Source organism: Oxyura jamaicensis, chromosome 1, assembly GCF_011077185.1.
Source record: "Oxyura jamaicensis isolate SHBP4307 breed ruddy duck chromosome 1, BPBGC_Ojam_1.0, whole genome shotgun sequence".
Classification (NCBI taxonomy): Eukaryota; Metazoa; Chordata; class Aves; order Anseriformes; family Anatidae; genus Oxyura; species Oxyura jamaicensis.
Window position 1 is genome coordinate 42,409,798 of NC_048893.1, and position 121,896 is coordinate 42,531,693.

At 48.7% G+C, this 121,896-nt stretch overlaps 8 protein-coding genes, 1 long non-coding RNA gene and 1 other non-coding gene across 24 annotated transcripts; 4 read left to right on the forward strand and 6 right to left on the reverse strand.

Annotated features, from left to right (window-relative positions):
• Positions 1-3,843: 3,843 nt before the first annotated feature.
• NFAM1 (NFAT activating protein with ITAM motif 1) lies at positions 3,844-23,302 on the reverse strand. Of its 5 annotated transcripts, XM_035309440.1 has the most exons (9): positions 23,134-23,302; positions 22,599-22,702; positions 22,213-22,346; positions 18,710-20,101; positions 16,316-16,654; positions 15,425-15,534; positions 12,775-12,873; positions 8,311-8,397; positions 3,844-5,728 (listed from the first exon to the last, which is right to left on the reverse strand). In XM_035309440.1, the coding sequence occupies exons 4-9, from the start codon at positions 18,762-18,764 to the stop codon at positions 5,669-5,671; spliced, it is 750 nt and encodes a 249-aa protein (XP_035165331.1). In that variant the 5' UTR covers positions 18,765-20,101; positions 22,213-22,346; positions 22,599-22,702; positions 23,134-23,302; the 3' UTR covers positions 3,844-5,668. The 5 variants fall into 5 exon arrangements, with proteins under 5 accessions (XP_035165331.1, XP_035165323.1, XP_035165316.1 ...); XM_035309432.1 differs by lacking the exon at positions 22,599-22,702 and having other exon boundaries at positions 22,745-23,302; XM_035309425.1 differs by lacking the exons at positions 22,599-22,702; positions 23,134-23,302 and having other exon boundaries at positions 22,213-22,474.
• A 9,360-nt stretch (positions 23,303-32,662) lies between these two features.
• LOC118160202 (suppressor of cytokine signaling 1-like) lies at positions 32,663-45,495 on the reverse strand. 4 transcript variants are annotated; one of them, XM_035314741.1, is made up of 3 exons: positions 45,314-45,494; positions 37,662-37,786; positions 32,663-34,491 (listed from the first exon to the last, which is right to left on the reverse strand). In XM_035314741.1, the coding sequence occupies exon 3, from the start codon at positions 34,423-34,425 to the stop codon at positions 33,751-33,753; it is 675 nt and encodes a 224-aa protein (XP_035170632.1). In that variant the 5' UTR covers positions 34,426-34,491; positions 37,662-37,786; positions 45,314-45,494; the 3' UTR covers positions 32,663-33,750. The 4 variants fall into 4 exon arrangements, with proteins under 4 accessions (XP_035170632.1, XP_035170633.1, XP_035170634.1 ...); XM_035314742.1 differs by lacking the exon at positions 45,314-45,494 and adding an exon at positions 45,027-45,180; XM_035314743.1 differs by lacking the exon at positions 37,662-37,786 and having other exon boundaries at positions 45,314-45,495.
• Positions 45,496-52,970: 7,475 nt separating this feature from the next.
• On the reverse strand, positions 52,971-56,005 carry LOC118178525. The gene is made up of 3 exons (XR_004756177.1): positions 55,460-56,005; positions 55,212-55,319; positions 52,971-54,009 (listed from the first exon to the last, which is right to left on the reverse strand). It is a non-coding gene; the product is annotated as an uncharacterized LOC118178525 (long non-coding RNA).
• A 1,008-nt stretch (positions 56,006-57,013) lies between these two features.
• On the forward strand, positions 57,014-65,247 carry SERHL2 (serine hydrolase like 2). 3 transcript variants are annotated; one of them, XM_035346859.1, is made up of 13 exons: positions 57,066-57,129; positions 57,957-58,059; positions 58,202-58,440; positions 58,512-58,625; positions 59,671-59,712; positions 60,435-60,454; positions 60,657-60,731; positions 61,481-61,590; positions 61,844-61,923; positions 62,243-62,277; positions 63,051-63,127; positions 63,978-64,071; positions 64,474-64,590. In XM_035346859.1, the coding sequence occupies exons 3-13, from the start codon at positions 58,293-58,295 to the stop codon at positions 64,588-64,590; spliced, it is 912 nt and encodes a 303-aa protein (XP_035202750.1). In that variant the 5' UTR covers positions 57,066-57,129; positions 57,957-58,059; positions 58,202-58,292. The 3 variants fall into 3 exon arrangements, with proteins under 3 accessions (XP_035202741.1, XP_035202750.1, XP_035202732.1); XM_035346850.1 differs by lacking the exon at positions 57,957-58,059 and having other exon boundaries at positions 57,014-57,129; positions 58,204-58,440; XM_035346841.1 differs by lacking the exons at positions 57,066-57,129; positions 57,957-58,059 and having other exon boundaries at positions 58,293-58,440; positions 64,474-65,247.
• A 580-nt stretch (positions 65,248-65,827) lies between these two features.
• Positions 65,828-69,157, reverse strand: RRP7A (ribosomal RNA processing 7 homolog A). Its single transcript, XM_035346873.1, has 7 exons — positions 69,018-69,157; positions 68,803-68,945; positions 68,582-68,707; positions 68,210-68,333; positions 67,443-67,540; positions 66,857-67,055; positions 65,828-66,400 (listed from the first exon to the last, which is right to left on the reverse strand). The coding sequence occupies exons 1-7, from the start codon at positions 69,067-69,069 to the stop codon at positions 66,315-66,317; spliced, it is 828 nt and encodes a 275-aa protein (XP_035202764.1). The 5' UTR covers positions 69,070-69,157; the 3' UTR covers positions 65,828-66,314.
• A 3,988-nt stretch (positions 69,158-73,145) lies between these two features.
• On the reverse strand, positions 73,146-86,128 carry POLDIP3 (DNA polymerase delta interacting protein 3). 3 transcript variants are annotated; one of them, XM_035335264.1, is made up of 9 exons: positions 85,972-86,128; positions 83,076-83,463; positions 81,095-81,169; positions 78,515-78,610; positions 76,618-76,800; positions 75,613-75,690; positions 74,897-75,026; positions 73,982-74,048; positions 73,146-73,644 (listed from the first exon to the last, which is right to left on the reverse strand). In XM_035335264.1, the coding sequence occupies exons 1-9, from the start codon at positions 86,124-86,126 to the stop codon at positions 73,470-73,472; spliced, it is 1,347 nt and encodes a 448-aa protein (XP_035191155.1). In that variant the 5' UTR covers positions 86,127-86,128; the 3' UTR covers positions 73,146-73,469. The 3 variants fall into 3 exon arrangements, with proteins under 3 accessions (XP_035191155.1, XP_035191145.1, XP_035191157.1); XM_035335254.1 differs by having other exon boundaries at positions 81,095-81,172; positions 85,972-86,127; XM_035335266.1 differs by lacking the exon at positions 76,618-76,800 and having other exon boundaries at positions 81,095-81,172.
• A 259-nt stretch (positions 86,129-86,387) lies between these two features.
• Positions 86,388-86,536, forward strand: LOC118160983. The gene has a single exon (XR_004747797.1). It is a non-coding gene; the product is annotated as a U12 minor spliceosomal RNA (small nuclear RNA).
• Positions 86,537-86,728: 192 nt separating this feature from the next.
• On the forward strand, positions 86,729-112,143 carry LOC118171854 (heat shock 70 kDa protein 12A-like). 4 transcript variants are annotated; one of them, XM_035335275.1, is made up of 8 exons: positions 86,729-86,767; positions 88,550-88,554; positions 96,187-96,425; positions 105,590-105,674; positions 106,193-106,503; positions 108,526-108,750; positions 109,090-109,261; positions 110,222-112,143. In XM_035335275.1, exons 5-8 carry the CDS (start codon positions 106,222-106,224, stop codon positions 111,265-111,267), a joined length of 1,725 nt encoding a protein of 574 aa, XP_035191166.1. In that variant the 5' UTR covers positions 86,729-86,767; positions 88,550-88,554; positions 96,187-96,425; positions 105,590-105,674; positions 106,193-106,221; the 3' UTR covers positions 111,268-112,143. The 4 variants fall into 4 exon arrangements, with proteins under 4 accessions (XP_035191166.1, XP_035191181.1, XP_035191173.1 ...); XM_035335290.1 differs by lacking the exon at positions 88,550-88,554 and having other exon boundaries at positions 86,729-86,772; positions 106,307-106,503; XM_035335282.1 differs by lacking the exons at positions 88,550-88,554; positions 105,590-105,674 and having other exon boundaries at positions 86,729-86,772; positions 106,307-106,503.
• Positions 93,391-106,050, reverse strand: LOC118171885. Its single transcript, XM_035335344.1, has 9 exons — positions 105,819-106,050; positions 104,488-104,601; positions 102,572-102,634; positions 98,492-98,578; positions 97,466-97,555; positions 96,823-97,000; positions 96,081-96,200; positions 95,582-95,662; positions 93,391-94,554 (listed from the first exon to the last, which is right to left on the reverse strand). The coding sequence occupies exons 1-9, from the start codon at positions 105,911-105,913 to the stop codon at positions 94,303-94,305; spliced, it is 1,080 nt and encodes a 359-aa protein (XP_035191235.1). The 5' UTR covers positions 105,914-106,050; the 3' UTR covers positions 93,391-94,302.
• Positions 112,144-115,996: 3,853 nt separating the features above from the next.
• Positions 115,997-120,644, forward strand: LOC118171892 (cytoglobin-1-like). Its single transcript, XM_035335357.1, has 3 exons — positions 115,997-116,356; positions 118,607-118,838; positions 119,643-120,644. The coding sequence occupies exons 1-3, from the start codon at positions 116,262-116,264 to the stop codon at positions 119,769-119,771; spliced, it is 456 nt and encodes a 151-aa protein (XP_035191248.1). The 5' UTR covers positions 115,997-116,261; the 3' UTR covers positions 119,772-120,644.
• Positions 120,645-121,896: the final 1,252 nt, after the last annotated feature.

A 121,896-nucleotide genomic window follows, 5' to 3' on the forward strand; every position in this document is an offset into this window, starting at 1 on the left:
TTTTAGCTCTGCGTGAACCCAAAATAGCTAACCTGATTTTTATGGACAGCAAGATTATTTTAAATCTTCTGGGGAAGAGGAGGAGAAGAGTTACAGCTCCTTTATTAAACTGATTTCTTCAAAACCCACACCTGCGTTCTGCACGTTACTCAGCAGAGCTGGTGTGCACAGAGAGCCATTCCCCAGAGCTGCCGCACTCCAGACTCACACCCTGCCTTGACCTGAATGAGTCTGAAAGCCTACGGAAATCCCAAGGGAGCCAAAGCCGAGCTGAAGTTTTACTTTCTCTTCCCCACGTGCTAGCGCAGCGCAGCCCCGTGTGAGTAAACAACCCAACCGGGCAGGAATTGCATCACATTGAGCCTGCGGTTTCCTTTTGAGTGCTGAAAAGAATGGCAAGCATTTCCATTCATCACGTAAGGACCAGCACTGCTTCTCCTCACGCCTCCTGCTCCGGGAGCTCGGCGCTGGGGTGGTGAGGACAGCCCTGCCGTCCCTTCGCCCTAGCGCAGAGCACCTCTGTGAGCAGCTGCAGCCATTTCTCTTCCCTGTCTAAGCCCTCTCGACAAGCTCAGGAGCTTCTTCAGCAGTCAAAGAAGACTTTATGGGGTGGACGTGCAGTAATTCATCACATTCCCTCCATAAACATTTATTTGGGGAATTACAGCATAAGTAATTGGGCTTTCCGTGGTGATCTGGCTGTTACGAGCTTCCCTTCTTGCCAGAATGGTGGGTGGCTCCGTCACGGAGAGCAGCAACCTGTCCTGCAGCTTGCCGACCTCAGCCAGGCAGATGGGAGCCTGATCAATACCCGCGCGAGAAACCACAAATGAAAAAGCAAAGTGCTGCAGAAACTCGTGGTAGAGACTCAGGAAGAAACTTGATATTTATTTTTTCACCTATTTTGTAGAATTGAAGGGAGCTCAGCAGCTCCTATTTACCCAGCTACTGGCTCCCACCTGGCTGACCTGATGTAAGTAGGAATGAAGGGAGCTGAATTTTGCTCCCAGCTTTACCTCTGACCCTCTGCAATTTTGGGCAAGCCATTTAACCTCCTGAGTCTCCTTTTCTTCGTGTATGAAGCTGAAATGCCATCCTGAGCCTTGCAAGGACTTGAAATCATTGATTGTAACGGCACATGTCAGTGTAAAGCGCTGCTGGCAGCATTACAGGGCTAATTGCCTCACCGCTGCGGTACAGGTATTTGGGGTACAATTATTACCCCTGGAAGCGCCTAAAACTGAAGGCAGACCGGTCTTTCAGATGGGACAGAGAAGAGGCCCTGAGCGGTTACCAGAAGACTCGGTGTTTTGGAGAAGCCCGTATGTTGGCTTTTCCCCGTTCACCCCGTTCCCATTTGGGTAATTACATTCTGGCTGCCTAAAGCAGGGCAGCCCACCTGCCTGGCCCTACCAGCCGTACAACCAAACCTTTGCACGGCCCAGCTACAAAACACTTCAGAAGGAAAAGTGGAGCTCCAGGAGAGGTTCGTGGGCTGGGGAGGACAAAGCCTCCCCGCGGGCATGGGGCAGAGCAGGTAGGGGGTTACCAAGGCTCAGGAGCCTTCATCAGTCTCCCGACAAAGCAAAGAGGAGCAGCATAAGTTGTGAAGGATTTTTTATTTTTATTATTTTCTTTTTACCATGGACACGCCTTACATTTTCCCAAACCCAAGATGTCCCTCTCAAAATGGTGAAAGAAAGTGGTGGCAACTTGAAGCGGCCCCAACATCTGGCCAACGTTGTGTTTGGACACGCAGGTACCTGATGAAGTTGTTCCTCCAGACATCATGGATGCAAAGGAGGGGAAGGTCCTGTCCCCATGTCCCCACGGGTGCTGGTGGCAGCGCTGTGGGGTCTGGGGCACCCGCCGCAGAGGCAGAAGGCAGTCCTGGCGGGGGCTGTCCTGCGTGGCTGTAGGTGCCCGCCCTGGGGAGTCTGTGGTCTGGGGGCTGCCAGGGGGACGTGGGTAGGCAGGGGACAGGAGAGGGAGCAGAGAGGACCTAGGGCACCATCTGGTGGCTTCACTCACCGCCTTCCCTCAATCCCCGGCGCACAGGGTCACTGTGTTGCGTGGCCAAGGGCTGAAGGAACCCCAGGTCTTCCCAGGAGACAGCCCAGCAGGACGAAGGGACCCCTGCCCTTGGCCCTGACTCGCACTCCCTTTGGGCACTGCTGGGTGGGCCAGTGGCCCAAACTAGAGCAGTAATAACCTTTTTTTTTGGGTGCTGTTCGGTGAAGTGCCTCCTTTTGTGAGGCTCAGCCCTATCTTGGTCTTTAGACGCTATTGCCATAGAGATGATTAATGACAGTGATACCCACGAGGAGGGAAAAGAAGACAATTAGGAGACAGAAGCAAGGAAGGAGAACACAGAGGACTACAGCGTGGTCATGCATTTCATTGTAGTTACCCACCACAACGAGCTCTTTCTTGTCTACAGATAAAAGGCAAAATACAGCCGATGTACTTCATACTGCAGAGCAGAACCCATGCAAGTTCGTTCTCTACACGAAAGGATGAAACCACTGACACACTCACATGCACTCAGTTTTTTGCCTCTCAAAGGCAAGAAGGCAAAGGCTGGAGAGCGTTGTGAAGGGATTGTTTTAGGGACTGGATGATCTCAGTGCCACCAACGCCCCTTACAGCGACACCAGCTAAGACAGCGCGCTGAGACACTGCATCCAGCCCTCAGGACTGCGGGCTCGCTCCCGGTGCAGAGGGCAAGGGCCCCTCCTGCTAGCACAGCACCTCCTGTAGAGGTGTGCAGACGGTGCATCTCCACCTCGCACCACCGCTTATTTTGATAATGTGTCTCCACTTGCCTGAAATCCTGTCACTACAAAGGGATAATTTCTCTTAGCTTTCCCGGCGCCTGGGAATCAAAGATTACACCACCGTAACCTGACAGCGTGTGCTGCGCGCAGCAGCTCCATGCTGGGGGAAGCAAGCAGAGCGGTGGCCCTCAGGGACGCAGTTTTAAAGAGGAATCCATTCTCAACATTCAATTTAAAGCAAAATGTGGGGAATAAACACGACTCAGTCATCAGCTCTGTCCTGTGTGGAGCTAGGGGAGCTGATCGTTAATTTTTCTTCCTTTTATTTATTATATGTATTGCTCCACACTTAAAAATGAGCTCCTTTCCTCTTCCTAATAACACTCATTTTCTGCGTCTATTCTCATGGACCGCACAGCCAGGTGAGACAAGAAGAGCAAATGACTGCTTTTTATTTTATTTTTCCTGAACAAATCTCAGCTATAAATAGCTATGCCAATGTTACATAAATTATATTTACTACTTTCTCCTGCTGATGCCTGAAGGCATTTCCTCATACCTCCTTGGAAAACTCTTACCGCATTTAAAAACACCCCTTCTCTCCCAGTCTTCTCCTTTACACCTTTCTCTCTCACCACCTCTGGTGCCACTGCTGCTGTGCACGATGCCGAAGAAGCGACGCTAGCTTCTGGCTGCGTAGCTTCCCACCTTCCTCCTCCTCGTGCTGCAGCCTTTTAGCCTTGCAGGGCCAAACCAAAACCCCTGGAAATCACCACGGCAACTCCCCTTGACTTTGACGAGCTGTGGCGCACCGCCCAAATCCCCAGCCTCCCCAGTGCTTCTTGGAAAGTTTTACTTTTTCACTTAACTGATCGCAACCGGTTGGAATTTGTTCGGTTCTTCAGCACTGACTGGTCTGGAATAGCCCCTGTATTCCAAGTAGCATTTTTTCTTGTGTTTCATTTTAAACGGCTTCAGCTACTTAATACATGGAGCTGTTCAGACCTAAATGCTGTTTTAAAAGGTAATAGAAAGACGAGACAAAACAATGCACTGCACAGTGAGATCTCTGCCAGGAAATTTTTAGTACTAACCCTTGTTTTTAGTACTTACAAAATTAAAAAAGCAAAACACAAAAACCAAGCAGCGTTACTTCCAGAGTTTTAACTCTTCATCTAATCCACCACCTGCTTCTGAATATTTTATCGCTGTACTGCAACATACTTATAATTCATCTCATCAGTCTTCAAATTTGGTAAGGAAAGAAAATATTATACCTGTGCAATCCTTGTAATTTTTTGTCCATGAAGACAAATGTTTTCTCCTCGCTTATATTTCTGGTCACATGAGTAAATACTAACATTGTTGAGTTCCGAAATATTTATTTATAATTATGACGATCACTTAACTAATGGAAGACAGGTCTAGTAAGCCATGCTGTCTATTCATTGCTCTTTCTGAAATGAATTCCTCAACACTGGGAAGAGAAAAAGTGTTTTCCTGTGGTTAAAGTCCAAATTGCATGTTTGAAATCTCTTCTAATAAAAAGAGCAAAGCAATAAGCGGATTATCTCTTTAAACATAGTATAGGAAGGTTGGAGGCCCCGGAGACATTTTCCATAGCCTCTATCTCTGATGCATAGCAACATTATCTTCAGCTAGAGAGGGTCCTATGACCCTGGAGCTCAGTTTTAATTTGATCTTCTTCTTTAAAGAGGTTTCTATGATTCCTCTCAAGTTATGCTACGTATTGTTATTTTGGGTTGGTTTTGTTTGGTTGTTACTTTGTTGTTGTTTTTTTTTTAATCTGAGAGAAACAGCCTCAGCTTTTTGATCCACTGGTTTGATCGTGTTACACGGATATTTAACGTAACTTCCTCCCTATCAGAACTAGGATATCCATCAGCACAAATGGTAGGCAAGTCCCAGCTGACAGGAGAGAGAGGAGCTTGAATAGAAAATTCATCTCTAGGACCTCCCTCCTCTCTCCAGTCGTTACAGATTTCAGAACTGGGGAAACGGGGGAGCTTGGCTTGAACATCTCTGGAACCTGGCCCCAGATCTGTTCAGCCCCAGCAAGGCATTTTCCTCGGATTCCCAGCTCCTTGATCCTTCTCCTCGTTCTGGAAAGGGCACTGCTGCTGAGACATAGTGCCAGGCAGGGATATTTTCTCTGGCTTCCTTTTTTCCATCTTTATCTCTGTTCATGCATCCATCCCTCACCGTATACTGCTGATATTGCTGAAGGGAAAGCATTTATTCCAAGGCACTGATTTGAGTCAGCTGAGTTCGGTCACAGCAGGCATCTGTGACTACTTGATGGGATTAGCAGATTATGAGAAAGCATGTTTCACTGTGGGGTTCCTGAGAAAGGGAAAAATGGGCAGGTGGACGTTTGGATCTCAGTTAAACTACGCATGAAGGCCTGACGGCTGTGTCAGGGAAATGTAGGCACAGGATCAGATGGACTGCTGCAAGTCAGGACTGGAAGATCAGGCCAGCAAGCAGGGAGGTCTCTGGATCGCGCTATCACTTACAGAGGATCGAGATTCAAGTATTTTAGCCAGGCCAAGCGAGAGAAACGTGCACAGATCCCATCTGCACCGTGTCTAAGATGCGTACGAGTGCTTGACAAAAAACAGCTTTTTTTTGCATCAAACGGCTTTGCTGCAAAATATCTTCACTGCATCAATGCAGACTGAGCCCCAGTGGGATTTGAACAGACGTATTCTGTTGTTAATGAAGGGCAGTTTGGAGGGAGCCCGGGGTTCACAAGTCCCCCGTGGCTGCACCCTGAAGTCGCTGTGGGTCTTCGCAGAGAACTGAGGATGCAGGAAGCAGTTCTGTCGTGCAAGAAGATGTCTGGTCCACACAGAACCAGTTTTTCCCCGTTAGATATTCTCATACACTGTATCAGAGGATTCTTCTAAACTTTCTTGCTTCTTAGATGTCTGCAGAATGATGAAAAGGAGAAAAAAGAAATGGAGGAAAATTATTCAAAAGAAGATGAATTAATTCTTAATCAGCAGGCACTGACGTTTGTTCTGTTGGAAATGGCTATAAGTGATCCACCGCAATGGAAGCCACTACACTGAGAAATGTTGCTCCGACAGAGACGAACGTGACTAATCCAGCCCAAGGGATAAAGATGCCTCCTTTGCTTGTCACTCTTCCCCCAAAAAGCTGTCAGACAGGGAGGGGAGGGAAAATTGGACTCGGTAAAAAAAATAAATCACTCTGGATTCTGTGAAGGAGGAATTCCCTGACCTCCTCAATCCTGTTTCTTCAACAGTTGAGTCTATTCCTCACAGCCGTTCCCGGTGCAGACAAGGCGCTGACAGACTGATATTTTAAGCGCCGCGTGGCACAGGCCCGCTGTAAGCAAGGTTACACAGCAAATAGCTGAAGTGCCAGAGGGTGAATGGAGCCCTACCTACACTAGCTTTTTCTCTGTTGCCACCACCAAAGGGAAACGTTTTAGAAAAGCTGAGCACGGGCACCTCCAAAGCATGCACAGGCTCTGGAGGATTAACCCTTTGCCACCAGGCTGGCTGGCAGCGCAGTGATGGCTCGCAAACGCTCCCGTTTCAGGTGCTCTCTGCCCGGCTTCCCTTTGCGTGCAGCATCCGCAGCACGTTTCAGGCACAGCTCAGCAATCCCAGCTCCCCGGCCCGGCACAAGCCCTCCAGCCTACGAGTCACGCTGTTGGGAAAACACCCTGTTACGTTCTGGCCCAGCCAGCTGGAGGACGCGTGTCCCAGGTGGTCAGAGCCCAGGATGGCTGAGAGGGAAGCTGGTCAAAGCGCTTGCAGCCGTACTGGGCAGGGCAGTCAAATCGTGCCGTGCAGAGAAGGCCGGAGCCCTTTTGGGGGGAACCAAACTCATTCCTGGCTTCTGGGAAACAAACTCAGAGATGAATCCAGCCCATCCACCTTTTCCATTTTCAGTCGCCTTCACTGCGCGGAGGTCCCAAGGCCTTGGCATCCCCGTCCACTCCCCGCAGTTGCTCCTGTTTCAGAAGCCCCTTCCGGCTCCCCCTGAGGTGGGTTGCAGCAGGGGCACAGTGGGGGCCTGCTGCTCACACCTCCCTCCCTTCTGAGCAGCACAAGGACTGGGCACACACTCCGTGCCCGTGAGAGCCCACCCCAGCACCTCTCTTTGCTTTCTTCTCCTTTGTTTCTCCCACAGGGACCACAAGAGCCAGACCCACTTGCACACAGATGCTTCTTTGCTCTTGTTTTGTTGCTCTGCTCCCGCTCTGTTTCACAGGGCTGCTGACCCCTAAAAGCAGCAGCTGAGTGGTGTGGGCCACACACAGGTCATTCAGCACAGCCCAGAGAGCGCCATGGTAGGAAAAACAAACACATATACTGCATCTCCTCACCCAGACTGAATCATTCAGAAGGGGGCAGATGATAAAGGTGTACAGAAGAATAAATATGACAGGGAAGGGGGCTCAGGACTTACTGTTCTTCCTACCCAACTAATTCAAAATGCAGCAAGAACACAAAAACAGGAATGCTGTCTTTTCCAGAAACACGCCGGAATATAAGGCTGCCTGTATGTCACAAACCATCCTTCCCCTCAGCAGTCAGTTGCAGTAACCAGGTTCCTGCCCCTGCCTCTGCTGCCGCTGCTGTGGAGCCCCAGCACTACGTGCACGATGCCAGTGGCCCTGGGAGCAGAACACTCTGTAGTTAGCTCTGATGTCAAAGAAGGCACTTGATTTAATTCCACTTTTTCCTAAAGTTGGGAGTTGTGAAAGTGCTTCAGACGCTGGAAAATATGTTCCTTCCCAAAAGGGAGGGATGGTGCCAGCTGAAGCTGGCTCCATGCTGCACCCTGCTTGGTTAACCTGGGGAACCTTCCCCAGCGGGACAGCCCTGGGAGAAGCAGGGGACATTTTTCAGGAACATTTTCCAATGTTGGAAGAGTGAACGTATTTTTTAAGTAGGTAAGAGGTCTGGAAGGCAAATGAATAATAAATTTCTGAGGACAGGAAGGAAACGTTCACTGAGGTGCCTGATGCAAGCTTTGTCCCTCTGGAACAGCTTCCAGGAAATGGCTCTCAGGTGCTTAATGCCAGCGGGAGCAAAAGTGTGCCCAGGGTCTGCCCCCAGTGCACGGATTCCTCTACCCTGGGGGACTTCTTAGCTGCCTAAACAACCTGGAAGGGGCAATAGTGGGGGACAGCATCTGGCCAACTCTCCATGAACTTCCAGCCTATTGAGAGGGAGCAACAATGCCAAACAGCTCGGTACCTTTCGGGGAACATCACACAGCAAAGCATCTGCCTGCCAGAACCGGTAGTGCAGCAGCAGCAAGGGTTGTGCCGGAAAAGGGAAGATGCACCACACGTGCAGCACAGCTGGCGAGGGGATGCCACGTCCCGTTTTCCCCTTTCAGTGGGGCTGGAAGTGCGGAAATAGCAGACACACTTAATGCCAGCTAGGGCCATGGTGACTCTGGGTTTTCTCTTCCCATGTGCCCAGTGCATAAGGGAGTTCTCCAAGAACAGGGCCCCATCCCTTACCTTCCCTGGAGGATTCCTTCTGGGTTCTGGGTTCTTTGTGTTGTTCTCGAGGACAGAATAGACCTCAACTTGCTGTGAATTCAGGCACTGCAAAGAGAAGAGAAGGTTCAAAAAAATGCTTAGGTTTAAGCACATCTGATTGCCCATTGGGTTGTTCCCCAACTCGTGCCTGACATTTCTGAGGAACCCCTGACGTCTCCAAAATTCCAAAGTTCCTGTCCTGAACTTGTGCAAAAAGAAAAACCATTATTCCTCTGAAACCTTTACAGTGCAGCTACATCACGTTCCTTTTCCAGGCTCACAGAGACAGCTTTTGATATTACCTACCCTGTGTAAGGCAGTGAGAGAACAATGGCAATGCCCCTGCCTCTGTGCACTCCAAACTGATACAACAATGCAAAACGAAGGCCCCTCTGCTGCCTGAATGGGAATTGTGCACCGCGGGGAGCACAGGGAGCAGGCAGCACTGCATCGCCCGGGACTGTTTAGGTGCCTCACGCCCAAAAAGCTCTTGTTTTTGGTTGTTCTGGGCACACAAGGGTGAGAGGGGAGGCTAGGCTGGGCTTCTGGAACATGAGGGCTGTTGAAAACAGGAAGCCTTACATCAGGCACCATTTCTATTTATTGTCTGGTTGCCGTTTTGGTTTGGTTTGGTTTTGATTTTTTTTTTTTTCTCTTTTTTTCAAATATATATTTCCAAGCCAGAACTCTCCTTTCTTTGTAGAGTGAGCAAAGAATAAGAATAATAAAAAAATCAATCCACTCGCAGGCCCACAGACATATCCGTGGTCCCGCACGGATACGTAGAGAAACACACACACATCCTACATGTGTCTGCACCCGTTGGTCCCCCAGGTAATCGTGTCACAAGAGATGCACGTCAGTTTGAGTGATGTTCCAGATCTGCCTGAAGGATCAAACATAACAATCAGGAGGACTTTTCCATGTGTGTTTCAAGGATGACAGCAGGTTGCCAAGGTGGCTGTTTCTCTGGCAACGGGAGGATGGGAGGAGCTCCAGCCGCAAGGGGGGCAGATGGTATTAGTGGAGAGGCTGCAGAGGGAGCGGGGCGCCCTGCAACACAGCGAGGGGGACCAGCAAAATACAGGGGGTTGAATCTGGGGCTGGGAGTTCCCCCCCACCCTGTCATTTCATCGGGAATTGCAAACGCCCAGCATCTTTTTGGGTCGTGGCCAGCGAGACTGTGGTTTAAAGAGGATGAGATGATAAAGGAGCAGCACCTGGGATCAGGGCTGGGAACAAGCACTCAGGCAGGATGGGCTGCAAGGAGAGGAGCGCCGTGCAGCTCTCCCATCCCCACTCCTCCTCCGGGAGCAGCCCAAGTGTTTCACCTGTCCGCTTCCCGCTCCCAACAACCCACTTGCCTAGAGCAGCCATCCCCAAGTATTTGCGTGTGCACATGCGCACGCAGAAAATCCCATTTCCCCTTCTTCATTTCTAATTCCCTTTGTGATGCTGGCAGTGAGGACCTTGTCCTGTGTGCTCTGCTCATGAGAGCCTGGCTTTGTGCCCCCTTGCCACGACAGGCAGTCTCTTTCACTGCTCCAGTCCCAAAGCCACTTGCAAGCAAGAAGCACCCTTTTGGTGCTTATCCCCCAGAAGAGACTCCCTCCCTCTGCAAGCCCTCCTCTCCTGACGGCTGTTAACAATGCCTGTCCTTTGCTGGCCAGTTGGAAAGCCGGTGTCTCCAGCTGCCATTTGCAAATCAATTCCTTCTACTTGGCCACTGACCACCTGCTACTGTCACAGCAGCGGCACGCGGGCCTCTCCTCCCCGCTGCCAGATGCTTTCCCGAAAAGCTCCTGTGCTCTGGAACCCGCCTGCGCTGCAGGAGCTCTGTTTGCTGCTGAAAAAAAAAAAAAAAAAAAGCTTGTTTGAAGTGTAAAGCGGATGAAGCGAGGCCCTCGGATTGTTATTTCCAAGCTGCTCATTAACTAGGCAGCCGAGCGGGAAGATGGAGAAAAATACAGATTTTGGTCCAGCCAGTGCAATGAGCTGCTCCGGGGCTGCAGGAGGGCAGGAGGGCCTAATAACGCATGGCAGCACAGCTCTGCCCCCTCTCCCCACACACCTTGCAGGGTTTTTTACTACCCCGAGCTGTTTTTCACAGCTGACACCCAAGCCCAAGGACCACAAGGCAACCTGTGGCACCTGGAAGGGGCGGTGGGGAGGACGTTTGTTCCTAGTGATGCGCAGCAGAAGGGCTCAGGAGGTGTGCTAGGAGCCTTTCTGTGTCGGGGAGAGCCCTGCTGCCAGGGAAGATAGCACAGACCTTTTAATGAGCTGCACCAGCCAGTTCGAAGCCCTTGTTCGGATGCCCAGTCCTGCCTCCTACTGCTCCTGCTCCCATTTCCAGGCCTGCAAGAACACTGCGACTCCCTGACTTTTTTCTGGACTCTCTGATCTTCTGCTTTCCCCCACGGATAGCACATCTGGCATGCGCAGGCCTCCCGTCCCTTCACCTAATCCTCTTTATCTCATCACTCAAAGTGACTTCTCACTCATCCATCCCTTTCCCTTGCCTTAGCCTCCCCCTGTGCCATCCACAGATTTCTGCCTCCCCTCAGCCACGAAACATGCACTAAGTGTTCAACACCCACTTTAACACCAAGAGGACCTCACAAAGCACGGTCTCCACCCCAGGGCTCTCACCCTCTCTTCGCCATCACCCTCTAGGTTCCACCTTGCAGCCCCACGCTCCCACCTCCTCCCCCTGCTGCGGGAGCTGCTGCCTCACGCCCGAGCGAGTCACAGCAGCTGCTCCGTGGGGCAGGCTCGTACCCTGTAGCACGCAGGAGACGATTCGAGGCTGCCTGCTGCTCCGCCAAAGGGGGCTGAGCCGCCTGCCCTGCACGCTGGGCTGGCCGAGAGCCCTGCGCAGCTGGCGGGCAGTTAACAGGCGATGGGGCAAGGCTGGATGGGCCAGGTCTGGAGGGCTCCTGCAGCACAGGAGCTCAGCCAGCTACCAGGACTGCCTGCGCCTAAGGCTGGCTCTGCTGGCTTGCTGTATGAGCGTTAGCGGGGCCTCCTGAACAGAACAACATGATGAAACATGTAATTAAGATGGAGCTAAGGATGCATGACGAGGCCGACTGAGCGAGAAATGGATTTGATTTTTTTTTTTTGTCTCCTTGCAGAAATCATCCACTTCAGCAGGAAACTTCCAATTCGGATTTTTAAAAGCCTGAATTAAAAAGAAATTACTTGATACAAATGAAAAGGTTTATAACCTGCAACATCCTTTACCCAAAGCATTGCTTTCTACCCAGAATAAGCACATCATATACAAGATACAGGGCTTTTTTAAACCTCTATTCCAAAAACTGAAGAGCCACAGAACAGTGCCCCCCACCTGGGAAGTGAGAATGAGAAGGGGGCAGGACTGCCTTTGCTTCCATATCTGCCCCCTATCAGATTTCCTTGCCTCCTTGGCAGAGCTTTGCTCCTCTCTGTAGTACATTCTCCAGAGCTCCACTTTGTTTAGTTTAAATGATTAATGCAGCAGAGCTTACAGGTTTTCCTTGGAGAGACTTTTCCAGTCCTTATAGACCTCACAGTCAGAAAGGTTTCCTAATATTCAGGCAGCATCCTTCTCTACTCACGTTTCATTTCATTCCTCCTCATTTGTCCCACAGACCATGTGAAAAAAAAATAATCATGCCCTTCTTCGCTGAGTGGTCCTCCCGTGGGAGTAAAAGGAAAAAGAAGGAACACACTTTAAATGGAGCTGGATGGGCTGTAAACGTGATTAGGGGTCATGGTGACTTGAGGTAAGAGGTCTGGGTTTGACATTTGAGGAGAGCCACTCCAATCCTATTACCTCTGACACTGCTGCTACTGGGCTCAGGGAGCGGGAGCAGTTGGTGTTCTCCAGTTTGGGGAACGGAAAAGGAGTCGATTGGCTGGATTCTATCGAAGTGATGAAGAGAGATGTTCCAAAAAGGAGACTCCCTTCACTTTCTTCCTGCCCTCATCCCCAGACTGTGCCAGCCTGCTCAGGACTGCAGTGGTCCATGACGCTGACACCAGTGAAGGACCTCGACAAACCCTGGTGTTGGTGGGGGAGTTTCTCTCTCTGCTGCTTCCCTGAGTCATCAGTCTCAGGCTGGGGAGAGCAGGTCCTTGAGACACCTTGCAGTGCAAAGTGGGGCTGAGATCCCCTCTTCCCTTCTGGCTTCTGGAGATCCTTCTGGAGACCTCTGCTGCCAGGAGCTCCAGCTGGCCCCGCACTGCTGGCGATCAGGATGGAGACGTGCAGCATGCACAGGCCCAAGAGAACACAGAGGCAGGATCACTGGTACCAGGCCGACATTCAGGTATTGTTTATGTTTCACATCACAATACTGATATTTTATCATCTTGCCTGTACCCTGGCAGGTCAGGGAAAGGAGGGGTTGTACCACGATGTGGACGCGAGGGATGGAAGGTGATTCTGGTACTCACGTCATAAACAGGAGAAGGTGGTGGCGGGCTGGCTGACGGAGGCCGGGTTTCTATCTTCTGCCTCGGTATATTTAGCTGGTTCCTTTTCGGACACAATACCTGCGCGGGACAAGACACCAAATCACACGTTTGGAGAAAACACCATCTCCCCCAAAATGAAATGAATGCAGAGTGCATGCCAAAGCCAGCTGCTCGCACACCCCCTGAGCCTTTCAGAAGCAAAGAATGCTGACTCTACGCACAACACAGGCCAGCCACTTTCCTCACCACAGGGTAAAAGGAAGGAGTTTGACACCTGACAGTGGAGCATTGGGAAGGAGAACTGGGCTCTGTCTGTACATAGAAATCAGTTGCACTGACACTAAGCTGGATGGGGGGCAGAGATATTGATCAGCACACAACAATACTGTGGGGCAGGGAGTAAAGCAGGGCCATATTCAAAGTGTGAGGGGGATTTTAGAGAAGCAGAATGCAGTGACTTTTGTCAGGATTTGGCTGGGAAGATGCTAATACACAGCATCTAGGGAAAAGCACCAGGCTGACATTAATGATGGCATACAGTCAGAGATACCCTAACGTGCAAGTCCAGCACAGAGCTGAAAGAAGGCCTCTTCCTCTGAAATGTTTCTTGCATCAGATGACTTCTCCTTGAACATGCTCCATTCATGCTCAGATAAGGGTTAGCCCTGCTCAGCAAGCAAGAGAAAGAGGCAGAAAAGGCAGCAGTCTTTGCTAAGTATCTCTGTTCTAATTCGGAAAGAAGTGGGATGATTATATTCACATCACATGAAAACGATGAACTGCTTTCCAGTCCATTAGTAACTAAGGAGGATGCTAAATAGCTTCTCTTAAAGATAAACATTTTTAAACCAGCAGGTCTGAGCAAGCTGTGGTGAGAAATACGGGCTGTGTTCTGCAGGAGGGCAACTGTAATGACTGCCTGATCTCCCCAGGCCCCAAGGAGAGCCCGTAGGTCTGAGACTTGCTGGCCTACCTCAAAGCCTAGAGATGCCAAGCGGCAAGTCGTGACGGTGCCTCCCCCCCCGGCCCCACGGAGATGCTGTCTAGGCAGAGATGGGGGCCCATCTCCAGCCCAGCCACTCTGCTGCTTACTCCTTCCCCCTCCATCTGCCTGCCTGCAAGGTAAGTCTCACGAGATTTGCAGGCCTGCCAACTGCTGCCTCTCTGTTTTCCATCTCAAGAGCTCTGACCGTGCGTGCTGAAGCCTGATGCTCCTTGGAGTCAGAGGTCTGCACCAGCAACACAGCCTCCACAGTCTGCTCTCGTGGTGGCAGAGGGCAGCTTGTAAGAGAAAATATGGCGGGATACACTACCTAAAAAGCATCAATCCCCAAATTCCATTCTGAAATACACCAGGACTATTTAAGCCAGCCTTGAGATGTCAGGAGGAGTGCAGAGGATATTGTTCTGAATGCCTGAAGGAGGCACTGCTAGGAACAGCAGATTTTGCTTGGTCAACAGAGATATCACAACTTCAAAGTTTTTTTCCCTACCTCATTCAGACCTTTTGCCCCTGCTTTTGGCTCTTCTCCTGCTCTATATACCCTTTCTTCTCCACTTCTGGTTTCCCCTTTGCCCTCAGCTTTTTCTTACCCAACCAGTCCCAGCCTGTGCCTCTAGTCTTCTCACCCAAGAGTCCCTTTCAATCCAGCCTTAACATCCTCCTCCAGGCTCTAGTACTTCCTTGCCCTGGCGCCCAGTCCCCAGAGCCTCTCAAGGCTCTTCTCTTCCATCCTCACAGGATTGCTGAAGGTGGAAGGTGCCTCTGGAGATGGTCTAGTCCGATCCACAGCCTGCTCAGAGTCAACTAAAACAGGTTGCTCCTCAAGTCCTTGTCTCACTCTTTTTTTCCAGTCAGCTGGAACCTCTACACAGGCTTCCTTGGGATCCTTGTCCTGACCTTCCCCTCCAACCCTGTCTCTTAATGTTTTATCTGCCAAGCATGCATGCCCAAGGTTCTGGTTCCCATGCCCTCCACACTGCAGACTGCTGTCTTCTATGGTGCCCAAGCCATGGCTCAGGAGTTGCAGTTTCCTTGCCATCAGGTCATGCCTTTGCAGGAGAGTAGCTCCCGTTTTGAAAGAGGATTAGACATGCGGAAATCCCTGCTCTCCCCCTGCCATCAGGGCTGCAAGAGACTTGCTTTGGTGCCCAGGACACATTACCCGTCAGACTGACACCGTGTGTAAAGGCAGCCTTGCGTGGGCTCCTTTAGAAAACCGAGCTGCTAAATTGACCAGAGCCACAACCAGCCACACACAAACTGCAGTTTTCCAAAGACCCATCACAAGGCTACATCTGCTTGAATATTCTCAGGGCCAGCACGCTGCTGGTGTGACTTCTTGCCCTGTATCAGAACCTTGCTCTAAAGCAGAGCACGCCAGAGTCAAAATGGTTACCAGAATGTCTTTAACGGACAAATCAATAGCTCGCTTTGTCTTTTCTGTAATCTTTTTTTTTTTTTCTCAAAATGATTGAACTTTAAAAAAAAGAAAATAAACCTGAGACAGACGCCCAGCATGGAAAATTTCAGCATGGGGAGTTCTAATCCAGCCAAGTTAGAAGCAAGAGAAATAAATTCCTAGAATGGGTCACGTCAGGTATTGGTTTTTATTTGGTAATAACTTGCCTTTCTTTTCCACACGAGCAGAGCTGTCGCAGTGATGCTCAGTGCCACCAGAAGAGTGGTGAAGGTAATGAGGATGTCCCACCCATAGGAAGTCTCGATGTAGCCTTTCTCTGGGGGAAAGAAGGCAAAAGATTCACAGCGTGAGTGGAAGTTACAATTCTGTTGTGTTTTTAACTCTGGCCAAAAGCCCTAGGGGAGTTAAACTCCAGAAGCAGTAAAGGTTGTACGGATGCACACATGCTTCAAAACACAGCCTGACTGAACAGAGAGCAGGGTGCAGCTGGAGAATCACGCAAAAGAGACAGGGTATAAGTAGCTGCACTTCATGTTGAGTAGAGGGAGATGATATAAAAATGAGAGCCAAAAAGGGTGCTAGGTAGGTAGAGGCTAGCAAAGGTCTTTAGTGATGGGGGTAGAAATGCAGATGGTGGAAAGCACACAGGCTACACAAACTAGCAGGGGGGATATTACAGGCACCTCTGGCCAGTGTAACAAAGCTCTTTCATCACGGCTCTTCCCATTTACCCTAAGAAGTTTTTCATATCCAGCACTCAGCAGTACAAATCCTGCCAGTGAGCAGCATGCTCAGCCTTACCACTTTTCTACAGCATTCCTCTTATCTTGGCCAGAAGCTCTCCCTTGTTTTCCAGTCTGCGCATCAATAGAACAACCGACCCCTTGTAAGCACACGGAAAAGGGGGAGGCATTACGATGAGCCCTGTGTAAAGCACATTCAACCCTGATGGCTTTAAGAATTAGGCATTAAGTATTATTCCCACCTGACTTTATAGCTTGTTTGGGCAGAGGAAAAGAAAAGCAAAGATCATCTTTTCACAGCAAAGTCCAGCTGATTTGTAACTGTTTGCCCTTCCTTTCTGGCTGTTCACTTACCTCTCACAAGGACAAACACTCCATTTCCCATTTTCTGGATGTCACTCCACCGGACCTCGCAATAGTAGGTGCCAGTAGATGAGCTGCTTTCAAGTGGCATGGTTTTGTGATTGTAGGATTTGGCAGTGGTCTTATTCTCTTCTCCAGGAGGGATTTGTACATTTTCTTCCCGATTAGAGATGGGTGTATTCTGACCCAGTAAATTAATCCAGTAATAGAAGATTGAAAATTTGGTGTACTTCAGGGTGTAAGGGAAGGTGACTTCACAGGGGATGGACACTTCTTCCTTGAGCAGTGCAACCTGGATTAGAGGATTCTGCTGTACGTTGACATCTCCCCCTGCAAGGGTGATAATTGTTAGCAGGCACCTAACATCACCATAAGTCAGGAGAAAATTGCTGCCCCAATCACGTGGTGAAAATAAACATATGTCGGGAAGCACGTCTGGAGCAAGCACTGTTGGCCCTTGTCAGAAACTGAGTGATGCAGAGCACATGCCCTGTGTGATCTTAGGTCACTGCTGCGTGATTTGAGATAGGCTGTTGCAATCACAGACTTTCCCTTTTCCCTTGTGAGCTCCTCAGCACAATGCTGGCATACAGAAAGAGCAGAAATGAAGCAGGAAGGGAACTGATTTTGTGCTGGAGTGACACTGTTTATAAAGGATGACTGGAAAGCGGTTTTCTAAGGCAAACACTCGCTGGACAACCTCTGTAACTCCTGAGTTACAATCCTCTGCCTGGCCATGTACGTATGCACGTAATCACAGCGCACCAGCGAAGGTGCATCTCTGAGACACGAATCAGGAAGGAAATTGCATATTGTACGCTGGGCATGAGAAATATGAGCCAGCTTAATCACTCCTAACTTTTGCTGCTGTGAACGGGCAGCAAAGCACAAGAGTGGATGCTAGATACAGTCAGTATCTGCAGAAGGCTGCAGATCTTAAATCCCTACATGTGACAGTATTTCAGGTAGGGAGATGGGAGAACATGCCCTTCATGTGCTTCCTCCTTACTCAGGTCTGTTGAAAGCAATCTGTCACTGAAATTCTGTAGACAATCATGTCGGGTATTACAAGAGAGGATGAGTAAGCACAGATGGGAATCCACACCATAGTTCACTCCTCGTTTTGCAAAATAAAAGGGAAAAAAAAAAAAAAGGAGTGAGCCATAGGCTAGTAAGGAGCCTGGGGTACCAAAGCTCTTGGCAACACAGCCAAGTCTGGGTTTAACATCAGTCATTCTCTGGTAGCTGATATATTTGGTAGCTGCTATCACACCACATAGAAACCACCTTAAGAGGAGGCCTGTGCAAAGCACTGTTGTCTTCAAAAAAGGGAACTGGAAACTTGCATCAAGTCTTGTTACACAATGAAAGACTCGGGATTCTTTCTGAGACATGAAAATAGAAGGGGAAAATACAGAGAGGGAAAGTAGAGGATGGGCAGGCTTTTCCATTCACGGTTTTGATGGGACTCTCTGGGGTTCAGCATCTACGAACAGGCTCACAATCAGGCATTAATAAGGCAGTCCCAGTCCCAGAGCACAGCCAGGCTTGCTTTCCTGTCATCACGCAATAACGCCGCATCGCAACAGCAGCGTCACCTCTGCGTGGTAGGACTCAGCATCCGAGGAGGCAACTCTTGACTTAATGCTACTGAATGCAGACCACTAAGGAGAACAGAGGGGTGGAAAAACAGAAGGAGGGCATGATCACTGTCCAGAAAAGACTTCAGGGAAGTAACATCACTTAAGAAAAATCCCCCACAGATGACACAGCCAGGGACAATACCCTAAGAGTAAAGAAGAGATTAGGTTACATCATTAGAATGAAGTTCTTAGCTGTAAAAGCAACTGAGATACAATAACAGTCCTAAGGGACACGGTCTTTGTGCGTGCTCAGTCCTGTGTGCACTAGATACAGCGTTGTGGAAAGGAGGCAACAGAAAATCCTGCAGCCACCACGGGAGTGATAACCTGAGTATTCTCTTCTGTGCCTTATTTTCAAAAATAATTCATCAACCTTATCCTCATCTGTACCCAGCAGAACACACATGAATGTCGTTTTCATACAAGACATTGCAAAGCATTGATCTAACAAAATAGAGGAGAGATCCATCTTTTTGCAGCATCCCAGGAGCCATTAGCTTGAGAAGAAGATGCCAGGGATAAAGCCCAACCATTTTATTTAGGTTATATAACCCTTCTCCCATGTTCCCCCTTTCTTAAGGATTCTCTCTCTGAGCTTTGAAATGCTTAAAAGACAGAAATAGCAGCAGTGTGCAAATTCCTAGAGGGGAGCTCTGGAAATTAGAAAAAGATAGCAGCTGGAAATGCTCTAATATGAACAAACGTTGAGGGTAAACAAAAGGAAAAAATATATATTTTTTACCTTCACAGAGAAGCGACCAAAGAAACAGGAAGATGACTTTTAGATTAGAGGCCATGGTAGGGTCAAAAGGCTGTAAGGAAGCAATCAGATATGAAGATCCAAAAGGCAAAAGAGATTGGATTTTGTCAGGTATTTCCACGCCTGAGGAGCTGTTTGATCCCCTCCCGTCTGTGCAGGGACAGGCGGGACAGACTCACTCTGCTTTGGCAAGCTCTTTCCGGCAGATGCAGGCTCTTCTGCTTTTCTGTCAGACTCCTCCCTGCCCTGTTTAATTTCTCTGTACTATTATCATGGTGTTACACCTATCAGCAAGTGTCCAAAGATTAAACTGTAAACTCTTGAACGCAGAGAGTTTTGTCTTCCAATGACCGTAAAATATCACACAAATTTAAAGCAAACTTCGTCACCTTCTGTAGTGACCAAAGCCCCAGGTTGGAACATGGAAAAAGTGTGCTTCGACTGATACCATTTGAGGCCATCTGAGATAAACGTGGTCCAATTCAGTGAACGATTCAACTGATCCTGGAGCAATGGACAAGCTTAAAAATAGTACATTGGGATTTTTACCATAATTTTGCAAGATTTGTTTATGCAGTTATTTTGGGGCAGCTGTTCCTGATTATCTCACTGCATTGACCACCAATATTTTGGAATAAAGGCATCTTACTTCAAATTATCTTACTCAAGTCGTTTATTTACATGAAGGAACAGCTAACAGTGCGACAGCGCATGGGTTCATGGCAGAGCAGCGCAATCAAACTAATTCTTCATGCGAACACTCAAGCATGAGATAACCTATTTTACCTTCAGAATGGAAAACAAGTACCTGCAGCAGCACTCAGCAGAAAGAAACAGCCCTACCGTACTCCTTACAGCCCAACACTTCCCTCCACAGCCAACTTCGTGGCTAGGTTACTGTGGAGGAAAGCACTTGAACTGCAGAAGTGAGAACAACCAGGCAGTGAATTCATCCGTAACAGCTGTGATGTTTCAGATTCACATGATGCTGGCACTAAATCAGCTTCACAATGCAGGCAAGCCTTACGAAATCTATTGTAGGGAAATCTAAGGAGAATCCTTTGAAGAAGAAAGCCCTCTCTTTGTGGGAGGATCCCACCACTTAAACTCATGAAGAGTCTTTGATTTCAGTGAAAGCTTGTTTTTAGCTAAGACATCTGCAATGCAACAGCTGAGCAGTGTCTGACTCAAAAAATCTCGATGTCTGAGAGGTCCTCACTTCTCTCCAGACAGCTTCCTCCTTTCAGACGTCTTGGGAGACATTTGCACTGTCCACAGGAAAACACTTTGCTGCGACTTCAAGGGTGCCTGCTCACACTGCCTGCTGGATTGCGGAGACCGGTGGATAGCTGTGCAGCCTCTTCTGAGAAAGACCTAAGAAGGCAGATGAGCTTGTAAATTGTGTGTAGTCAAAATCGCTCTGTCTGTTGAGTTTGTAGGAGCAAGGTTTGCTCCAAAACTCTTTAGTTTATAGCATTTTTCCTCCTGTTCAGCCTGGGACAGGTCCTCAGGAGGAAGGGTCTTGACACAGGGGTGCAGTGCACAGCTGCGGCTGCTGCATTCCCCTGAGCCCAGGGACGGCTCCAGTACCTTGCAGAGAGCCCTGACAGATGGGGAGAGGAGCAAGTGGCTTTGTGTGGCTCTGCAAGGCTGGTGCAGCAGCTGCACTCCTCCAGGGAAGGTTTAGCTCAGATTAGCCAAAACGAACTCCTCTCCCCAAGACATGCTGACGTGAGCTGCACAGGGCTGGTCTCAGCTGGAAATCGCTCCTCGCAGGTCTTAACGCTGAGCAGCAAGGACAATCAAGAGCAGTAACAAGACACTGGGGGCCCACTTGGTATTTCAGATACGTAGGCACAGATCAGGCAGCTGTGGCTCTGGGGGGCTGTGGGGTCGCAGTGATGCTCAGAAGTGTTTCTCAGGCCTGAACTGCATCTCAAGATAGCTGGGGGAGGGAGGGAAAAGCTACCCTCCCGTGGAAGAACTCCACTGAACGGTGAGGGCCTCCTCAGCTCTTATATCACGCTCATCCCCATGGTAGCACACAGCTTTGCAATTTCCAGCACTGATGTATTTCTAGAGGACAGAACATGCTGCTCCTGTCAGTGATGTGTTTTAACTGTTATCAGCATTATCTGCTTCAGGAATTCAGAGCGATAAGTGGATTAAGTGCGGTAGGTTTGTAGGGCTGCTAGGTCAACATCCTCCGTCCATCCTTTCCCGTCTCTTCCTATAAGCAATCCTGTTGCCACTCTAAATGCCAAATCCTAGAAATATCTCTGTCTGGAATTTTAAGAAATATATAGTTCTAGCATTTCAAAAGAGAGCACATGTAAAACTCAGCTGTGGGATTAGAGGCACACCAGGCCAGAAATACATTCGCTGCTGGAATTTGCTATGGTAGTGCCTGCTGAAAAGAAATGGTTTTGAAACGACTACCCAGCAGCTATCAACAGGGTGGCATTCTGTTCCTTAGAGCCTAAAGGCAGCCTGAATCTTTGAATGTTCAATTTTAATTCAGTTGGGTTTGGGGATTCTGGACTGGAGACATAAACGGGAGGAAGATGAGAAAAAGCAGGGGAACTGCGTGTTTCTATGACCAGCCTGTAGCAGGGCTGTTACTGATCCCCCTGAAACTTAAGTGGAAATGGGTCACTGTGTGACCTTCACCCGTACATTACAAAGTATGCTACCGCATGTGAGCTGGTCCCCCCAGCATAAGTAGGGCACAGCTTGCCCAGCTCTAGCCCTGCCACAGCACAGATTGAGAAGCTGCACCTTTGGTGCAGCAAATGCTGATTACTTCCTGAGCCTAAATACAGCACTGGGCCAGGTGCTAGCAACAGTTTCTGCCCGTGGCTGGAAAACAGCCATTAATTTCACTCAAGCACTGCTAAAAGCCCGTGACAGTGGCCAGCGTTCCCAACTGGAGGAAAAGCACATTGTTCTGGCGCTCAGAAACAACAAGTTTGGGCAAGTGCTGAACCTACCAGAACTGCCTGTTCACAGCTGTGTCCAACGTACACCCACAAGCAAAGGCGCGCACACACACGTGCCCACACATGTCCCCACAGCCAACTCCAGGGAAAGTATTTATTCAAACAAAAAGATTGCTGCTAGCCAAGGCAAAAGCAGCGCTGCAGAGACCACAACAAAGCCTCTTTATTGCTGAACCGTTTAACACCACAACCATCCAAAAGAGAAACACCGCTTGGCGCAGAGAAGAGCTGCAGCTCTACAAGCCTGACTGCAGAGCCTGCCTGAGAGCGTTTCAGAGCAATCCCCGGCACAGCAGCTCTGCATTTGCTGCCTTGTCAGAGACCGGCTCAATCCCCCATCACTGGAAACCCAGCCAGCGGCAACACACACGCACCTCCGAGGATTCGCAATCTCTTTGACTCCTCTAACCCCAGACCCTGTGGCTTGCAGTTTCCCTCTGGCTGGCGCTAAGAGCGATAGGAGAGCCAGAACAAGCAGGGCCATACCTCTGCCAGCATTTTACCACCGTTCTGCGTCAAGTGCCTCTCAGCAGGGCTGGATGATGCTGAGGTAAAAGCTGCCAATGCCCTCGCTACGCTTCTACCCGTTGAACTGCTCCAGGGAAGTGAACAATCAGCAACTAGAAGGGAAGCCAGAAAAAGAAAGGTGTTGACACCACCGTAGGGAAGGGAGGGGGTGCTTTTATAATCCCCTTTCACCAACAAAATGAGTCTGCCTCAGAAATCACCCTGCTCCTGTCCTTTTTTTTTTTTTTTTTTTTTTTTTTTTTTTTTTTTTTCTGTTGCTCTGCTGGAAAGATTGCTGGGGACTAAATTATCATCACACGCCTGATATGCTCTCAGGGGCTCACACTCCGTGCCTGCGCTCCAACCTCACGGCGTTCCCCTCCAGCTCCCCTTCGCAGCTTTCCTTTTATAGCCCCGTCGCAAGCGGGATTTCGCCTCGAAGGACTTCCTTGACTTCTCGGGCTGACATCTTCCAGGAAAAATAAATAAATAAATAAATTAAAAAATCCACCTGGCTCAGCCCCAGAGCCTACAGGGCAGCGGAAAACACGGGGAGGAGGTGGCTGGCGGCCGAGGGGCGGCGGCCGCGCCCTCACCCACAAGATGGCGCCGTCGCCCCGGCCGCGGGCAGCCGCCGGCCTCGGCCCCGAGCCCTGCCCCGACCCGGCATGGCGGGGCCAAGCTCCCTCGGCCTCCTGCCCGGCCCCTCACCTCAGCTCCCCGGGGGGTCGCTGGAAGCAGCGCTGCCCCCCAGCCGTGCCTCCACCCCTCGCAGGTGCCCCTCTGCCAGCCAAGAGGCATCTTCCCCCCCCTTCATTTTGACCTGCACAGAGTATTGGTGTTTTTGTCTTTTTTTTTTTTTTTTTTTTTAATTACTGAAAAGCTCTGAAAAGCTACTACTCCTGCAGTAAGCAAGAATGACTTTTTGGGGCAGGTGAATCCTCGTCTCCCAGTTTTACGCACTCTGTCAGCATGGCGGAAGGCTTTGTCGTCTGTTCACGTGAAACGTGGGTGCTGGGCCGAGCTGGTACAGGTCACCGAGAAGATGAAGTGTGTGAAAAGTGAATGCCATGCTGGTCCCATCCCATCCCATCCCTCCCACGCTGTCACTGCCCCCCATCGCAGGGAGACCCCCATCCTTCCTGCTCCAAGCCTCCCAGCAGCCAGGCATCTCCTCTGTGCAGCAGCACTGCAACTGTAGCCCCTAGAAAACGAGCGCAACTAGGATCCATTTAAGGCAAAATTAATGCTAATTAACTGTAATCAGCCACTTGCAGAACAATGTTTACTCAGCAAGCTGCAGCTATTGCCATAGCGGTTCGCCTGTTAGGTGAAGGTAAGCAGAAGGCGGGATACAGCAAAGGAAAATAAACCTTACCACAGGCTCCGGCACAGCCCGCTGCAACGGTGCGAAGCCAGCCCTGATGCCTGCTGTCCTCCCTTCTCACCCTTCCTCCCTCCCCACAGCAGCCCGTGGAGAGGAGCAGGAGCCTGCGGTTCCCCGCATGCACCACAGACCCAGCTCGCAGCCAGCCCCGGGCTCTGGCAGTGGAGCAAGACCAGAGCGACTGAGTCATTTTGGCAAGCCCCAAGGGGCAACAGCCCCCTGCGTGGGGAGAGGTACAGGGAGCAAGGGCGGCCTCACCTCGGGACACCCGGGCACAGTTTGCCAGTCAGTCTCAGAAGCTGTCCCTCCTACGCGGCAGGCGCAGTGGAAACTCTTGCCAGTGCTGCTGGGGAGTGAAGTTTTATTATGAATGAGACTTCTCAACCTGCAGAGGCCTCCTGACAGTGAGTGTGGGCCCCTAGCGGGGCACTAGGCGAGAAAGCAGAGATGATGTGTACGCTGATTTTTCCTGGGAAAGCTTCTTACGTATTTTCCACCCCAAGCAAAGCACTACCGGCGCTAAATGGTGATGCGGCACCCGCCTCCCTCAGCAGGTCGGGGCCTTGCAATGCCGTTGACCTGGTCTCGACAGAGGGAGGCTCAAATCAGTGCAGGCTCCAGCAGCTGCAGGCTCGCCCCACCAGCCCTGTGGGAGTACGAGAGCAGGAGCCCCGAGAGCAGGAGCCATGTGCGCAGCCCTCCCACAGCCACCGCGGGATGTGTCACCAGCCCCGAGGTGCCACAGCTGAGCAGAGCAGCCAGGGGCAGGATGCTGGCAGCTCCTGGCCATGCTGTGTTAAAAGAAGAGCCCTCTCCCTGCCAGCAGCGCTGTGTTGGGTGTTCGCATCAGTCCTGGAAAAGCTTGAGGGGACGGCTGCGCAAGCGCCCTGCCAAGAGAGTGGAGGGTGAGGAGGCAGGCAGGGTTGGCGGGGGGCCGGCTCCTGCAGCGGGCAGGCACAGGGAGGATTATGTAGAACAAGGAGACGGGGCAGCCAGGCAGCCGCAGGACCCGTGCCTGCCAGCCACCGCCTCGCCAGATGGCCTTCTGGGCGAGCCAGTCGGCTGTGCCAGGCCCGGCTACCCAAGCCCTGGCAAGTCACAGCTTCTGCTTGCCCCATGGCGTGCCCCACAGCTGCACCACACTTCCAATTCGTTCTTATCCAAATCCCTGCGTTCCCTTGCACCTTGCCTACATCATTGCCTCCCCAGTTTTTCCCCTCGCTTTCTCCTGTTGCTGTGTTTGTTTTCTTTTAACGTCTTTCCTATTATTGTTTTTTTGCTTAGCTGAGACTCCTTGCTTGCCCATACAGCCTCTGGCAGCTCTCCAGCCGAGGGACCCGCAGCAAGCAACAGCAACCTCTGAGCCAGCACGGCCCCCCTGCAGTGGGGCATGCATGCAGTCGCAGCCGGCATTAGATCAGCGCCGCTCTCCTCGCGTGCACCAGGCCTCTGACAATTCCTGGGAGGAAGGTTGGGAAGGGATTAAGTAGCTAAGTATCTTGCTGGCAAAAAAAAAAAAAAAAAAAAAAAAAAAAAAAAAAGATGGCTTTCTTTTCTATTAATTCCTCAGCTTTCCTTTTATCATGAACTGTGGAGAATACGCAGGCTGATACAGCTGTTATAGCAAACTCTCCTAGGGTAGAAAAACATCTTTAAGCCACCAGGACCTATTCTGGCTATCCAAACTAAATAAACCACCCTGGCAAGAGCATTTGCTGAAAGAACCATCTCTTTGCTAGGATTTTTGCCAATACAGAATTGTTTTTAATTCTCTCTTCCTTCTCTCCCTCCCTCTGCCCCTTCAATTTCCCACCCAAAATCCACATCCCAGGCTGACAGGCCTACAGGACACAGGTCTGTTGTTTTGGCCTATAGCAAGAGGATCATTACCAAGTTTTTTTAAACCCTTGTCAAAATTCCTGCATGCAGTTTAAGATGGATGATGAGAATACAGCTTAAAAATATGAAAAGATCATTGCTGACAAAGCTTTTCCCTAGCAGGCATAGCAAGCATTAAAGGGAGAGCATGTGCATCCTACCAACAGTGTCCAGCTGAGGAGGAAAGAGCAGAGCAGCGGGTCCAGGCAGAGCACGGAGCATGTCCCCAGTGGGCAGGGGGAGGCCTGAGAGGGATGTTCTCTGTGGGCCTGGAGGTTGGAGGCTGGGTCAAACCCCTCCAGTGGAAGGAGTATCCCCCGCATGGCAAACCCTGCCATGGCAGGTGTAAGCCAGCAGCAATGAAGAATGGAAAATGTGAAAGCCCTGGAGTGCAAGAGGAAGTGTGTCCCATCCGTGTGGAGGAATAACCTCAGCAAGAACGTGTGCATGGAGGTGGGACTACATGGATACCATAGCAGGGTTCAGACTCCCTCTCCCATGGCTAAACACAGTTCCACTTGCTCTTACGTATATATGTGCATATACATGTATGCACATGTTTTATGCATAGCCCAGCTACCAGCACTTGTGGCTTTGGTTTCCCCGAGCCACCCCCCTCGGTCCCCCGTGGCCCCAGCAGCCATGTGGAGACCCCTCCACCGCAGCCGGGCCCACCACTTCTCCCGCAGGCCCCCCTCCCTGCTCTGCTTGTGCTGGGGAGATCCTTCCCACCCTGCCACTGCTTCCTTTATTATCTCTCCCCAGCTGTGGTTTATAAGTTGTTTAAATCTTTTCTAGGAACAGATAAGAGATCACAATTACCCAGAATCCAAAAACGCAGACAGCTTGAAATGTGGTTAGGCTCTGCCCTACTTTCATTGAGCTCAGAGCAAGGCTCTGCTGAGGTGTTTGGGGAGAGGAGGAGAAAAGAGAAAGACCCACCTCAGCAAACCGCCCCTTCCCTCCCTCCCTTCTGAAACAAACCTCCCCCGCCAAAAAAAAATAATAAAAAAAATAAATAAATAAATGCTGCATCTGTTCAAACCACCCTGCCTGCTCCTCCTGGCTGGCCTGGGACCTCCAGGCAGCACAGCACAGCACAGCAGAGCTGAGCAGAGCAGAGCAGAGCTGAGAGCTTCTCGAGGACGTGGCGGCTGGAAGGAGGCTCTTGTGCATTGCCACAGCGCTTGGCACAGGCATGTGCATCTCTCCAAGCTGAGCTCAGCAGATGGATGGGTTTCGCCAGTTCAGGGGCAGGATGAAGACGGCGGTGCAGGGAGTGCTGCAGGTTAACTGAGATGCGTCACCGGAGGTTTTACCAACCACACGCTCACCAGCAGCTTTCCCCATGCTGAGCTGCTGCCGCGGGAGCCGCAGAGGTGGAAGAGCGGCCTTGGACTTCCCTCGGGTGAGAAATCCCCTCCCCGGGAAGTCCAGACTCCATTACACAGCACAGCTCCACCACAGCGTCAGTCCCATCTGAGGGCCATTCTTTCAGGAACCTGCGATGACCCAGAAGGGATACCGCTGAAAAAATGCTGGGGTCTTTTTCCTGGTCCCAGGTACTTGCAGATAGGCACCTCCAGCTGTCTGACCGTGTCTGAAGTAGAGAAAATCTCCTAGGTGATTCCACCTCTATTACTCCAGCTATGGAGCAGGACACAGACCAACAAACCTCTAGCAACTGCTAATACCTTGAGGACATTTCTCCATCCTGCTAGGAAGTGTGTCTATCAAAGCAAGGATATCAAAGCAGCAGGGGATTTTTGCTGGTAGCAAGAGTGAGAAATTTCAAGGGGAGGGTCTGCTGTAGGCGAAGAGGGCATCGTCTGAAAGATGATACAAGGTAATAATAAATGCCACAATGAGTCCAAGATCATTGTGGCATTTATTATTACCATTTACAAGGACTGACTCAAACAGCCTTGGCAGGAAGAATGAAAAAATGCCAGCAAACACATTACATTCTCCTGCAAGAAGTTGTTTCATCCTATTGAAAATCTTTGTTAGAAAGAATGATGAGAATGGTAATAATAAGGCACTATAATTATACCTGATCCTTCTATAATCTCCCTCTCCGCAGAGTTCAGGAGCACTTTACTGCTATTATTGGATTTGAACAGCCCCATCTGGATAACATGCCATTGATTTGTTTGCATGGCTTATTTTAGGTATTTCAGCACATACATTAGAGCTGCCTCCATACCTGGCCCATCCCCTGCAGAGTCCCCGAGAGCAGCAAGCAATCTTTGGTTCCTGCTCTCCACCGCCCCTTTCTGCCATCCCGGTGCCTCGGAGAGCTCTCTGCAGAAATTCAAGGATCAGGAGCCACCAGGTCTTCTCCACCTGACCCAAAAGTGCAGAACAAGGGATCTGACCTTTCCCGTGGTGTCCAAACATGCGAGAAACTACATCAAAGCCAAGAACTTTGTTGGCCCCTTGTAGAAAGCTCCTGGGTGTGAAGCTGGGCACTTGCTACTGAGCCAGGGCCAGGAGCAAACAGATGAAATTCTAAATAATTCAGCCCGCGTTTAAAAATGTTATTATAAAAAACGAGGTTTTTAAAAATGAATAAAAGTGCACTACAAACAATATGGTTTACATAAACTGAACTGTTCTCAGCCTGAAATTCACGGCTTACAGTGCAGGGAATGCCCCTTGCAGATCGAGCTCCCATAAAACTTAATAAATACAAGTTGCCTCATTCTGTCATTGCTCTTAGTGCTTTTTAAGGGATTTTTTTTCCTCCTGTGAATTGGAGCAAGGACTTCTCCCTGATGGCCAACTAGAGGCAGGCTGGGGAGCAGCCCCTGCATCCCTCCCACCTCCCACCCTGCCTGCCCAGACAGCTGGCACTGCCACTGCCTGCCCGCTTGGTGGGCACGTTTCCTGGAGCACCTTAAAAGGAACAGCTAGTCCTGCCTCAAGTTTTTTTTTCCCCAGCTTCATTTTACCGTTTTGAAGTAGTACATCCTCGCTTCCATTCTCTTAGATTCTTCAGAGATGTCTTTGCCAATTTGTTTACTTCTGTTTTATTTTTAAAAGACAAACCCCCGGTGGCCATAAGCTCTCAAGTCACTTTTGAAAACATTGTCTTGTCTGTAAGTGCTTTGTTTGTGATCCTCTCCAGTCCTTTAGGCTATTGTTTACGAGCTGGAAGGCATCTACGCTCGGGCTAATCATGCTGAATGCCAGCAATTCCCCCAGCATGATTTGTTGCACAAGCCAGTGGGAGCGTGGTTTGTTGTGATTTAAGTTTATTATGGAAAACCCACGTTTGCTCACACCAGCCTGACAAAATGGGAGACCTTGTCCAAAACCTTCCGAGGGGAACGACAATCTGGCCGCTGGTTTCGATGGCATCTGGGACTGGCTCAAAGGTCTGCCAGCAGGAGTGGCGCCGTGGGAAAGCAGGTAGCCCAGGAGCCAGCCAACTCTTCCTTTAGACGTTGTTTTTTTGCTCAGGGTTGGATGCAAATCTAGTAGGCTGCCACTGCTGTGTGATGTTTTCCTCTTCCTCAGTGCACGTCTTTTTTGAAGCTCCCTTCTGACCCGACTGGTGCCCTGGGCAGAGCTGCCCCGGCTGTCAGCTGGGGCTGAGGCTGGCCTGCACCGATGCCCTCCCTGTACACCACAGGAAGAAACAGCTCCTTTTGTGTGTTTTGAGTCTCACACTTGAGTATCTGATCAGTTGCCTTCTTGTTTTTTTTATAAGAAAATGCACTCAGCCACCTCCTCCATGGCTCTTAGGCTTTGCAGACCTCTGGCACTCTGAGGTCTGCAGAGTCTCAGTCGTCTTTTTTTTTTTTTTTTTTTTTTTTTTTTTTTTTTTTCCCAGGATGAGAAGACCCAGCGTATAGAGCCAGCCTGTCCAGGGGGAGTGTGTGGAAGTGCTCGGCTCCAGCTGCATCAAAAGGGCAGCTCTGCCACCCTGGCGGAGATCACAAGGGAGCAGGGAGCGCGCAGAGACCCCGGCGGCTCTGCAGGGAGGCAGCAGGGGAGGCAGAGCGGCTGTGCCGCGTCTCCCTTTGACACCTGCTCTCTCTTTGAAGGCTGTCCTCCACAGCCAGGCAGAGCTCCAATTGCTGCAGCTCCCTGAATACCAAACGTCTGAGGAATTGCTGCAAAATGAGCTCAGTTGGACAAAACCGTCACGCTCCCCCAACCAAGGTATCCTTGCGAATTAAGATTTTTAGCGCATTGAAAGGATGAGGATGCGAATACGTCTTTTGGGAAGGAGGTCAAGCATGAGCCCAAACCCATGCCATCACTTTGGTGTGCAGGAGGTCTTGTTCTGAAGCTTGCCTACATAGGCAGAGTTCGTTTCCAAACGGTGAGAATGCCTGAACATCAATAAACTTTCTGATAGGCGTTTGCACAAAACTTATGGCTTTGGGTGAATTTTGATGCATCGAGGCAGAGCCGTAATGCAACACAGACCCTCATGTCAGAGGTAATCAAGTGTTATTACAAGAGCTGCTGGCTGTGGGGCCCCTCCTGCGCACACACATGGGTACATATGGAAGTTATTAACAAGTTTCAGCGGAGGATTTCGGGAAATTAACCCCTGCGACCCCGCTGCACTGCTGGAGGGCAGCTGGTCGGCAGCAGATGAAGAGCAGCTTCCTGCTGCATGCCTGCGGCGTGCGGGGACCGAAAGCCAGCCCCCGGCAGCCTGGTAAGAGGCAGCCTCTCGCAGAAGGACCAAACGTTTCGACTTTGGATGCGAGGACGAGCGATTGAAAAAAGCCATCTGCGAGGCTGTATAAATTTCCTCGACAAACTGAAATGAGTCAGCTGGCGAAATGTGTAACATAACGTATAAAAATGCAAACAATTTTCTTCTATTCCCCGAACGGTGCTGGAGAGGTTGTGAGGAAGTTTGTAATTTCTTTACAAGTCCCTTTAGGAGCCACCAAGCAAAGAGCTTGGATGCTGGCCACAAGGAGCTGCTCCTGCACAGAGGGACCAGCTCGGGGGCAGGGGGGCTGCAGTGAGCATCTCCCACCCATTGACATCGTTTGCAGTCACCCCTTGGAATTAACCTCTTCTAATTTTACTTTGCACATCTCTGTCTCAATAGTTTAAGGAAAAAGGCTTCTCTCCCAAGATCCAAGCAGAAAATGGAGGAGGACTCTGTAAAGACAGCCACATCCAAACGCACTTCTCCCATTCTTGTTCCTCCCAAATTGGTTTGTTTTCTTGCACCAATTCTGATCTGAGAAGTGCCCTCTCCTCTGGAATAATGAGGACAGGCACCATAATGTGCTTTAAACTTTCACAATGTAACAATACTTGGCAGTCATTCACTGCTTTCTCATCCTCAGATCTCAAATCAATTTGCTACAGCCCTGCATGGAATTGACTTACAAGTAAGTCAAGAGACAAGTACTTGCTGTGCAATTACAAAAAATAAAAAAATAAAATTAAATTAACAAAATATAGTGGATTTTATTAAAATCCAAACTATTTCCTCCTCCCTTGGTGTGATTTTCCTCAGGCACAGCCCTGGCCACAGACACAGCTCTTGCGCAGCCCTCAGCCGTGCAGCCCAAGATGCTCATTTCAGGCCAAATGAGAACGGTTCATCGCCAGGTCAGCGCAATCCAGTTCGAAAGCTCTTCCCTTGGCGAGTTATAACTGCTGCCATAAAACAGAAGCATTCCTGTACTCGGTTATAAACGTGAAAGAAACGAGCCCGCTCCTTCCCTGCTGCCCCTGGTTTCTAAAGGGAAGGCAGGAAGGCAGCCAGAGAAGAAAGGAGCGATGAGGTGGGCAGGAGACGTGGTCCCAGCCCCGCTCCTCCTAGCGAGGGAGGGCGGCATGCAGAGCTGATCCTGCCAGGGCTTCCCCCGAGGGCCAAGGCAGGTGCCCAAAGCCACCTGAGATGCCACAGGGTGGGCACAGGAGCTACAGATGTGCTCATCCGTACTGGCACCTTGGGTTGAGCAACAGGATGGTGCCCAGGACCCAGCCAAACCCATGGCAGGGAGCAGCACCAAGAGCGTATGTGTGGCCCCCAAAAGGACCCCAGAAAGTCTCTGTCCATGACATGGCCAGCTCTGAGGTGACACCAAGTTGCTCAAGGCTTCACCCACTTGGGTCTTGAAAACTTCAAAGCGTGGAGACTGCACAACCTCTCTGAGCAACCTGCGCCCAGCTGGACCTCCCAAGGGGTCTCCTATCCAGCCTGGACTTGTTTCCACCACACCCCATTTCCCACCACGCTGTGGTGAGCCTGGCTCCTTGCTGACCTCCGTGTAGGCACAGGCAGGTTGCTGTTAGGTCATCCTGAAGGCATCTCCTCTCCAGGTTCAACAAGCCCAGCCTGCTCAGCCTCTCCTCACAGGGCAAGTGCTCCAATGCCCAGCGCATTTTCGGGTTGTACCCCTGATCTCACTCCATTTTTTTGGTTGCATCAGAGAGCCCCAAACCTGGATGCAGTATTCTAACTGGTGTCTGAAGAGAGGCCAGTATGGGGAGATGATCACTGCCCTCACCTACTGGCCATGCTCCTGTTGGAACAGCCCAGGATGCCACCAGCCTTTGCTGCCAGGCACCCTGTAGATTCAGCCTGCTGCCTGGTCCTTGGGTTGCAGTGCTCAGACAGGGCTGCTCCGGGAGGCGCACACAGCGGGAACCCTGGGCAAGGGGGTGTATCTGAGCAGGGCTCCAGGCGGGTCAAACCCCAGCCCCTGGGGGCTGCTGCCTGGAGAAGCACAGGACACCCTTGCCCTGGAGCAGGGCACTGCAGCCCGATCTGCTCTCTAACAGACCCAGCAATGGTACCAGGCCACACACAGTGGTTCCTCAGACAAGATATCCGAACCTAAGAGAGCAAGTTCAGAGTCCCAGCTCTCCACATTTGGCTTTTTCACCCTGCACGGGTCTGAAGAGGAAAGCCAGCGTGAGCTCAGCAGCCAGCATGCACAACACACTACTGGATGCCCTCTGATCTGACTCGGGTGTCAAATTTTATAGTATCTAAACATGCTGACCTCCTTTCACAGAGCTGGTTTTAGTCACTTATTTTGAGGACATCATACCCACCTGCACCCCTAAAATGAACCACAATGTTGATTTTTTTCTTAGTCATATTTAAGCCCTTTTCTGTCCCTCTCAGTTGTAGCCACCCTCTCCAGTTACAGTTCATCACTGCTGTGCTGTGCTTCCTTCAAACACTCAGTACGATTTTTAAATACTAAAAACACTTCTGAAAGTCTTACCTCTATCTGTTTAGGAAGTGTCTTATGTTTATAAGATACTTTATTTATTGCACTATGAGGTGAGCTAAGTTTATTGTTCCCATCTGGGACCATTCACGTATGTACTGCTTTTGGTCTTTGTAAGAAATTCACTTGTTCGGTTTCCGTTTGATTACCGTCTGTCTCTGCACTAAACTAACCATGTCTCCAGTGCTGCAAGGGAATGAAAATACTGTTATGTATTCATTAGCTTTTAAAAAGAAGTATCAAAACATGTTTATTAACATTTAAAAGTCGTATAAAAATTTTTTTTGCCCTTTTTTTTTTTTTGAGACAAAACCAAAAGATCTTTTTACAGTCCATAGATGGCAGCAGCATACTATCAGATGAGCGTAAAGAAGGGCACAGGATTGATCTGTTCTCACCCTCGCAGAGCAGACCAGGCTCCGGGACTGCCTCTGCTGGAATGCAATGCCCGTAGTATAAACCCATCTGCACTCCCAAAAACCTGTTTGAATAAAGCGAGGCAAAAGGCAGTGAAGCTGCACGTACTGTAATTAGCTGCAGCAGTTTTCCCCGAGTGCAAGTGTTGACGTCTGTCTGTGCAGCGAGGAGCAGGGCGCGCTCCCGCCGCGTGGCTCTCCGGTCAGCACGGGGGCCGTGCCCACTGCTGCCCAGGCTGCAGCGCTGTGGGCCTGGTCCCAGCCATATCGCTTCAGGAGGGCACGTGCACAGCACAGACTAGCTCAGGCACTTTGGGGCGGCGGGGCTGACCTGGGGGGACAGGCAGCTCGCCCCGCTCTCAAGCTTATAAGGCACGACTGGAGCAAAGAGCGGGACCCGGGGGTGGAAACCGCTTCTCTCCCGGTCTGGCTTTACCCCGGCCATTGCAGGGAAGGCCACACATGCTGTGCATCTCTGAGGACACAGCTCTCGCGGCCGGTGGGTTGGGGCACCTGCCCTCCCCTGCCTCTCCGAGCAGCTACCCCGGCCCCGCCGGCATGGCCAGGCGGCAGGCACGTCCCTTCGCCTCCCACACACCCGCCATCATCTCCCAGCCCCAGCTGCGGAGGGGCTGGGGACAACACTTGGCTCTGACCCCCGCCTCCTGCCCGGGGGTGACGCCGCCACCTCCTGCGGGCACGTCCCTGTGGCATCCCCCGCGGCAGCAGCACCACCGGCAGCAGGCAGGCGCCGGCGGCACAGTTCTCGAAGCGTGGGCACCGCTCGGCGGCTCCGGCACAAGGGCTCAGAGAAGACCAGGGGGGTTCCCCCCATCTCATCAAAGTGCAAGGGGTTGTTGCGGGTCCCCGCCACCACCAGCTCCAGCAGCCGGACCACGCAGTCCGAAAACCAGTTCTTCAGGCGGAAATAGCCCTCCTGGAACGAGATGCGGAGGCTGACGGGCCCCGTGGGCATCCGCACGCTCAGGCTGAACAAGCAGTTGCCCTGCGAGCTGTCCCGCACCAAGTAGGTGCCAACGGGCTCCCGCTGGAGCTTGGCGTGGGCCTCCCCCACGGACAGGGGGCCCCAGTAGAAGTCGCTGGCCTGGAGGATGTTGAGGGACCGCTCCAGGACCTCCCACTCGCAGCTGCGAAACATCCGGAAGCGATCAGGCAAGCCGGGCGGCGCGGGGCTGGGGAGGACGCTCCGATGCTGCCTTTGCGGACGAGAAACAGTGGCGTGCGTGTTGTGCAGATCATCTGGCCTCCCTCTGATCATCTCTCAAAGAGCCCATGGATCCTGGGAAGACGCTGCCTTTACCATCCTTCCTCCTTTGCGTCCAGCCTGCGGGAGAGAAGCAGAGTGAGGCGAAGCCTCTACGCCATTCTCGCTGGGCAAGTGGAGACAGGGACTTCACAGGGAGGAAAGACAGCAGCGAGAGCACCAGTGAGCGCTGCAGGGAGCCATGGGGTGCCACTAACCCACAGCTGGAGGTACAACCAAGGAAATAAGGGCAGGAAGGGCTCCAGCAGGATCCCCAACCAGAGCAAGGCCCCACCTTACAGCACTGGGTTTATACGATTCACAGCTAGGGGCTCCCCAGCACATCCTTTAGCAGGCTGGCTCGAACGAATCTAGCAGATCTCGGAGATTTCCCTCTGCTGGATGTTTAGGGGCTTTTCAGAGTGGCCTTGCGACTGGCAAGAGGAATTGAGACCCCAAATGACAATGGAAAAATTCCCAAGGCAGGAGGGTATCTTTCACTTTGGCATTCAGGGAGAAGTAGAAAGGTGTCTTTCCTGCCTGCCCACCTCCTCCTCTGACAGAAGGACAGACAGACCTCAGGACCCAGAAGCAGCAGCAGATGGGAACGAGCCTTTCCCACCAAACCCCAGAAACCTCTCCCTCGCCCCAGGATGCTCCCATCCAGCAGGCCAGGAGGAAGCAACGCCCTCGGATCAAGTGCCCCGCACAAAATGCTTCACCATCAGCCGCAGGGCTGCCACGAGCGAGACCACTTACACTGACACCAGGCTCTACTGATTTCTGAGGAACGATTCTGCTCGGGGCCTTCCAGCCCGTGACTTCTGCTTGTGCCGGAGGGACATCTCCCAGCGCCCGCAGCCGCTGCTGCCCTCTCGCAGCCACCACCCTCTGCTCCGGTGCAGCCTTCAGCCAAGTGCCCTCCCTCCCTTGCTGTCACGACCCTGCTCGTCTCCTGCTCCGTCTGCGCCTCGTGTTGTCACCACGCTGTCTGGCTTTAGAAAAGCCGATCCCTGCTCCCGCTGTTGCCATCAGCCATCCATCCAAGTCATTTCAATTATTAAAAAAATACGTGTGTGTGTGTGTGCATATATATATATATATATGTGCATAAACATAAAAACCACAGCCCCGAGCCAGAGGCTCATTCTGTGTGAGAAGCTGAGCTGTTTCATACCACTTCCCCAGGCCTGACAAGTCAGTAGCTCACCGCCAAGCCCTGCCCTCAGCCCCCTGACACACTCCATTAACCCAGTCACACTCGCTGACAGCGCTGCCGCCGTGCCGGGAGCAGGACCGACGCCGACACGCAGCCTGCGGGCCAGGAGCTGAGCGGCCCCATCTCCCGAGCCCCCCACTGCAGACCCAGGGGAGCACCACGGCTTGTGGCGGGCACACAGAGGGAAAGAGCATGAGGGAAAGCTCTGGGCTAGGCTCAGTTCCCCTTATCTCACACCATTCAGCCGCTCTGTAAAAGCCTCGTGCCAGCAGGACGGGCTGCCTTCCCCTCGCACTGTTCTGGCACAGTACTTTTGGAAAGGAGGCACCTGCCCAGCAGCGCCTTGCCTGCAGTCAGCTCTTCCCTCCTCATGTCTCTTGCAATACTCAGCAGTGGTATCAGTAATGTCACTGTCAGGACAGGGAGCCATAAACACCGGGAAGCCTCTCCAGTGGTAAAATGCACTCAGTTTCTGGTCCTGTGCCGTGCAGGCCATGACATCCCTTGGCACTGCTCTGAACGCTGCCGATCCTGCCCTTTAGCTACGTGTCGCCGTGGGAGGGAAATTCCACTCTGAGAAAGGTGGGAGGGGTAGGAAGGAGTTAATCAAGCTGGGTTTTTTCTTTTCCATTAAAAAGAAAAAGAAAAAGGCAGCGGCTGAAAGCTGCTCAGATGGTTCAGCAAGTCAGAATAAATCTTGGGGGAAGCTGATTTAGTGAGCTGAACACAAGTAAACACAGGCGACACGTGCAGCGATCACGGCAATCTATCACCAACACCACAAGGAGCTGCAGCAGCTCGGTCCCTTTCCTTTTCCTCTCCACTGGGTAAGGAGCTATAGAGCCCTTCGACATCAGTTGTTACAGGGGAAAAGAGGTCATACTCCCGCTAAGGGCCTTCAGGGCTCCAGCTACAGCTGCGATGGGACCAAGGAGACTCGCTCCCACCAGCAGCCGCTCCTCCTGAACCGCGAGCTCTCCTGGGTCCAAACCGAAGTTTTACCAATCTCATGGGCCTAGGTTGGAAAACAAATCCAAACAGGAAAACAGAAGCAAGCAGCTGTCTTTCATTTCCAGGCTAGCTTTAAAAACAACAAATAAATAGATAATTTGTTTAAGGCTGCAGATGCTGTTTGACAAAACAGAAAAAAACAGCAACTGTTTGTCCCAGTTTTCAACCTTGAGTCACTCTCCCAAGTCCTTTAAGAAAAATCCACTGCTACTAGAAGTCTGGCTGACTAAGAACTGAGACTGTGTCATCGTTTCGAATTCAAAGTAAATGCAAAAATAGCACCCTCACAGCTTGCTCACTTGGTTTGAAATCTACATGTGGGTCAGGTCCTCAGCGTGAATTTGTTTAGCTTCAGTGACCCATTTCCAACAGATGACTGGGTGGCCGGCAGCGCAGCATCACTTAGCCCTCTAGAAGTACTTCATGGTGTCAGCTTGAAGGTTCACTTTTAATGGGTTAACCTGCACTGTGTGCATGTGGCCTCCCAGGTGAAGGAGGCTAGGTGGACTCTTTGGACTAGAAATAAGCCAACCCTGGGGCATAATGAAATACATCTGCATAATTAGTTCTGCTTCTGATTTGCCAAGCCCAGATTTGCTTTCCCACCCCCCGCTGCTAAAAAGCCCCCCAAAAAACCCAACACCCAAACATTGCAGCCTCCCTACAGCAAGAACAGCACTTACAGCCAAAACAACATCCCCAAAAAGGCGGTGTCCCGCTGACTGAAAGGCCGGATAAGTTTCCCCAGACCTTCTGCTTTAATGCAAGCTCAAGAGCTTTTCAAAACGAGTGCTCTTGACACGGAGCACCGTGCTCTCCTCCAGGCTCCCTACCCAGGCGAGGCAGCGGGTTTCGTGCAGGGAGAGCCCTGCGAGGCAGCCAGCCGCGCGCAGCCGCTGCTGTCAGCCAAACCACCCCGCACCCTGGGGCTGGGTGCGTCTGGCACGCTCAGCGGCGGCTTCACGCAGGCGGTTAGGATCCGTGCTCGCGCTGTGCCTTCAGGACGCTCGGAAGGGCTTACCTCTCTCAGTTTGCCATCCATAGGGGTGAGCTGCTGGATGTCAGGCCTGGAAGCGGTCCAAAGCTGGGAGCTCCGATGCAGCACTTGGCAGCTTTTGCACAGCTCTCCTCCAGAGCAGATCCGTCCTTCGGGAAGAAAGAGATGCCCATCACATGGTGACTGAGCCCGTTAGCTGGCCGTAATGTGGATCTGAAACACGACAGATCTGGAGGCGGTTGGTCTGCCTCAACCTCCTCGACCTGTGAGGCTGTGGCAGCCTGCACACAGCACTTCGGATAGCAATGATCACTGCTGTTGTTATTACTGCTTCCAGCGCCGTGACCTGAATAGCTTCCACACAGCTCACAGATGCCCTAAGGACAAATGCAGAGACCTTAACGTTGCCATCATCGGCAGGAAGCAGGAACCATAAAAACCAAAGGTTAAGAGATGGTGGCAACAGGAATACGCTTTAGGATTTGGAACAGCAAACTCAAGCTTGCACTCAGGACACGGCACAGCATTTAGACTGTCTTATCTGAAAGCATGCATGTGGCCATTCACTGGGGAGCTATCTGAACAGCACCCAGCCCAATCTGGCTCCTGCTCTTCTGCTCAGCTTCCCCAACAATCCAGGCTTTTTCTTCTCACCTCACGGACGGAAACCCAAACCTGCTGACCTGGTGGAGCAGCAGCGCACCACTTGTGCAACCACCTGCCTGGCAGTGGATCTGTCAGCAAGTGGAAAAAACAAACCCAGCCTTCTGCATGCCTTTCGGAGGCAGTCCCTTCAAGGCTCCACTTTTACCTAGGCTCCATTAGTTAACATCACTTCTCTGCATCGCCCCAGCCAAGCCCAGGCTGGGCACACACCCCACGAGCCACGCTGGCTCGCAGCTAGCAGAACCACAGCTCAGCCCCGTGACTACATTACCCTCTCTGTCTGGCTTCTGCACCTCCCCGTTATCAATCCTGCAGCTCACGAGCAGCTGGGGCAATTCAGAAAAGCTTTCACAGGGACACCCTGCAGGTCCTCGCAGAAGTATCCCCGCTTCAGGCAGCAGAGCCCGAGCAGACACCTCCTGCTTGCAGGCCCCCATCCCATCCATCGACGGAGGGGAAGTGGCAGGCAGGAGAGGCACGGGGACAAGCACATGCCTGCGAGCACGGAGGGCCAGCACGGAGGACCGTGTTTCAGCAGGGAACATGGCACAGCCCCATGAATAGGGCCGGCGTCGATCGCAGGCAGCTCCTCCAGCACAAAGCGGGCTGAGGAGACGCCGCAGTTCCCGCAGTCTTTTATGCCACGGCTATAAATAGAGCTTGGTGTGAGGCTGATACTACGTCTGACGTGAGGGAATATGTGGAAAAAACAAACGTGACACACGCGTACACGTACCAGACCAAAGCCATGTTTCCCTACATGACCAGCGTTCAACAAGGATGCAATATAAAAAAAACAGTCTGTCAGCTTGCTGTCCTGTCCGAGGCAGCGGCACACACGCTGTGACATTTCCTGTTTCCACGCAGAAGAGGTGCAGAGGAGAGCTCTGCACACGGGTTTTGGGAACCGGCTTCTAGAGCTCTTGCGAAAGGACCGTCCTTATCAAACCCTCTTCTTAATTCGGGTGTTGGAGGGCACCCTTCTGAACCCACAAGTAATTCCACCTTCTCTTGGCTCTCACGTTTAGTTTCTGCGTTTCTTATTGTACTTTTCTGTGACGTGCTTTCTGCTTTAACGTGACGATCTGCTGATACAGGCGACAAGTTTTTTTTTTTTACCCAGAAGAAAACCCACAGGATAGTTTGATGTGCTCCGAGTGTTCTTCAAGGCAAGGAAGTCTGCGAGCACGTTTGGTTTCCACATAACATGCTTCAATAAAAAAACAGAAGGCGGCAGTTTATAGGGAAAGCTTATTGCTTTTGCTAGCCTGACCAAAAGAGCTGGAAGAGAAAACCTGCTTCCCAGTCCTTTCCTCACACCTTTGAACCACTCTGCAAATCCAGAACAACTGCTTCCAAATCAAACAGCCCTTTCCACGCAGGCCTAGCCCCGCGTGAAGCTGTAATCCTGCCCTTTCGGGGTGACAGCACCGCTCCCCTGAGCTGTAAGGCTGCCGCAGCTGCTGCGTAGCAGGTAACACAGCCAGGCCTACCAGCCGCCTTACACGGGACTACCGACTTCAGGTCCGGCAGCCTGAGGCGTTTTCCCCCCTGAAACTGGGGAAAAGAGAGTTTAAAAATATAAATTGTTAGAAACAGGAAATCGTTACGGGTTACTGCTAGGCTTCAGCGCTGCTGCTCGGGCTCTCCTGCCGAGGCTGAAGGACAGGGAGCCGTCGCTGCTCACCTCTGGTCAGCCCGGCGGTGTTGTTTGGTGCCTGGGTGCCTAAACGAGGAGATGGGGAGCAGCCAGGGAGAGGAGAGGTGAGGAGGGGGAGCAGGGACAGCGGGAGGCACGGGGGCTCTGGCAGAGCACCAAGGGTGACAGGGACAGGGAAAGAGGGGCTGGGAAGGGGGCCAGGAGTCCAGCATCTGCCAGTGGCGGCTCCTCTCTCCAACCCTGGGTCAGCAGTGTGGGTGCACGTCCCCCACTCCAACCTTCCTCGGCTGAATGGACTGGTTTTGGTTGTTCCAGTGCCCTGCCTGAACACGTACATCCCGAGACACAACAGCTGCCGGTGGTTCCCACAACGACCGCAGCCCCTCATCAAAACCACGGCATTTCGCAGGAAAGGCATTCATGGAAGAGGCTAACCCCAGGAAATGAGCAGTGTCTGCAAGGAAAACGGGCTGAATATCATGGATTTGAGAGAAAAGTCGTAGGTGCTTAACGCGTACACGCCAGGGCACACGGGTACAAGGGAGGAATGCTCCCTTTGCTCTTAAAACCTCCTGGCTCTAGCTGATGTGACAGACCACGAATCAATGGCTGTGCTTTCAGAAGAAGGAGCGAGGGTCACGAAGCACAAACGCACCACAACACCAAGTTGTATAATGGGGAATTTCCAATACACAAAGAAACCAGTCCTGAGAGTCAAAAGTGGAAAAAGGAAAAATACTTCAGTCATTAGAGGTTATTTAGGAAAGCTTAAAGTGTCAGAGCGTGCTGACCTGCAGGGGCAACAGGGGCTGCCTGGCTGTGAGGACAGCTCGGGGAGGTACAAGCCTCACAAGGGCCGTTGCTGTGGGTCAGACAACATCCAAAAACCCAGCAAAGCCCCAGTGCCTGCCCAAACCTCCCTGCAACCTCCACAGTCCTTCAGAAGGCGACAAGCAAAGCCGATGTAAAGGAATATAAAGTACTGATGGCAGGGAGCAAATTTACATTAGGATGGTTGTCATGAAAGCGGGACAGCAGGTAGCCAAGAAAAACAAAAGGAAAACCCAGAAAACAAATGGCATTTTCAGTTGATCAAAACCTGAAAGCCTCCGGGGGAATCACTCGTCTCACTGGGATACCAGCACGTGGGGATGAGGACACTGCAGAGGAGCTAAGCAAGCAAGCAGAAATCTTTTTTTTTTTTTTTTCCTTGCATACTTTGCTGAGGAGATTCCTCAGTATTGAATGATATTTAACCTGAAGGGGTGGAGGGCAATTATCAGAAGAGATGGGGAACGCTGAAATTAAAGGGCAGAAAGTCAGCGGGATGCAGTGGACTGTACACAGGGCTTTGGAAGGAGCTCGAGCATCCCCAGGACTTGCAAGGAAAGAAACTGGGTCTGTATTTCCAGGAGCAGTACTTTAACTGGGGCAGCTCACGAACGAGCTGAGAAACAGCACCTAGCACTCACTGAGGGAAGCTCCAGCTCAGCATGCAGAAGCAGAAATTAACAAACAAGAAGCCAACACAAGCGTGAGGCTGCAAAACAGACGGGTGGCAACGTGGCAGCAATGCCACCACCTGAGACAACACGTTCAGCTCCAGTCACCTTAAATAAAAACAGGTAGAGCTGAAACAAAGGGAATGGGCCTAAGGATGGGTGACGAGAAGTCACGTGCAAGTTTTTAGACGGAGACTGGAGAAACGTGATGCTGAGTTTAGAGAGCGGATAGGTACAGGGGGTGCAAAAGGAACACACCATACAGTCAGGCCGCTCTTTTTGTGCTCTTTCATAAAATTAAAAGAGAGGAAGTTCAAAGGTAACCGAGATTGAAAAGTAAGTAATTTTAAAACTCATAAAAGGGAAAAACTCCAATCACACACACATTAAAATGCTGCTGGGGAAAGTGAGAGAGCTGATCTGAGGACTCTCATTTCTCTTCTTTCTCAAACTTCTCTGCCTTGCCTCCATAAAGCACCCACCACTCCAGGCTTCAGCAGAGGAATCCAGCAGCAAAGGGCTTTATTTTTTTCAGCATCACCTTTTTAAGCCACCCCTTAACTGATCAGACTTGACATAAAAACCAGGGGAGCCCAGCAAAAGGCACAAACCTCCCTTAGTCATGCAAAACTGAAGAAGTAAGCAAGGGTTTATAAAGTCCCTGCAAGGACTCAACCGTGGGGCTGCTGCAGTTTGTGAACTGCAGAATCACAGAGACTGTAACCCAAGTCAGCATCTGAAGTCAAAGTTTTTCTTCAGTGTTTGCAGGGGGTGGGGATGGGGGAGACAAAACCTCTCTGCTCAGACAAAGGCAGCTGAAGGCTGCCAGCTTAGCACAACTTTGCCAGCGACTGCTCCGAGGGAGCCAATGTAAAGCTCGAGCAGCGTGCGTGCAAGCTTTGGATCAGCAGGGCCCGGTCGTCTCCCTCGTACTTCACACGTGTTTGCGAACAAGCAGCAGCACAGAAAGTGCACGGGGAGCAGGAAGGGAGAAGGCAGAGAGAATGTGCATTATCAAAATACCTTGAGAGCAGTTCTTGGAAATGTGCAGTCTGCAAGCTTGTATCAGACATTCATTTCCTGTGAAGTGCACACAGGCCTTTTCATTTCTCCACTGAAGAGGACGAAACTAAGGGGGCAGCTCGAAAGGCTCCAAAGACAACACAGAGACCAGCATTTAGCACTTGTACTAAAACTGAGTTGCTATCGATATACTATTAAATAAGTACTGCACACAGATTCCCAGAGGTTAAAATAATAATAATAATAATAATAAAAAGACTTTCTACACCTCTCACTTCTAAATCTTACCTTGAAATCTTGCACTTGGTCAGGGGGGAAATTAATTTTACTCGAGTCATTTTGACCACTCACTAGCACCAAGCCACCAAATCCTGTTGCACCACACACCGCTCAACTTTTTTTTTTTTTTTTTTAAGGGTGTGAGACCAGTTTCAGCAAAACGCTCAGCTCATGAATACCTCGATGAGGCAGCAGGCTGTAGGATATGCACAGATGCAAAACAGAAGGCCGAGCAGTAGTGAAGTACACCGGCAGGAAAGAAAGGGGTAAGTTGACACCGTGACCGTCTTCAGCTTCTGCCTCTAGTTACACGTAATCAGGGGTGTTATTAGCCTAACGTTCAGCTGCCTCCTTTTAAACAAATATATGATGCCTCCTAACAGCATACGCACGTAATATCTTGCTCTACAGAAAGACACCATCCCAGGATGGCAGCCTCAGCTCTCGCAGCACCCACACATCTATTTAAGAAGATGCACCTCTCCCAGCTCACGGGCACAACCAGATAATGGCTTGGGAACACACAACCTCCCCAGAGCTTTTATTAACGTGGCCACAGTGTCAGCCTGACCCAAACGACGTCCTGTTTGAGCACCAGCACTAGCTATTTCTCGCCGCCCGAAGGAAGGTAGGAACAGGGTAGGAGAAGCCAGGAGAGCAAAACCTGTACGTGGCAGGGCCAGGGAGAGGGGAAGAATGAAATCCCAGCAGGGACAGAAAGAAAGAGAAGCCAGGGAAGAAACCCAGCTCGAAAGGCACATTCTCCCCCTTTTTTTCTCAGCAGTGCAACCACAGCATTGGTGACAGCAGCGAGGAATTGGCACCACACGGCTCCAGCTCTGCCCTTGCGCAAACTGGCCACCAACTTCAGAGACATTCCAGCTGGATTAGGGACGGAGGCACTAGCGGATGTCTGAAGCTGTCATCTGGAAACCAAACTCAGCCCTCTCCGATAAGGGGCAGGGACACAAACCCGGGAGGCTTTGCACCAGCCCAGACTTGCCCTGTAGCTCCTCTACACCTGCTTTTTGGGTCCCCAACAGATTTTACCTGTGGCTGACAGTGCAACCTGGAAGGAGAGCCTCGTGCTGCCTCTCACCACAACCACCACCCAGCAGTGAGCGAGCCAGGGTGTGCAACAGACAACAAGCAGCACAGAAATAACAACGGCCCAGCTCCAAGTCTGGCTGGGGAGAAGATGGGAACCAGTGTGGGAGGCTGGCATCCGAGTAATCCCACGGATTTGTGCCCAAGAGCCTTCCTTTCTGGAGGGGACAAGACCCCATCCTTCAGCAGCCGAGCTGTAAGTCACAGACCCAGCAGAATCCCTCACGAACACAGAAACAAAGCTTGGCTTCATCTGCAGCAACCGGTCACATCTCGTCGTAACTTGATTCAACCAAGACCAACATTATGTGATAATAGAGCCTCAGTCCCACAAACTTCTGTGCATGTGCATAATTTTAAGCACATGACTATAACCCCACCGCGACTGAATGGGCTATTTGACGTCCGCAGCATCTGAACTGCAGCCCCGATTGTTTGGAGAAGGAAGACAGAGCCTCCGGAGGGCCCAGCCATTAGAGGACGATACGTTGGGAAACTGCAGTTATTTCTGATCCCACCCCATTTAACAGAACTAAGCATGGCCAACATGTGACCGCAATTTTCACTCTCCGAGTGCTACAAAGAGCAAACTCTGCTGTCTGGACCACGTACTCCTAAATAGCAGTTCGCTACCCTAAACTTTCCTCTTTACCCCAAACTTTCCAAAACAACGGTCAAGCCACATCCCCGTCCTTCTCTTGACCGTCTGGGGGGGCAGGAACTCAAGGATGTTAAATTCGTCTTTCTGTTACCTCCTGGGCTCATTCAGATCTCGTTTCCATGCTTCTGCTGAACACACGCTTACACTAAACTCAATTAAAATTAAATCGAGGAGGAAAATAAATAAATAAAACGAAGAGCTCGCTTTCCCAGCGAAGATCAACCACTCCTCCGGTGCTGCACGGAGGAGGAGAGGCGGCACAAGAGACCCAGCTCCCCGCCAGCCCGGCAAGAGAGACGACAGGGGCGGCAGGCTCGAGCCGAGCCGAGGCACATGGCTCCCCGCGGGGCTGCTGCCGGCACCACACACCCGCAGCGGGGCAGCCCCAGCCCAGCTCGGCCCCCTTCTCCCGCAGCCAAGCCCCCGGCTCCTGCCCTCCCGAGGCGTAACAAAAATCAAATACAGAATGAAATCCCCCCCCAAACACTCACACGCGCTCCCCAGCGAGCCGGCTTTGAGGTAGCAGAGCCCAGCTCGCTCTCGGCACCTCCTGGGCTCCGGGCGGGGCGGCCCAAGGGGCCGCGGGTGCGAGCGAGCGCTCAGTGCCGGGGCGACAGCGGCGCTGCCCGGCCCGGCCCGGCCCCTGCCCCCGCTCTCCCGCCCCGAAGCGAAACCGAGGCGGCCTCGCTCTCCGCCGCCGCGCCGCGCATCCCTCCCCCCGTCCCCCCCTCGCACTCCCCGGCCCCCGAGATCGGCGAGGGGCCGGTGCCCGCCTTACCGGGGCTTACCGGGGCTGGCCCGGGCCGGCGGGAGCCCGCCGGGCCCTCCTCGGCCGCGGGGAGCGGCGCGGAGGGGAAGGGGAGGAAACCCCCCAAGTGCTGCTTTTCCGAGGAAGGAGCCACGGGGGAGGGGAAGGGGAGGGGTTTCTCCCTCCTCCACCACCGCCACCCCGTCTTTCCACGGCGTGGCTTTTGCGAGGGGAAAAAAAAAAAAAAAAAAAAAAAAAAAGTACAGAAGAAAAAAAAAAGTTAAAAAAAAAAGTTGGCCAGGTTGGGAGAAAGAAGGGGAAGGAAAAAGCAACGACAAGAAAAAACCCCGAAAGCCCCTCTGCTGCAGCCTCGGCTCCGCAGCATCCCTCGGGGACCGCGCACCGGGCGCGGGCTCTTTCCCCCGGGGAGGTCGGGGTGGCCCTGCCCGGCTGAGCCCCGCGCTGGGCCGGCAGCGCTGGAGCCCTCCGAGGGCAGGGGGCAGCTCGGGCTGGGCAGAAATGCACGCCCCGGGGAGTCGAAGGAAAACCGTGGAAAAAACGAGGGAACACACAAAAGTTTTCAGAGGTGGGATATAAATAGCTGCCGGCGTGCCGTAAGCGTATCGCTGCTCGAAAAGAATGGGGGGGCGGGGGGGGGGGGGGGGAGAATTTTTTTGCAGTTCTGTACGAAACACACCATTGTTAAAGGCCTAGCCTGCAATTAGGCAATGGCTTGATTGCACCATCGGAGCTCTAATTCACCTCCACCAGATCCCCCCGAGACCACTGCATGTGTCCCCTGGTGCGTGCATGCTAGGTGGATTGCCCTGTTGAGAAAGCCACACATAAATGCACAACACGGACATGCTCTGGCTGCTTTGCACCAGTCTAGTGATGCAAAGCAGCTGTAACTCTGGGTTAAGCAGCTGACTACATGAGTTTTACAGCTGCTTTGCATTGCTGGGGAGCACGAAACAGTCAGAGACACACTGAATCCAACCTGCAGTCTTGCCAGAAGTTCCACCAAGTATTGAGACATCACTCCTTGTTTTTCCTTTCAACCAAGCATGAAGATGCTGCTGACCACAGAAGAATTTCTGAGCTTCCCTGAGAGTCTGGGCAAAGTGGTAATTCTTTTTTAGGGAGGCTTCAGTGGGAGGATCTGCCACTGGAGCGCTAAATCACGGCAGGGACGAAGTGCTCTTCTGTTCCATTTTTGGTTTATGAGGAAGCTTGTCACACTTTTCTTTGTATTTTTGGATGGCAGCTTCAAAAATATCCTGTGGTTTGCTTTACAGTTGCCTAGTAGGGAGCCAGTTTCCCTCTGTGGGTATTTATAGCATTTATTGGGTGACTTCATAGACTCTACCAGCCACCTTGCCTTAACATGAGTTGGACCAGTCTAATTCTCCCTTTTATTCTCCCTTTCTGCCTTTCCTTCAGAAAAGTAACAACTGCCTAGCTGCTCTGAGCCTGGCTGTGGGTCTCGCTCTTCCCTCCCTCATCCACTTGAAACCGTGACCTCGCAGCAGTTGTGGCTGAGGCGTGTTGTGGCGATCCTCTTTGGCAATAAAAGGCGTGAGACGTGGCACGGTGGCACCATTGACCGCAGTTTTCCAAAGCTCAGACTTGACTCACGAGGACCAGGATTGAGGTGCCTCTCAAGTGGCTTCATGATATGTGGAAAACACAAGGATGCTGAATAGCGTTGTGTCTTCCGACACAAAGGAGACGGCAAACAAAGCACGCTCAGGCTTCACTAGTGCTGCTTTTCTCTCCTGCTAGCCTGGATGTGATTAAGCTGACAAACAGAGCCTGCCTTTAGCTGAGTTTTCTTAAGGAAAAAAAAAAAAAAAAAAAAAAAGCAAATTCCCTAGAACCAAGACTCCCCCTCTCTCACTGCTGGATTGGTGCCATTTACCCAACTGCTCGTAGCGCACAGACACCCATCTGAAAGGCTCTGTGCAGTGGCAGGGAGGACACAGGCAAGCAAACGGTCCCGCTGTGTGCATCCCACTTTGAGCCCTGCCCTGGACGCTGATGACAGTGAGGAGAAGAATAGCTCCCTAGGGGAGGATGGGATTTTTTCTTACTTTTACATGTATTATCAACCCCCTTATTTTTTTCCTCTGCCTAAGGATGTGTACACTCTCCCTATCCCTGATACTAAAACTTTTAAAAACATTAAACATGAAAGCATGACGTGACAGAACTGTTGACAAAATTAAACATTTCCACAGTGTTTTCGTCTCAAGTCCAGCTGTTGAGGGCAGTAGGTCTGAGTGTCTGATGACACCTGTGGATCACAGTTATGCTTTGTGGCATTTCTTTGCTCGTTGTTCAGCAACCCCCAAAGCCCTTGGTAAGTTTGGAGATGTTGATATCCAACAGCTGGATAAGGATGGCTTTCTGGGAAAGCGAAGGCTTGCATTGTTCCATGGGAAGGGAGAAAGTAATATGGTGAGGAAAAGAACTGAGGAGGGGAGGCACTGAAAATCTGGAGGAGAGGTGCAAAAAAGCAAAACGAGAAGAACGTAGAGGGCAGGGGGTGTGCTGGGGGTGGGAAGCTGGGTGGCCACGTTAGGTGCATGGGAGCTCAGCTGGGGCAGGAGCATCATCTCCAGACGATGAAGGGATGACCAAGAGGCTCCGTGCTTTACTGGGTCCCCAGCCAGACCCAAGCCTGCTGTTATCCAAAGGTGTGCTCGCTGGCTTTGCAGGTGGGACCTGGGTGGAAGATGAACCACACTGCACGTAGCCTGCCCTGGTGATGATAGATCAGAGTGGCCCAGACATAGCCTGGGGGTTCCTGCCAGCTGGTGAAATGGCAAAGGAAGGGAGAGAGAAGCAAGCACGGGGCAGGCCTGGATACCCCAGCACGAGCAATGACACGGTGCACAAGATGTTGTGCAGAGGAGGACGAAGGATGCTTGGGGTGTGGGTAGGAAATGATTGCCACAACCTCCTGAAGTGCTCTGTGTCCAGCCTGCAGACAGCAAAAAAATGTACAGATGTTTACTGCATACAGTCTTAGATGGTTTTTCCTTTTCACTCTTCTGCCCTTTCTAGGTAGTACCATAACTTTCTAGAAGCCTCCTTTGGGGGGAATGCAAACAGCAAAGCATTAAGAAGAAAAAACAAAAAAACAAAACAACAACAACAACAAAAAAAAAAAAAAAAAAAAAAAAAAAAAAAACACAGAAAGAGAAAGCTGGGAGGACAAAACCAACATGCAAAAATCCCCCAGTCCCCTGCTTCCCCTCCCCCCTGAAAAAAAAAAAATAATAAAAAATCAACACCAAACAAAAACACCTTTCTGTGGTTTTGAGTGAGCGGAGGCTGCATTAGTTCAACTCTTATGAGAAAAATTAGCACGAGTAGTGGCCCCTTTGCGTGAAGCTGTGGCCAGGCCCCTCCTCCCCCTCCAAGAGCAAGGCTCTTCTCAGTATTGAAGAGAAGCTGCTTTCCAGGAAAGAGAAGGTACGCGCTGCCCGGCGTGCACTGACCCGGCAAGGCTGCAGCGAGGCGGCGAGGCTGCTTGCAGGCTGATGGCCTCCCGCACCCAACGGTGTCGGGGTTGGAGGCCGGGGATCCAAACCCACTGTGCCACGGGCAGCGGGAGAAGGCGGCGTTGGCGTTCGGTCTGGCCCACGACACCCTCTGCTGTTCTGGCAGAGGAGGGAGAGGAAAGGGAGGGCACTTCTTGCTGGTTGCCGGCGTAGCTGGGGCTCCTCGCGCACCCCTGGTTTGTCTGCGGAAGGAAGGCCCAGCACCTGGTGACCTTCTAGGTTTTCAAAGAAAGCGCCAGGCTGCATAGCCCGAAAGGTATTAAGGTCAGATTTAAGCAGCTGCAGACAACAGAACATCCTCGTGTAACTGTACAGCCAACTGCTCCCTAGCTCAGAATCTGGCCCACACACACAACACCTCAGAGTACTACCAGAAGATCCAGGACAGAGGCAAGGTGCCACCAGCCCGCTGCACCATGGACCCAGGTGCGAGCTCCCTGGAGCTCTGTGGACCCATGAATCTACAACCACCTCAGCTATCTCCTCCTAACGTTGCCACCTACCAGACACGGAGGGAGAAGCTCAGTAAGGACTTATTTCATTCTGCCTGTGAGGCTTATCACTTCTCCCCAATATCCCGTGTTTTCAGGCCATGTTCTTAGGTGCCTAGGAGTGCTGTCCACGGCGGTCAGCCGTACCTGGAGCCCTCTGTCCTCATTTCTTCTCCTGGAATGTGTGGCCTTACCCCTGTCCTTGCTTCTCCAGACTTGTTCCCCCATGCTGAGACAGGAGGTGATGCTGAGCCCCACTCAGAGGAGACAGGCACAAAGTCCTGACCTATGCCCACCTCCTTCAGGGTTTTCACAGAATCAGAATGGTTAAGGACCTCTGGAGGCCCACTGGTCTTATCCCCCTGCTCAAGCATGACCTGCTAGTGCAGGCTGCCCAGGATCATGTCCAAGTGGCTTTTGAAGATCTCCAGGGAGGCAGAGTCTGCAGCCTCTCTGGGAAACCTGTGCCAGTGCTTCGTCACCCAAGGCCAAACAAAAACAGCCACAAGCAGCCACCCTGAAAGGGCAATCCAAGACACAGACACAATGAGGAAAGGTCCAAAGTGATTGCTGGACCTAGAAGCAGGAGTTTCCTCAAATGAATAAGCTGAGCCTCTAAATGAAAAAAAAAAATAATAATAATGCAGAAGACAAGAAATAGTATAGCTACAAGCTGTAATTTTAGGAGTGTTTGTAGCAAAAACACCACAGGCTGTTACCGTCTGACACTGGTATCTGTTGCACTAGACTAAGTTCCAGACTGGTCTGCTTTCCAGATGATTACACAGTAAAGGACTGTCATTATGGTTGTTTTGTAAAACATCCCATCTTGGTTCAAAAATTGCCAGTGGTAGGGAAGCTGACACCATCCTAAGTAAACTGTTCAAGTATTTAACTACTTTCACCATTGTAAAATGTATACCTTCTCTCTAGACTTTTTTCTTGAGCTATTGTTGGCCCAAGCAGCTCTCAGAAGAGCAAAAATTCAATTCCCAAATAGTTATATTTAGGCTTGATCATATCAGTCTTGAGCTCTCCTCCCCCACAAGATGTCTTCCAACCTGTAGGAAGCTTCTCCAATTTCTTAACTTCCTCCCTGAACTGTAGATGTTAAAATGGCAAATTCTGTCACGCCAACAGTCACAACCATAGAATTAGCAGATGCAATACAATCTCCTGCAATATAATCTCATTCCACCTGCTCCACGTTCCCTGCTCACACATCTGAGGATCTAATTAGCCTTTGCAACTGCAGCGGTGCAAGCTCCCATTCAGTAGCTCCTACACCATGAGTAAAGCCTTCACCAGAGTCCCTGCTCCCACGGACAGAGCTGCCAGCCCACGAGTGGGGCCCATGTCAAGTAACTTACCAGTGCGCTGTTTCAAAAACACACGTTATACTCTTGAACCTACTTTAACATTTGGACACGTTAGCTAGTGAACTTTCAATCCAATGATGACAAAAATTGTTAATTTGGTATCACTGTAGTTTTTGTTTGTTTAATCAAAACACAAAGTTAAGACCATGTCAAATTCCTTGCTGGAGCCCTATTACAACAACAGCCTTTGTGTTTATTAGCCAAATCCATAACCTAAACCTATATCTCCATAAGTTACCAGCTCAGTTTTATGGATTTTTTTCCATAAACACAAGAGTTGGTATTAACTACAACTCTCCTCTTGCTTTTAATGATTCTTTTATGCACCATTTCCTTATTTTGTCTGAGGTCAATAAGGAGCTGGTAGGCCTGTAATTACAAGTGTCAGATTACTTCTTTTTTTTTTGCTATTATTTCTTCTCAGCTTATGGGGAATCTGCCAGATCTTCAAAGTGAAGGAGGGTTAAGCCTAGACGAGAGCTGGATAGAAACTCCTCCTCTTCCCCCTCAATTAAATACATCAAAATAGGTGCTTAATCTATCAGCAAGTACAGGTTTTGTAGAGACCTGGAGAGCAGCTCTCCTCACTAGCTAACCAAAAGAGGCCCAAGGGATGGGAACCAGCAGAGACTCCTGCATCTGAATCCTAAACATAAAGGACTTTCTGATTAAGGAGGAAGTGGAAAGCTGAGACAGGAAAGAGTTTATTTGTATGATGGGTGCTCATATATAATTTATACGCAATAAATGTTTCTAGCTATTTCATTAGTTGCAAATAAAGTAATACAAATGTGCACCACTTGCAGCTGATGCATGGTGTGTGCCTGAGGCTGCTGCCAGCTGAATAGCGGTGATTCACGTGGGGATGATTTAACACTCCAGCATCGTCGCTATCCAAATTCTGCTGCAGGTTAATCCCTGGAGCAGATGCTCACCACTTTTTCAACCACTCGTAGCTTGGCTTATTAACTTAAGCTGCCAAAGATTTCCATTTAAACTATCACATTGGCTCCAGCCTGTGGTGGGTAAAGAGCCAGCATATATTTGTCTCTCTTACCTTCTGCAGGGCTGGAGAGCTCTGGGACAAGGAGCGCAACAGGCTTGTGTGTGCCTTGAGCCAGGCGAGAGAAAATAACCTAAACCATCACAGCCTTTTCTGAGCTTAATATGTCAGCAGCTATTTCACAGTCATAGAATAGTTTGGGTTGGAAGGGACCTTAAAGATCATCTAATTCCAACGCCACCACCATGGGCAGGGACAACTCCCACCAGACCACGCTGCTCAAAGCCCCATCCAGCCTGGCCTTGGACACTTCCAGGGATGGGGCATACATAGCTTCTCTGGGGAATCTGTTCCAGGGCCTCACCACCCTCTGAGTAAATAATTTCTTCCTAATGTCTAATCTAAACCTACCCTCTTTTAGTTTAAAGCCATTACTCCTTGTCCTACTGCTACCGTCCCTGACAAAGACCCCTCCCCAGCTTTCCTGCGGGCCCCTTTAGGTGTTGGAAGGCCTCTGTCAGGTCTCTCCAGAGCCTTCTCTTCTCCAGGCTGAACAACCCCAACTCCCTCAGCCCCTCTTCGTAGGAGAGGTGCTCCAGTCCCTTGATCATCTTTGTGGCCCTGCTCTGGACTTGTTCTAACACTTCTATGTCCTTCTTGTGCCGGGGGCCCCAGAGCTGAATGTAGCACTCCAGGTGGGGGCTGATGAGAGCAAAGTAGAGGGAGAGAATCACCTCCCTCGCCCTGCTGGCCATGCTTCTTTAATGCAGCTCAGGCATTAGGAACTCATTCATATCAGCAAAATTGAATAGAAAAATAGGGAAAATTATGGGAAAAGTATGCAACAAATGTCAAGCAGGGCCCAGGTATGGCAGAACCTCTTGGGCTGCAGTACATTCATGTCCTGCCTCAACTCTTCCCATGTGGACAGCACATTTAAACCCTTGTGTCTCCGTGGGACTATCTCCAAGGCAAGCAAGGTTTATGGATAGGGCTCAAGGGAGGGAGATGTCCACTGCAAAACAGCCACAATGTGCAGATCTGTGGTTCAGCCCCTCACTGAGACCTCTCTTTCTCAAATGTCCTCCTTCCAGAACAAGCCAGATTAGGGGATGAGGTCCATACCACTGCAACCTTGTGCAGAGGGCAGGGATGAGAGGACACTGTTCCTCTACCAAGGGGATACCAAACAGTGTGCATGACAAAGGGCAGAAGGCCCATTAGGGATCAATGCTCTGAGGTGCACAGGCTTCCCTGTAGTCATTAAGTGCCTCTTTGCTTCCCCTGCCCTACTGTGGGCTGCCCAACCAGTGTGGAGCTTTATATACTGGTTGTGCTATCCACTGGAAAAAAAAATGAGTTAAGCTAGCAATAGTATGCTTTTTTACTCATATAACTGTGCGAGAGAGTTTGGGGTACAGGGCTGTAACTAATAAATCACCATAAACAGATCAATATGCCAGCACTTTAAGGCTTGAATCCGAATAGCTATGGGGAATTCGTCCCTTGGTAGCAATCAATCTGCTGTACTTAAAGTTTCCTCACCAGATCTGCAGCTAGCACAAACTGATCAATGCTGTTCCAAGTCAGCAGAGCATAACAGCTTTGCATGTCCCAAGATTTACACTTGCAAGTCTCCTCCTCCTCTGCAAGGACGCAGAGGTTAAATTATCCTTTGCTAAGTGCATGGGACATCTCAAACTAACTCCCAGTCTTTTATGCAAAACCAGCCTCCTATCACTAGCCCAGCAAACACCTCAGCACCTTGCCAAGCGAAGTCTAATTTGGTCCCACACCGGTAGCAAATCCACTGCAGTAGCCTGCAGCACTTCTTAGAAGTAGATGTTGTAAAATGAATTCTGTGAGCCACCCAAATTTTGCCATGCATCCGCAATAGTCCTCTCCTACTGGAAGATGGTTCCCCACCAGGTGGTTGGCAGGTGATGATGGGGGGAAGAGATGCGGTCTTGCAGGATGTTGGGCTGCTCTTTCAAAGTGGCTAAACAACACTGCTAGAGTGAAGAGTGGATATGAGGGACCTGGAGTGGATCTCAACCATCTGCCTTTGACTTATAGGGTGACAGTGATGCTGCTGAGGAAGGGTCTAGGGCTGCATCCCAGTGCATTGTAAAACCTTCTTCACTTGGAGCTCCAGCTCTGAAAGAAGGTCCTCTCTGGAACAGCTGTCTTTGTTTGGGGAAAGCGTTCTCTCTGTGCTGCTCCCATGGGCAAATCTGTTTCTGAATCACAGATTTGACCGGTGCACCAGATGTTTTATGCCTACCTGCAGTGGAGTCAGGAACGGTGGGGAGGGAATGAGAGGTGAAAGCATCTCTCCCAGGCAAATGGAAGCACAGCTAGAATGGCTGGCAAGAGTAGCAGTTTGGGAATTTGAGGGGGGACCATCCTACCAGAAACATGTTACTTGTCCCTGAGAATATCCTTCTATCCCACATGATCTTTTGCTGGTCATTTCTGTAAGGAATTTCCCCTTTCCCAAGAGGTTCCTGTTGATGGAGCCTCCTACCAAAAAGTGAGTTGGGGTGCAAGACATGGGAGTCAGAATTCACTAGAGGAGCCATCCTTCCCACCTAACACCCAGAGGTCATCTCTGTGACTCAAAGCAAAAAGCCCAGATTCTTCTGGCTGCTTGACGCAGGATGTCTTCTGGCTGCAGAATGATGGGGGAGAAGGCCCAAGACCTGTGAGCAGCAATGCACATACCTGCAGGGCAAGCATTTAGAGCAGGATTCCTCAAACAAGGCTTGTGCCTGAAAACCTGTGTTAAATGGAGGTCAGGGCTGTCTGATAAGCAAACTTGATAACTACTACCTACCTACAATCTCTGTCGAGAGCTCTAGGCTTTTAATGAGCTCCCTGGAAACAGCTCTCAGCATGTAGCTCTCAAAGGATGTCGCCTACGGGCACAAAAGATCTCAAAGGTGAAGTTCCCCATGCTCTGGGGACATGTGACAGTCAAGACCTGGGGACTCCAGAGGGGTACGCTGTGCTGTGCTTGCACGGCTGGCTGGCCAACACCAACACCTTCGATGGGCTTGTTCCAGTGTCCCCCACAGGTGAGTTTGGCTCACAAGGATGGGCTGTGTGTCATGCTTAAGGTCTGCATGCCTGATGCTCTCTACTTTTCAGATTGCAGTTGTGCAGCAATAGATTTTCCTAGCCCATGGCCTGTTGTCCCACCAGCCATGGGGATTTGTATGAGGGGTCCACATCACTCCTGCTCCTGATACAGGGACCCCTTCCTCAGGAGCTGTTGTAGACAGAACTGCAAGCCTACCAGCCACTGCCTGTTAGCAGCCCCCTGCAGCCACTGCCTGAGTTACACTGCTTTTGGATGGCTTATGTTCAAATCCTAGCAATTCACAGGAAGGCCCGGCCCTCCATAATGGCAGTAGCAATGATTGAGTAAGTATCTGTTCTACCAAGTTACTTCTTGCTTTTCACCTTTCGTAATCAGACACCCACCTCTGACAGCTAGGAAAGAAGCTGTAGATTGTACTGTGGCCTCTCTCCCTTTGTGTGGTTCCCCATCACTTGTGGTCTGCTTGCCTGCTTCTCATTGATGCAGAAGGCCTAAGAAAAAGCAAAGCATTAGACTTTCCAAACCTAAAGGAATTCACATTGATTTCCCTTCTAATGGTTCACCTGGAGGGGAGGTCATGAGCTGCACAGCACTTTAATTTCTTCTGTGTGATGGGTCCCCAAGCTTTTACCTTTCTGCCGTGGTACAGAGCCTACTTTGCCAGGATGTGTTTGAGATAGGCAGGAGAAACAGGGCTGTAAGCTTCTGTGTTGGTTTCTTTCAAGCCTCACAGGCTGTTCTAAAAATGTATTGTGCAATTTAGGAGACTGATGTGTTGAACTGAGCACAGAGATTTCAATTACCAATATCAAAATGAGTCCCTAAGAACAGACATCCGTTCTGTTCTCTCCAGTCGTACCAGTAAGGTGTCCCACTGCTCAAAGCGCAGTTTGACTTTTCCTCATTTGGCTGCCCGAGTCCGTGACGGAAGGCGAATGGTTGTGGTCGGCGTCAGGCCTGATAGACTCTGCTAGAGGGAATGCTGGGCACCAGCAAGCAGCATTCACAAGGGTACTCAGGTATTGACTGCACTGTGAACTTTTTCTTGAAGCCTGGTCTATGTAGCCAATCCATTTCTGGACAAATAATAAATACAACTGCGTGGAAATCTCTGGGGCTGAGAGGGGTCTGCTTTTGTACAAGAGCAGAGGTGCTCGTGCAGTGCTGTCTGTGATGTGCTGCAACTTAGCCCTGCAGTAGTCACCTCATGAAGATGGGTCACAGTAGCGGTAAGTGTCTTTTATCCCTGAAGCAATGTGATTACAACACATGTTAGAGTTCAGAAGGGTTTCTCCATCAGAAAGTGATGTCAGTCCAGCATTGGTGTCAAGCACAGAGCTTGTTTGATGTCCCTATGATACTCCTGGACAACATTTAAAACATCTCACACTGTAAGGCAGTGTACAAGCAGTATCCACTAGCAGTAATGTGCCTTGTAAAGGCAGTCAAGGATGCAACAGTACCTCCATGACTGAGACTCCTTACAGATCCAGTAGGTGGATCACAGCTTCAGACCCTTTGATATTATTGTTACAGAAAACAGGCCATGAACTTGATAGCACATACCTCAGTGAACACATTTAGAGAGAGGTCATTCATAGCAAGTGGGGTTCCCCTTCTGAGCTTTAACAGCCTAGGGAAGCCACACCTGCACCTCATTTCTCAACTCCCAGCACCTCTTCTCATTTCCCCTGCACAGCATGGGCCAAGGTAACCACAGCCCTGCACATCTCACCCTCCAAGGACATGGCAAAAAGGCAGGCAGAGGAGGACAAACAGCACCCCCACCACACAGACAGACATGATGGCTTGTGGGGCTCCACCTAAGACACCAGCTGCTTCCCCAGCAGCTCCTCTCTGCCCTGGGCACCGAAGGCCAGAGCTTGCAGGAGCTGGGTCAGGTTCCAGAAGAGGATGGAGGAGGTAGAGGCTGCAATGGCTTTACTTGCTTGTGTAAGCGAGAGACTGGAGGGCTGTGGAACTAGGCAAGCTGGCTTGCTGCCACTGGAGAGTCTGGCCATGAGGAAAGCCCATGGGAGTGATGTTGGGAAGGGTCACCCATCTGCCAGGACACGTCTCTGCTCACGGCCAGATCCCCCTCGGCCCATGGCTGCGGGGCAGCAACGAGGCAGGACCAAAATGGCGGCGGCTGCCCCGGGCCGGCGGCGGGGCAGGGGAAGGAGGCGGGGGCACCCGGGCCGCGGGGCGGTGCGGGGCAGCCGGGTCCGCCCCGCCGCCTCCAGCCGCCGGGCTCCGTCCTCCTGCCGCGGCCTCGCTCCGCCGTGCCGAGCAGACAGAGGGGTAGGAGGGCAGCCGGGGCCGTGCCGCCACCCGCGGCGCTCCGGGGGCCCTTGGCTGGGGTCCGGCCGTGCCCGGGCTGCGGGTGTCGGGGGGGAGCCCCGCAGCGCCCGGGGGCGGCGGGTAGGAAGAGGCAGGTCCAAGGTCTGTCTGTCTGTCGGTCTGTCCGTCCGTAGCTGCCGGGATCAGGCCCGGCGAGGGCAAACGGTGTCGGACCCGGCCATCAGCGGGCGGGACGAGGGTGCCGTGCTGAGGACGGCGCTGCTGCAGCTGAAACGGGCGCCTGGGACGTGGGGGGAGGCTCCAGGGGCGTCTGGCCAGGTCCGTGATGGCCTGCAGGTGCCTTCAGGACCCTGACAGCGGTGCCCTTTTCCAGTTTGCTCCCTCTGTCCTCCTCCATCAGAAGGGACTTGCTGTGGAGTGATTGCAGCGGGGTGTCGGGGCTGCGTAAGGGGACACAAACCCAAAACAAGTGACTGGGAAAGGGACGCAGCATGAGAGAAGTGGGGCTGGGTTTGGGGGGTGTCAGGCTGCCCATGAGGGGCTCCAGGGGCCAGATGGGCTTGGGGGCAATGGGAGGATATTCAGGACACCCCTGGAAGAACCCCAGAGGTTGGGCAGTACTGGGGGGGTTCACTGGAAAGCCTGGGGTGAGCAAAAGGTGAGGTGTAGCTCAGTGACTGCCAGGGCAGTAGGTAGCTATGAGAAGGTGTCGGTAATCTAATACCGAAGATGGTATCCTCATTAACAAAATTGCCTTCTTGGTCCAAGGCAGGTGCCTGATTCTTTACAGCTAGCTAGGGAAATTCTGCTTGCTTCCCTCTCACTAGAACGCTTGTGCCTTCTGGTCAGGTCGCAGCTGCTGCGGAGACACAGAGGGGAGTTTTTTCTCCTCCTGTGTAGGGAAAGCTTGTTTCTTCCTAGGAGCATTGCTAGTACGTGCTGGGAGGGGGAGTCCCCAAGCAGGCAAGCAGGAATGGCAGCTTGGGATGTTAAATGGGGAGCTATAAATCAGCAAGCTGCTAATTAAGACCGCAGAAGACTGGTGAGTTACTAAAGACCTGTATTACTCTTTTCAGAGCTCTGGTCCATTAACAAGCTCCCTGGGACCTGTTTCAAGCACGTGGCTCACAGGGGACATTGCTTGAGAGCACTTTATTTTGGGCATGTTCTCAGAGGTGAAGTTTCCCGTGCCCTGGGGCCATTTGGCAGCCAAGGCCTGGGGACCCCCGGAGGGACACCCTGTGCTGTGCTTGCACGGCTGGCTGGACAATGCCAACACCTTTGACAGGCTCATCCCTCTGCTCCCCAAAGGTGGGTCTGGCTCACTGGGATGGTTCTTGCTGTGTTGCAGGGCCACGTGCCTGATGCTTTCTCCCTTTCAGATCACCATTACGTGGCAATGGATTTTTCTGGCCATGGTTTGTCATCCCACCGACCTGCAGGCTCCCCCTACCATTTTCTGGATTATGTGAGCGATGTGCGCCGGGTAGCAGCAGGTTGGTAGTTGAAGGGACCCATGAGGGATGTTTGTGCAGGGGGTGCTCTGTCATTCCTGCTCTATGGAAGAAGTAGGCAGCATTTACTGCTGGGAGAGAGGTCAGTTCCCTCTACTTCTCCCCGTTCTGATGCTAGTTGGTGCTCTGGTAATGCAGACCGAATAAACATCCCCTTTTTATCAGTTTCCCGAGGATAAGAAATGTTTCTATACTGAAAAGCAGCAGTGACTGAATATGCAACTAAATGGTTCTGCCAGCCAGCGACCACTAACCAGTGTTAGGTGTAAATTGGAGACTCTTCTGGTTCTCCCCATTGGCAGTTTGGTGCTTGCTTCAGTGCCACACAAAGAAATGCGAAAGCCAGGGTGTCTCAGACTCCTAATAACTCCTGGTCTAACTGCATATCTGTATACTGATCTTGGGGGAGCCTATGACATGTGCAGTTTTGCATCCCTCATTCAGCATGCAAAGAGCCTGTAGAAGAAGTTCTTTGGTGTGCCGGAGGGTAAAACACATCTTTCAGTGAGGTACGTTTCAGATGGTGACATTGACGAAGTGGTATTTTCCCAGGAGTGCCCTAAAAATGGTCTGAAGAGCCCGATTACGCTAAATGGCGTAAAGAGCTTTCAGTTGGAATAATCCTCCTTTCACCAAGGCAGCAGACCTGGCTCAGCGTCCTCACAGCTCCCGCTGAGCGCCCTGCAGCAGGGTGCTTTGTCAAGGTCTCCCTGTTCCAGCAGGTGCTGCCCAGTCAGGCTCCTTTGCTTATTGCCACTCTCGTGTCTGGCAGGGAGTGGGAACGTGCAGTAGTTGGCCATGCAGACAGTGCTCGAGAGCTGTGTGACTTATCTGCCAAGGAAATGAGGTGGTGGATGTTCTTTTTTCTTCAAAACCGGCCGACTTAGCCACCTCATTTCTGGGTTGGGAAGCATATTAAGCATTGCAGAAGCCCTCCTGGGAGAAGGGGCCTGTGGTGGTCGAGAAGCAGGAAGATGCCGCTGCTCTGGTCTCTAATGCAGCACTGTCTGTCTTTGTTGCCACTTAGCATTGCAGTGGAGACGGTTCACCCTGATGGGTCACAGTATGGGTAAGTGGCTCTTGTCCTTGTAAGCTGTGAGATTCACAGAAATATGAGTAGATAATTAATTTACAAGGCATGCTGCTAGGAGCTGGGTTGGAATATTTATTATATCGTGTCAAGTACCAGGTTCTTGCTTGAGTGATTCAAAAATCTGCACCCTTGTTTAGAATGCCTCTGTTTTCAAGACACTGTAGTGCAAACAGCGTGGCTCTCCCTGTGGGCATCTCCTGAACTCCCAGGAGGGAACAGGGATGGGCAAAGAGGGTTGGTCTAAGGCAGCAGTATTCACAGCAGGCCTTCCTGCTGCCCCTGGGCTTTGTGGCCTTGTGGGCTCCATGCAGGGTCTTGATGGGTCACAGGGCTTGTTGAGGAGAACCAGGACTTTGTGTCCTGGGGACATAACTGGGTTTTGCCTTGATGTGGGTTTTGTTCCCCAGGGCTGCTCTGTACCTGCTGACAGTAGTGTTTTAACTGGGAACTCTTCCTTCACCTTTGCTGCCTGAGAGGGAGATGGGGATGGGGCAGGCCGGGGACTCCAGCTGGCCTCCAGCCATCCCGTTCTCTGCTTGTGTTCTCCCTGCTGGGAGAGCTTTGCTCTGTAGCTTGGGCTTTGTCCCTTGGCACAAGGTGCATTTGTGCCTCTAAGGCAGCTCCTGCTGTGGGGAAGGGGGGTTCCTGTTACCAGGGGGTGTCCTGTTCATACCTGAGCACCATTTGTTCCTTTGCAGGTGGGGCTGTGGCAGGAATGGTGAGTAAAACATTCTTTCTTCATGGGGTTTGTGACTTTTGCAGCTGGAACAACAAGTGGGAGAGGAATAAAGGGACCGTGTGAGACTTGGATCTCGGGGGAGGAGAGGCCGTTCTCTGACTCCTCTCCAGTGTAACAGGATGAAGACAGCACTCAGTGCGCAGCTTTTTGCTTTGTCTCATAATGTTTCATCTTTCCTCAGTTCTGTTTCCTTTATCCTGAAATGGTGGACAAGCTGATCCTGCTGGAAAATCTCGGCTTTCTGCTAGCTCCAGAGGTTAGATTTCATGTGTTGTTCCCCTCCTTTTTATTAAATAAAAAGGGATGTTTTTTTCCATCATTGTTCAAGGAAAGCACTGATGTGACCAGTCCTTTTGGCAGGCACAGACGTGCTTGTTGTTGCATGAAGTGTGGTCCCTGCTTAGGGTGGCCCTGGAAGAACACTTGGTAGTGCTGAGCATCCTGTGGTCCCATAGCATTGAAATTCTCTTGTCTGTACCGTGCTCGTGCGCAGAAGGAACTGGAATGTCTGGCCAAGCAGCTGCCTGCCAAGGTTGTCTGTTTGCCAACAGCTTGTTGGGTGACCTGGGTGCAAGACTGGCAGATTTCTTTTCCTGTTCCTGGCAGGACATAAAGCTGCATTCCCAAACTGCCGGCATCACTCCCGGGTGCTGGGAGGTGGTAGGCAGAAGGGGGGGACAGAGGCACAGGGTCAGAGAGACGGAAGATACCAGATTTTCCTTGTTCGTTTGGACACTTGTCCTCAGTTCAAAAGTGAAGTGGGAGAGAGTAGAAGAGATTGTACGGGTGAAAAGTTAACAACTTTAAGCACTGCTGTATAGGTTTTCAGGTTCTACCTTGCCTGTTATGTATTGCTGTTCCCTTTCCCCCAGAAGTGGGCATTTTTCACACGATGTCCATAACTGGTAGGAATTCTGAGATGTTGAAGGGTGAAATACCTTGATTAGGGGTAAAATGACTCAGAAGAGGGAGGTTACTCCTGTGCTGTACATGGCTTTGTTTTAGGACACTGAGGCGTGGCTGAAATCAAAACGGATGGTTATCGACAGATTGCTGAGCCTAGAGGCAAGGCAGCAAGCTCCCAAAGCACGTAGCCCTGAAGCAGCATTGCAGAGGTGGGTTCTCATCTGTCTCTTCATTTGCTGCCTGCCCTCATCTTGGACAGCTATGGTTGCTTGAACAATAAGGTGAAACTGTCCCTGTTCTGCCCGTTCGAGTCCTCTGGAATCTCAGCAAGTCTCTTTGCTTCTGCAGCCAGCTTCCTGCTCTTTGAAGCAGCCCGAGAGCTCGCTGTCACCTTGTCATGCCATTTTCGCTTCGCTTCCTCCCTTTTTCAGCAGCACAATCTCTCTGCCATGTCTCCTCCAGGCTGTTAGAAGCAAACAGACATCTGACAGCCGAGGGTGGGGCGATCCTGCTGCAGCGAGGAGCAACTGAGACACCCGCTGGTAAGGGGCTGCTTGGAGACAGGGCTCATCACAGCGCCGGCCCAACTCTGGGTGCAGGAAGGGAGCAGTGCCAACAGCCATTGCCTTTCACAGCGTATGGGGCCTCAGCATGAGTGGGATCAATTAGGTCTGGAGGCAGAGCTCTCCTTTCCCAGCACCTGAGGTTAGAATGGGTAAAGAAAAAGACATCTGAAAAGGAGATGCCAGATTTAATCCTGCTCCTCTTGTCTCAAAAAGTCTTGGGCAGACCCAGAGGTGAGGGGGCAGAGCAACTCCCTCTCTTCTGACTCATGGAAACCTCCCCTTGTTTTCATTCCAGGGCTGGTGTATAACAGAGACATGAGAGTCCGTACGGTAAGCATTGCAGTTCTGACTTGCCCCCTGCTGCTTCTAAGGCCTGAGCTTACAGAACACAGAGGTAGGGGAGGCCCACTCGCTGAGCCCCGGCTCTGCCTCCACCCAACCGTTTACTTACTGCTTCCCTAATTCCCACACTTCTTTTAAATGCTGCTGTTAAAAGAGCCTACACTTGATCATTAACTGACTCAGCTTACAGAGTCACTGGAAAATCTTACTGAATTTTTTAGCAGTTCCTGAGCCCCAGGGCCTCCTGGCCACATTTTCCTGCTGTTAAAACTCTTAAGGCAGCAGATGGATGGATGCTTTAGGTTAGCTTCTTTGTCGGGTCACCCTTACAAGAAGGGGGGAGGGAGCGGAACAAAGTCCCTTGTATTTGATACTTTGATAGCTTTGTGCCACTATCGAGCAAGTAGGGCCTCCTCTACCTGTGCTACTGCCAGGCTGTGAAAGCCGGAGTATTGTACTGTCTCCTTTTTAGTAAAAGGGTTTTTAAAGCTTTTTCTCTGCTGTGAGATCATTCCCATATGTGCTGCAACCCAGCAGGCAGCGTTATTGGCAGCCCTGAAACGCAGCTGGACAGAAGGAGCAGTTGCAGAGCCAGCCACTCTGGTGCGCAGCCTGGCAGCTTACCCGGTCTCTGCGCAGCAGCTGTGGGGCCTCAGCCTCTCCTGCCTTCGGAGCTGCTGCCGCCACGGGGTTTGGGGATGTGCGGCATCCTCGGCTGCTGCCCCTGACCTTTGTTGCTCTCCCTGTCTTTGCACCTGCAGCAGAGTCGAGAATCCCTCACCGTGGAGCAGTGCGTGAAGCTCTTGCAGAAGATCCAGGACCGTGCTCTCATCATTTTGTGAGTGAAGGACAAGCAAAGACAGCCCTTGCTGCTGTCCTGCAGCCCTGAGGCGAGGGGTTGGCAGCTAGAAGGGGCCCTTTGCTCCCCGGGCTTCTGCTCCCTTCCCACACCCAGCCATCCGCTGTGGCTACCTTGGCCCATGCTGCGCAGTGGATACAAGCGGAGGTGCTGGGAGTTGAGACGTGAGGTGCAGGTTTGGCTTCCCTAGGCTGACTGAATCATCAGAGTGGAATCCTGTGCACTTAAGAATTTTTCTGTGTGTCCAGAGCAGAGCAATACAACATCGTAGCCAGGCCAGGTGCTCTGGGCCACTCAGAGCACATCTCTTGGAGCCTCAGACATCACCTTGTCCCGTTACCTGCAGCACAATCTTGATTTGTAGGAGGTCTAACGCTGGCTTCTCCACGAGGACTGCCCTGGTGCCTCCTCCAAGCAGGGCACAACCTGTGGTTAGCGTTGAAAGCAACAGCATGGAGGGGGGAAAGGGACAGAGAGCTGCAGAAGCTGGCTGGAGGAAAGAAGAGCAGAAGATAGGGTGGGGCAGGGCACGACAGACAAGTTAAGGAGCCAGCCCCGGGAGGATAATATTTAAGCAGTCTCCACTCCAATATTAGGCAGTGGCCTGAGGACTTAAATGAATAGTTTGGCAGGTAATAGCTGCTCAGCCAAGCTGAGCCTTGCTCCTCGGACTGCCACGTGTGAACAGGTAACCGTGCTGTTCACAAGCAGCCTATAAAGAGCAGCTGGGGCTGTCACCCCAGTCTGTCTTGGGACACTGCTTCTGGCCAGGACAGCCACGAAGAGAGGCACACCCTGTGCTGCACTGAGCCTCGCTCTTACTTTTCAGAGCACAAGGTGGACTCTTGGTACCTCACAAGCTGGAGAGCAAAAATCACTTTGTGATAGCCCTACGGGAGGCATTCGAGCGTACCCTCAAAGAGGTGAGAGCAGCCTTCATCTCCGTTCTGGGCACCAAACTGGGAGCAGCCAGGAAGTAGCTTACCCTAGTGGACACCTGCACTGGGGGATTTGTCCTAAACAGCCCAGTCCTCACCAAGGGGGAAAGGCAAATTCTCCCCTGCTGCCAAAGTCCTGGTCAGCACTGCCCTCTGGAGCCAGCTCATCCCACTGCCTCCGGTCCCTGTCCTGCCTCCAGCGTGCTGGATTGTAATCTCTTTACATGATGCTTTGTCTGTGGCTGGCATACGGCAACGTAAAATCCAACCCTTCTTTGAGACACCATTTCCTCTAGCTTCCTTCCCTGGTGGGTTCCACAAAGCAAGCACAGCTTGCCTGAGGGAACAGTTTCCTGCTCTTTATCTGCTTGTGTATTCTCCCTCCAGCACATCCAGCTAGTAGAGGTGCCCGGGAGTCATTTTGTGCACATGAACGAGCCTGAGGTGGTGTCCGGGATCATCAGCGCGTTCCTGACAGCGCAGAACACCAGAGCAAGGCTCTAGGCAGGTTTCACTGCAGCAGCAGTTCAGAACAGGGAGCTAAAAGCAGGCTCTGGAGGAACTGTCACCATTCCTACCTCGCATCCAACAGCGGTTTCACGATGCTCATTCCTAAGATGAACTTGTTGAACGGGTGGAAGCAGATCTGCTCATTTGTCCACGGGAAAAGGAATCTTTCCTCCACTTCTAGCTCTGGCAGTGCAGGTGGATACCCAGTGGCCTTCCCCTTGCTTACTCCTAACTTTTGCACCCTGAAACAGAGCAGGAATACAGGCACAGGCGTCCTCTGCGGGAGCAGCAGCAGCACCAGCTGCAGCACTGCAAGAGAGGGCTGGCTCGTTCTTGACTCCCCTCTGAGCATGGTGTGATCAGTCTCTTCCCAGCGCTAGACCTTCTGAAAAACACAGGAGTGTTCTGCTCCTCTGCTTATTTCCATGAGGGCTCAGAGCACCTCAATCTCTCTGTTCTACTGCTGCTTTTTAAAAAAATTGCCTTAAATGAGAGCTCTCCTGAGCACAGAAGGCCATTTCAATGAGCTCCTAGGCAATGAGACATTAATCCTCTAGCTGAAACTGCTGGGAGAACTACTAGTAATGGAAAAGTTGGCAGAGATGATTTCTGTCCTGCTAAATAAAGATTGATCTTCTACTGTTAACGGTGTCTTTGATTGTGGAGGAGTGGACTTTCTTTCAGGATGCTCACCTAGGCAGCTAAAGTGCCAATCTGAAGAGGCAGCGATTTTAACATGCCGTATCTAAAGCAGAATGCTCGTAAAGCATCCGCCTTGTAAATTGATGCAAAAAGCCCAATGAAGCAAGCAGGCCAGGCAATCTCCCCATGCGATTGAAACTGCATTTACAGTGGGTTTTCTAGGGGAGGGTGAATCTATTTCAGCCAGCTCTGTGGAATTTATCAGCATTTCCTCCTTAGGCTCACGGTCAGTCCCTTACCAAGGCTGCAGGCAGTAAAATAAACGTGTAGAAGCCTGGGGTGGCTCCTTTCAGATTGCAGCAGCAGCCACAGACTGCTGGGGTGAAGTCCAAGTTACGCGGGCAGCAGCATAAGCGCTACCCCATGGCTGATGTGCCTGTTGCCATCCTTACCTGCCTCCTGCTGAGGCAGACAGGAGGCCTGGGAATTCACCAGTCATTTTGTCCTTTTTTTTTTTTTTTAATTCCCAAGGTCACTCCCTCCCCTTCTTCCTGACCCCCAGATAAACGCATAAAAGAGCACCAAGAAATAAGAAAAATCAGCCATGGCTTTTATCACCACCCCAGTCCAGCACATAAGAGGTTGCTTCCAACAGCAGAGCAAGGGAGACAGAGGCGTTCCTGTGCGTTGGGAACAGAGCAGCGGTTTATTTACAGTGCTTCAGCCACTCCCTGCCCCTGCAGAGACTGTGCTGGGCCAGTCCTGTCTGTCACCAAGCTTCAAGAAGGCCTTGGGTGGCAGGGAGATACAGGTTGTCGCAGGACATGCCTCAGCCCCCTGGACCCACACGCCCTGGAAAACGGTGGCGATGGCAGCACAGACATGTCCAGGAGAGCAGGAGGATGCCGGTGTGAGCGAAGCCAACTCCCCCTCCAGCTGTGGTTGCTGAGATCCCCCACTTCACGTCCAGGGATAACATGAAGCTGCCTTGATTCCTTGAAACTCTGGCACGTGGAGTCTGTCGGCATCTCCTGCCCTCTTCAGCACAGGCATCTGAGGAAATAGCTCGGTGTGGCTCAGTATGGCCTAAACTTGCGCTGGGCTCGCATCAGTGCGATTCTTTGCTTGTCCTCTTCAAATTTCTTCCTCAGCTGGGCAATATCTGAAACAGGCAGAAAAAGAGAGAAGGGGTGTCACACAGGAGCAGCAGACCTCCCTCTCCCTGGGGAGCTCCACCTTGGCACACCGTGACGGGTCCAGTCCTGACAATTAAAGCACACACCCCAGAGCAGGTCCCTTTGCCCCAGGGCTAAGTGCAGAGCGGAGGCTCTGGCTGTTCTGCAGTGCTGCAGCTCCCTCTTGGGGACAGAACATGCTAGTTTTGCCTTTCGGTGGCTGCCGCTATGCAGACTGACAAAATCTGTTAGAAAGCCGTGATCTGTACGCTCTCCCACAGACTGTTAGGCCAGGTGGTGACCCACGGGAACTGGTGAGGCCATTCACACCACCACCAAGGCAGCTGTTCACCTGCAGCTGGATGTAGCCACTGCTGAAGGAAAAAGGATATTCCTCGGACCACAGTGTGAGAGAAAAGGCAGGAGGGGACTCAGACACTCACGCTCTCTCTTGGTCTCGCGATGCTGCCAGGCGTAGAAATTGAGCAGCTCTTTGCGGGCCCTTTTCCGCTTCTCCCTCTCCAGCACCCGCAGGTTGGCGGCCTCTGTCCGGGGCAGGCCAGGCTTCCGGCCCTTCCGTGTTACCTTCACCCAGCCCTCCTCATCGGGCACGCCCTCCTCCTGGGCCGCTTTGGCTTCTTCCTATAAAGACAGGAAGGCGAGGTGGTTAGTGCAGCCGGGCTGCCAGCCAGTCTGAAGCACGGCTCCTCCAAGGTCCCTCTTACACACATGAAAAGTTACAGCACCTGCTCTGCACGAGATTTGAAGGAAGGCATGAAACCAAGGACAGAGGTGCTCAAGTCTCAGTCACAACAGTGCATGCCAGACAGGACCCATTTTATTTGTGGATACCAGGTGCGATGAACCAAACCAAACCAGAACCTGACTGCCCACCACCACCCTTTCCAGCCAGCGTGTTTCCCCTCTGCCATTTGCAACGGGGCCTGGGCACTGAGAGATCCTCTCTCTCTTCCTTTCCCTCTCCGAACAAACTGCTTAGGCTGGGTTCCCTCCCCAGCCTGGCCTCACCTGTGCTATCTTTTTGTCATAGTCTTGCATGAAGGTGTCCACCTCAGTCTTCAGTTCTTCCTGATCCACTACTGAGTCCGCGTATCTGGCGATCCACTCTGAGACACAGACAGCAGAAGTCAGCCACAGCCTCTGTTAGAAGCAAGCCCCAGTGTGGCACATTTGAGCAGCTCTAGAGACAACTGCTGTGGGAAACGACACGCTCCATTCCCATTTCTGTTCAGCCTCCACACTGCCTTAGCTCATGAACAATCAATGTGAGGCCCAGGCCACAGGCAGTAAGCAATGGGAAGCTAAATGATAGGAAGAGCTTGCAACTTCCCCAAACAGGAGCGAGCTACCTTAAGCCCAAGAGGTGCAACATTCAGGGCTGCCTTCCTACCAAGGGGTCATCTTGACAGCCATCTGGTGCCTGTTTATGAGTCTGGCTTCTGTTCTGAGGGTAAAAAACAGCCAGCTTCTCTAGAGCTACATGAAATTGAGGAGATGTGGGGAAAAACTAGCCTTCCATTGGACCAAGTGACACTATCCTCTTGTAGGGTCACTTAGTCAGGCTCTACAATGTCCAATACAAGAAGATAGCAGTAAGATAGAGTTTAAAAACAAACAAACAAACAAAAAAACAGAATAATGAAATATTGGACATCTCCCCAGCTCAGGCTCATTACAAAGAGGTGAGAATGAATTTGGAACATGCTAGGTAGTATTCAGCAAAGAAAAGGTTTCCCCTGCTCTGGCTAACAGGAAGATAGCTGCTGCTTACTTACTGCTAACGCCAGTTTTCACAGGGTGACTGTCTGTTGATATCAGCAAGGGACCTTCCTGTGCCAGGGCCTTGACTGCTTGGATGCTAGCTGGTTTCTTGAACACCACGTATGCTACTTGAAATCCCTGAAAGAAAAAGACCCACTCAGGCCAGTCAGATATACCACGATGATGCGGCAAGGAACTGAAGCATAAAGTAAATAGTAATCAAAGCACGAGTTACAGGAGGATGGCTAAAAAAAATATAAGGCAAATTTGAATCACGTTGCCAAGTCTCCCCACGTAGTTTTTCCACAACTAATGCTAAGCTTAGTAGTTGAGACTTCTTCCCGTTGTGACCACTGAAGCATGCGTTACCTCCCCCCAAGCTTTACCGTCGCAGTCCTGCGGCTGAAGAACTTGGACCTGACTTTTTCCGTCTTCTCCCCCGGCGCCGGCTTGTCCCTGACGTCCACGTACTGCACCGGCCCGCAGCTGGCGAACAACCTGGACAGAGACTCCTTGGCACGGAGATTACGAGACAAGCGTCAGAGCAGAGCAGGAGCGACTCAGCCCCGGCCCAGCGGAGCGGGAGGCCCCGCGCGGCCGCACTCACCGGGCCGCAGTACGGGGGCACGTTGAGGACGAAGAGGGTGCGGGCGGGCGGGTGCGCGCCGCCGGGCCCTTCCCGCACGCGGTGCTCCTTCACCAGCAGGCAGTGTGGCGAGCGCTGCCGCTCCCCGAACTTCACGGCCAGGGCTGCGGGAGACACAGCGGTTAGAAGCCCCGCTCCCTGCCCGGCCCGGCCCGGCCCTCCCCGCCGCCCCTCACCCGTGTAGCCCGGCGGCGCCGCTCCCGCCTCACGCTGCTTGGCGGCCGCCATCTTAGCGCGGCGGGAAGCGGCGGCGGCGAGGGCTGCCGGGAGCTGTAGTTCGCCCCGCGCCTAATGGCGGCGGGGGCCGGCCCTCAGGCGGGGCAAGGCGGGGATGAGTCTTCCAAGGGCAGGACTAGGCTGAGGTAAAGCCAAAGCCCTGGCTCGGGTTTGCTGAGGGCACTGGGACCTGAGGGAGGTGCCGGAGGAGAAGAAGGAGGCAGGAGGAGGGTCGCTACTCTCCTGTCCTAAATATTTAGGACATAAATAGTAAAAGTAGGCACGCAGCCTTTCCTCACACCTGCGGATTACAGTCTTTCAAAAGCCTGGTACCACGTCTGACCTCCAAAGGCAGCTGTAACCCACCTGGGCTGGGAGGTTTTGACTGCTCCTTAAACCTTCCTCATAAGGCAGCAGACAAGTTACAGGTTTTACAGGTAGTGAAACTCGAGACAATATTGCACACACTCTGGAAGCACATCACAGCAGAGAGAAAACCCAGGGAAAGATGGTCATGAAAACAGGGACTAATGCATGAAGACAGCAGGAATACGAGAGTATCACACGAAAGGAACAACACGTAACAGGAGGTGATGCCCTGATAGATGAGGAAAGGTAAAGGTTTCCCTAGAGACAGTTTCCACAGGTACAGGGGTTGCTATATCAAAACCTGATTTATTTTTTTATTTTTATTTACCCCAGGTGGTGGTGGGGCACGTTACACAGTCATGGGAAATAACTGAGACAGGCACAGGGGAGTAAAAGGAGGCTGAAGCCAGGGCAAACAAAGTAGCTGTTGGGTTATGTCGCCCAACAGTTTGGCATTAGAGGTGTATTTCTACACTGAAGTTCCTTGGAAATCCTTGGCTAAGGACTATGGAAATGCAATGCTACGAAGAACAATACCTAGGTAGAGTCTCTAAGGAACAGTATGCTTACTGTTAAGGAAGTTTATCACACAAACAGTTAGTTTAACAGTTCTGAAATTAAGACCTGAACAGTGAGAACAGTATAAAAGCGCAAGTGTGCTTAATGCTAGAGAGGCAAATAAAAGAATAAAGAAATGTTAAAGATATTTAAAAACGCTCAGAAGACAAGAGTAAGTACAACTGTTCTTAAAGACTCTTGTAAATCAGGAGAAGATAAAATACAACCGTTACAGAGGAAGTTATATTTATGATTGGATGGAAGAGAAGACAACTCCGAAAATAAAGATCTTGAAACAAGATATGTACAAGGTGAAAAAACGGTTTGTGAAAGTAAGAAGTGATATGGTTAGTTGAGTCAGATATTGAAGTTAATGAACATTTATCGGATGATATGGTACATGCAAAAGCTATAAAAGTATACCAGGCAAACTTGCAAATTGTGGCATTGCTTCAGAAGACAGCATATTTTTGAAAAAGCAAAGGACATCTGAGAGACACTATTACATATTACCTACCACCTGTCCTGGAAAGCCATATTGAGTTAGTGCAAACCATTCGTATTTCATGTGAGCTTACAATCTCTTAGTAGCCCAGAAAAAAAATATATATATAACCACACTGCATAAGGGCAAATGTGCACACGTTAGGTCAGAAGACAGTAGGTGAGAACTCAGTGGAATGTAAACAAGATTAGCATGACAATTCCAGAACAGTGAGAAGAAATTTGTCAGCTGCAAGGTGAGTTGCTTATAAAAGCCTAGAATAACTGCAGGTTATTCTTTCAAGTGCCTGCTGAAACAAGCAACACTACGAAGAACTAAAAGTTAAGATGACTTCAGAGAGCTGACTGACTACAGGAGCAGGCAGAGCAATGCACGACCAAGACACTGCTGTAAGACAAGTCATAGAGTGGCGTTTAGACAATCATCGGCCTGAACAATTAAAAAAAAAAAAAAAAGGATTTACTGCACAGATCACAGAGATAGAGAACAAAGCAGTAGTTCTTCCAAGGAAGTATGTTAATGTCATCATAATTCATCACAGATAACCTAAACAATGCATGATTTAACAGCAAGTTACAAAATGCATCTTCTTGCTTTTTGGCTTTTGGAATGGATATAAATCAATTAAAAAACTTGCTTCAGTCTCCCCATTCTTTCAGAAGACACAAGATATGCAATCACAATACATGTCTTCACATTTTCACAGCCTTACCATCTTATTGTCTAGCTGATTATGAAAGCACCTTACTTGATCTGGAACAGGTACTCTAACTTCACAGCTGCATTGAATTATTTTTAAATCACTAGGCTGTCAATAACAAATTGCCATTTCTTTCCTTTTATGTGGCAACTAAATTGGGACTGGGGGGGTCACAAATTGTTCCCATTTCAACAGCAACAATCAGCTATTTTGATGAGATAATCTAGATGAAAATACTTATGAGTATGAATCGCTTATGCATATACTCTTCCTCTTGGTCTTCCATCACACTATCAGCTACCTGTGGTATTTACCACTGAACCAGCAACATGATTAGAGATTTAAAGGTTCTATTTTTTAAAAAGCACATTTGATTCAATATTGAACAACTCTACCTACTGATCTTTCAGTTGCTTCACAGCATCTAAAAAGGCTTAGAATCCACTCTCTGTATAACAAACGTTTATTCAGAAACAGATAATACATTATCTTCTCCAACCCTATCATTTCTCCACCCTCCCCCCAGTTTTTATTAAAACACAGGTGTTTGGTGGGTGATCTAAGAAAGGGGAACAACAGCTGTCTTAAGTCCCCTCCCCTACAAACATCTGCTGTTCAAACAAAGCACCCTACCAGAAGTGGTGTCGTTGATTTCCAAACCAAAGAGAGGACTCCGGAAAAACAAGTCCTGCCAAGTTCTCAGTCATCTCCATGGCTAAAGGGATACAGTGAGATAAGGAATGGTTTGCACCAGCTAGATAGAGCAGAATTCATACAGAACAAGAAAGCAAAAGAAACACAGGGCTGACCAAGAATCAGGACCTGGAGAATCTGGACCTACACTGATTATGGAAAGCTCACTGAAGTTCTGCAGACCCGAACCGAATGGGTTAGGTTAATCTCCTAGCTAGAAGGATCAAATTCAGCCCCCAACCAGCTTCTCGAAGTGGCTCTTTCCTTCCCTCTCTTATAATACAATTTGAACTAATACAAACAAATGGAGCTACTGGGACTTCAAATATCCATGACAATAATGCTGTACTAACAAAGGAGGTATTGGAAGTGCCACCTAGTGGCCTGTGGCTCATCACAGATGCTCACTGGCTGAAGTTCCATCCTTGCTGCTCAGCAGGGGACTTGCTTAATACTCCACTCCAAGTGTCCCTTACATGGTGCTGCCCGCTCTCCTCCAAAACTTGCAGCAATGAAGCACAGCGATCATCTTCCAAATCCATTTATGTGAGCAACAGGTCTGCACAGCAGCCAAACAGTGCCCAAATCATACCTCTCAAGAAAGTGATTTCTCCAGGGCAAGTGAAGACTGCTTCTTACATGTTAGTATCTGAAAACGGCCCCGGCTCCTTCCTTTTCATAAAAGGAGATTGGTTAAGTCAGAAGGTAAGAAAAAACTTGATGTCCCTGCATCAGCAGGAAGATGCAATACAGTCTACTAGGAATGAAACACTAGGATTTCCTCTAGCTCTGAACACAATCCTGGTTCTTATTTTTCAGTCAACACGGGAGAAAATAACTCAGCCTGACCCTACGGGGCTAATATGTTCACTGTACAAATGGCAGAGCTGTTTTTTTCCCCTGCCTCCACGTATCACCAGAGTTGAAGCATCCCTCCTGTAGCACAATGGGTGCCGCATGTGTGCTTATGTCCTTTGTGCCCGATGCCTCCATTGGCTGGTACACACGGTGGGAAGCTCAGTTTTTCACACTTCTCAATGTCACAGCTGCTGAGCAGAAAAACACCCAGCAGTCAGAATGAAACAGTATGCTACCAAATGCATACGGGTCAAAAGATGCAAGATGGCACTTCCTGTACGTGGCCACACCTGACTTCGTACCCAGTGCAGCAATTCTGGAAACAGCGTGTTGTTCTTGCCTGTTGAAAATCCAAGGGATGCACCTTTTAGTTAAAGGTAGGACAGAAGAGGAGATTGCCACCCCTTCCCTCAGAGTCTATGTGCACTTTTAATGGCCACAAAGGGCTTTGGAGTAAAGGAGGGAATTACATGGTATATGCTTAGTAATATATTACTGGCAGAAGGGAGAGGTTATTCTCTTGGAAAAAAAATAGTGGAAGAAAACTCCAACTATGAAAACAGAAAATACACACACAAGAAGAAAACACTATTGTACAGTAAGGTAGCGATCATAGAAAACAAAAAAAAAACTTCAAGGCAGGCAAATGCAAACAACATCTGCACTCCTGCACTTTTCTCATTCCCCAACTTAATTTGAGTTTTCCAGTCCACTGCTCACTCCTCCTTCTCAGAGTTTGATTTTGAATTCTGTGGGCTGCACAGAGGAAGAGACCCCTGAGGATTTGAAGAGTGCCTTCAAGATGGTGTCAGGGTCCACCTCAGCTGGGGGATTTGACGCAGTGCTTGCACTTGTTCGGCGTGGTTCCCCTTCCTTCTTCACTGAAGGAGTATCACTCAACCGCCTGGAGGATTAAAAAGCAGTATTTAAACTCTCATTATAAAATTTAACACAATGCCCGCGTTTGCTGTTCTCAGTGTTCTTCCTTTCCCATATTAGAAATGTTTTAAATATACTTTCAGACACAAGAACATCCTGATCTCAGACTCATTTTGAACTCATTTCCAGGGCTGGGAACATTACAGAGTCAAACTGCACTCGGCGCAGAGAACCACAAACAAGAGGAGAATATTCAGGGGACAATAATTTGCCAGCAGTTTTCCTCCCCTCCCCTCATATTCTCTTCAAAACAGAACCTGGATATGTGTTTGGTTCTTCCCTCCCCGCAAAGGGACACTTACAGCAATATAGGCTGGTCTGAGGTGATGACATTCCCATTCATATGAAGGTTGCATTTCATTGGTTGACCTGAACAAAAACAAAGAGTCCTTATCTCAGAATCCCAGGAAGGAAAGACCCCAGAAATGTCATGCAACAGTGTAAGCAACAGAGTTCCAGGAGTTGAAAAACATGAGAAGGAACAGCTGATACATCTTTTGTTGCAAAATTACAAGGACACAAGCGTTACTGAAACACTCTCTACAAAAGGAAAAATTGCTTCAAGTAAGAGAGCACATATAGATTAAAAGCCTTTAGCACAGATGCAAGAGAGTCTCCCATTCTCAGCTCTCTGCTCTTGATCTGGTATTTGTAACTTGTCACTCACCTAAAGAAAGAAAAAGCACCTCTTTCCAGCTAAGTAATTAACAGCTAATGTCAGCCTATAACAAGTGGCAGATAGATCCAGCTCAACAAGTCCATTGTTCAGATTTATAGAGAAGATGACACTAATTGTTTTACAAGTCTCATTCAATAGTCTTTGACTATGCCCTGAAACTTTTGCAAGTATTAGTTTTACTTGTATTTTGCAAACAGCTGCTCTGTAAGCACGTACTGCCTTCCTAAAGGCTATCTTATCTACCTCTTGGCACGGGATTAAAAGCAACAGAAATTTCACCTGGAAGTTAGACCAGTGGAATCACTGGAAGCCGGGCTCTATCCCTGAGCATTCTCTTTTTGGGAAAAGATTTTCTCTGAACATCACATAAACAAACTGTGCATATATCCAACATGTGTATTACACTGTTTAGATTTTGGACCAATTTTCTGGCATCTTTTCTCTTAGCAGCTGAGTAGCTGAGATACTTTTAAACTAAGATACTTTGAAAAGTCTTTGTTAATTTACCTATCCTCAGTGCAACCCCGCTCAAACTTACCATCTAAGCATCTGTTGTTGTATTTCTTATATGCTGTGATTGCATCTTCTTTCTTCACAAAGACTACTTCAGCCACTCCAGGGTGCACCAGTCGGGCTCGCTTCAGAGCGCCACACACGCAGAATAACTCCTAAGGGCAGAGCGCTGGTCACGACCGCGGTCACATCAAAGGCACCACGCGAACCAGACAGACACAAGGAGCGAGAAAGGCTCCGTTTCCTAATGACATCCCCACTCCCGTTCAGTGAACACATGGCAGAACCTGACAGCTGCCACTTGTCTTAACGTGTTTGCTATGTAACAAGTACTGGGCCTTAGTAATAGAGGTAACACAAGCAAAAAAGGTGAAGGCCAGCACTGTAAATGGGAGCGCGTGCAGACCTGGGTTGTTCTCTGCCTGCTGAGCATGGAAGGACCTATGTAATTTGCATGGGAGCATTAAGCTCAAGGAGAACACTAAGCATTGCTTAGCATGAATTCTGCTAAGTGATGTCAAGTAGCTCTAGAAATGGGTTTTTCTACCATCTTCTTGAGCATACATTTAAAAAAAAAACAACAGTGAACAGCTCACCCCACCCTGCCCCTCCCGAAATCAGGAAACACTCAACTTCTGCAATCCCTCTTTGTTGTATTCACCATAGAGGGATTTATCAGAAGAGGTAGGGTAGGGGAAGGAAGCTTCATTCACCCAGAGTTTGGCAGTAAGCAACACTCACAACAATGTCTTCCTCAGTGACGCGAGGATGCAGATTGTTTACAGTCATCTTTGTGCCTTCCAAGGGACTGAACGCCAGCTACCGACACAAACAAACAAATTACACGCAGAAGGTCAGAAATGCGGCAAAGACAACACAGAAAATAAAATTTTAAAAAAAGTCACTAAAAGGATGCCTGGAAAAGTTTGTACACATGCATGAAAGAAAACCACAGCTAGTAATGGGAAATACCAACACTTAGAAAAGCCCGACTCATCTGAGAATGAAATAAGAGCCCCTTTTTCATATCAATTTCTCTCTGAAGTAACTTTTCCTCTCCTGCTCCCAAGTATAACACTAGCTTAATCTGCACACATACACAATACTCACTAGTTGTGCCCATACTCTCTTCTAAGAGCACATCTAAGCTCTGTTCAGAAACAGCGAGGAAATCCAAAGTATGGCTCCAACCTCTTCATAAGGCTTGATGGACGTGCCTGGGAACATCTGTACCCAGCACCAGGCAGTTTGGCAAAGCAATTCCAGGCAGGTTCTCTACAAATTGCCTCAGAAGGCTTGCATAGATAGCAAGAAGCTGCTCTTGGAAGAATCCTGTTCTTTTTGCTAACAGCATAGGACAGAAGACTACACAAACTAGTGTTAAAACAGTATTCCTGGGAACATGGAAGCCACCAAAGGGTGTCCAAATGACAACTGCCATCTCCTGGTGTCATCTACCTGCCCCCTCCAAGACCACATGCTCCCTCCCATGCTAGAGAGAAAAATAAAAGAAGTGAGATGCACTGTCTGAGAATTCCCAGTCCCCAAACACTGGAGAAGAGGATGTTCAGACAGGTTTAAAACTCTCATGAGACAGGTCGCAGCTATCAGAATAAGCCTGAAGGCCTCCCAGAGGTAGTGGTGCAAGGCAGGCAGAAGCAAACTACTCACAAATCCAACCCACAGCAAGCTTCAGATGTTTTGGAGGTTTCTTTAAGGATCATGTCCCCACTTCCCTGAGCTCACCTCAACAGGCGCTGGCTCTTTTGGAGGCTCCTCCTTTGTCACCAAGGTCCGGGACATGTTTGTCAAGGCCTTTGTCCGCATTGGGGAAGGAGGTGCAGGTGGAGCCGTGTACGTATCATTCTGGACCACTTTAGTCAGGGGAACAGTCTTGGACAGAGAGAACTTATTGCCACTCAGCCCAGTCTACAGAAAGAGAGAAAATATCTCTGAGAGCTGCAGGCGACAGAAGCAAGCCCATTGTTTCAAGCACAAGAGCAGGAGAGCATTACTGGCACGCATTAAGAACTTCACGTCCTTCCCCGTGTCAAAACCATGGCAGCATTGGAGACTTTCAGCTGTGAGGCAGAAATCAACTGAAGGTTTTTTTTGGCATGTTTACCTTGAAAAAGCACTTTTTAGACACACTTAAGTTTCATACTCTTCTTAAAAGAACTTTAGCAGTGCCATTTGAATTTGGAAAACACCTTTTGTCCAAAGATTCTCAAGCAGTTGACACAGCATACACATAAGTTGTTCATTTACAGTAAAACTGAGCTTCCCTAGTGCAGACAGTAGTAGTTCTTCAGAAACATGGAGCTAGGGCACGTGAAGACTTGGAGTGTGACTTTTCTACTGAGAGCTACCCAGAAGTCTAAAGCCAGAATAAAAACCGTGCTTAGTATCTGCTGTGAAGTCTGGAGCTCTATTCTGAACACCCACGTGAGAAAAGCCTGAGATAATCACTGCAGAAGATTGCCTGGGTGATGGTAAAGCTGTGCTCATTTGCTCTCTTAAAACCACAGAATAATTTAGGACAAACCCACGTCCAACCCCTGCATCTGAAACAGGGCTAACTTCAAAGATGCACCAAGTTGACTCAGGGCCTCATCCAGCCAAACTTCAGCATCTCTGAGAACAGATTTCACCTCTCCGGGTCCCTCTGCCAGAATCTGACCAATCCCCTGAGAACTGCACAGTCCCTTCTTACATCTAACTAGAACTTTGTTTGCTGCAACACATTTGTTGGCTCATCTTCGCTCCGCTCATCTGTGAAACGGGTCTGTTTTTTGCCCTCTTTCACCACCTAATTAAACAGTGAAAAAGGAGCAGACATCTCACAACTGCCTTCTCTTCACAGCCTGAAAAAACCCTGCTCTCTTGTCCTCTCCTCATCCTTTATTGTCTGCAGCCCCCTGCCCGTGCTGGTGTACTGACATCAGTCTGCCTTGTATCATGGAGCCCCAAAATGGGCATAGCATTCCAGGTGCATTCTCATGAGCACCAAATAGATGGGAATAATTATTTCCCTTGAGTTGCTGGCTATGATCTCACTAATGCAGCCTAGTATGCAGCTGGCCATCATTGCTGCAAAGCCGCACCACCAGGTCATTCTTAGTATATCACCCAGCAGTAGCCCCAGCTGCTGCTTTCTAGCCAGTTCTCAACTTCAGCTGCAGCAGGACCTCGCATTTGTGTTGAACTTTCATCTTCTTCAGAGCATGAGCATTCCCCAACAAGCTGCCAACCTAGATTTTGCATGGCAAAAGATGTCCTGCTTTGATGTCCAGTCTGTAGGAGCAGCAGAAAGCTTCCCTTGCTTGCCTGCTCAACCAAGATAGGTACAATGCACTTTCCCAACAAGAAGAAAGTTGAGAGCTAACAAGCAGCAACCTGCCAGCAAGGGAGAAAGCCCACATCCTGGCTGCAAAATATAATCACAGTTAGCCTAAAAGGGAGCCTGTCCCAAAAATAACACTAGAAGCATTGACACAGAGAGAAGGGCAGGTTGAAGAGCAAACGCTTCAGGGTAGAGCATTGTTTACATACTTTAAAAGAACATAAGCCCTGTAAAGCCACAGCCTATGTGTCCACCCACTGTGGGCATTGCATGGTGGGGACTGCTCAGATAATCCCTTACCGCATTGTGCAGGAAACTGTTTGTGGTGGTGATTTTCATCTGTTTGCTAGGAAGGGGAGAGACACTTTCATCATCATCTTCCATGTCATACAGACCCTGAAAAGAAGCAAGATAACAGTTTACAAGAAGGTAGACTTACTTTAGACGTGATTTCTAACATAAGTAGTTTTCCCCTGTCTTCAGCCTTCTTCAGAAGGCACAAGGTAACATGAGGAAAACGGACACACAATGCTTTGGGTTGGAAGGGACCTTAAAGACCACCTGGTTCCAACCCCCTGCCATGGGCAGGGACACCCCCCACCAGACCCGGTTGCCCAAAGCCCCATCCAGCCTGGCCTTGAACACTTCCAGGGATGGGGCATCTATAACCTCTCTGGACAACCTGTTCCAGCGCCTCACCACCCCCATAGTAAAGAATTTCTTCCTTTTATCTAATCTAAACCTACCCTCTTTTAGCTTAAAACCGTTACCCCTTGCCCTATCACCACACTCCCTGACAAAGACTCCCTTTCCAGCTCTCCTGTAGGCCTCCGTTAGGTACTCAAAGGCAGCCACCACAGCTCTCCCTAGAGCCTTCTCTAGGTGCTCCAGCCCTCTGGTCATCTTTGTGGCCCTCCTCTAACAGGTCCATGTCCTTCTTATGCTGGGAGCCCCAGAGCTGAACGCAGCACTCAGGTGGGGTTTCAAGAGCAGAGCAGAGGGGGAGATTCACCTCCCTCGCCCTGGGGGCCACGCTTCTTTTGGTGCAGCCCGGGATACGGGATACGGTTGGCTTTCTGGGCTGTAAGCACACATTGCCAGCCTGTGTTGAGCTTTTCATCAACCAACACCCCAAAATCCTCCTCCTCAGGGCTGCTCTCCACCCACATCCAGACTGGATTCATGTTTAGGATTGCAAACACGATGTTTGCATGCTTGGGAATGCACGACTACTTTGGACTTTGCTCTTACCCTCGCATCTAGAGGACAGAGAGCTGAAAGAATACAAGTCCATTTCATAATGTCAGTGTAAGATCAAACTTCCTTTCCAGAGATGCGATTTCCCTGGGTGTACTGAACTCACGTACACATTCCTCTAATCTCTAGACCTGATCAGCGCTGATGAAACTGCATTACTAGAATAAAGCCTTAATATCTTACCACCCTGCTACCTTTAAAGTTGAAGCCTATGCATACATTTTTCGTAAAAGGAAGCAGATGCCTGTGGAATACAACTGAACTGAACGTTCCTTTTGAATCGGCTGCGTTCCTCAGCACAGCACACGCCCGTCTGGCACTAGAAAACACTGTACTGTGAGGTTTACTGAAGAATTCGTTTCCCAGTTCCGCAAAGGCCCATAGCCCTGCCTTAAAATACTGAGGCTAACAACAATCCAAACATTTTTGTAGACTCTAAACAGTATTTCTAAGAAAAAAAGAAGTTTATATGCATACGGCACTGCCCATAACACAGGAAGTCACAACTCAAAAAGCTTCCCATTAATTCAGTAGAAAGGTGAAGAAAAATGAAGAGATCAGCAATGACAGCTTGAAAAATAAGTGGGCTTTCATGGCCAACAAGATTCTGGTTTATGAACAGGGAGGTTGTTATAATCACAGAAACACTATGAAGAAAAAAAAGGGATGGTAGAACACAGAGCCATGCAGAAAACTGGCAGGAACACTAGGCAAGAGGACAATGGATTTGAGTTAAAGACAGTGAAACAGAGTCAAGGCGTCTGGTAACAAGGTCAGAATAACGAAGACACTTTCTCAAGCGATAGCATCTGGGATAGGTGAGGGAAGCAGAGATAAACAGCTAAAGTTACCATAACCAAGGCATAAAATAAACACGGCACGGTATTGTCACTGCTAGCTCTCCCATATTTCATACCACGGTTTATGCATACAGACATACAAAATAAAGTATGTCATATAAGGATAATTCCTTTGAAGGAAGCCAAGGTGGTAAGGTAGCCAAATGCTAGGGGGCTGCAGCAAAGGCCTTTAAAACTGATCCCAAGAGAGACGGCCCAAATTCTGGAGTTTTCCTCAGACAAAGCCTGCTTGATATGGTAATGCTGACAGTACATCAAAAAACAGTTAAAATCATTCATCAGGTTTCCAGCAGGGACCCACAGCTGGGGTTTCACAGGAAGGTAACACCCTCTCCCATCTCGCTGCAGAGTATTTGACAATGCATAACAACATCCACTCTGGGAAGAGTGGACAACCAGCACCCCGACTCGACACTGTATCAGTGAAGCATTTATGAAAAGACATTATGGCTAAGGGTCGTGGTCTCTGGAAAAAAACATGTTCTCGTAATAAGAACCGGGAATACCTACACTGTATTCATGGAACGCACGAGGAATCAAGTTCAGTTAGACTAAATGAAAGCCTCAATTACCATGAACGTATCTTACTGCGCTAGAACAAAGAGCCAAGCTATCAGAGACCTTGCTAACTCTCTCTTCTTTCCTACCCTGAGTACTCTTTGCACCCACCAACATTCACGGACACCTTCCTGCCCCCTCAGTTGCCCACCCCACCCCTCAAAAACAAGGGTTAAACGAAGAAGAGCACAGAGTGAGCACACACCTGCTTATGTGTGTGGTTGTTCACCACGTTGATCCTCATTCCTGCCGGATGAGAGTGTCCAGGAACCGGAGCTTTCTGCTGCAGTTAGAGGGAAAGAACCAAAGCGTTAAACACTGCAGTCCACCAGATCGCCATTTCGAGAGACTGGAGCTGTTCATTGATCCCCTGAGACCACTTAAACGAGACACTCCCCTGCTCTTGAAACATGCTACACGACAACATTGAACAACATCTATGTCTCCTTAGATATCTTCAGAATGATATAGCTGCACTTAACCAAAGAAATTAAAACCCAAGGCCACACAGATAAATTTTGATTCAAATTACTTGAGTTTTAGTTCAAGTTTAGAGGGAAAGAGATTTATTTCCAGCTCCGACAGCACTGATTAGATTTTTATTGCTGCAAATACGAAACCATGAATGATGTAAATCAGTAAGAAAGCTTCTCTTCTATCATGTTACGGAGAACGAGAAGATATCTATTTCCATTAAGCTCAACAAGTTGGGACACAACACCATCTAGTCAGTCAGTTCCATTTCATAGAAGCAAATACTATCACTTCACACTAGAGCTGGAATAAACTGTACTAGAATAAAATGATGCACAGGGCGGTGTACCTGACCCTTCTGCCATCTCATACGCTATCCTGTGAAACGAGGAAACCACAACACACAGGGAAGGGAGCTGCACTAATCAGCGACCAAAATCAACCCGCAGCTACCTCAAAAATGCCTCCTTGGTATTTGAAAAAGCTGGAAGCTGTCAACTACAGAAAACATTGTCTTGCAACAACGCTCAGTAAACGCAGTAAAAATTTCAAATTTACATTTTCTCTAGAAAAAACACAGTTTATAGCACAGCACCCTCATGATTCAAACTGCTAGTTCAAAGACAGTTCAGTTCAGTTCGATTCTGCTCCCACAGCTGGAACATAGAGGAGGGTCACTGGCAATTTAGAATTTCAGTGTAAATCTTGAAACAAGTTATAACTGCTTACATGCACAGTTTTGTCTGCAGTCTTAGTCACTGCATGACTCTACAGCATTTTATAGCAACATGCTAACAAGCACTGTAGGTCAAACCAAGTGATTTAAAAAAATACCAAGCAGTCAGGTCAGAGCACATTGCTGCTGTACCAGGGCTCCAGAAACTATGTAACTCCTAGACTTCCTAGCAAACCTTCAGCTCCTCATGGCGGTGATTTGGCAGAAAAGGCCGGGATGAGTATTAATTACCCTGCTAATTTGAGGCTATTGAACAGGCTGCTCTATAGCTCTGTGATTAGCTCTTTGGACTGCCACAAGAGTCCTTTCTCAGGGCAGCCTTTCACTCCCAGCCTGGCATCTGAAGACGCTAAGGGGCGATTTTCTGCTGAGCAGACTCATCCAGGCTTCCAAACTGATGAGGACAGCAAACGTCCTGGTGCGTGCAGGCACACAGGATCTTCAGGAGGCAGGAAAGGAAAAGAGGTAGACTAGGAGCTCGACTTATGTCCTTGCAACGTGTTTGAATAGGTGAGGAATGCAAGCGCTCCTCAAACAGTAATCGGAGGGGCTGAACAAAAGCCTCTGACTCTACTCACTGTAACACACGGAGTTCATCTGGAGCTGCTAGCCTGAGAAGTTCAGTAAGAATCAACGGTCTCTTGCAAAGAACGGTGTTATAAGAACAACAAAAAACTTACAAGTTTTCTTTGCATTTTATCTGGGGAAGAGAGACTACTTAACAGTTCAAGGCAATTATTTTAGTGCTGACAGGAGCACTGCTTTGGTCTTTATTGGGCCCAAAATTTAAATAAAAGCTTAAAGGAAAACTTGGATTCTTCAACAAGACCTAAAAAGCCAGAAGGACATGAAAAAAAACCTGAATCCTGCCCTACAGACTGTTGTAAACAAGGGAATGTATTCATGCAACTATTATCCTTTCCACTGGACTGCTGTAGAATAACCGAGGGGCTCAGACATGGCTTGCTTGACCTACTTGGATAGTTTTGGTGATTTTCACAGCTGGATTTACTGTCCCCATAGCTGGGCTGATAGCAGCTGGAGTGTTCCTTTTTAAACTGATCTTCTCTCTGGCATCCACGACTTTGGTCACCTTTTCAGCAGCAACACTTTGCTGCTTACGGGAATTCAACATCTCTCGAGCATCCTGCACCTTCCCTTTTATTTTGAACCGAGCGTCCTTTTGAACCAGTTTTTCCCGAGCATCTTTAACCCCCAATTTGTGCCGGGCATCAGTGAGGCCGATCTTCTGTCGGGCATCAAACGTCCGCTGGAAGTTGACGGCTGGTGACGATCTACTCAGAAGATTTTGCTGGATCCCAATGCGAGATCTTACACCTCCGAACACCGGCCTTGTGTTAAGCCTGAAAAAAAAAAAAGGTTCAGACATTATTGGGTGTGATGCAGTATCCACAGAAGTGTCTGTGCTACTGCTAGGAAAAGCTCATGGTTACTGCGCAGAGCTCTGACCAGGTGACATGTCTGAACACAACAGTACAGCTCCTGAACTGCTTCACGCTGGATTTTACTTCGCCTGTAAATAGCTACGGAACTGTTTTCCAAAAATCCTTCAGCTCACATTTATGAGCTTAAGTAAAGGCCTGACTTCAGCTGTGGTAAAAACCTACTATATTTAAACAAAATTCATCAGAAACTTAGGTTCTTTGAGGAACTCTTTGAAGACAAACAGATTTTCTAGTGTTGGGACTGAGCAGCTCTGCTAAAACATCTCTCATAATACAATCGCAGGCCTTGAAACAAAGTATGGAGCTCTACGTTTGATTTCAAGAGTTCTGGGCAGCAAGCTCAGATGTTTGGGACTGCAGGAGGCGTGGATTCTAGAATGCACAACTACAAGCACCATCCTCTGCTCAAAGCCACTAGTTCCAAAACTCATGAACTGCCAGTCAGGACACTTACGAGTCAAATCACTTTTCAGCATTGCTGCCTCTCCTTTGCTCCGTTGACAGAACTGCTGCACTCAGTGGCCTTTATTTTTTAAGTACATCATCATCACTGCAAACCTGAGCACAGAAGCTGAACGTCCACGTGTAGTACTAAGAAGCAGCCTGTTACGTAGTGAAGCAGAAACTAGCTTCTTATTACAGGTCCGATTTACTTGTCCAAAGTTTCCCCTAAAAGGAAGCAGCTTGTCTAATTTTTTAATTCTGGTCTTCCTTTAAGTATTTTGCGAAGTTTTAGGGTGTAAAGTTTTCGTAAAGAAACCCTTTTCATTGGCCTTCTTTTTTGTAAAGATGATAAAAACGCAAGCAATTTTAAAGCTACCGTAGTGAAAAATATTATTGTCATTTTAAAAAAAATCCAAATAAGCTACAGTAGTAGAGCGTTCATCTGCTTTCTGAACCACAACACAGAGCATTATAGCCTAAAATTAGGTAGCTAGAATTTAATACCTAAAAGTCTAATGTCACGAATTCCAATGATGATGCAATTCAACTTCTCCGTGTAGCTTTATATCAGTATTTCCTGATCTAACCCTACCATCTTAACATAACTTGCCAGCACCCATTTACAGCGGAGATGTGCGGAGAAGAGAAGGAACAGCCTGAGACTGAACACCCACTTCCACATCTCTGTTCCTGCCGCGCCCCGAACTGGTAAGCTCGGACTGGGGTTGTAGGATTCCTAAGTTGTGTTACCCAGCTTAGAAATCCTAGAGCTGCTCTCTCGTACAGCCAAAGCACAGCAGCCCCACGAGACAGGGCTGTTACAGAGACCATTTATTAAAATATATCCAGAAGAACATGAAGGTGTAATGGCACAAAGCCAGAGTTCCCTTGCCATTTTAAAAAGCGTTAATATAGCAAAGCACAAAGCACTTGGTTAGACTGATGCAGAGGGCTTCACGAGCGTTCCTGTTAATAAGGAAAATCAAGCTAAAACCAGAAATACGCATATCAGCATTTAAGCCTGAATTAGTTAGGCTGTTAACAACATGCATGATGAAATCAGTTAGGAAACTCTGTCCTGGAGATTAAACCTTCTCTGAAGGCTTTGTTTACCCTAACAAGCAACTCTTCTCTGGAGAGAATTGCTTACCTCGTAACACCACAGACCGTTCAACCATTTTGTGCCTATTTTGTGCCATGGCACCTAAAATACAAAGGAATCTCAAACTTCTAATTCTGTCTCCAATAGCATGAGCTCTGACTTATTTATAACACAAAACAGTACTATGTGGGCTAGTATATTTTGTATTTGAAGACTCTTCTATTATCAGTTTGTCAAGATTACTAAAGAATATGTAATATAATCAGACAAGTTTGTTCAGTTTGCCCAGCCTTCCTAAGGGCACGTTAGCTACCTGAGACATCTTACAAAGTAAGCTAGGTGCGCCAAGTGAAATTCAAGGCACAACAGTTCTCGTGGTGCTGCTGAGGGATTACTGCTTGGCGGACAAAGAAGGGAGATTCCCTGGAAGAAACGAGAGTAAAGTGGGATCTTGAGAAAGGCGAAAGGAGGTGCAGCGCATCCTCAGCTGCATGAAACCGCTCCAAACATGGAGGACAGCGTGAATGGAAGTGCAAAGCCTCGGGAGACGGGGATGTAAAGGTGCTGGAATATTGCGGCTATCAGATATTATCGTGGAACTTTCAAAACACTACAGATGTAGAAGGAAAGGTAAATAACTGGCCATTCCTCAGCCAGGAACAGGCCCAACAAAGCCAGAGGCGCGCTGAGCTAACCGAGGAGCCCTCCTCACCTCACAGACGGGCCCTGCGCGCCGGCCGCCGCCCCCGAAGGCCCGGCCCCGCGGCGGGCAGCGGCCTCCCGAGCGGAAGGCCCAGAACGGGGAGCGGGGGAGCGCCGGGGGAGCCCCGGAGGGCCGCCGCGTGCCGGCGGGCGCCTACCTGCCCTTCCCCGTCACGCCGCGCTTCCGTATGAGCTCGTCCAGCGACAGGTCCGCCATCTTGTCGCGGGGCCCAGCGAGGAGACGCAGCCAGCGAGCCCCGGACGTGACATCATACCCCTTCCGGTGCCCCCCCCCGCGCCTCCGCACGACCATGCCCGCCCCCTCCCCAGCCTGGCGGTCCCACAAGCCCCAGCGGCGCCCCGGCAGCTCATTTGCATACGAGTTGTGACACAAAACGTCTCGGTTTGGGCCAAAAAAGAGGTTTCGCGGCTCAGAACGGCGCGAGCAGGGTGAAAAAACGCAGCGAAGTACGGACACAACTTGTCTCTGCAAAGGCAGAGAGGGTGAGATGGTCGCCCTGACCTAGAGAGATATCACGCAGAGCCCTCTGCGCGAGACGGAGCGTTTTTCGTTATGCCTTAAACTTATGAGTAAGGAAAATAACGACCCGGGGTGACGCCCGGGTCCTCACTGCTGATGTGAGAGGAATTTTTGCGCGGGTACAGGTCGCCCCAGGGTGACCCGCTTACTTCGCGGGATGCCCGGGAGCCGCGATCTGCCCGACCCTCCGTGCCCGACGTCCCAAGGACAGAACCGGCCGTGCCGCGGCCGACATCTTGTGGCGGCGGCACCCGCGGCGTGGGCCTGTGCTGGTCTCGTGCTGGCGTTCTGGGGTCTCTAATGGGTAACTGATAACGTGACGGCAATCAAAAAAAAGGCAAAAAAAAAAAAATATCCCCCCAAACAGACAAAAACCGCTGTTGCAAAACCTAGCAGCCAACATTTCGCGCAAAGTCCCGTAAACGTAAGAGCAGCCCCGTGGTTCAGACCTAAAGCTCCGTCTCTCCCATGTGTGTTCCCACCTGCAGGGAGACAATAGGAGCAGCAAGGTGCGTTCTAGCGTCAGGCCCATCGCCCTGATGTGCTGACCCCTGACGTTTCCCCAAACGTGCGAAACTCGGCTGCCTCGTTTGTGCAGGGTTTTTACTCCTCCAGGAGGTAAAAATCCCCATGAACCAAAGCAGTCCCTGTAAGCCAACGCTCAGGGAAGAATTAGAACGGAACAAGCGCTCATGGTACTCCCCCTTCATGCTCCTCCAGGCACTCGGGTTTGTTTAGTAACCCAGTGGAGGTCTCTTCCAAACACCTGGCCAGATGCCCTCGATCCCAGAGACATTTGTGCAGACGCAGTATCCTTCGACAAGCTGCACAGCCCCTCTGCTCTCTGCTGCGTGGAGCATCACCTCCTCCTGTTTGTATTCTTCTGCCAGCCTAGTTCTTGTGCTTGAAGGCAGAGTGCACACATGGCTCCGCACAACCTTCTTTTCCAATGTGCAATCTAACAAGTCATCTACTTTCCAGTTGAAGAATCCAGGCCTGCTCACCTGTTTCTTTGGTAAAAGCCCGTTCAAACTTCCAGCAATCCCTGTTGGGCTTTACTGTTTAGCTAATCATTTATTCATGACAGGCTGTCTCTCATCCCGTGACCGCTTAGATGCTTTGAAAGCCTGTGGTGAAAGATTTTTTTCAAAAGCTTTGAGAAATCCAGGGGGATTAGACCAAACGAGTAGTATGCTCCTGCTTGCAGACTTTTCAAAGAAACCTAAAACTTTGGAAGTCTTTGTACAGAAACCATGCAAACTCTTCCCAAGTAGGTCGTATTCATACAGCACCCACTCATTTCCCCCCTGTGCTCTCTTAAAGCACTTTATATACCTTAGCTCTTGGCTACAGAGCACATTAAAAAGGGAAAGGTACAGGCTGCAGCTCCCCCCAGTTCGGGGTGTGCCACTCACGCCGGGTAGCTTTCAGGCCTGCCTGTGGGCCAGCGGCTGCTTTTTAAAAAGCTGATTCCTTGAGAGCATCTACCTGGTCAGCAGCTGGCTGAGACCAGGGTACAGGACTCAGAACAGAGGAGACCCTTTCCTCGCCTCACAACAATTTCCTTTTAAGAATACTACATTGGAAGTTATGCAAATATTAATCTTGGGGTAGTACGGGACTTGCAGCATCACCTTCATGGAATCTGACAGAGGTGTATGAAGCAGCTAAAAGCAGAATGACGGGGCTGGCGAAAATACTTGATAAATTGCCAGGGAGCAAGATCACATTATTACTTAGTCCAGAAGTCGGTTTGTCCCAATGACTTTGGTCTTCAAAGGACAGCCCCCTGCGTGCCCGCTGCCCCAGAAGCCAGGTAACCTTTCTGGCCAATGTTGGGTAGGGGAGCCCCTAACCACCTACAAAGTTAGAAACCTTATTTCTGCTCTGATGGCTGTAACAAAACTATTACGCACTTCATGTGAAGGCAGTGCATTTCTCCTTGACTGCATTAATGGCATCACCATACTTACTGCCTTGGCACAGAAATATTTTCTATGAAAGCAATTAAGCCATTTTGTAATTAAACTCAAGAGGGAACTAGCTGCTGTATGGGGAAGTTTTCTGTGTCAGGTTTTGTACAGTGAAGCAGAATCCTAATAACTACAATAACAATCTCCTGGCGTACTGCATTTTTTTTGGTCCAGACTGAAGAGAGACATGAATGCTTTTGGAGGTTACACTAGAGGTGTCAGTTAATGTAAGGTTGAGTTCTCTCCCTTGCTTATCTCTATAAACGTATTTATACGTTTTTAAGATGCATGCTATCTAGCAGAAACAAACTCCATTCTTAAAAATACGAACAGACAAAGAGAAAGGGCCACACTTGGGATTAGTCTGGAATACAACAAACATTTGCAAAAATAATGGGATATTCTTATCATGGTAAAAGTTTAAATGACTAGCAAATGTGCAGCCCTGGTTATTTTTTCAACTTCTAATTTCTCTGTGGGAGTACTTCAGTTATTTGCATTGGATGTAATCCAGAAGAGAGCGGGACGTGTCAAGGTTATAGGCTGGCACGCTGACGTGGCACTGCCGCTGTGAACTGGTCACACAAATACTGGGGAGGACAATCAAGCCTGAGAGCTCCTTATTTTTGTGTATATATATATAAACCTGTGAGCACAACCCCCTTTTTTTTTTTTTTTTTTTTTTTTTTTTTGAGAGAAAGGAGGGGTAATGCCATGAAGCAAGCTATGAGGTTTTAGTTAAGCTTTAAATTTGCCTTGCTTTGAAGTTCTGCAATGATTTTGAATAATACTTCTTGCACATCCATCATAGGTTGAGCACACACTGCTTTTTGTGACTGTTTTGCCTGTCTATTGTAATCTGTTACTTTTATTTAATGTCTCATTAAAGAGAATCTCTTTTAAAAGTATTTTAAATTTTGAGCTTTCTTACTGAGCAAGCTTGTATTGTTAAACATTATGCAGCGAGCTACTTGACACACCTATTTAAAGGAAAATCAGTTCTGCGTTTTTAGTGCTGTTCTTTTACGTTCGATTTCAGCTGATGTTCCTGCAGCAAGCAGCCCTTTTGGTTTGTTCAAAAGTGTACTTGAGCTGAGTATGTTTTTCCTTTTAGCCCAAATTTTGAATCCTTTGTGGGTCAGTGAAGAAGCATTAGCAAGCAGAACCAGGTTCCAAAATTAGCCTGACAAACTGAAGAACTGTCTGAGAAGGTGTGATACTATTCAGTAGGGCGGGTACTATTCAGTGAAAGGCTGTATATTCAAAGTCAGTTACACTGGTTTGTCCAAGAAGAATTTCCGCATGGAGATACCTACCAGTCATTTCATTTTTAAGAAGCTGGACAAAGACCATCTGTGTTCTATAAAACCTGCTGGTTTATGCTTGTGATACATTTAAACCTTCACAGTTCTTTTTCATTTATTATTTATTTATTTATTTATTTATTTATTTATTTGAGAATATGTATTCTTCAATCTAATCATAGATGAGAACCTTTTAACTTTGTGGTAATTCCCTGGCTGTAATTGCGGGGCTCTTTCACTTCATGGCATTTGTGCCCTTTTTGTCCGTTGTCCCCAGTAAGCAGAACCCAGAGGCAATGCCTGCAGCAGCTGCTCACGAAGCAGGAAGTCCCACCAGTCTGCCGTGCCTTCCCTTACTAGAGAGACGTGATCAGGTATACTAACCACACAAACACTGTCCTCCTCTAGCTAAGTACAAAGAGCTCTGTTGCCAACCAAAGGGGTCTTTCTTCTTTCAGCTGATATTTTCCTCCTCAAAGTCTATTTTTTTATTGATATTAAACTCCAGTACTGATGTGGGCATATATTCCAGCCTTGAAAGCACAGCCTTGATTCACAACTGCAGTGAAAACAAATGGAAGAAATCAAGCAATAAGCTGTTTATCATGTTAGAAATGTTTAGGAAAATCGGTCCCTGACCTTCATGACTACCTTCAGAGTATGTGGTCAAGAATGTAATCCAAATCTGTCTTAAAAGAGGAGCTTTAGTCCTCTTCAGTTCCTAGAACACTGTTGCCTCTGCTTTGCCCGTGTGTGTCAGGGGCATCCTAAATCAAGTAATCACTCAAAACTAAAAGCTAGTGGTGTAGTGCTTTCCATGCACATGGAAATTAAAACTGTCTGCTGTTTTAGTCCTTAAAAAATAAATAATGAGAGCTGTGCAGTTCCCCTAGGGAAATGAGTCAGCAGGTAAAGCCACATGACTTCAGTATGTCCCAGGGACCTCACCCAGTATCTGCACTAATAGCACTGACCAGGTATTTCTAATGATCTAAGTGGCACCCACTGGGTAGTCCCAAAGCTTTTGTGTTCCTTCTTCCAAGAGCTGAGCCTCCTGGATTCTGGCCCCACCACTTCCTTGTAATGGGTAGGAGGATTTGCTCAGAGCCAAACATCTTTCACTTTCTATTTCCTCCTGTCTGAACCAACGTAGCCTGGTCCTTTCCATCTTTCAGAAAGTAAGAGACTAAGTGTCCTCATTCTGTCCAAGGTCCAGAATGTGAGACAAGCAGTGAGTGATGTCCCAGGGTGCCCTTGTCCCATCTTACGTATACCTCCAGGGCTGCCAAGCTGTCAGAAGTCAGTCCTTCAGTGTTGAGAATAATGGGAGAAATACCTAGATGCCTAGGCTAATGGAAAAAGACAAGACAGCGTAACTTGGTTTTGGACCTCCAATCTCTTCTGCAGAATTTATTGTGACTTTGTCCTTTATGCCGCAGAACATCAAACTGATCGCCAATTGCTTTTTATTTGAATGTGCTCAGCATGACAAGACACTGCAAACATGTCTAATGCATCTGAAGAGGAGCTGTGGCTCACTGCCCCGTCCGTTCGGGGCAACCCAAAAATCAAACTATACATCTGAGAGCGTTGTCCAAACTCTTCTTGAACTCCGTCAGGCTCGGTGCCGTGACCACTTCCCTGGGGAGCCTGTCCCAGTGCCCGACCACCCTCTGGGTGCAGAACCTTTCCCTAACCCCCAGCCTGACCCTCCCCTGTCCCAGCTCCATGCCGTTCCCTCGGGTCCTGTCGCTGTCCCCAGAGAGCAGAGCTCAGCCCCTGCCCCTCCGCTCCCCTCGGGAGGGAGCTGCAGGCCGCCATGAGGCCTCCCCTCAGCCTGCTCTGCTCTGGGCTGAGCAAACCAAGGGACCTCAGCCACTCCTCACACATCTTGCCCTCTAGGCCCTTCACCATCTTTGTAGCCCTCCTTTGGTCACTCTCTAACAGTTTTATGTCCTCTTATACTGTGGTGCCCCAAACTGCAGCCAGTACTTGAGGCGAGGCAATCACTCCCCTCGGCCGGCTGGCTGTACTGTGCTTGATGGGCTGTGTTTCTTCCCAGTTAGCTGATGCAGTGTAAGACCAGACGCACTGAGGATCATTGGAGCTATGGGATGTTTTGCTGCTTCAGAGCATGGGAAGTACTGAGCAGGATCAGAGATTCTCTGAGCCAGAATAGTGACGGGCTTGTGCAGGAGAGGCAGGAGGAGACAGAAGCAGGATGCTGTTCATTTGCCTGTCCCAGCGGGCCTTGGAGTTCACTGGCATGCAAGCTGAATAGCAAGGTCCATACAATAGCCTGAAGAGACACCTCTTCAGAAGGCCCCTGAAGCTGGGGAAGGCGTCAGTCTGCTGCACTGCTTATGTTATTATTTAACATTATGTCTCAGTAGTATGGGCTAACCTTTACCTCTTTCGCTTCAGTGAGGATACAGCAAAACTATTTCCTTAGTCAAGTGGAACATTGAGTAGACTGCTGATGTTTTGAATAATATTTCTACCAGGATATGAATGATATTAAGTTTTATTTACATTGAAATTTTGCTGGGAACAGGCTCTTCCTCCCTCTCGGGACAGCAGGGAGAGCAGAAAGGAAGAGAACACCTAGGCTGGGTCTTTGGTGGGAGCAGACAGACAGATCTCCCCCCAAAGTCTGAGGGACTGAGACGGCAACCAGTTACATCCCACAGAGCTGAAAAAAAAAAAAAAAAGCCATAGTGCCTCAGCTCCAGGAATAATCCTGCATCACTGTTGGGATGATAGTGTAAAAATGGAATAATACTTTCCTGATGCTAGGCCAAGGATCTAACCCCCTTGGCTGTGTGAATTCATCTGTATGGAGCTTTTGTCTTGCAGAACATAATGTCTCTGGCAGGGATGAGTAAACTTAGACTCTCATCCTTTGCCATCTGTCTGAGAGACACAAGGTATGCAGGTATGGGCAGACTTACCTTACACCAGGCTGGATGAAGAATCCATGAGTAGAGATAGGGTCTCTGGGTTTCCACCGAAATTTCTACGGAGTCTAGATCAGAACTGTCTCAGCTTGGCTTAGATAGCAAAAGAGACCAAGTGAGGGAAAGCTTTTGCATGATTGTGGTGACTGATGAAAAGGGAAGGGAGGAGATGGTGGGGAATAGAAAACACTTCTCAGTCAGACCATGGAAGAATCTATTTGTCCCCACGAGGCACAGGGTGGAAGAAGCTATGGTAGAAAAACATTTCCCTTCAGGTAGCAGTAGCATTTCTCCACGCCTCTTAATGATAGTATAGAGCCCAAGTAGGAAGGGAAGACTATTATGAAATGGAAAGAGATGGGACCCACCCTGTTCCTCTTCAGGGAATATGCTGACATTCTTGGTCAGAAGCTATATGCTATCTCAGGACAGCACTGCAGCGGACACAGCTGTTAACCCTTCTCTTCCCCCTTCCACTCTCAAATGTATATAATAAATATTTATAGTAAAAGTCTTTTAGAGTGAGTTTCTCAGAATACCGTGTTTTTCTGAAAGACAGGTTTTCAGATCATCCCTGGACCCCAGCTCACACTGTCAGGTTCTGTGACCTGCAACATGCTCACAGAATGCTGGAGTCCTGAAAGAAGCAGCAAAAATTACTTGCAGCAGAGAGCTGCAGAGAAATTTACTTTTCTTCCTGGGCCCCTTGACAAAATGCCAGAGAGTTTCTGCAACTGAGAAAACTAACAAAAATTGCTGGACTAGAAAGCAGAACTGGAGGAAAGGTCTTGGAGGGCACACAGCAGGTTTTCCAGTCTTTTTTATTTGTCACATCTCAAGAGTCTCACTGAAAATTCCATCACACACATTCATAAACATACATTTGCCTCTTTCCATCCCTTTACACTGTGAAATGCAACTTTAAGAAAACTTTTAGAGCTGTGGAGAGTATCTGGCTGAAGGGCCATGGAGCAGTAAATCATACAGACAAAGGAAAGCAGCTGAGTACTAGCAGGCAGGCAGCATTTGTGTGGACACAAGTAACCTTTTGGTATGCAAGAGTGGGCTTTTGTGTCTGTGTCTATATACCTATGAACACGTGTCTTGTGAGAGTCTGTAGCCTCTGAGAGCTCTGGCTTATTTATTTTTTAGTTCCTTGCTCTCTTTCTCAGCTAAGCACATTTTTACTCTAGAGAGAGTCCTTTTTCCCAGCAGGTCATCTTTATCCTCACTGCTTTTTCATTAGCAAAAAGCAAGAGCCTGCAGCTGGTGCGCTGGGCGTAGACACAGGGGAAGGTAGCGAGACCATCGCCAAAGTGCAGTTCAGAGCTGCTAAGAGTAGGAGCCCACAGCTGGTGAGGAGGCAGGGGCCTCCACAGCGTGGCTGAGATTCCCACTGTTATCTGACAAGGTCATAAGCACCTATGAAGAACAGATAAGGTAGGCTACAAACACAGATTCTCTCTTCACACAAGTGCTGTTTAGACAGGGACTACAAAAATTACATAAAATGTTGCATGCCACCAAGACAAATATCTTCAATTTTTAGTAAATGTTTGTGAATAGCAGTTTATCCTAAGCGTCCCAAGCCAGGCACATTTAACTAGGTATGGAAAGCAGAGTGTTCATGTGAGAAAGAAAAGCAACATATTGCAGAGCAGCTGTTACATCTTCTTATAGCCATTTAAGTGTGTATCTTGATTCAAAAGTCATGTTACTTTAAATCCCAGACTACACCTTTCACAATAACGTCTTCCCCACTTTTCAGTATGGGCCACAGAAGCTCTACTTTCTTGCAGTGCTCAAAGTCTTTCCTGTCCACATGCTCTACGTATTGAGGAAGGATTTCCTGCGTGTGCCAGACAGCTTTAACTGGTGGCTCCTGAAGAAGCATCAGACAATAAACTCTGCAGCACTGCTGTGCGAACTGCTTTTGAGTGTCATTTTCCAGAGTGACGCAAGCTTGCTGAAAATCAAATAAGAGCAGTTGTGAAAGCTTTATAGTGTTACTTTGATTAGCATACATTGCCTCCCTCTATTCTCATTCTGTGCAGATGCTCTGCACAATGTAAGCATTGAAGAATTTTGTTTGTGAAAGCTGGTACTTTGTGAAAGTGGGACAGGCAGGGGTCCCAGGGTCACCTTAAAGGCTCTTTTATTTACTAAGTCCTGGATGCTGGAATGTTCCAGCAACCTGAAGCTGTCTGTATTTCCCTATATTCAGCAGAGTTCTGCAAAGACCTTGACAAGGCTGAGCTTTTGAGAAGTCCCAGCAAGCTGCAAAAGGAGGAAGCTGCTCTCTGGAAGCTTCATATGTACATATCTCCTGGAAAAACAACACTAGTCCATTTGTATAGCAAGGGGTCTCGGGGCACTCCAACAGCTTCTGCAAGCTTTCCCTTGCATCCCCAAGGGAACACTGCTTGTGTTCAGGGTCTGCTCTGATACAGCATGCTGCGAAAACAACAAGGCTGGCAGAAAGAGTGATGTAAGAAGCCTCAGCTGGGGCCTCTATCCACATGGCCTCTGCCCCTCAGCCCAGTGGTTGTTTCAAGCTCAGTGTTGGCTGGGTGCTTGCCTGAGCTATCACGTAGCTTGTGTCCAGCCTTGTACCATTTCTTCTGACCCACAGACTGAATTCTCAGCTCATCTTTGACTTGCCCCATCACTGTGGGCTTGCCTGGTGATTGCTACTCTGTGGCTGACCCTGATCACCGTCACCAGCCCTGCTCTGCTCACCTGGTAGGACTGCACCCTTGTTAGGGAGGCCACTCTGCCTCTCCTGCCATTCCTCACTGCTCCTGATGCAGTTTTGGGGAGGTTACATGTATCTCTGTGCATGCCTGTGGGAGTATACAGGCTAGAAGACCCTCTCCACAAGTGGAAAATAACTCCAAGCAAAAGAGAGACCTGTCCTGTTTTGTACCAAACTGCACAGACATAACCAGAAAACTGAATCTTTGCCCCTGTTTCTGGGCTGCATCTTTACTTACCTTAGTAATTTTTTTGTAAAAGTCTGAGTAATGTTGGCAATAGGCATTTCTTAAGAGTTTCGTTACAATTGGCGTCAGCTCCTAGAAATCAAAGACAGCACAAAGCAGGCTTAGCATGTGATGCCAGCAGTGCAGCCCCTGTGTGCTAGAAAATTGTGTTTCTCAGATCATGTTAATCAGCAACGGAGAAACTTCCAAATGCACGCTTTGGAGGAAGGTCCTATAAAAGCAATATGCATCTGGGAAATGTCTTCTGCACTTATGTGCCTCAGCCAGCCATGCAATTCAGACATGCAGCATACGTCTGTGGCACACAGAAGGGTTTCTGAAGATCAACTTTCCACTCCCCCATCCCTCTCAGCTCATGACTTATCCCCACTGTCATCACCGATATACTTTAACAGTGTCCTTAGCAGAAACTAAGCTCTAAATGAATGGCAGGCACAAATAGCCCCGTTATCCCACTACCTGGTCCCGGTTACATAGAGATAATAAGTACTTGTTTGTAGTTGGCAAATTCCTGAGATTTGTAAGCGTAATTCGAAGATGAAATGTCAAGGACGTTAAATATGTCATTTTTTCTCTTCTCTATATATTTCTCACAGGCATCAAACAGCTTCTACAATAGAAAGACAACAGCTGATCAGAGCAGCAATCACAGCGAAACAGAAAGCATGGTGTGAGAAGCGTGGGCTGAAAACACATCAGCATTAGAGTAAATTGCAGGGTCCCTAACTGACTGAAATATGTCTCTAATACTTGGGAAGTAAAGTGTTTCAGTGAGCTGTCTGCATGTTGAAGCCCATTCTTCAGCATCTGTGGGGCCCTGCCATTGCAATCGATGGTAATAATGGTTTCATCTCAGTTTTGTCCTTTAAGGTTTACCATTTTCCTTTAGATCACATCAGAATCAGAACAAAGAGTCAGACATCAGAATGGGATGTCCTATCTAGTAGTTAAGCATTATCCATACGAAAAATAGACTGATTTCCCACTTGTGCTTAATATGGGTGAGAAACGGGACTGGGATTTGAACGTGCCCTTTTGAAAGGCAGGAGGAAGCAGGTCTCTGTCAGTTTGCTCTCTACATCATTACATGGGCCCTGCTGGACTGGAAAATAATAGAAAATAACTTACTAATCCTGTCTGATACAGAAGTACTAAATACTCAAAGCCTGCTGTACTGGCTACAGCACATCAATTTGATAAGATTCAGATTGATAAAATGGACATGAACAAACCTGAATTATGGTTCTGCCATTTTTGTATGTCATGTTGGTTGAGGATATCCTGCATTTTTCCCAGTCGCGTAGCCTAACCATCTCGTACCATTCCAGCACAGCAGAAAGGCGTGAAGGGTCATTCATATCCTCTGATTGCTTGTGCATGCTCATCATTTTAGACAAGAGATCGTGGTTTCTAGAGCAAAAAGGATATTCAAAAAGTTAACTAAGACAAGATTAAAAAATGAATAAGCATAACTATTTTTATTAATCTATTTCAGGAATATCATATTTTCTACAATGCAATTCCCAGCTATACCATACTAGCTGTTAAGCATCTTTTGTGTGGGAAATAGTACTTTCACGTCTCAATTTTGCATGGTCACAGTGGAATGTGATCAAAGAGCAGTATTTGGACTATGTCTTTGTAGGCTGATTCTTTTTATTAACATGTTCACCCTGGGAATGTCTCCTTCGCTTTGTAGAACAACCCAATCCATCTTCCAGGAATCAGTTATAAAGAGATGCTGACAGGCCAAAAGTCTGGGGAGAAGGTGCCTGCTTAGAAAAAAAAGAGTCTCTAAGGACTGGAGAAAGCAAGAAGTGTGTGGCTTTTCAGTGTAAAAACACTCTGCATCAGAAATCTGAATATATACGTTACCGTGCCTCTAGTTGTTTGACCCTCTCTTTCATCCTCTGATATTCTTCATTCTCCTCAAGCTCTTTTTGGGTGACCTTTCCAGGAAATGCTCTGAAACAGATTTATTTCATGAGATCTTTTCATTTGTATTTGGATATTGGATAACAGTGGACTTGCCCCTGTGGAATCACCAAAATTTCAGCAAAAACGCTGTGAGGTGGGAGGGCATACAGCACCCAGGAAGGATTCCACATAACCAGCTCAACAACCTCCCCTGTAAGCCCCCACCTAGAATTTATACTCAAAGCAAGGGCAGAGCTATCTACAGCAGAAGAAAGAGAGGTGGGGTTGTGAGGATCAGAGCAGAGACAAGAGAAAGACAATGGGCTTGAAAAAAACAAAAGTATTCTCCACTGGTTAGTATCTACACTCATCTCTAGTTTTCTTCATTTTTAATATCAAAACATCACCGAACATCCTAAACTCTTCTGAGAGTTTCTGTCCTCCTGGATTCCTTTCTCCACAGATATCTGGGTAATGGCAGTCCGTCTCCAGTGGGTGAAATTCTCCCCTCCCCAATGCCTATTATTTAGGTGATACTGCTAGAGTTTAAAAAAGCCCTTTCTACATGATGACCTAGATATTTGGTCTATTGCATACTCACACCATAGAAGTGTTTTGTTCTGTTTTGCTTTTTCCTTATAATTCACCAGTTTGTTAAAGGTTATGTTTCCTTCTGTATTTTAGACCTCAGAGCAAATACATTCAGTTCTAATTAAAAGGACACCTCTCGTCCCATGTTTCTTTCTGCTCCTTTCAGAGGAAGGTATGCCATCTTGTATTCATATTTTGATCTTGTGAATTATCCCATCAAGTTTCTATGCTGTCAGTTAAATTACCTTCATTACTGCACACAGAAATACCATGTTCAGAGACTGTCTAAATTTGGAGGTGGTAAATGTAGTACGTTTATTGAAGGAAAATGACTGGCTCTAGGTGAACGGAGGGTACTGAGAAAAGCAAATTCAGAAAAATCCCAGCACTTACACCCAAGAGCTCTCTTGTTGCTGGTTGTAAGGAGGGTCAAGTTTGCTGGTCTCCTGCATCTTGGAAAGATCCGATACAGTACTCTGCCTAGAAATGGAAGAAGCAATCTATGTTAAACAAACAGACCTGGGAATAAACAAAGAGTGAGGACCTGAATGTGAGAGGTGTAATCTGGATCTATATTGGTTTCCTGACAGCCTTCCACAATTAAGTAAACTAACTCAGTCACACAAGTGACTCAGCTTGGTCATTATTTGAGTCTAGGTCCAGGGTCTGGGAGCCGCTGCCTTACATCAACCCAAGTCTCAAATCTGAGTCACTTCTGAAGAAAGCTCTATGGCTTCAGAAAGTCTGACTGTTTCTCCTGCTTGCCTGTTCTCATCATCAGGCTATCCGTAACTGATCATCTGCAAATCCTTAATGACTCTACTGATACTCCAAACAAGATCAGAAACTTGCAAATACTACAACTTGTCCTCACTGAAATGCCAATAGGAAAGCCTCTTCTCCAAAAAGCTGTGTATAGTTTAGGAAGGTTTTGGAAATCCAGCTATACTATTTGAAGTTTATTCACTCCTGGCCTTAGTTACTGTGAATGATCTATGTTTGTATTTTTTTTTTTTTTCCAAAATGTGATTCATAAGGCTATTATTTCTTTTCCTTTACTCCTGATCAACAGCTTCCCTCCTTCCTCCCCATATCCCAGCTACCATGTCTTCCACTGATGCGTGCTTAGCTCATGAGGACAGTTTTCACAAAAATAAAACAAAAAAACAACATGACTGCACATCTACTCCAAATGTTTTCAGAGCTGCTTTTACCACCTCTCCTTTCTTTGTTAGGCTGAATGCCTTAATCTTGGGTGATGCTTTTGTTAAAGGAGCCATAACCTATTCATAGAAGTATTTGCATAGAAATGAAAGTTTATGTCACACGATGACTTAGAATCATAGAGCCACAGAATATCCCAAGCTGGAAGGGACCCATAAGGGTCATTGAGTCCAACTCCTGGCTCCACACAGGTCTATCCAAAAATTCAGACCATGTGACTCAGTGCACAGTCCAAACGCTTCTTAAACTCTGACAAGCTCGGTGCAGTGACCACATCTCTGGGGAACCTGTTCCAGTGTGCGACAGCTCTCTCAGTGAAGAACCTCTTCCTGATGTCCAGCCTGAACTTTCTCTTTCAAAGTTTCTTGACACCATTCCCATGGGTCCTATCACTGGTCACTAAAGAGAATAGATTGGCGTCTTCCCCTCCACTCCCCCTCATGAGGAAGCTGTAGACCGCAATGAGTTCTCCCCTCAGCCTCCTCTTCTCCAGGCTGAACAGACCAAGTGACCTCAGCCGCTCCTCGTACGTCTTCCCCTCTAGGCCTTTCACCATCTTTGTAGCCCTCCTCTGGACACTCTCCAACAGTTTAATGTCCTTTTTGTACTGTGGTGCCCAGAACCGCACATAGTATTCAAGGTGAGGCCGCACCAGCACAGAGTAGAGCAGGACAATCATTTCCCTAAACTGACTAGCAATGCCATGCTTGATGCACCCCAGGGTACGGTTGGCCCTCCTGGCTGCCAGGGCACACTGCTGGCTCATATTCATCTTGCTATCAACCACAGCCCCCAGATCCCTCTCTGCGGGGCTGCTCTCCAGCCTCTCGTTGTCCAGTCTGTATGTATAGCCAGGGTTGCCCCGTCCCAGGTGCAGGACCCGGCACTTGCTCTTGTTAAACTTAATGCGGCTGGTGATTGCCCAGCTCTCCAATCTGTCCAAATCTTTCTGCAAGGCCTTTCCACCCTCAACAGAGTCAACAACTCCCCCAAGTTTAGTATCATCAGCAAATTTGCTCAAAACACCTTCTAGTCCTACATCCAAATTATTTATAAAAACATTGAAGAGAACTAGACCTAGAATGGAGCTTTGGAGGACCCCACTAGTGACCAGCCGCCAGCCTGATGCGGACCAATTTACCACAACCCTTTGAGCACAACCCTTTGAGTCAATTGCTCACCCATCATGTGATGTTTTTGTTTAGCTGTATGCTGGACATTTTGTCCAGTAGGATCCTATGGGAAACTGCGTCAAAAGCTTTACTGAAATCCAAAAAGATCATATCAACTGGTTTCCCTTGATCGACTAGGTGGGTGATCTTATCATAAAAGGAAATCAAATTTGTCAAATAGAACCTACCCCTTGTGAACTGCATTGTCCCCCAGGTGCTATTCAGTAGCATCAAGGATAATTTTCTCCATAATTTTACCAGGCACTGACGTGAGACTGACAGACCTGTAGTTGCCATGGGCCTCTTTCTTGCCCTTCTTGAAAATTGGTACAACCTTTGACAGCTTCCAGTCAACTGGGACCTCTCCAAATTTCCAAGAGCATTGAAAAATAATTGAGAGAGGTCTCGCGATGATGTTAGCCAGCTCTCTAAGCACCCTGGGATGAATCCCATCTGGACCCATGGACTTGTATGGATCCAGGTGGAGCAGAAAATCCTGCACACGTTTAGGGTCGTTTGGGAGTGTATAATTCCCCCCATCATGGTCCTCTAGCTCAGGGCACCTGGGGTCCCAAAGCCCATCATTGACATTGAAGACAGAGGCAAAGAAAGCATTAAACCTCTCTGCTTTCCTATGTCCTTTTCTGTGAGGTGACCATCCCCATCAAGTAGCGGACCTGTGTTTTCGCTGGTCCTCCTTTTTCTATTCACTTATTTAAAAGAAAAGCCCTTTTTATTGTCTCCCACAGACCTGGCCAGCTTCAACTCTAATTGGGCTTTGGCCACACCAATTTTCTCCCTACAAAGGCGAACAGCATCCCTGTAGTCCTTCCACATTGCCTGACCCTGTTTCCAGCAGCCATACACTTTCTCTTTATGCCTAAGCTCCAGAAGAAGATCCCTGGTCAGCCAAGCTGGCCTTCTGCCCCGCCTCCTTGACTTCTGATATTTTGGAATTGCCTGATCCTGTGCTTTTAGGAGGCAGTGCTTAAAGACTGACCAGCACTTATGGACACCGATGCCTTCAAAAGAAGTTTCACAGAAGACCTTGCTAACTACTTTCCTGAGCAGCCTGAAGTCTGCTCTCCCCATATGCAGGGCTGAAGTTTTGGTGGCAGTTTTCCTCCTCTCACCAAAAATTTTAAACTCAGCCACTTCATGGTCACTATGACCAACACAGCCACCAATTGCCAAGTTCCCCACCACAACCTCTCTGTTCTCCTGCAACAAATATAGGATATATTCCTAGTTGGCTCCCTTAGAACCTGCACCAAGAAGTTAACACTGAGGTGCTTTAGGAATGTCCTGGACCTGCTTGTGTTGGATGTGTGGCAATCCCAGTTGAAATCTGGCAAGTTGAGTTCACCCTTAAGGACATGGGCAGTTGATCTTGAGGTATTTTTTAGTTCCTCAAAGAATAATTCAAAGGTGTCGTCATCCTGGCTGACAAATTAGGCCCTCTGTCCCTTTCAGAAGGGAGTCCCCCATGACGACAATCCTTCTTTCTTTCTTGATAGAAGATGTAGTGATGCGGGGGGTACACTGCCTGGCCTTAGGCACCCCTTCCAACTGGGATGGGCTTTCGTCTACATCGCTGTTTTGACTGTCAAGATCTAGAGCCTCAGACCTGTAGTGTAAGGCTAGTCAGGAAGGTGAGGTGGGCAGGGAGAGGGCTCGCCAACCACCCCGAGCAGAAACCTGCTTCCATTCCTCCCCTTGACTGAGGTCCCCTCCTACTGCATGGTGGGATAGGGGAGCCTTTGTTTCTTGTGTGGTGGCCGGCTTGGGAGTCTGTCTCAGGGTGAGTAGAGTATGCTTCCACCAATCAATTTCCTTCTCTGATTTCTCTCTGACTTGATTTCCTGTAACGTACCCTTTACCCTGAGCTGTACTCCAAGACAAACCTGTCTGGGATCTCATGCCTATCCATGAAAATGGAACCAAATAGGAGAACAAGTTTGGTCCATCCTGCAGAACAGTTCTGATAACCAAGGTTTGAGTACGTTTTAGTGACAGTTGCAGGGACACATATGATTTTTCCCCCCGTATATATTCTTAAAATAAAGAATCATGGTACCTGTTGCAATTCTTCAGAAATTGTAGCTGAGCCTCAACATTGTTACGCCAAACTCTCGTCTCGCTGTCCATTCGTCCATTGGGGAAGAAAGAAATGATAAGACGCATTACAGTCAGTAAGAAAATGTCCATTAAAGATCTATGAAATGCATAAGCTGAACTTCCTCCCTCCAGTTCCTGGTCAGCTTTTAGGTTAAATAATAATAATAATAAAAAAGCAACAATGGACCAAAACTTCTAAAGACCGTGCTCTGCCAGGTGGGTGGTTTGTGTGTACCGCAAATAAAGTACTCTCAAAGTGTAAAAGCTGCACGCTATATGATGCAAATTAAGCAGCTTCCATGAGCTGGCTTTGGGTTCACAATAGAGCCCCCACAAATGTTGGTGCCAAGTCAGAGCCACCCTTGTGTTTGGCTTGTTTGTAATCTCCTGTCCAACCTGAACTAGCATACACCAGATGCAGCGATCATCAGGGCCCTCATTGTTTTTAGGGCAGAGAAGTGACAGCTCTCCGCAGGGCATTAGTGCCAGGCACCAGCAGGTAAAGAACCTGCAAAATGACTGCAGTGGTCCTACCTCCTTTGTTAAGCAGGGCTCAGCAAGGACTTGGAAGCATGGAGAGCCCATACCAGTCCCGGGGAAAGCACTATTAGCTCAACATTTTCAGTGTATCTCAAGTTTAGGGAAATTATCCGGAGACAGTATCCCTAAAACAGAGGTGAACTTTCAGAAGGTTGAAGACAAGACACTGATGTTTTTTTCTGTGGGGACTCTCACGACTCCTTGTCACATCCCAGTGTTAGCCCTGTGCTTTCTCACATAGCAGACTCCTACCAGACTGATGACAGAAGGAAAAACTGGGACAAAAGTCATCTGCAGGTTAGGGAGGAACAGTTTGCAGAACTGCTAGAGACATAGAGTGAGAAGGCTGGAAAGGTGAGGGAGCTAGGGTGAGGAAGCACGGCACACAATTGTGGTAGGAGGGAGAGGGAACAGGGTACCAACAGTATCTACCAGCTCTCCCATTTCCAGCTGCAGGTGACCACTTGCATTACATTTTTCAGGCTTAGCACAGTTATTCTTGTCGAGGCATGCTCAAAGGATTTGCGTGCAGATCCCTGGCAAGAAGGAGGCCTTGTCTTCTTAGGCATACTCCTTTCCTTGCCAGAAGGAATGTAGTCAAATCCTCAGCTGTGTCCCACAAAGCAGAGAGCCCCCTCAGAGCTATGAGGAAGGATTGTGCCTTCCCTGGCTCCAGCGCCAAAGGCTGTAGAGTTGTGGGTTGTTCCTGTGTGTGCATTGCTACGTAAACACCAGGTATATGGTTCCCAGACACCCCTGCACAAACCTGGCCAGTAATATTTCCAAGTAGCTGTCAGCAATGCCAGGGCCTGCCTTGGCCTGCGGGTCATTTGCTTCTGCTAGTGAAGGTGCGGTGGGGAGTTGAGGGAATTGAACAACACTCTTTTGAATGAAGAAACCCAGGACACGTATGGGCACCGTGAAAACTTGTGCCCAAAACAGTACTGTCACAGGAAGCCTTTTCTTGCTTGCTTGTTTGCTTTCCTTCCTTTTAGGGTTAATCATGTCTGTGTCCTAGCCCATGCGTGTCACAGCTGGGCCGTGCAGGGGATGGCCCTAAGCCAGGAAATAGCTGCATTGTATTTTTCTTAGTGTCACTGCCAGCCTCAACAAGCTGGACTATGGTCTTAGGGTAGGTAACAGTCCACATGGATCTGCTTTTATCTCAGGAAAGAGCCCTCAAGTTTCCCTTCCAGCCAAAGAGGTGACTATTGTCCTAACACCCCTTGCCATAGAAGCTGGGAATATGAAGGACAGTGGTGGAACTGCAGGGGTCCATAACTCTGGACCACCAGAATGAGGATATAGAAGATATTTTCTGGTTGCGAGACTTACCTAAGTTCTTTTTCCACTTTCTCCAGCCTTTCCAACACATCGTGATTTAAGGCCTCTGTCCTTGAAGTCGTGTTTCCACAGGCTGATTTTTGCCATGGGGCATTTAATATTTCTCTGAGGGGAAGAAAAAAAAAAAAAAAAAAAGGGAATTCTTAAAATGAAGGGAAAAAAAAAGATCACATACTCTAAAGAGGCACCTTATAAAAGACAGCCAGCCTCATGAGCAGATACTCCATGGCTACATCCATGCTAGTGAATAGAACAGAGCCAGGGTACAGGCTCCAGGGCACATGATGGCACAGCACATTCCTGGATGGAGTTTTGGCAGAAGTGAGCTAGCCCTGTCCCACATGATGCCTAGCACAGTTCAGGGGACAGTACAGGCCAGGGTTTCCTAAAAATAGATGGAGGATTTGAGCAATCATTAGGGCTGGATGAAGTGGGCAGGATAAAGGGAGACCTCCCAGAAAAGAAACAAAACCCAGAACTATAGAGTGTGTGGAACAACAGATGCAGGTGGCTGGTGTGCTGAAATCAATTTTGTACGGTATGTGCTGTTTTTGTTTTTAATAGAGAAGAACAAAGCAATATGTTCTCAAGTTGATTTTCATTTCTAACCCACTCTGTGCCCTGTTTCCCAATGAGAATCCCAAACATCAATTACTATCACAAAGGCAATCCCAGGTTCAGGTGCTCCTGCAGCTCAGATACAGGTAGAGCAGACAGCAAGCTCCTTCCCACAGCGAGGTAGCATCAGGGGAAGCCTACGCATCATTTTATGCTGATCCACATCTACATGACCACTGCAAGGGGCTGTCCCACCCCTCTCTCCCAGGACTTCCCCATTCCTCTCCTGCTGAAATGGATTTTGGATTTGTTTACTTGAATGGCTTGGTTTTTAGCTATATCACTTGATTTCCAGCCCCCCCCCCCTTTTTTTTTTTTTTTAATTTGAACTTGACATTTTAATATAAAATCTACATTTAAGTCAGCCTTTCCCCTCAAAACAAAGGAGTACAGAGAGGGAGCCCCTGAAGTTAAGGATCTGTTACACTGTTTATGCTGTTCTTTCCAATTTCTTTTCCTTTCACACGCATTTAAGGTCGGCCTTATCCTTTGGAGCTGAATTTGATCATAGGGGACTGACTGACCCTGTGACTCCTCAGGGAAGCTCCACAGGACAGGAGGTAGGAAACAGAGCTGTTTGAAATATTTCTGTCAGGAAATGTTTGCAGTTCTCTTCCTGCAAGCCCCCCAGATCTACTAGGTATTAGTTTGAACCTTAAGTCTGAAGTGTAAGTTTAGCCAGAGACAATGCCTGTGCCACATACCTGTCAGCTTCTGAAGTCATCTCTCTAGGATAAGTGTCCATAGTCTCTCCGTGCATCCCCATTTGGTTGTAGGAAAAAAAGCCAGGTCCATCCATGAGGTTACAGGAGGAGAAAATATTTGCCCAGATGAAAGGCAGCTCTGTGCCCCTAGGAGAGCAGAGAACAAATGCAAGCGTCAGGGACCTTCTTGCTTACATACTATGAGTTTCAGCCCCTCCTTTTACAAGAAAGGGTCCTCTTTACCGTCATTGATGTCAGAATCTATTTCCCTCCAGCCAATAAAGACAGGGTGGGGGTGGCTTCATGCTGCAGGAGTAGCCAGAGCAGTTTCAGTTTCATCCCAGACCGTTACATTTATTCCTCCGTAACCCCAGAGCTGTGCTTGTTTGTGCTGCTGTCAGACATGGCCAGCGATTCAGTCTTTGTCGTTGCTATAGATTTTGGCACGTCCTACAGTGGGTACTGTTTTTCCCTTGCTTCAGGTACAGACCAAATCCGCCAGGTGTTCTGGGGAATGGAGCACGGTCTCAAGACCCCGAAGACACCCACATGCATCTTGTTTGACGAGAAGCAGGAGTTCAGGAAATTTGGCTATGATGCTGTGATGAAGTACAAGAGCCTGCCCTCCAGCGAATCTGACAAGTGGTACTTCTTCCAGAACTTCAAGATGATGCTGTACAACACGGTATGTAGAGTGCTTACTGCTAACGCAAGTCAGAGCTATTTGTTTATGTGAGGGATGTGGGTTAAAGGAACTTGTGAAGGGGACAGAGTAATCTGGCTGGCCAAGATGAATGAACAGAAGTCAAAGGGCATTTTGATAAACAGAAGAAATGATTTACATTCTTAATTAGCTGACGGCTTCACAAGACTGCAGACCCCGTTGAAGCCAAATACTTGTTCCTAACAAAAAACTGCCCTGCTCTAGAACTGAGCAGAGAAACTAACCTCTTTCTGGGACTTTCTACCTCAGTCTTGTACATAGAACAAAAGAAGTTTCCTGTAATTCAAGATGGGTTGACCCAGGGTCAGCCTGTATTTCCCTCCCCTGGAGGAATGTGCTCAAGCCATTTTTATGGGTGCCTGTCTGTCTTTCAAGCAAGTAGTAGTTACTGTTTTTCTCTGAAGGCTCTGTGCTAGTTCAGAATTGTTCATGGCTTTTTCTGGTATGGTATGTTCAACCAAACATCATGCTATCTCAGGGCTTCCTTGTCTGTGCTCTAGGGTCCCACAGGACCTCCCACAGGTCTTCCACCTTTTTATGCTTTTTGCCTATTCAGATTAACTTTTTCTAAGTGTCACCATCTATTTTTATTAGTTCAGTTTGACTCTGTGCTTTTCATTTTACTTTGTATGCCCTCAACATCAGTGTTTCTCCACTGTGAGTGTTTACATAAGGTCTTTCTTACTACTTCCTACTAACCCAGAGCATGGAGTCAGCCCCAGAAGCCAAAGTCCCTTGTCTGCTCCTTAGTATCCTCCAGTGCTAAGCATGGAGTGCTGATCCGGATTTGGGGGAAGTGGGAGGCCGCTGTAGACTTCCCTCCCCAGGAAAGGTGTGAACAATGTGGTCTGACATAATGTCACCCATGGAGTGACAGGCTTTCACTCACTTTTGGGGCAGGGGGTCTGGAGAGGGATCTTAGTTCAAGCCCATTTCTCTGCACCCACAAAGCAAATGGTTAAGGGAAATTTCATTAGAAAGAGACAAGAGAGGGAAACAATAATTCCCAGACACCTACTTTGTTATTTCTGAATCTCCACAGAAAGTGCCCATGGAGCAAATTGGCACCTTCTGTTGACCAAGCCAGGAACAGTGACAGGAAATGAGTTTATAAGTAAACATGAACATAGGTTGCTTTTCCTTCCAAATGGCTGCACAGTGCCTTTTCTGTAACCTAGCACTGCTGAGTCCACCATTAAACCATGTCCCTAAGCTCTACATCTACACGTTTTTTGAAGACCTCTAGAGATGGTGACACAACTACTTCCCTAGGCAGCCTGCTTCAGCTATCTTTGATGGCTGCTGAAAAACAAAGAGAAACGTGTGGTGAAGGCTGGCTCACAAAACTTTGGATACAGGCAACAATTTCCACATTTCTAGACAGAGCAGGGAAGCAGGAACTGACGGAGGGAGTTTGGGGCTCCTGGAAGAGACTGAAAAAGTGTCAGAGCAGCCATCTGCCCCAGGTTTCACATATACCCAAGCAGACACAAAATCCCATAAACCAAGAGGACACATTACAGATAAAGCATATCAGAACAGAGGGATATTTCTCTGTATATTTTTCCAGTATATATTTTGTTTACATACACAGGAGCACAGGAGCAACCTGGAGTCACTGTACATATGCCTGGGAAATGTAGGATGATGTCACGTAGAAAGTACAATTCTCCCCACTACTGTTCAGGAGGATCTATAGGGTCTTTATAAAATTTGGGACATGACAAACAGTCGACTTATCAACCACACAGGTATTTTGCCTATTGAAATATTATAGGCAAGCAATCTGTTAGCTGACCTGCGTCAATTAGATTTCAGTTAGCCACATAATGAAGCCATTTGGGGGGAATTTACTGAGATTTGGAGATAGGACCTCATTCTATAGCATGTTCTGTGCAGTGCTCAGTATAAAGAGGACAGGACTGTTACTGAGACTTCCACATTTAACCCCGAGACATTTTCACTGTTTCCTCTCAATTGTAGAAAGTCACTTCTGGCATGGAGATGGAAGCAAGCAATGGAAAGACACTTCCTGCCCTTGTGGTCTTTGCTGAAAGCCTGCGCTACATGAAGGAACATGCCCTGAACACTGTCCAAGAGGCCTCTTTCCACACTGTCTGTGACCCCCAGAAGATCACCTGGGTCATTACTGTCCCGACCATATGGAGTGCAGCTGCCAGGCAGTTCATGCGGCTGGCAGCAAAAGAGGTAAAAGCAGTGGTTATCCCACTTCCTCAGATTATCTTCTCAGATTTCTTTACCCATAAAGGAAGATGAAATGTTCTTTTTTTTTAAACAACCTGCATTTCTAATTTTTATCCATCAGGGAGATGAATCTCCCATGATGTATGTAGGGGGATGTCCTGAGCTGGAAGTAACAACTGCTCTGCCCCTTCCCCTGCCACTGTCTAGGAATGAGCCCACAGAGATCAGTGGGGCAAGAAGCATTACTCCAGTGTGGGTGAGAACAGCCTCACTAGCAGATGGAGTTCATGCAGCAGTGATCTTGTCACCTTTCCAGAACTGACACTTCTCTTATGATTTTAGGCAGGACTCATCTCTGACATGATTTCTGAGAAGCTGATTATTGCCCTGGAGCCAGAGGCTGCATCACTCTGGTGCAAACAGCTTCCACAACAAGGGTTTATCGTAGAGGCCAGTGACAAGAAAAAGTTTGAAGACTCCCCTGGGATCCAGTATATTGTTGTTGACTGCGGAGGTAAAGTTTTCCCTGTTCGGCAGGTACAATCTTTGCTGGGCGCGGAGCGTGGCTGTTTTGCCATGTCTAACACAGAGGGCCCCAAAGGACTGCAGAGCAGTCCCAGAGCTTGAACTCCACTACTGTGATTATCATGGGATTTTTATTTTTATTTCTCTCTTCATGAGATCCCATGGGCAGGCAGAAAAATGGGAAGGACAGGTCTCCTAAAGGCTTGATCCATGGCAAATGGAAGTCAATGTGTGTCTGATGTCTTCCAGCACTTCAGGCCAGCCAGTTGCTGCACAAGCTCCTGCCATCATGCCAGGTCAGCCTTCTCCCTGTTCCAGCACCGGCCACTGACACACACCTACATGCTGTGGTGTACTTTCCTCTGTAGGAGCAAGTGCAGTGCCCAGTGAGCTGGCCGAAATGATTAAAGAGTAAATAATTAAGAACAGTTGATAGAGTGTCACTTAGTAAATTCTGTTGTTTCCTATGGGAGGTTTTTAGAGTGACATGAATTTAGGGCCAAGAGCAGTCTGGTGACTGCAAACAAATACTGACTAAGTATCAAGAGCACCACAAGTTTCTCAGAGTCTCACCACCACTATTCATTTTAACTCAGAGCTTGTATAACAAAAGGCAAGAGTCAGCTAATGCCATGAGAAGGCCGGTCTCCTTTTGTGATCAGAAAGATCAGCTTGTGCAGGGAGCAAGCCAGAGCCTCCAGCTGTCATCAGTGATTACTGCAGCAGCCTTGAGAGACCAAACTTGTCAGCAGAAGTGCTTAAATTTAGGAAATCTAAAGGCATACGGGCAATAGAGAAGGAGTGAGGATGTGAAAATGAAAGCAACAGAAAAGCACACTTGGGACCCAGGAGTTCAGAAAGTAAGACTATATTCAGTGAAAAGTAAGGATCTCATGTAATTCAGAGAGAACATCTAACTTCATTGGTCTGTGTGTATGTGTCTGTATAGGTGGCACAATAGACATCACAGTACATGAGATCCAAGAAAACCATTATCTGAAGGAGTTACACAAGGCATCTGGAGGTGGATGGGGAGGCAACAGAGTGGATGAAAACTTCAATGCATTCCTCAGAGAAATATTTGACGATGGTGTATGGGATGAATACGTAAAGAACCACCCTACCGAATTACAACATATGATGTACAGCTTCGGCCTACAGAAATGCTCTGCTAGCAGGGAGGCAGTCTACATACATTGCTACTACAACTTGACAAGGGTGGCAGAAAGCAGGAAGGAAATCGCTCAGTTCTTCAAAAAAGTAACAGGAGCTGTATGGTGTGATGGGAATATCATGATTACATATGAGAAAATGAGGAGCTTTTTTGAATACAGTATCAAAAATATTGTTGGTACTTTGAGGGAAATCCTTGACAAGCCTGAGATGGCCAAAGTACAGTACATTTTACTTGTGGGAGGTTTTTCAACTAGCATAATCCTGAGGGATGCAATCCATCAGGCTTTTAGCAAGAAGTGTCATATCCTTTGTCCCATGGAGGCCCAAGCTGCCGTTGCAAAAGGGGCTGTCTTATTTGGAGTCAATCCAAAAATCATTGCCTCAAGAATCAGTGCTCGGACATATGGTGTAGAAGTATACACAAGATTTGATGCTGCTATCCACGACGTTTGTAAACAATATGTCTCAAAAGCTGATGGGCTTGTTTATTGCAAAGATGTCTTCAGGAAACTGGTGGGAATTGAGGAGTCAGTGAATATAAATGAGGTTGCTGAATATATTTTCAGTCCCATAGAATCAGATCAGACATGTGCATGCTTTGCTTTCTACTCCACAGAAAAGCAGTGTGCTCAGTATGTAGATGAGGAAGGGATGGAACTGCTTGGCTCATGCACAGTACCAATGCCAGACACAAAGCTGGGGAAGAACCGCAAACTGAGGCTGGATGTTAAATTTGGGCTTACTGAATTTAAAGCCACAGCTACAGACATTACTTCCAAAGAAAGTCGGACAATTGTGATAGATTTTTTAGCTGTGTAAATGCTTGGTTCTTAGAGCAGCAGGGACAACAAATTCAAGGGGCAGCCTAAGTGGTAGGTACAAACTACTACAGTGTAAAAGGCAAATGGACCATAAAGTTTATTATCCAGTCTTACCCTTAATTTGAAACCAGGTCTCTTTATCTGGAGTCCAGGTTTAATTCTGCCAGGGGTGACATTTAAATGGTTTTAAGTTTTCTTCAGAACATCACTTAGAAATATGTTATGTATAATTAAAGAGCTCTTGTCCCAGTCAAAGGTAGCATGTGAAGCAGTAATTCAGTGACATCTGGGAGCTAGTATCCAAAACCTGTGTGAGTGCTGTGTTTCCATTAAGCCATTTGGTGGTTTTATCTCATTGACAGGGCAGATACTACTGCTAGATTGTAATATTATAGATATGAATAGTGCTTATGCAGTTGCCTGAGCCCTTCTGTCCAGCTGAAGATACTCCCTATGTCACTGACTTGGGCTTAATGTTTTCTATTCCATAAAAGCTCATTTCTTTGCCTCCTGTCTAGAGCACCTGTGAGCAGGCTCAGCAAAATGTGGCCTGTGTGAGTCCAAATTTGTCCAAGAAAAGGATGTAATAATGAAGTGTGCTGGGTCTGTCTGGGATGCAGTTAACTTTCTTCATGACTCTAATGTTTGTGTTTGTAACTTTACCAAAATTCTAGAATGTGATTTTTGTTACTCAGCTCCTGTCACCTCTTACCAACTTACTACATCCAATTATACTTTACTTCATGATCTGCTGCCTACTCGTATTGGAATGAACCTTACACTGGTGAAGAAATTACTCTTATATGAAGACTTGAAGTGGTTGATGAAACAAGTTTGAGAAATGGAAAAAAGACTCTGATTACTGTCCATCATGACATAGAAGAAATGCATCGAGTGTATTTCTCAATGCTGATGGAAAGAGTAAAGAAAGATGAACAACACCATTGGTGGGACACTTTGTTTGGATGGTCGCCAACTGCCACAGGAATCTTCAACAAGATGCTTCACCCTGTTGTTGTTTGGTTAATACTCACTGCATTATGCTTTATTCTAACAATTAGTTTGTATATTAAACTCTGGAATATGATGAAATGTTTAGTATCCTTACATGAAATACATACACTCGATAATCCTCATCCTGGAAATGTATGTGATATACACGATACATTCCAAATGTCGTGAAGGTCGAGTGACTATAGTCATGGGGTAGATTATACTTCCTTGAGCAGGAAGTCCTGCCTACTCAGTGACAGGTCCACTACCTAATCAGGCCTTGAAATTGTGGCTAAGGTCCAAATGGTTTGCACATTCCTTGTGCCATTATTTTTGTCCCTCTTGCTCACAGTCTGGCAGTACATGGTCCCCAGACTAAACCTGCTTCTAGTCTGTCTGTGCCACTGGAGAGAGAAAAGGTGAATTTAAAACTGAGCACTCTGTATTTTTCTTGCCCTTTTGAATTTCTGCTTTCACTACTGCAAAGTACAACGCAGTTCCACTCAAGTTCACAGTGCTCAATGTAAGAGAGAACTGCCAGACACACCTGCAATAGTAATGAAAGTAATGTGGAGGAGATTATAAAGTGCTTCTCCATGCAGGACTATATTTTTCATAGCATTTTATTATTATTATTATTATTAATTTTAATTTTTAAATTTTAGGGCTGTGTTTACCATGACTGTAACATATCCATTAAGTTCAGGTTGGACATTAGGAGGAACCCAATGCATTGGGAGCGAATTAAACTCAACAGCTGCAGGTTTGTTGCTTCCTCTACAACCTGTCCTGCTCCCAGGGCCTATTAACCAAGGGTCCCACTGTCGCATTAAAGGGGACTTACCAGAGTCCAGTGTTTTCCTGTTTCAGAGCCCTGCTAAGGGCTTTCACTGGAACAGTTTCACAAAGTTGAAAGTATTTGCAGTCCAATGTTTGCCTGTTTTGGAGAACTGCCAAGGGCTTTCACTGAGATGGTTTCACAAAGTTGAATGTATTTAATAAGGTGACAGATATAACAGATTATGAATTGCCATTCATAAATACACTTACTGCAATAGCACTAATATATAACAATAGTGCTAATAGTGCTAGCAAAACGGTATCCCTCACCACAGTGTGAAAGTGAAGAGCTTACCAAGAAGGCACCCCTGTCTTGGTGGAAAAGAAAGGGCATAGCCTTTTCTAGGGTTCCAATTTCTTTTCTCTCCCAGCTCTTCTTTTTTGTTTAGCATGTACTTCTTTAAGCTCATAATCATATTCAGAATTGTGAGCTTTAATATTCATTTTACACCTAATGAAGCAAAACCTGGGCACTGTGGCCCTCAAAATTCTGTTCTGCTGCCAGAACAGGGCTGTCCTACCACCACAAGACTCTCACATTCAGCAACCTCTCTGCTTTGCTGGCAGGAGGAAGCTGGGCCACAAGCACCCACCCCACACTCCGCTCTCCTCCAAAGGCTCCATGCTGTCCCCATTGGCTCTGTGGAGTAATTGCCTAAGGCAACTAGGAAAATTAAACTAATATTCACATTTTAAAGAGAATGTACAGCACTGAAGAAGCTTTCAGGGTTGAGTGTAGCTGCAGTACCTAAGCGGTCCCTAAGCCTCTAACCTTAGATGTTATCGCACTGGGGAACCTGGTGTGCTGACTCTAAGAGGAACTGTACAGAGTGTGAAGTGGATTGGAGACACCACGGCCAGGCTCTGTGATAAGATGTGAACTCAAAGGTATATCAGAACCGATAAGCTGCTTATTTGCTACCCTGGGCCAACAGCCTGCCATGTTTTTGACAAAATGCTGTCCTTATGGTGAACTTTGCTCCTTATAATATCACTATAATACCAAAACACACCTCCATCCCAAAAGCTACCCATTTCCAAGGTGCGACCACCCCACACTGAGCACATACTCTGGATTTCCAGGAGCCTGTGCTTTAAACAAAAGTGAGAAAATTTAGCACCACTCATAACAAAGGTATGTATGACTAGAGTTTGTCAGTCTCCACCTAAAAGACAGAAAATAATATAAATTGGCTTAAGAGAGAGGGGATGTTAGGGAAGACACCATGGTGACTTCTGGGATCAGTCAGCAGGCTGTCTCTCTCCCCCCCCCAAGGGGAACCCTCCATTTTGGCTCCCGTGGCCCAGCAGCCACCACCCCCAGTGACTCTGTTCTTGCTGGCCCTTTGGCACCACCACCACAGCAGTGTTGTGTTGCACTGTGCTCGGCTGGCCAACATTCATGGTTTTGCACCTGCCCTCACCGAGGCAGCAGTGCCAGCAGCACTGCGTCCCCATCCACCCTCCACCCCAGGCTCTCCTAAAATCTGGGACATTTTTCCAAGGATTTGAGGATGAGAAAGCAGAAGGCTTTGTACCAGACCACTCTTTGTTGGTGAAAAGGGAGAGGGAAGCAGGGGGGTGCTTGGTTTCAATGAAGTCCTTTGACACAAACATGTCCAGCTCCTGACACGCTTCCCTCCTTGCCCTGCACCCTAATGCTGCAGCCCCACGAGCAGCTCCGCTCTCCCTGCTGCAGAGACGAAAGGCATGTTTCCATGGGATCCCCCTTGAAATTGTGCCCTCCTCAAGCACAGCGGCCTGAATTTCTCACAGAATAGCTGCAGAGTGCCAGCATGCAGCATGCAGAGGTCAGTGCCTTGTGGCGAGGCAGGCAACGCAGACAGGGGTTACGAGGTGGAGCTGGGTCAACCCTTCCCTTCTGCCCCACCGCTACAAATTTGTAAGGACTGCTGTGCATTGCTCTCACCTCTACCAAGTGAGAGGAAAGGAAGAGCACGGGGTGTGAGGTGAAGGTGTTCAGAAATGCAACAATGGCATTGGGGTTGGCCTCTACCTTGCCACTGTGTTAAGCACCTGTACTTTCTCTCTTAGCATTTTAAATGCCTCCTCAGCAGAGGTGTCACACACCTCCACCGAGAGGTCCCTGTGAGGTTGCAACCATCCCTTTCCATCTGCCCAGGGGACCGGGCTGGCTTTGCTCACTGTGACACACTTTTCTCCCTCGTGCCCACTCCTTCCCTCCTCCAGACTATCCCAAACAATAGGAGGTTTTGTCTCCGCTCGGCATCCAGCAGCGGCAGTTCCTCAAGCCCCTAAGCCCTATGTTGTGTGTGCACCCTGGACTTAACCAGCACATTCCTGCCAGAGGTTAAGCCTGGGTGCCACGTGGATAATCTGAGCTTTTTTTTTTTTTTTTTTTTTTTTTTGCCTCCTGCTCCTCCAAGTGACCATGACAATAACAGATCCGTGTGCACTGGCTATTCTCCTGCCCCTTATGACTTCTACCCATGGATGCTTTGTCTCGATCACCCACACAATGGTATTGTTCAGCACTGGTGGTGTCATCTACCTACCTGGTCCCAAAGCTGGCAGAAGTCAGAGTGTGAGCCCCAACAGACCAGAGGGCTGCGTGGAAAGCAGTGGCCAAGGCGTGAGAGTGGGGCTGGAGTGAGCTACCAGAGCTGCAAAAGGGATTTGGAGTGCAAGAACAAGAAGGGCTGGAAGCTGGAAAGGCAGGGCACCACGGCATCCCAAGCACAGCAACACTTTCAGGAACAAAGCAGGAAATGAGTGCTCAGGCAAGGATGGCTGTTGGAAAAGAGAAGCCAAGTGTTGGCCTAGGCAGGGGGCAGGAGGGACGGAGAATTTACCTTTTCTTCCCCATTGAAAATTCCCTTTTTTGCCCTTCTCTCCTAAACATCAAACTCTTTGCTCTGGCACTGGACTCCAGGCCAGAGTGCTAGGCCTCCCTCCTCATGTGGTTGCTTTCTTTCCTGATTAGAAGTGATTAGGCAGCCCTAAAGCCCACAGAAATGTGACCGATGGGGACGGAGACAAAGAGTCCATTCAAGATCTCTTAAATCCCCAGGACAGTATTTAGAGAGCCCTGAAGAGAGCCCTGGAGCAGAACCACCCCATCACTGCCTCCTTGTTCTCCCTCCTCCTTTTGTGCCCTTCCTCACCAGCATCTCCACCATGCCCTTCTCTGAAGCGGAGGTGCAGAGTGCCCGTGGTGCCTGGGAGAAGTTGTATGTGGATGCTGAGGACAACGGGACAGCAGTGCTGGTCAGGTAAGGAAAGAGCCTACCCCACTCTACCGCAGAGTGTTCAGCCAGGAACGGCAAGAAGGATGGAGTTGCCACCTAGAAGCGCCTCTCAATGCGTTTGGCGTAGCCCTCGCCAGAAGCATTTTGGTTTGCTGTGGTTTGTGCCACTTCAGGGAGGAAACAGTGCAGAGGAGAGATCCATACAAAGAAAAGCAAAAGCTAAGGGAGGAGGGGGCTGGAAAAGGAGGAAGAGACTGGAATGATTTCTTCATTCCACCCTACCAACCCCCCAGTAATTAGTGATGTATTTAAGGTAAAGAAAGTAAGGTATGGTATAAAACAGAACAGGAACAAAACATGGGCCCAATTTTCCCAATTTCCCTTTACCTCTGAACTACTTGAATGATTTTTTTTTCTTCACATGTATATCCTCAGTATTTCCTTTGTGATTCCCTTTCAGCCTTTCCAGTCTAGAACTCGTCTGTTTCATTGTATTTTGTCCCTCCTGTGATCTTTCCTCTTTTAGTCCTCACTCTGTTTTCCCCTCATCTTCCATAAGACACGCATTTATTCTATTCACCTTTCACATACCCTCTCTCAGGTGGGACTTACATCACCTCCATGTGCACTGGTCAGCCCAAATACTCTTTCTGTTTAGCACACCTTTACCTTTGGTCTTCTTGTATATCACACCTTATACCTCAACAAATGTTATCCTTTGCTCTTTCCCTCTGTGGTCTACATACCCTGAGGACAGTTAGGGTTAGAAATGCAGTTATAAGATGTTAGCATCCAGTGGTTTGGCTTGTCAGGGTGTTTTACTGTAGAAGGTTTAGTCTTAGTGCCTTACAGACCCAGCCTGACCTTTACAGAAGCTCTGGGCCCCGCAGTGCAAGAGAGACATGGACATACTGGAGAGAGCCCAACAGAGGGCTGATGAAGGGACTGGAGCACCTCTCCTGTGAGGAGAGGCTGAGAGCTGGGGCCATTCAACCTGGAGAAGAGGAGGCTCAGGGGGGATTTATCCATGTCTATAGGTACCTGAAGGGAGGGTCAAAGAGGATGGATCCAGGCTCTTGTCAGTGGCAGGACAAGAGGCACTGGGCACAAACTGGAACACAGGAGGTTCCCTCTGAACATCTGGAAGCATTTCTTCACTGTGTGGGTGACTGAGCACTGGCACAGGTTGCCCAGAGAGATTTTGAAGTCTCCCCTCCTGGAGATCTTTGTGTCCACCTGGACGTGGTCCTCGGCAGCCTGCTCTAGGTGTCCCTGCTTGAGCAGGGGGCTTGGACTAAATAATCTTCCAACGGGGCAGTTCCCTTCCAACTTCAACCATTCTGTGACTCTGTGAAATGCAGCCTGGAATTTGCTAATGCTGTTTTAGGCAGATAACTGGTTTATCCAACAAAGTAACCTGTTTTCTTAAGAGCTTGACCAAAGTGACTGTAATTGAGATATTATAAAAGACAACTCCTTTATTAAGATATTATAAAAGACAACTCCTTTATGAGAGGCAACAAACTGTGTTACCTTTGAATAAATGAAATGAGCAGTACTGAGTACACAAACAATAACCAATCAGAACCAAACAATAACTAATCAGGCAGAAGAAAACTCTGGGGTAGACTCCAGGAAGGGGTTAACTAAGAAAAACAATGGTTGGGTTTCTCCTCGAAAATACCCATTAAGATCAAAGTGGAGATATCTGCTGTCCAGAACATCCCTGTGACTGTGCACCGGCACACTCAGCCTGCCTGAATGCGCTCCCATGTCCCTGTGGATTGTATCTCCACCTAACTCCGAAGAGGTGTTTGCTTCAGAAGCAGTGGAGTCAATTCAGGAGAGGGCAGGCAGGCTACCTCAGGCAGATAGCACAGTTTCAGGTGCCTCCTTACTTCAGGATATAGAGCCCCAGTTGCACATCCTTGTGAAGAAATAAGTGAAACTTGGGAGCAAAAATAAAGTTGGTCAAACTGCTACGAGTGACCCTCTCAGCAGAGCAGAGGCCAGCAGCAAGGGCAGTAGTTTCAAGAAGCAGTGAGCAAAGTGCCCTGGGGAGACACAAGGAGGGGTCAGGCTGCTGTGGGCACAGGGGTCATGTGTAGCTGGGAAGGGCAAAGGAGAACAAAGAAGTGCATGGGAAAGAGGAGTTTGTTCTAATAAAGGGAAGGAAAAAGGCCAACAAATTCATAACACAAGACCTGGCACATGAATTGGTGTCTGCATTGGTACCTCACTCCGCAAATTAGGCCCTCTCTCATTTCTCAACAGGATGTTTACCGAGCACCCAGATACCAAGTCCTACTTCACACACTTCAAAGGCATGGACTCCGCCGAAGAGATGAAACAGTCGGATCAGGTCAGGGGCCATGGCAAGAGGGTTTTCACCGCCATCAACGACATGGTGCAACACCTGGACAACACTGAAGCTTTTCTTGGGATACTGAACCCACTCGGCCAGAAACATGCCACCCAGCTCAAGGTTGACCCCAAAAACTTCAGGGTGAGCCAGCATCCATTTTCTTTGGGGCGTATAGTAGTGATGGAACGATGCCTTCCCCTTGGAGGGGAAGCGCTGAAGAAAACAGTCTTTGTATCTGTAAATATATATAGGCCTCAGAGAGTGGAGATAGTGGAAGGTGAGATGGTCAATGCTGGAAGACTGTAGGAATGAGATGTCTGGCGTCTGTTGGGAAGAAGGCTGTGCAGCAGTTGATGTACATGCAGGTCTGCGCTGGTGGGAGCTGCAGAGCTGCCCATGAGTTTTAGCAGGTTTTATCAGTGCAACAGGATTCCCCCACACTTGTCATTTAATCACAAGACACAGAAAAGCAGCTTATGCTGGACTTCAGTCCATGATGTCTATTTTTCTCTAATATCAGGAACTGAGCTTCTCTAGGACAACTGAAACACCTGTAATTGAGCAACAACAGCAACAGCATTGCCATCACTAAACAAACACAGATAATACAGAGAGGACCAAATGGCTTTCCCAAGTCCACCTGAAGTCACCAGCAGAGTGCATTTGGCTCTTCTTAAGTTTTTAAGTGACTGTGTATATCGGTGCAGTCAACATTGAATAGAGACGGGGTAGTTAAAAATACAACAGTGACTGCAATTTGGGGTGAATTCTATGATGCATCTAATGTCCCACAACCTATTTCCAGTTCTGCATGCTACATGCTCCTGAATTGCTTTTGTACCCCCTTTCCATTCTCCAAATAACACAACATAAAAATATGTTTTCTCGTGCCTCCATTCATTATGGAGGAAATTTCACACTGTTTCTTCCCTTCTCCCTGTTTAGATCATCTGTGACATCATCTTGCAAATGATGGAGGAGAAATTTGGTGGAGACTGCAAAGCCTCTTTTGAGAAGGTGACCAATGAAATCTGCACTCACCTGAACAATGTCTACAAAGAAGGGGGTTGGTGAGGAAGTGCAACCTCTAGCCTCTTCAAACTTCTCACTAGCACTGATTCACTGCTTTTGGGCCTCCAGCCACAGTTGGAAGAATGAAAAAGTAAAAAAAAAAAAAGCCAAAAATAAATAAGATAGATGTTAATGTCAATAATTTCTGTAGCAAACTGAGTTTCCACAGTTAAATGAAAACTGCAGATACATCAAAGCCAAACAAATCCTGACGTGCCTTGCAGCTGAGGTGCTCCAAGTGGGTTCCTCTGGCTACAGTCCTTGGAGACTACATTTTAAGACCAAGACTTGAAGCTTGCTTTTCCTGGAAGACTTGCTTCATTCAGCAGCAACAGCCTAGAGAGAGAACCAGCAGCTCTTTACCTTTCCATTCTCATCAATGACAAGCAGGAGACCGTTTTGAAGCATTTTCTGGGTCAGGGACTTTGTAGAGGTCATTTTTCAAGAGACATGGGAGTTTCACATTTGAACTGCAGCAATGGGAGCAGTGGGGAGTGCTCCGTGTTTGGAGAAGACTAACATCTGAAAAAGAGACAGGGAAAGTCCCAACTTGGGCAAGTCAACGGAGTCCCCCAGCTTGGGGAGAGGTGACTCAGAGCAGCTTCCAGTGTGGGTGGGGACATCTCCAGTGCCTGGATTTCCTGCTGCTACTCCCAGAAAATTCCTCTGGCCATGTGCCCAGGAGACAGCAATAGCACCCAGCTCACTGTTGCCCACACTACCTTTCCTGCCGCAAGGCCTGCGTCTCCCTTCAGCAGTAACCGAGTCCAGAACTGTTTAATTGCAATTGTTTAATTGTTTAATTGACGTGGTGAAATCATCAGCTGATAACTGCAAATAACCACATGCTGTTTTGCTTAAGTGTAACACAATAAACAAAAAGAAAGCTGGTGCATTCTCTCCTCTGTAGCATGGAAAATGCCCTTGCAACGCACAGGTCTTACGGGAGCAGTGGCTGGTTAGAGTGCACGGATGCTGGTGGTACTGGGGTTACCAAAACCAGCTCAAGCCACCACCCAGACACCCATCACGCTCGAAGTAAGCAGGCTCGTCCGATGGTGGGAAAGGAAATGAAAAGTGAAATAATGATTCAATGACTTTGTAAATGGTTCAAAATGCAGAATTCCCCTTCATCCACTGCATAGTTTTCTTTGCCCATCCCATTTATTTGGCAAAGGATGCTGAAACCCCAAAGTCCAGACCATGAACTCTTGCCTGAGAGAGAGTATAGGGCAGGCTGCTCTACTGGGTGCAATATTCTGCCCTGCTAGGGGAGAACAGGAAGCACATTGCACAGCATCTTCAAAATCTCAAATCCCTTAGAGGCAGCACAAGTAAATTTAACACTGAAATGCTGAAAGTAACTCATCTTTTTGTTTATGTGTTGTAACGCACCTGAAGGTGCCCTGTGCCATGAAATGGATGCCTGGCGTGGCAGGCTCCTCCTTGCCATCAGCAGCCTGAGCTGACAGGGTCCTGACAGCAGGAGCTGATAGGGTAAGTCTCATTCAAAAAAGCTCAGGCTTAAGAAGAGAGGGAAATGTCTCAGTGAGACAACAAATTTGTGACTTAGCATGGGTTGTATGACAAGTGCCCGTGACAACTGGAATCATCTAAGTTTGTATCTAAAGCCAGAACAGGGCAAACACATGAAAAATACCACAGAGGGCAAGGGGAGTGAGAGGGAGTTAATGGAGGACATTTATCACCTGGGCTAATTAAAATCCAAATGCTTTCCAGTCATGTAGCTGGAGGAATAAAGCATCCCCACAGGTAAATCTTGATCTTGTAGAGATGAGCAAACACTTTTCTGATTCAAAATATTACCTAAACACTGTAGAAAGATGTACTTAAATTCAGTTCATCAGCTTTGATGAGTGAACTCAGACCTTCCAGTGCTTCCCTACAGGTGCTGGGGCGGGGGCAGCTTTGGTAAAATTCAGGGAATACAAAAGAAATAAAGGAACACAGGCAAATCAGTGAGAGAAGCCTGAAAAAATCATCCACTGGAGTGACAAAGCAGGAACTTGCACTCGCCGGGTGCCCAGCTGCAATGGCACAACTGGAGGATGGTGGTGAGGGCACGGCCCTGGCAGGAACATGCCGCAGAGTTTCTGCCCCGTGCTGG

Excerpts from the sequence above, each read along its gene's own strand:
- LOC118160202 (XM_035314743.1), bottom strand. The coding sequence starts at position 34,425 with ATGATCAGAGGGAGGCCAGATGATCTGCACAACACGCACGCCACTGTT.
- POLDIP3 (XM_035335254.1), bottom strand. The coding sequence starts at position 86,126 with ATGGTCGTGCGGAGGCGCGGGGGGGGGCACCGGAAGGGGTATGATGTC. Across the intron at positions 83,464-85,971 it reads GGCGTGACGGGGAAGGGCAG|GCTTAACACAAGGCCGGTGT; the intron begins GTAGGCGCCCGC and ends TTTTTTTTTCAG. Across the intron at positions 78,611-81,094 it reads ACAACCACACACATAAGCAG|GGTCTGTATGACATGGAAGA; the intron begins GTGTGTGCTCAC and ends GCTTCTTTTCAG.
- NFAM1 (XM_035309440.1), bottom strand. The coding sequence starts at position 18,764 with ATGGCCTCTAATCTAAAAGTCATCTTCCTGTTTCTTTGGTCGCTTCTC. Across the intron at positions 8,398-12,774 it reads CACCTTCTCCTGTTTATGAC|TGCCTGAATTCACAGCAAGT; the intron begins GTGAGTACCAGA and ends TTCTCTTTGCAG. Across the intron at positions 5,729-8,310 it reads GAAGGAATCCTCCAGGGAAG|ACATCTAAGAAGCAAGAAAG; the intron begins GTAAGGGATGGG and ends ATCATTCTGCAG.
- LOC118171854 (XM_035335275.1), top strand. The coding sequence starts at position 106,222 with ATGGCCAGCGATTCAGTCTTTGTCGTTGCTATAGATTTTGGCACGTCC. Across the intron at positions 106,504-108,525 it reads AGATGATGCTGTACAACACG|AAAGTCACTTCTGGCATGGA; the intron begins GTATGTAGAGTG and ends TCTCAATTGTAG. Across the intron at positions 108,751-109,089 it reads TGCGGCTGGCAGCAAAAGAG|GCAGGACTCATCTCTGACAT; the intron begins GTAAAAGCAGTG and ends TTATGATTTTAG.
- LOC118171885 (XM_035335344.1), bottom strand. The coding sequence starts at position 105,913 with ATGGATGGACCTGGCTTTTTTTCCTACAACCAAATGGGGATGCACGGA. Across the intron at positions 102,635-104,487 it reads AAAGTGGAAAAAGAACTTAG|CGAGACGAGAGTTTGGCGTA; the intron begins GTAAGTCTCGCA and ends ACGAATGGACAG. Across the intron at positions 94,555-95,581 it reads TTTACAAAAAAATTACTAAG|CAAGCTTGCGTCACTCTGGA; the intron begins GTAAGTAAAGAT and ends TTTGATTTTCAG.
- LOC118171892 (XM_035335357.1), top strand. The coding sequence starts at position 116,262 with ATGCCCTTCTCTGAAGCGGAGGTGCAGAGTGCCCGTGGTGCCTGGGAG. Across the intron at positions 116,357-118,606 it reads GGGACAGCAGTGCTGGTCAG|GATGTTTACCGAGCACCCAG; the intron begins GTAAGGAAAGAG and ends ATTTCTCAACAG. Across the intron at positions 118,839-119,642 it reads TTGACCCCAAAAACTTCAGG|ATCATCTGTGACATCATCTT; the intron begins GTGAGCCAGCAT and ends CTCCCTGTTTAG.
- SERHL2 (XM_035346850.1), top strand. The coding sequence starts at position 58,293 with ATGTTCTCAGAGGTGAAGTTTCCCGTGCCCTGGGGCCATTTGGCAGCC. Across the intron at positions 58,626-59,670 it reads TGTGCGCCGGGTAGCAGCAG|CATTGCAGTGGAGACGGTTC; the intron begins GTTGGTAGTTGA and ends GTTGCCACTTAG. Across the intron at positions 59,713-60,434 it reads CCTGATGGGTCACAGTATGG|GTGGGGCTGTGGCAGGAATG; the intron begins GTAAGTGGCTCT and ends GTTCCTTTGCAG.
- RRP7A (XM_035346873.1), bottom strand. The coding sequence starts at position 69,069 with ATGGCGGCCGCCAAGCAGCGTGAGGCGGGAGCGGCGCCGCCGGGCTAC. Across the intron at positions 67,541-68,209 it reads TGTGAAAACTGGCGTTAGCA|AGTGGATCGCCAGATACGCG; the intron begins GTAAGTAAGCAG and ends TCTGTGTCTCAG. Across the intron at positions 67,056-67,442 it reads ATGACAAAAAGATAGCACAG|GAAGAAGCCAAAGCGGCCCA; the intron begins GTGAGGCCAGGC and ends CTGTCTTTATAG.